The sequence below is a fragment of the Pygocentrus nattereri genome, chromosome 2 (assembly GCF_015220715.1).
Source record: "Pygocentrus nattereri isolate fPygNat1 chromosome 2, fPygNat1.pri, whole genome shotgun sequence".
Taxonomy (NCBI): domain Eukaryota; kingdom Metazoa; phylum Chordata; class Actinopteri; order Characiformes; family Serrasalmidae; genus Pygocentrus; species Pygocentrus nattereri.
In genome coordinates, this window is record NC_051212.1 from 47,595,258 (window position 1) to 47,733,140 (window position 137,883).

A 137,883-nucleotide genomic window follows, 5' to 3' on the forward strand; every position below is an offset into this window, starting at 1 on the left:
TGTTTTAGGGTGGTTTGGAGAGAAGATGATGAACTAAAACACATTTTTCAAAGCCATTTGTGATCAGGTAAAAACTTTTCTTTTCAGGTTTACTACTATTTTACAATCGTCAACATTACATATTAAAGCTCAGAAGGCGCATGAAGGCTCACTGGTGGCTTTGGATAGTACATAAAATGGCTATATTTGTTGTGTAGACACTGTGACCCCTGGTTCCCATCACCACCACTGTAAAGAAATCAGTTAGAAAACAGTCTGCAACTTTCTCTACAATGAACCATTTCACACCAACACACTGAAGTGGTTGGGTTTTAGGCCTTACTGGAGACTTCCAGGATAAGAGTTGATTTGCAGAGCCCCTGAACTAAAACATGACCAACAACACCCTCTAGTGGATATTCAGCATCACAACCTATTAAATTGGTGTTGATCAGTCCTGGTCCTAAACTCATATCTCACGAAAATGCTCAGATTAGGAGCGCTGCTCTAGGATCATTGTACTGAACTGGTACAAAATATATCTGGACTGTGACTCAAACTTTAGACTAAAACCCCTTTGCTTTAAGTGACCCTCTACCTCATGTTTATTTTCTTAAAACAAATAACTGAGCATTCCATTTTGTCACTACCAAACCAGTCATAACACTGCTGAAACCTTACCGACTGTTTCAGTAGTGAGTGTTTTGGTAGTGACAAATTTAGGTACTTCTAGCAGAACTCAAAAACGCTAGCCAGTACATAAAAAATAAGTGTGTTACATTAGTGATAGTTCTTAATGTTATGCAATTACATTGTTTGATTTCCAGACTTTAGGTCTCAGTTACTCCAAAACAAGCTGCTCACCACATGGCCATGAGAGTCTCACCTCCTGCTCTAAAATGCAGGCTAAAATTAGGCTCCACCTATGGACTAAAACTGTGCATTTCGGTAGTGACATGAAAACTTCTTTTAACAAATTTATAACAAATTTATAAAAAAAAAAAAAAAACTAATCTTTAAATGTCACTTTTTTCTTTTAAAAAAATACATAAAAAAATCAGCACTCCTACTTTAAGAAGGTTGGTGATTTCAGGCCTAGGTGTACCACCTCCCTGTTGTGCTCCTCCTTCCTGCTGTAACGCACCCACTTTAACTCAGCGACGGCTTGTCAATTAGTTTGTTAGTTGCATCAGGTGTGTTGGGAGCAGAAGAAACTCTAAAATGTGCCTTTATATTTGCATTTTATATGTATTTTTTATAGTTGTCAAAAAGTTACTTTTATATAACCAAATAAAGCTGCACTATGTATCTTTTGGGGATTTGGAGACCTCTCTGGTGGAAATGTGTAATTGCATGCAACATGTGGAAGAACATTCTGTAACATGTGTTGTGCTTTGGACCCCTTCCCCGAGGGGATGAATGTGGTGACTGCGAGTTAAAATGGCTCGTTATCAAAAAATAAAATGCCACGATTAAAACACTTTAATTAATGTTGACTTGCTTGCTCACCTATGAAGCTGAAAATCCAGTTTACATTTGATTTTTGTACATCTTCATTAGCTAAAAGTGTCTGAACGGATCCACACTGGAATGCCACTTACGCAAACAATCCGACACTGTAAATCGACGTGTGTCCAGGGAACAAATCGCAGCTGTTGGAACAAAACTTTGTGTCTATAAAACTGTAACTTTACTGTTTAGATGTAACTGTAACTGTCTAGATTAGTGCTGGTTTGGCAAATGCAAACATTTTGAAAGACGAAATCTGTTTTACGACCCATCAGAACTCCTTTGACAAACATCATGCATTTCATTACTATCTTGAGTCCACTGAAGATTTTCAAAGGGTTACTTGATGCTTTTATTGGAATAGACATCAAAACATAAGAGCAGTTACTGTCTTTGAAACACGTTTGCTTTTTCTTTCACTTCCGAGCAAAAGCACCTTTTCACTATGTGGCACAGATGAACTCTGTGACCCTTTTAAAAAGTCAGCAGTAGTCATTAAAATAGGCACCGATTCAGTGTGTGCTCATGTAGTTCTCACAAGACCCAAGGTCTTCATCTTCATAAAACTATTCAGATTCGGTTTCAGGGAAAATGTCAATGATCTCGCCAGTCCTGAGCTGCAGAGCCACTCGCTGGAGACACCATCTGCAGAGAAAGTTCCAGGAAGAGGAAGTAAAGTCAATCCGAAAGCTTTTTTACATTGTTAGTTCATGTTCCTGATCACATTGAGCAATTTATCATGGTGCACCGTTCATATTGCAAAAATTCTCCTGTAAAATCCCTTCTTAGTGTAATGACTTTTGCCCCACCTCTAAAACATCTTCTGAGATTTGTTTGCATCACCATACACCTGTAAATAACCACGTTTAACCTCTTGTTCCCACCACGGCGAGAAAGCGTTCAGGTAGCTTTGAAACTCCGATGGAAATACTTTGATTTCCATTCATGCGAACTTAAAATTCCCTTCTAAAATGCCATTAAATTCCCCAGTTTCTTCTTGATGTGGAAAATTCCTTCATAAAAAAAGTTCAGCTAACTAAGGTGTGGGAACAGATCCTAACACATGACCATGACCAGGGAATTTTAAGTTCGCATGAATGGAAATCGAAGTATTTCTGTTGGAGTTTCAAAGCTACCTGGGTAAGGTGTGAAAACAAGATAGTATAGCTGTTGCCACGATTTAGTAAGTCCTGAGAATGCCTTTCTCTCACACCTTACTAAGCAACGGACATGACTTAATTATCACAACTTCCTTATCTTGTTTTCACACTTTAGCGAGTTGTGGACAAGATTTGATTATATCATTCCCATGCTTCACTAAGTCATGGACATGACTTACTTATCACAACTTCATTATCTCATTTCCGCATGTCGTCAAACTGTGCCCATGACTTAATTATCTAATTTCCATGCCTTACTAAGTTGTGGCTACAACCTAATTATCCCCTTCCCATGACTTAATAAGTTGTGACAAGGACTTAATCTTCTTGTGGCCATTACTTAACTATTACAACTTCATTATCTCATTCCTGAATTTCCCCAAATTGTGGCCATTGTTTAATTATCTCATTTCCATGCCTTACTAAGTTGTGGCTACAACTTAATTATATCTTACGAAGTGTGACCAAGACTTAATTATCTAGTTCCCACACCATACTAAGTCATAGCCACAACTTCATTATGAGGACTTTGTTATATTGTTCTCCCATTGTATTAAGTTGTGGTCATGAGTTAATTATCTCCTTTTCATGTCTTACTAAGTTGTGGTCTCATTCCCACAATTTATTAAGTCATAGCCACAACATATGGCTATTTATTATTATCAGGTTCATACAACCTTACTATTTATGGCCTTGACTTCATTATCTTGTTCACACCTTACTTTTTATGGCTGAGGCTTAATTATGTCGTTCATACAACTTACTAGTTAATTATCTCATTCATACACCTTAATATTTATCTCGTTCATACACCTTACTATTGGCGGTCGAGGCTTAATTATCTCATCCATACACCTTACTACTTAATTATCTTGTTCATGTATGATGTATCTTGGATTCCATCACTGGGATTTCGGCCACACCCCCCACTTCCTGAAGCGCTCCCTGATTGAGGTAAAAATTCAAGCGAGCACCGGAAGCGCCAGCCTGCTGGTTTGTTTCTCTGATACAGGATTCCTGAGAAAGCGCGCAACTTTCCAAACACGCGACTTCTTCATGAATGGCACCCACAGCTCAGAGCCGTGTCCTGTTTTCTAGCGAACCCCACAACCAAATGATTCCATGGGAGATTAGACCAAAGTTTTCAAACAAGTGCTGCTGCGTGGTTCCTTTTGAGATGAAAGGAATGCTGTAAAATAAGCCCACACTCTACATGTGGGTTGCTACAGCACTGATCAGGGTCAGCGATAGAGCACCATAAACAGACGTCACAGTGTCAGACAAAATAAGGGCCTGCTAACAGACAAAACATTTCCTCATGGTAACTGCTCCTATTAGCTTTCAGTCACTGTTAGCAATGTTAGTATTATTGAGTGAAGTAGCAGACATTAATAATGCTTTTTAATCATTTATGATGCTTTAAGCATCTTGTTCTTGTTTGTTCTTTAGTCTAAATCAGACAACTGTATGCACAAGGACACTCCAGCCAAAGCAAAATAGTGTCCAATAGTGCCCAGAGTGGAAATTTCCACTTTACAGACTAGGAAACCCCCTTCTTATGATGTATCGTGAAGTTGGAAGTAACTTGTTAAAAACTAAATCACTTTGGAGTGGATAGTTGAGGCCTACCTGGTTTTTTCCACTAGCTGACTAACACAGAAAGAGCCGTTACTGCCAGGAAGCCAAATATCCTGCCTATATTAATCAACCTCCACATTATTGGATTTCTTTGTTTATTCTATGAAATGTCTGCACAGAGCATGCTGGGTATTGTAGTGAGAGAACACTCAAGGAAGACGGTGCTCTTCCAACAGAAGCATCAACGCTGCTGTGGTGTCCGAGTTAACAGCCAGCCAAAGTTGGGAGTAGCCAGCCAGCCAACCAGCCAGCCAACATGGAACCATTGACAAACCAAACACTGGGTCTGGAGAGCATTCCTTGAGTTTATACGTTGAAGTAGCAGCTTGAATTTGATAGTGCTATAGCACTGGTTGTAGGACGTAGAAAGAAGAAGAATCAGTGGTTGCTGCCAGTGCTAGACAGTCTGAGAACCCACATTTTGACAAATGGAAGATCATATGTGCCATTTTGCACAAGAAAAAGAAACCTTGTCAGCAAAGAAACAAAAATATGACAGCCACCGTAGGTTCTACTCCATGCATTGAAAGGAAGGTGTATTCAGTTGGTTGCAATCTGCAAACTCACCACTAGATGTCAATAAATATTATACCCTGCTCTGTTAAATGAAGGTAAACTGGATTCATGCATTTCTTTTTGGTCTTTGAGAATGATACTGATTATCCTCTGACCAAGAGTAACTCTCCAAGATCCTTTTCACTGTGAATAAAGCACAAATGCAAAGCTATGAAAAGACACAACATTGATACGAACACTTAACACTTCACCTTTGAGTATTTATGGTTCTGCTGTTATGGAAGAAGTTCTGCTGTTATGGAAGAAACCGAACATTCTTGTTGAACAGTGTGAGGTTTGGATTTGCATGTTTGACAAGAACTGAGTTAATGTGCTGGTGTTTATAACTTTCCAGGTCTTTTCAAATAGTTCTAAACTGTTACCTTTAACCATTAGTATATGTATATAAGACAACAGGTGATAATCATGTTTGAAGTAAAAGTTCAGCAAAAAGTCAAATGTACACAATTTCCCACTTACCCAGAGACATGCTTGGTGTCTGAAGGCTAATGTATGTAAAAGCAATGGAAGCATATACCCCACCATGTTCTTCAGTAATCTCTTCAGACTTGCTTATATGCTTTCTGACACATGTATGACATTGTTACCAATTAAAGTGACTGGCAAAATTCAAGCATCACATTTTTTACCACTACTGCATGGTTTACCCAATGGTAACCGATGGAACATAAGATTTAATTACTTGTTAGTTACATTAACCGCATGGTCCATTTGATTACTGACCAATAGTTTAAAAGTTTCAACTTTTAACTTTGTCTTTGCAAGTATATTCAAGCACTGAATTTAGGGGTTTGTATCTAAATGATGTGAAGTATTAAGAAATTTGGAAGGTGAAGAAGCAACACACCTGTTCATGAGGGTGTCTCTGGTGGAGGCTGTGTACAGATAGCCCCCTGTCTTGGATCCAGTCACTGGAATTTTCAGCTAAAAATCAAGGACAGTAAAAGAAAGCCAATCAGCTTTTCAGTTAAATGAACAAGAGCCCAAGCATGATAACTTAATTCAAATTGAGGCCTTAGAGGAAAATTTATTCTCTCTTTTAATTTTGAACCATTTATATGGTGTAAGCCTGGGGGAGTGCCTAGGCAGATGGGCCCCCCAAAAAAACATCCCACCTAGGTCCCCCAAAATACTAGAGCCAGCCCTGAGCCCTGAGAGAAGAGCAGGTTTTGTTTCATCTCAGAAAAATTCTTCTGTACGTTTCATACTTTTGATCCTCATCTCTGTCTTTCAACAACAGGCCCGTGTAGCACAGTGAAATTTTGGGTTTCACATCTTCTTGGGGTCTTTTGATTGGCTCAGCTGTATCTGAATGTCCTCTAAAGACAAACATACGCTGTATCATTTTAGAAATATTGTTAGTTATATTGGTAGCTCACACTGTTTGAATAGACTATTGTGTACGGACAAAGCCTATGATTTATAGTCTGTGAAACACAGCCCCTACAGGCAGCTTGTCCACAGACAACTACCAATAAAGCTTTCATTTAAAAACATGCTGTGCATCCGAGTACTGAGCAAACATGCTGAGAAACTGTGCTATAGCAGCTTATACCAGTACTAGTATCAATGCTTTCCTAATCATTACTGTTAAGTAATATTCTCAGCATCATAAAAGTATTCTTTAACGTCGTTATCAAAAAAAGCCTAACCTGAGCGTTGGCATGGTCCACACGGTTGTGTCGATCAGTCAAGTGGATATTATGGATCTTCAGTGGTGGAGCCCCCAGGCTTGCCATGGCTGTGGAGTTTCTATTCAGCTGCTCAACAGCCAAACGATGGAACTCCGATTTAGCAAAGTTTTCTGGGGGGGATGGGGGGTGCATTTTAGACAACAAAAAATTAGAGTTCAGTTTACAATCGCTCTCCATTAAGTTTTGTTTATTATATATATATATATATATATATATATATATATATATATATTCTTTTTTCTTTTCTAATATGTTTCAATATGTTTATATGCCAAGAAAACAGTCAACAAAATCATTTGACTGGAAGTGTTCAAACACCTTAACAAAGTCTTGCGTATGCTTTTAAACCTCTATTTAAGTGTTATTTAAGTATGATATTTAAGCACTATTTAAAACTAACTGATGTATTGAAATGCTGTAGGCCACTTTGCTCAGCTGAGGCAGGCAACTCTGTTGGTGGAAGGTTGTTTTCCCCACATAAGAACATCTTCCCAGAGGATATTATGAGTGCAAGTGACACGTGTTTTTAAATCCAGATTAAGACTACATTTGTTAAGGTGTTTGAACACTTCCAGTCAAATGATTTTGTTGACTGTTTTCTTGGCATATAAACATACTGAAACATATTAGAAAAGAAAAAAGAATATATATAATATGCTAAACCTTTTCCACATGTCACATTTTATGTTTTTTCCAATATGTTAAATTCAGAAAATAAACAATAATAGTGCATACATGGAATTTGACTAGGACACCCAAACTTTTGCATACAACTGTCTGCCTAGAAATACTGTGTTATATTTTCTCCTATTGCTTGTAATTATGCTGTTATTTTATTTAGACCAGCGTATTTTACCTCTCCAGTTTTTTACTTATATTTGTGTGTAAAGCACTTTAAGTTTTTGTAACTAAAATGAAAGCAGCTATATAAATGTTCTCAATGTTTAAAATAAACCATGTTCAACTACTACTAATAATAAATTAAAAGTCATGTCACGATCGATAGATGTGGAGAATTTAAGAAGCACTGACATTAAAAACATACATAATGGTCTTTCCAGACCACTCACTCTGCATGAGGTAGTACATCATGCCGCAGCCTCCACCGGTTACCACGGTGACAAATATGGTCATCTGTTGCAGAAGGCTGGTGGAGCGGCCCATCCTGAAAGAAGCTCTCAAGCTCTGAACCACACACAGGAAAACTGAAGGAGCAGCATTACAGTGTGAGTAAGAGAACAGGAGAAATGTACACTATCTGGCCAAAAGTTTGTGGACAACTGACCATCACCCCTATACAAGCTTGTTGGGCATCCCATTTGCGGCTTTTTTTTTGTAGTGTGTCTGCAGGAATTTTTGCCCATTAATCCAGAAGAGCATTTGTGAGGTCAGGCAATGATGTTGGACGAGAGGATCTGGCTCACAACCAACATTCCAATTCATCCCAAAGGTGTTCAGTGGGGCTGAGGTCAGGGCTCTGTCCGGGCCACTGGAGTTCCTCCACACCAAACCATGGCTTTATGGAGCTCGCTTTGTGCACAGGGGCTCAGTCATGCTGGAACAGGAAAGGATCTTTACCAAACTGTTGCCAGAAAGTTGGAAGCATATAATTGTCTAAAATGTCTTTGTATGCTGTAGCCTTAACTGGAACTAAGGGGCCCAAACCCTGAAAAACAGCCCCAGCGCATTATCCTTCCTCAACCAAACAATACTGTTGGCACTGTGCATTCTGTTCTCCTGGCTACTGCCAAACCCAAATTCATTCTTCAGACTGCCAGATAGTGAAACGTTATTAATCGCTCCAGAGTACAACGATGGTGTGCTTCACACCACTCCAGCTCACACTTTGCACTGTGCATAGTGATCTTAGGCTTGCATGCAACTGCTCAGCCATGAATACATATTTCATGACGCTCCCTACACACAGCTCTTGTAACTCTGTAGTGAGTGATGCAGTATGACAACACTGATGCAGCACTTGGCCACCCCGCTCTGTGTATTTGCATGTTCTACAGCTTTGTCCCTGAGCTGTTGCTCCTAGATGCTTCTGTTTCACAACAATACCACTTACAGTTGACTGGGGCAGATGTAGCAGGACAGAAGTTTCAAGAACTGACTTGTGGCAAAGTCACTGAGCTCTTCAGTATGACCTATTCTACTACCTGTGTTTGTCTATGGAAACTGAATGGCTATGCACTTTTTATACACTTATTAAGCAGTAATAGTGGCTGAAACACTTAAACTCAGTAATTAGGAGGTGTCCACATACTTTTGGCCATGTAGTGTATATTTGTTGAATATAAAGAGCTATTGCACATTTGATCTCAATTGAGCCGGACAGAAATGTGAGTTACTTCACCTGCACTTCTTCAAAGGAATCACTCCATCTCACCGCCACCTCAGGAGGGATTCTGCAAATCACATGAATACGTGCGTCAAATGAGTGGACTTTTTATATGTATTTTATATGTACGTGCATACATCAATCAAAAAAGCTACTTTACAGGAGTTAATAGAGAAATAATTTATTCCAAGAAATTCTGAAGTACTTTTCTTGGTACATTCATCGTGAAATTTTGATACAATGTAAAGGGCAACTGGCAATTATGCCAAAATATAAATAAATAAAATTTAAAAAATAAAAATATTCGAGTACTAGACTTAGAAGGAGGGTTGAAAGAAGGGGGTGGGGTTTTTTTTGGTTAGAATTTTTTCAGAAACTTGTTGACACTTATTGGTTTCTACAAGATCACCTAATCCGGCTTTAAGCGGACATCATATTTTTGGTACAGTGAGCTGAAAAGAGCGGAAACGCACAGGTTGAATTTCAAAGCGGGTAATGCCGAGTTATACGCTAGTCGTGAGCCCCAAAGCAGCCAAATATTGTTTTCAATTTTAAGGAATAATCTAACATATAATAATAACGTTTTATCAACAACTGTACATCCTTGTACCACCACTGAATCTCAGTGGTAGACACAATCCCACAAATCAACAATCTGACTGGTCGCTGCCCAGCTCATTTGCATCAATTTTGTATGAAAATTTCTCTCGTCTCATTGTAGCTCTATATGGCTCAATCAGTTTGGTGTAAATTCGCAAATAAATCAAATTTAAAAAGGCTGATACTTCAGCTTGTCGTCAGTGGTCACGTCACACATACGCTGCTTAAAGTTTCTGGGTGGAAACCTATCCACAGCGGCCAGGGAGCAGGTGGGGGTTAGGTGTCTTGCTCAAGGACACCTCAGGGGATCGAACCGGCAACCTTCTGGTTGCAAGGCTGGTGCCCCAACCTCCAGCTCACGACTGCCCCCAAATGAATGTAAAGTCCAGTACATTCAATCCACCGTCCTTTATTTGATTTCTAATAACTTCTTAATTTTGTGCTTGTTCTTCTAAATGAAATGAAGTAACAATCTATCAAGAGGGCTCCATAATGTCTGTGGGACACATATAGAGGAGAAAATGTACGAGGCACGAGAAAAGCCCTCTTGTTAATAAAACTCCTCCACGGAGGCCGAGACAGTTTGTTAGCCATGAGGTAAATGTCTTTTTGATGGCCTCGGTCATCATATTTAAATTTACGTTACCAGTTTCTTGTGAACTCTTTGTAATCCTAATGCCAAGGCAGGTGATTGTGTCTCATACAGGAATTTTGCAGATTTTAGTGAATCTTGGCGTGGTTCCCCAGAGAAGCTTAACTGAGCTTTTCCCACCCCTATATAGCTAAAAATGTCTTCACAGCACAACTTCAGCAGCCCCCATCTTAAACCATCTTCCCGTGTCACAGCTCGAGTCCGCGAGCACGCAAGTGCGCACAAGGACGAATTGGGACGCAGCCGAGGTCTTCTGAGGAGACCTGGACCAGCGGTTTAAGGTTTGTACTGGACTCTGATCAACGGTAGAGCTCTATGAGCACGGCTAGTGACGGACAGATAACCTAGCCTAGCCATTTGGTCGATTTAAATCGAGAAAAAGTAGCTTTACTTCCCGAGAATGTCAGTAAGCCTGGCCAGTTGTAGCCCACATCACTAACAAGCGGGCAAATGGCATTCACTCATACGCATAACGTTACCCAAAACGAAGCGACACGTCGTGGAAATACTTCCAAAGAACCAAAGCAAACCCGCTTTAAAGTGTTCTGAGGAAGAAACCCGACTCCACTGACCGTGACTTCCAGCTGAAGACTTCATACCGCACCGCACCGCACGAGAACAGCCATATTTGTTTTGGACCGGAGAACCTTCTTTAACCGTTTACGCGCCGGTTACGAGCTCAAAATCAGATTAAATCCCACATTAAAGCAACGGAATGTCGATATAACTGCAACAAGTCGCTGTGAGGAAAATAATAAATGCTAAAGAAGCGAGCAGGAATCTGTTAAGAAGGCAAATTTGCAACGCCACAGCTGGTGCTGTCATATCGGTTTCCTGGCAACCGCCAGCTTTACTCTGAACACGAGGCTCTTCGCATCGTTCCGTTCCACCTTAAATGGTACGGCGGCTACCTTCGCTGCTGCACCGTTTTAAGGTGGACCGAAGTTTCGAATAAGAAGCCAGAAAAGAAGCTTCTTCTTTTTTAAAAGCCAAAAAACCAAGCACGGTTACTGTTTCAGATAATAAGTACGTCCAAACGCGGACAAACTGGAAAAGTAGGTCCAAGTTACGCGATTTGTTTTTGTTGTTAACCAAACTAAAAACCTTTCTGTTCCACCTTAAAAACGGGACGGCGGCTGCATTCGCTTCCGCACCATTTCAAATTATTTAAGACGTACGCCCTCCATTTAAGGTGGACCGAAAGTCCGTAAAAGAAGCCAACTTACAACAAAGCGTTATCTTTTCATAAAGAAAACGTAGCTGTTTCAGATAATAAACGTCCAGCAACGGACAAACGCACAGAAGTGGTTGTTATAACTAAAAATATGGACTTTTAATGACCAAAAAAAGCGATAAAGATTTACTATTTACGTTTATTAAGGAATAGTAAAAACTATGGTACTATGTTTGGTTTTTTTTTCAGAAAAAAATGCTACAATATCGTAAACGTGGTATAAGCTGAAATGAAATGTTTTCATATTACTATTTATTATTAAAGATTTTGGTGAAGGCAGTCGCATTTTATACCGCCCAATTAAGCATATAAGAAGTCCAAAATATGGCATAAAAGCACATCCTGCAGAAATAAAAAATAATGCGCGGCCACGCCTTAGTAACGCGTGGGAACAAGATCCTAATGCGTGGCCACAACTTAGCAAGGCGTGGGAACGAGATGCGTGGCCACGACTTAATTATGTCTTTCCCACGCCTTATTAAGTCGTGACCACGCTTTTTTTCTTTTTTTTTCTACTCGATGTCACCAGCGGGGCAGGAAAAACAAACACACTACTGCTGAAACTCACGAAAGCCGTGCGGAAGACGATCGGAACCGTTAGGAACAAAACCTGGTGGTTTATCCATCCCAACGGGAATTGGCTTGATGGCTGCCGTTAGAGACCATCAGGAAACAGCTGTATATGGAATCAGACCCAGAACACACCTGATTACATGATCTGAATCCTTTACACTGTGATATCAACCCAGAGCACCATTAGCGACTGAAAACCACCAGGAACCGACAGGAACCTTTTAATGGGTTCTATGGCTTTTTTCAACAGGGGGGGTGATGAAGTGATGAAGTCAGAAGCAGCCAGACGTTACCGTGTAATGTAGTCAGATGGTGTGAGAAGAGGAAAATCTGCAGACCAGATGCTTAAAATGATCATAAGCACAAAAACACAGAAGAGAGTTATATATATACACACACACACACACACACACACACACACGTCCCTAGGTGTACAAGTGAGCCAATAGTTATAATTAACAATAAACGAGGATTTAGGTGGTATTTAAGGCAACTTCAAACTATCCTCCCCTCCCGCGTGCCTGAACAGTGTGTGACGCCTTTTTGCCCCTTCCTTCAAACCATTGGCTGATGCATAAAATAAGAGCCAGGTCATTCACACTTGTGATTGGCCGATGCAAGGAATGATTGACACTGTCTCCGCCCATTCGTCACGCCCACTGGTTCTCCGGGCTGAAGACGCGTATACTCGGGCGAAAGCAGCCCAACGGGGAGTTAACCGAGCAATCTGGCAACCCTGTGCGCTCAAGCCCCTTCTACGGTGCGAGTGATGAAAGTTGTGTTATATCACTGCAGACCGGAGAGCGAGCCGCTCTCAAGAGGACCGTAGAGAGACTCTCCGTGGTAAGTCACACCATACAGACCACGCAGGCTCTGTCTGTGATATTGTGGTGTATTATTTCCTCATATGCCCGTGTTTTTGTTGTGTTTTTGGAGCTAAGCAGCCTCTGTAGCCTCAGACTGTCAGAGGAGCGGTACGCCTCGCTACACTAAACTGTTAGATAAACGCAGCTCCATTGCTTTGTGGTGAAATACACTTGAATCCATGTATTTCAGTCTATTCTCAGCGGAGGGATACATGCAGGCCTGTGTGAGGCAAAAAATAGTCCCCAAAGAAAACTTTACTTTTTCAGGTTTAGGACTGTTTTAACATCATCAGCATTACATATATACACCCACAAGACACATATAGATTATTTGGAGCTTTTGGATGGTAAGTAAAATGGCTATATTTGTGTTGTAGATATGTGATATCTGGTTCCTATCACCACCACTGTAAAGACACGAGTCTCTACAATGAACAAGAGTCTATAGTAAACTCAGTGAGTGGAACATACTTAACATGGTTGAGATACTTGAGGGATCTTCCAGGGTTCTTTAGTAAAGTCAGTGGTTCTGTTTAGAACAATGAGTTCCATTTCAGGCTTAAATTGCTCTTGGCATGGTGAAATGGTTCTTCAGAGTGATGGAGAATGTGTTGTGTAGGGTTCTACACAGGGTCCTTCTGTCTTTACAAATTGACGTCATAACAATAGCAGAAGCCTTTTTGGTGCTATACAGTCTTCAAAATGATCACTCTTTAAATATCCTTTAGTAAAGTGTATAGTTCTGTACAGAACCATGAACACTCTTAAGAACCCTTTGCATGATTAAAAGGTTCTTCGGCTTGATGGAGAATGTGCTGGAGATGGTTCTTCATAGAATCTTTTTGAAAATGGCATATATGTAATTACCACCAAAAAGGGTTCTTCTGTTGTTACGAGGTCAAGCTTGTTACAATAGAAGAACCCTTTTTGGTTCTATATAGAACTCGTTTCCGTGTAGAACCATGAACCAGGCATTTTCCATCAACCTGAAGAACCACTGCTTGATGCTAAGAACGCTGTCATCATGAACACTTATAGATCCAAGTGTACAGGAACATGAAAAAATTTCCATATAGAACCATAAATAGCACGTTCTCCTTAAGGCCCCTATTAGGGGTGGACGTCTGGTGGTCACGATTCGGTACCGTTAGTTTTGTAATGTTAAAACTAATTAGAAAAGCTAATGTTTCATAAGCATTTCTTGGTTTTTTGGCCCGTAGTGAGACTGTCCGAGTCTTTTTACGAACATCTTAAAAAAATCTAAAAAGAAAAATCCACTTATGTTTATACTTTTTACATCTGCAGTGAGTTTTTAGAAAAAATTCAGAATCCTACTGTTATAATCAAAATGAATGATATCCTTTTAAATTCGAAATATTGCGATACATACAGCCACGTTCAAAAGTTTGGTTTTCTAAGTGTCCTAAACAGGAGGCCGATTAAATATGGCATTCTTGTGCTAATTTTAGTGTTTAGTGCACTCTTTCTGTTTGTTTGTTGAGTTTATCATAAAAAGTTACATAATAATAAAGTCAAATAGGCCATAAATTGTATGTTGTATTAAAATTGTTTGTATGTTTTGCTAAATAAGTCACATTTTGTACTTTGTTTTCCAGTCTTTAATAGTTTGGTCTATAGATTTAACTGTCTATATTGTGCTAGTGTGTGAATAGCTCTTCTGAGTAAATCATTGTGTTTAGTGCATTTTTAGGAATTATTCTGAATTATATGTATTGGGTCATTTCCCAACAAATAATAATGTTCAGAGTGGGTTGTTTACCGCTGGCTCCAAGAGTTGTCGTTCAGCACTCGTCCGCAGCTGTGCACTTTTCATGCAGGCTTCATGGAGGCTTGCATAAGCTTAACTAAAGCACGCCTTTACCCCCTGACCTTGTGCTCTTTTCCCCAGGTGACATGTTGGGGTCAGTGGTGGTAGGTGTGGGCATCGCCGGGTCTGTGAGGATACGAGACCTGCTCGCTCCTCTGTCCTCCAGCGCTGCAGAAAAGTTGACCGTGAAGGGATTTGTGTCCAGGTTAGTTCCTCTGAGTAGGACAGAATGCTCCTGTAATCCACAGATGTGGATTAAAGGGGAATTCCACTATAAATTTAATATATAGTGTGTGTGTATATATATATGTGGGTGTTATCATTACTTAGAAAATCAACAAAAATGTGCCGTTTGACGTTTGGAGGCCCAAACCTTCGCATGTGATTGTAACGGCGTGAAGCAAAACTTCACAGGTCTAATACTCCCTTAAATCCAAAAGGATTTGTAACTAGAACTGTATAACTTGCAGAGTAGTTTCCGAGTAGTTACAGAATAATACGTCTAGTGTAGGGTATAACGTATAATGCATATTAACATCACATGATAATATAAAATATTTAACAGTGTAATAAGCCTAGACTTAAAGGGTTAATCCATTAAGGTGCTATTTTAATAACCAGTTCACCACACATTATAGTACTTATAATAACTTGCATATAGGTTTCAGGGAAGTCGCAGTAGTTAATGAAAAGGTCTTAAGATTAATAACTAAATCAAATGCCTGCGGTTTAAAGGGTAAATCCATTAGACCATTTCATTTAGATGTTAGTTATATAAAGAACCAGTTTGCCGAAAGCAATAAAGTCATTAAGAAACACCATCAAATGCAAATAAGAGTGTGGGAAGTTTCATCCTGTTGGAGGTTTATGCTCATTGAAGCAGGTTAAAATAGACTTGGAGCAGAAAAGAAGAGTCCCATTCGTTGCTCTGACTCCTCATTTTTGAAACCTTCGATAACATTCTGTGGTTTCCGTTGCGTCTTCAGGGCCGACTCCTAAACTGTGAGATGATAAGCCGAAGAGCAGAAAGATAAGTGCTCATGAGCCCAGTTCAGAAGAATATGTACTTTAGGAAAACATGCCTTAACTGGACAAACAGGCTAGATGATAATCCATAGCATCAGCTTTTTAAACAATACAAAGGACAGAAAGTCTTAGAATAGAAAAGAATATTCATAGAAGTCACATCCATTGCTCGCTCTACTCATTTCGGCCTGCTGTTCATTTTCTGCAGGGAACGTTTCTGCTGCTTCTTCAAGGCCGACTCCCAAAACTTTGTGATGAAAGACAGAGCAGAAACTCTGTCACTTTATAGCCCAGTTCAGAAAATATGTATGTTAGGTTCAGGGTAAATTCATAGGATCAGGTAGAAAGTGCAAAACCCATTAAAAAAAGTTTTATTCAAGCTGAAAGTTTTATTCAAAGTCATTTTTGGAGCATGTTCAGTAGTGCGTTCATTAAGAATTTTAAAAATGTATTTGAATTTTTGATGTTTTACACAACACAAAGGACTTAAGCAGACTTAACCTAAACTGAGATGAAAGAAAATTTCAGATAAAGTTCAGAAAATATGTACGTTAGGTAAACGTTTACTGCTCTGTCTGTTCATTTGTACCTTTGCTGGACAACCAGTAATCCATAGCACTGACAGAAAGTGCAAAACCTATTAAAAAAGCCTGACTCACATTACTGGGCATAAAAAGAGCAAAGATGGGTAGCGGTTCACCAATCTGTGAAAAAACACGTCTAAAATTGTGGGACAATTTCAGAAAAATATTCCTCAACCTAAAATTGTGAAGACCTTGGATGTCCCACCATCTACAGTATGTAATATCATCAAAAGATTGAGAGAATCTGGAGAAATCCCTGTGTGCGAGGGACAAAGCAGACGGTCAGTAAAAAAAGAATAGTGTGAACACGATCCAGAAACGCTTCCGTCTTCTCTGGGCCAAATGCAAAAACCTAGGCAAAATGGAAAACTGTTCTGCGGTCAGATGAATCAAGATTTGAAATTCTGTTTGGAAACCACATTTGCCGTGTCCTGCGGACTTGAGAGGAGGGGGACCATCGAGGTTGTTACATCTCTGATGGTACGGGGTTGCATCAGTGCCTATGGTTCAGATATAGAGTTCTTCACCATACCTGTCAGACCAGAGATTTATTGATTGATATGTTTTGTGTAGGAGGACGCTACCGGAGCAGCACGGAGTCCAACAGATCTCCATCGAGGAGGCACTGAGCAGGAATGACATTCAGGTGGCCTTCGTGTGCACAGAAAACTCCAGCCATGAAGAGCACATCAGGTAAGAGCCACCATTCAGGGTTACAGTGTATATTGACTTGCCTGAATTGTAGTGGATTGTTTTTTTCTTCTAGCCCCAGTTGTCTAACCAGATAAATGACAGTGGCTCCTAATTATTTCTATGCAACTCATTTTTTAAGACTTCAGCATAAAATGAGCGCATTCAGAACTCAGACCGTTTTGGATATTCATCTGTTCAATCTTTGGTGTATCTGCACGATCAAACTTTGATAAACGTTTAACCTGAAAAAAATGCCTGATTTGTGGTTAACTAACCAAAACCATTATCAATATCAGCTCAGAAACGTATGCAGGACAATGAAGAGGGTAAAGAAATAAATCTGTTGGAAACGTATAACCCAACTGATGTGTTTACCATGTGGTTTCATGCTGTGATGATAATATTGAGTCACATTATCCTGATACTGACTCCCCCAGCCCTGTAACAATGCCCGCCCATTCAACTCACTGCTACTTAATTTATTACACTGTTTATTACGTTCTTTTCCACTCAGGCAGTTTCTGAATGCGGGGAAGCATGTGTGTGTGGAGTACCCGATGGCCCTCAGCTACAGCTCTGCAGCTGATCTGTGGGATCTGGCCCAGCAGAAAGGTGAGCTGACCTGAAACTGACACTACAGTTAGCTATTGGAGGTTAATGTTTAGGATGTACTGGTGCTGAAGTGAGCGATCTGTCTTCTCTTGTGGTTCTCATTTCTCAGGAGAAATATTGCCTGGCCTTGCCTTCTGGAAACCTACCACACAGCCAAGTTTAACCCCAGTGTTAAACTAGTACAGCGGTTCCCTGTCCTAGACCTGAGCTGAATAACCTAAGACTAAAGTGAGGATTGTCCAGTAGCAGTGTCCTTTAACTGTACTGCTATTGGACAGAATGAAGTTTATGTTGAAGCTCAAATGAAGTTACCTGGCTAAGTAAGAAATGCCAGTGGAGGAGTGAAATATGCCAGTAACTGAGTGGAATATGCCGGTCACTGCATGAAATATGCCAGTGACTGAGTGGAATATGCCAATCACTGCATGGAATATCCCAGTGGCTGAGTGGAATATGGCCGTAACTAAGTAATATCCCAGTGGCTGCGTGGAATATGCCAGTCACTGCATGAAATATCCCAGTGGCTGAGTGGAATATGCCAGTCACTGCATGGAATATCCCAGTGGCTGAGTGGAATATGCTGGTCACTCAGTGAGATATGCTAATGGCTGAGTGAAATATATCATTATATCCCGTTGTGCATTTTTTAGGCTTAGTTCTGCACGAGGAACATATTGAGCTCTTCACTCCTGACTACAAGCAGCTGAAGAAGGACATAGCTGGGAAAAAGCTGGAAGAGGGAAGCCTGCATTTCACAGGTTCACAGTTCTGTCTAAGTCCTGAGTTAAAGTGCCCATAGATCCTTGTTGTTGTTTTGTTTTTTGTTTTGTTTTTTAAACAGTTTACATGTAGCATATGGATGTAAGCACTGTTGTAAACACTGTTAAAATTTGAAAATCTACTGCTCATTATACCTTCCATACAGTCCATATATGGAAACTCTGAGGTTGTGGTTTCTGTAATTTCACACAACTGAATACATGTTACATATATTCACCTCTTCACCTGTAGCCTGTTTTTAATGAGGAACAACACAATCAGAGTAGAGTTCATTTACATATTAAAGGCACAGTAACAAAAACAATGTAAGGGATAAAGCCAGGTTGGGAAATGCTCATGTAAAAGTGAAGGATTATGACTATAAGAACTCAGTAAAGGTTCCGGGGAAGTAAGTAAATTATATACCTGTGTCATATGTTCTTCAGTATAATGTTACATTCCCATTTGAGACCTAAGCACTGCATCATGTGCATTTTAGATTTTAAATATAGTTAGTGTGTTATCAGAACCTTTAATTAGGGTTAGGGTTGGTTTTTCCTGAGGTCATGCCACCTGACATGGTAAACTGAACCGTTCTACTGAGTCAAAAACATTTTTTCTACAATTTGTGAAAGGGCTGCTGACCTTGCTGTTGCATTATGAAGCTCACTTTGGGTCTTCTTTATGATGCTATAGGCTGGCCCCTTTTTGTAAAAGCATATCAAAATAAAAGTCCTTTGTTTTTGGTCGTGCTGCCTGACATTTGAGGACATAAGAATTTGTGAACAAAAGTTTTTTAGTGAATTGAGCACTTTTAAAGTTGCCTTATTTTGCAATATGGTACATAATTTAGATACATTTTTAAAATAAAATAGTTTGGCATGAATTCATTACTAAACTTTTTGATACCTAATCAACATATGGCTGTACGGTTGCACCACCTGACATTTTAGAGGCAAAAATAAACTACATCAAATTTTATATGGATATACTGACATATCTTTCACATAAAAGGTATTGTTGAAAATTTTTTATATGTATTTATCACAGAATTTTTAGGGAAAATAATGGACTTGGATTAAAAAAAAGCATTTCATGTAGTTCACCATCTATCATTTATCAACCAAACTCCACCAAAAATTGAATATAAATATATTTAATAATATAAGCGTTATAATATAAGCATTTATATTATATTTAATAATATAAGCGTTTTTTTTCTTTGCATGTGTTCTTTGAAAATTTGTGTTGAGACTAGTGGTGCTCTGTCATCAGAATGCCATACATTTTAAATCCATATCCACGGAGAACCCAGAAGCTAATGTCTCTGTTCTACCATGTTCCTGCAGGCGGCTCCCTGAAGCCTGACTTTGGGTTCCCCTCCTTTAGCGGCATCGCTCGTCTAACCTGGCTGGTCGACCTTTTCGGCGAACTCACTGTTAAGGAGGCAACGCTGGTGGAGGACGAGGAGAGAAAGTATATGAAGTTGACTGCCCACTTCTTAACTAAGGATCAGAAGTAAGTTGGAGCTGACAGAGCACGAATGAAAGTCTAGCGACTGCAGCGAGCGCCACAGAACGCTCAACTTTATTTTGTGCTTTATGCTGTTATATTCATAATAATACAGTAACACTCATCCCATACATCTTAGTCAGCCCTACTCAGTATTTAATGGCTTCAATCAGGCTTGAGGGAAGAGCAACTTTATCAGGATGAGTCTGATTCTTACACCCCCTCCTCCAACCACAGACCTCTCACCTGGGTCGAAGAGCGGGGTGTAGGCATGGGCCGAGCCAAACACATCCACCTGCGCTTCGACTCCTGCACCCTGACAGAGCTGCCGGCCGGTCAGAGGGAGCCCGTTGGCCTCTTCATGCAGGACCTGGTGCTGTTCGGCCGCAAGCTGCAGGGCGAGGTGCCCACCGAGGAGTTGCAGGCAGAGCAGAGCCGAATCCTCCACTGCCTGCAGCTCGCAGAGAACATCCAGCAGTTCTGCCAAAGCACAGCAGCCTAAAACATTCACTCCACAACACGCCGTCTCCAGCTGTTCAGAATTAGCTGCACCAGCCAAGGAGATTCTATACACATACTTCTTTGTCAGGTTTGCGGTGGCATTTTTAGTTCCTTTGGGATTTTATTTTAGATCATCTGACACAACTTTCCCCTCAGCCCAAACGTAGTTTATCAGCTGAGGCATTAGGTGTCAGAAGAAACTGGTACTTGTGAAACTAGACAGAAGTAGAGACGAAATTCAGGCTTCAAGCTAATGCTGTTTTATTTACGCGAGGCACTTTTGTTGTACGCCATACTGTGCAGAAACCACAGAAGCAAGTCTATTTGAGATTACTAAGCAACCTGACAGGGTTTGTGGTGAGTGTGTAATGATTTAGGCATGTGGTTAGCACAAGGCTAATTGGTGGTGTACATTATGGGTGGGTAATATAAAATATATTTATTGTTAACGTGATAAATTATGACGCAATATGCATGGCTTAGGATATCATTGATATACAGTACTGTGAGAAAGTCTTAGGAACGCAAGGCAGATTTTCAAAATCTGTGTAGTTTGTGTTTATTTGCTGAGAAAATAGAAAATAAACAACAATAAAAAAGAGAATAAACAATATTTATGGAATATTAATAATTTTATATATACAATATAAAAAACAATTAATAGTGATTTTCTGGATGTTAGTATGTTTGTTTAACTATTTTCAAGCCTCTCCTCGAGGAAGCCCAGTATTATATGTAGTTAAAAAGCAGCTCCTGGTTTGACCAATCAGTGCTTCAGTAAATTGAGCTCATGATGTCATTGATGATACTAACGAGTCTCTGTGGCGGCTGGGAAGGAAAAATATGGACCCAAGAAATTCTTGTTCCTTTTTATTGTTTTTATGTTGATTTGAATTATGAATATGACTTTATTCTAATGTATATTATGATAAACTCACTGCTGAGGGAAACTGTTTAAAAATGTGCTTAGGTGCCTAAAACGTTCGCACAGCACTGTATATACAGTAGAAATATAAAAATAGTACTAGCTAACTGCATGTTTCATTACAATTTGAATAACATTTAGTTCAGTGCAGTATGTGAAACATTAAATACATTTTTTTCACACATATCAAACTCCAAAGAAACTAAATATTGAAACATACAAATGTCTTCAAATATGATGATATTGTGTTTTTGCCATATCGACCACCCTTATTGTACTTAAGCTTCCATTGCTTGTTAGCTACCTTAGCCTTGTGGCTCCAGTGCAGACCTAAAGAAGACATCAGACATGGCAGAACTACATTTACACCACTGCACCACTCCTGTAGTTCACTCTGTTAGTTCACTCTGTTAGTGCGAGTGAACTGTGTGCTTGAATTTGTTTTTACTTGAATAACCAGATCAGTTCTAAATTCAGGGTAACTGTTGATTCCTCACCTGTGTAGCATAGAATCAGTTTTTGTGTGAACTGTGTGAATGGCATCATATCTCTAGTTTCACCATCATAAAGGGAAGAGAAAATTGCTGTGAAAGCAGTGCTGGCCGGCAGATATTCTGAACAGGCAGTTCCCAGACTAGACGTGTTTAAAATGCAGTTCTATGACTAAAGAAATTAGCGCTTGACCAATATATCGGTTGGCCAACAGGGTAGTCTGACACCAACAACCCACAGTTTTATTGATATCAGCAAAATAATTGCTGATTGTTGGCAACTTTTTGGTTGCTGCATCACCAAAAATCGGACTCTCCCATCAGGAGGGTAAGCCTGGCTTCACACAGTGAAACCTTCTTGCGTAAAAATCACATGAAACTAAACCGCACTTGAGTTGCGTTGAGTTGAAAATGTCAAATGGGCTTGGCAAAATATATGAGATATAAAATGCTGCACATATGTAAATTACACCATACAGGTGACTTTATAGCGAGAACGACACCATGCATTAAAATGCAAGCTGCTAATTTGGCTAACTAGAAGTTGCATGGAAATGATGTTGCAGGCAAGTTTCAATAAAGCCAGCCTAAAATTTGAGACAGTTGTGCCAGTGAGGAAGTGAGTATGAGACACTTCCTTTTAACTATATTGCAACAATACAGGCTGAACTGGTGAATCTGGACACATATATAACGTGGGAAACATTTCCAGAACCGATCTTTATATTGCTGGACTGCGCCATCATACTAGTCACGGGGAGCTCCGGCCCCAGTGCTACAGTATTTACCTTTTTTCGGTGATGTTTGTGAATCGGTAAGCGCTGCTTCACTCAAATTACTGCAGTATAAAATTATTCAGTAGAAATATACAAATGTCAGCCATTATCGATTAGAATTTTTAGCTACGGTCACATTACAAGCCTCATTGTTCAAATCTGATCTCGCTGATAGGAGGGTTCACACTCGTCTAGGTGATTCAAATCTGTCGAACCGGCGTCCTGAAATGACCCGCATGAGCTCATCCTACTCAGTCACGTCACGTGACTGAATCACTGCATCATCAGTACAAGCTTCGCTGAGAAGATCATTAATGATGATCAGCTCACAGCTGCATTATTAGAGCGAGACGAAGGAGAAAAAGGTGAGATGAGCTGCTTTTCCATCGTTTACAGGTTTTAACGTCTGTTTGGCGCTGCTGCCAGAGTAACACTGAATGATGGCGCAGCTCAGAGGAAAAAAAAGCACATGAATTCCGATCTGAGCGTCACATTAAGGGCGCATGGCCACGAATCGGATATGTAGTCAGTCTAGGACCACATATGAAAGTGGCTCAGGTCGGATTTGAAAAGATCAGATTTGTGTCCACACGGTCCTGAAAACATCAGATCTGAGTCACATTAGGGCAAAAATGTGTACTTGTACAACACTGGCGCTTTATGGCTACATTCACATTAGCAGGTTAAAGTGACTCAAATCCCGTTTTTTTCCCCAAAAGTGACTCAGATCTGTTTCGGATCTGAGGAGATTCGTAGTCATGCGGGTCAATTCAGGATGCCGGTTTGTTCACATTAATGACAGATTTGAATCACTTACCTAAACGAGTGTGAACCTGTTAAACGAGATCTGGTTTGAGCAAAAAATCGGATTTGAACAATGAGGCTTGTAATGTGAACATTACCCATCACAGTATCTAGTTTGCTGTTAGGATGGCGTGTGTTGTTCTCTATGTATGGAAAGAGCTGAACCAGGAATTTTTGTCCAGGTTCTTTAATTAAACTTTTAGGTCTTTTAGAAATTGAACTGTAAACTAACCATGAATCTGATGTTTGCTGTTACAGTGCTACTGTTTGTGCCTCATTAATACATAACCTCATGCCTGCTTATTAGCGTTTGCTCTAGTTAGGCTACTTGAATAACTGGAAGACCCCACATTTCTGATGAGCCTAAATAAAGACCATTTTATACTTGCAGATTGTAAGCATGTAAAAAGGGAACTATCATCACATTCAATGCCTGTATTTCTAATAAAAGGGAGAGGAGGTAACACTTTCATTGGATGGTCCACTGTAGGTGCTTTATAAATACCCAGTCTGAAGTAACATTCAACTAAATATACATTAAATGCAAGTGAACTTTAAGTTCAGTGTGAGAGAGTTTGTTAAATCTATCCCTAACCCTAATCCTAACTTTAACCTTAAAGCAACCCACACCTCCAAACCATAAACCAAGTGACCATCACCACAAGGTTTGTTAATAACTTAAGTATCTGTAGATCATCTATAGGGGACCATCCAAAAAAGTGGACCGGAAAGTTTTTCTTTTTCAATTTTTGCAGTTTGTGATGAAGAATTCCATTCATTCATTCATTACGAGTGGTTTAATATGAAATGCTTCTTTGTAGAGAAACTTGCCAAGAAAGAATTGTTTGCAGTGGTGGTGAATGGAAGCAGATGTCTAAAGGTTTTAATGCCTCTAAAAGCTCATATACATGTTACTATACCACTTCATGCCTGAGAAACTTTTTCAATAGTTTTGGGAGGGTTTTTAGCTTGAAAACACACTATATCTCTTCACATCTCCCCAAAGAAAGCTGATCAGATTTACCATCATTAATATTACATATATAATCTCAGAAGACACGTCTAGGCTCACTGGTGGTTTTGGATAGTAATAAAATGGCTATGTTTGTGTTACAGACATCACAACCCCCTGGTTCCCATCAACACCACTGTAAAGACATCCGCGTCAATAGTTTTCTACAAAGCATTTCACAGCAGACCAATCGGAATGACTGTTTACATCTGAACCACTGAATTGTGCAGAAATATTTCAAAAATGAGTGGAATTCCTCTTCCGTCATCATGTGGTCATAACTGTAACTCTCCATGTATAATACAATAAAATAAATAACCTCTGTTCTGTCTGGTACGGTCATTTGCATATAAATCATAATAGCAGTTTTACACTGCTTTTAACCCATTTCTCTTAAACATCCGTATCGTCTTTGCCGGAACAAAACCTTGTTTCTCCAAAATGGGAGTTTTACAAAACATTCTTAACTTGTGATGGAAGTTTAGGGAACAAGATTTTTTTGGAGCATTTCTATTGGTCCGTTCATAATGACATTTAAACACAACACAAATGGTAGCATAGAGTTTTCAAATGCAAGTAAATAAATGACAAAAGTGGAGATAAAAGATTTTGGTGCGACAGTGACGACACGAAGCTGGTCGAAATCACTGACAGACTCCAAGATATCGTCCAATAATATGAACCTGTATTTGGGCCACTTACAGAATATCCCTCTACCTCTTACATGAAATATACAGTATTTATACGCGGTTGTCATTTACAGTCAGCCTTGTGGGTGAAAACAGATTTCTCATTCTCTTTATTTCGAAGCTCCTTCCCGCTGAAGCCACCTCCTTCAATCAAGACTGGCCAAAACCTGAAGACGGTGGAAATGCAAATCCCGATGCGCCGCCACGTGCGCAGACCCACCAAATGATTAAAAAGCTCAAAACATCCTCAAACCAAGAATTAACAGACGTTCAGATCAACCTGCTGTGCATATCTGTGCAGATGCTACTGGTTAGCTTCCGTACATTTAGAAATGATGACTTTATTTACATTTGTGCATGATGCAAACAGGAGGGTCGCCTGATTCTACTGTAGAGCTAATAAATCGTTAAGATGTAAACGGAGTTATTCAGAGCGCTTTGATGTGAAATGCTCCGTTCTAGAGAAACATGCAGTCACAGCTGTTCACAGTGGTGGTGATGGGAACCAGACGTCTGAAGAGCTGACAGCCTCGAAAAGCTCCCTCACAGAAAATGACTGCATGAAGTTGTTATGAATATGTTGACACATTGTTGAAATATCGTTATGAGAAGGACTACAATGTATTGGAAGAATCAGAAGAGGTATATGATCATTTGGTTCACATCAAACCACTCTGAATGACTTTGCTTACACCTCGATGATTAAATTATGCAGATTTTTTCATAATCTGTGGAATTGCCCTTATTTTTTCTGATAGTTCTAATTTTAGATGACAGAAAAATACCTTCCATAAACTGGGTAGCAACTTATGTTAGGCAGGCTACAGAATAAAAGTGGGGTATTTACAAATTAAGCCGCCAAATTAAAAGCGTATTCCTGGGCTCACAGCAGGGACGCCCTATATGGCTTTGTATTTTTTTTTTTTTTTTTTTTTTGATATGACCCATTTGGGATGTTCTGATGTTAGCATGTCAAAGTGTACTGGAGCGCACGGACACGTCTGCTTTTCTCTCTGGAATGTATTAAAACACAAATTAAAATCTAAAATCTGACAGTGCACTCGAATCCCTTCATATCACCTGCTAAGCCAACAATTCAAAGGAAAAAAAACCCAACAAAACCCTGAATAGAGGAAGTGGGAAACGTTTGAGGTCAAAAGAGAAACAAAAAAATGTTTTTACAAAAAAAAAAAAAAAAAATTCTGGATTAGTATTCTGTACAAAGCGAATCATCTCAAACTTCAAGTCAACTTAAAGCATTCAAGTCTGATGCGGTCAGTCCTGTTTGCATTTCCTATGACCCACGATGTGAGGTGAGGAATGGCTCTGGGCGGAGAGCAGAACGTTCTCCATGACGCTCCTGTGGACACCAGGGCAAAGATGGGCTGAAGACGAGTAAGGCGAACTGGGAGGGAGATGGCAGGCTCACGTGATTCTCAGATCACTCTCACGTGGACTTCTGTCTGTAGTGAAGTGTCAGATCTCCACCGCTTTTCCAGATGAAATGCTTCACTGTCCTCAGATCCATGTTCGGATCCAAAACCTGGACAAAGGGACAGTCAATGTTTCACAATGGTCAGCCACATAATGGCCAGCACATTGACAATTTTGTGTAAAAACAAATAAATAAATAAATAAAAACCTTAAAAAGGGTAGACATTGTCTGTTGCCTGACCACAACATCTTACATTCTGGCAAATAACAATACAGAGCCCGTGGCCTGAGGGTTCAGGAACAAAGCTAACCAGGCAAATAAAATATTGATACTATGTTAACTTTAACCACTACAATAGCTAACGTGGACCATGGTGGCGATCACTGAAGTAGCTACAGAGTACACAACCACTGGTGTACCATAAAAAGTAACTGTGAAAATCAGAACCACTGGTGTACCATAAAAACTGATGATTTTGTTCGAAGTTCTTATCGGAAATAAAAAAATAAAAAAAAAACAGAAAAACTAACTCAAAATGATACATAACCAAACCTCTGGTCATCAAGGTGGACTAGCCTGGCGGCGGGGAGGTTGGGTGGTTGGCTACCAGTCCCTATAACGACTATAAGAGTCTTAAGATTTTAATAAATATTTTCATTTTCAAAGCTGTTGACTGTTTACTGAAACATGCTTGTTTATTGTAAGTACGCTGTATTGACATTAACATGTTTCCACTATTTTGGCAACAAAAATAAATAAATAAAGATTCATTAACTTGGTGGCCCTAGTGGCAAACTTGTTTCTGCATCTGCTTATTTAGCCTATGAAACAAACACTTTGACCAACATTGGTCTTGTTTCTGTTTCTATTTTCAGCTGACCACTGAAATTCAAATCAGCAAAAATTGTGCACTCCAAATTTGTCCTTTTCTTTTCCTCAGAAATTTCCCAATTTCTTGCCAGTTTATCACAGTCCATCACTGCGTTTTCTCTCTGAGGTGTTTCTTCTCAATCTACAATCTGATGGAAAGTTTACGTTCAGATCTAAAACGAAGCACATGCGCGAAATAACAGTGTAAATGTTACCAAAACAGCGAGCATCACGTGAGTCCAGTCAGAGGGAGGTGAGCAGCAGTGAGCAGTGCTTATGTTTTTAATTGCTTTATAATTATGTCACACTCAGGAAAACGTCCTTCGCATGTCATTATTAAAGAAGGCCGAGAGGAAGACGTCGTGTTCTGAGACATGCAAGTTGGACGTCCGTCCCACCGCTGTCTATTAAAGATCAGAGCATAAACCTGGTCTCCTCTGCAGACCAGTTTCTGCTCCACCATGTTGAAACCACCAAACTTTCACTATGACGTGACGCGATCAGAACGGACTGAAACTTTCCGATAGGGAATGTAATCGGATAGAGGCGTTTACATGGTTATTATTCTTCTATTTAACAGATTATTTGCACGATTACCCACCTCGTTTGTTCGGATAAAACTGTATTCCAAATGGCCTCATTAGGCCAGACTACTACTATACTCCGATAGAGGTGTTTACATGTACGTATTCTATTCCGATTGAGCTATCAGTCAGCTTATTAATGGGTTATCAGGCTGCATGTAAACATGGCTACTGACTGAATGAAAACAAGTTTTATACACTACATATCAAACGTCTGTGAGCAACATTAACTTTGAGTATGTTTGTTAACGTACAAAAAAATAAATAAATAAATAAAAGACACACAATGGGGTAACACTAGCTGTTAATGAGTTTCACTGTAGCTCTAATAAGAGCCAATAAAATTCCCCCATTTCGATTCTCCCGAAGGCCTGGTGCACAGAATCAGTTGGGCTACGTTCAGAATTAGTACAGAATTCTGCTCAACGTGCAGAAGCAGAGTTCCAGCTTACGTTTGAAATGAGTAACAGGCTTAAGTTCACAATGAGTAAATATTTAAGGGCACTAGCTGCTTATCAACGTAAGGACACAAAGTCAGAATCAGACTTGAATGAAGGTCCGTGTGCAGCTCTATCCTACCACAGGAGGAGAAACGGTATGAACATGGTCAGTAACGCAGCGCAGCTCAGTCCTGACCTGATCCTGGCACATGAGCTCGATCTTCTCCTCGGCCAGCATGGCCACGTCCTCCTCCTTCTCTTGTTCTCCCGGCTTCTCAGTGGTCGAGGAGTTGGTGGTCTGTGACTCTGTGTCCAGGTTGATGATCTTCTCATAGACATGCTCCATGACCTTCCTCACCTGCAGCATGTCGCTGGCAGACAGGCGGTCCCTAAAGATGGAGAACTGCAGTTACTGTAAAGCCCCACAGCTTTAATAACAACTCTGACTCGTAGACTTACAGAGTCAGAATTGTTTAGTGGTGGCGATAGGAACCAGACATCCGAGGAGTTTAATGCCTATTTAGAAGATTCCTAAAGTAAATCACATGAAATTTGCAAATTAATAGTTTTTTCCACACATTCGAGGCGTACGTGTAGAGTGTTGTGAGGCAAAACAGTCCCCAATGAAAAAAATTCAGATTTATTATTATTTTACCATCATCAACATTCCAGAAGACACGTGTAGGTTCACTGGTGGTTTTGTATATATGAATAAAATGGATGTATTTGTGTTACACATTGTGATCCCTGGTTCCCAACACCACCACTATAAGATAATCTTCTCTACCGTTTGTGTACAGTGAACCATTTCACATCAAACCACAATAAATGACTTATATAAAACAGTTATTTTCCTCTAATACTTTGATAAAACACGCCTTAAACTGCTCAATGCCTATAAAGTATAGGAGTGTGTCTTACTTCTTGAGCGTTTTCGCACCGGAGGATGAGTGAGGCTGCAGATAAAAGGGAATCTTGTTGAATTTGGGCATGTTTTTCTGTTTCAGGAAGAAAAACAGTCAGTTTAGCCGTCATATCTATAGAAAAAGGAAAAATAAAAGTAATAGAACAATCTTGAATAAAAGGCAAACCGTCTTACATCTACAGTGATGTCTATAACCCACTGCGGCACAGTTTCATTCAGCAACATTGACTCCGTTTCTCCTCCGGAGTCCCGACATAATAACCTGCATGAGGCAAAATAACACAGGAAAATGTAGCTTGTTTTTAATTATCTTGTGTGTGCTGCATCATCAAAAGGTACTGAGAGTAGAAAAAATAGAATAGTAGTGGAATAAACTCGTCCATGTCATTACAAACACCCACACAGATACAGGGTCATACAACACAGGCTGCAGCAAATCACTGGTCACCTGTTGAGTCTTTATTTACTCTTATATAGTAGGGCATGACTGATAGACCAGTATCAGCCAATCACACAACACGCCAAGAACTACCGTCTTTTTTTTTTAGGGTCACTGCCGGCAATCAAACTCTCAATCTTCCGATGACTTAATTCATAAATACAAATGAATTTTATTTATAATTTTAGACTGTGAGTTTCAGTTGTTTAATTGAGTTGAACAATTATGATAATTAAGTACTGACATTTCGGTATTGTTTAACTAAATCATTGGAATATATAAAGTTAAAATATAAAATGTAAATGTCAATTCTATTGCGAAAGTTATCGATAAATCAAAAAACTTTAGCCCCCTAAAATCAATATACTGGACACCAAATGCTCATATCAGTTCAGCCCTATTATTTAGTTCATGTTGTCATTCCGAGTATTTCTGCTTATATTTTTTAAGCCTTATTATTAATTTTTAATTATTTATTTATTTTAAAATTATTATTATGCATTATTTATAGTAGTGGCATTACTATGTAAATCCTAGTCATTAGGTAAAATCTTAAAACTGGGCTGAAAAGGCAGCTTTGCACAGAAAGGTTGGGTAAAGTAAATGGTACCACAGGGCGTCTGTCACGTTTATGACAGACTTATGACAGAGTCTCATCGCTATGCATCATCACACCAACATCAACATCAACACATAAATGAACCCTTTTCACATTTGAATGTTCAGAGTTGTACATTTCACACAGGACAATCCATGTCGCTTCTTTGAGTGGTGGATTCAGATGGGACTGAAATCACTGAGAAGCACAATGCCATAAACTCACACCCGCATGTAAAACTAAACCAGTCCAAATAGTAGTTTCAGTGTCCAGATTAGCTCGGATGCGTTTTACCTGAATAGTGTCCTTCCGCCTGCCTCCCCGAAGATGACCGGAGTGTGAGGGGGCACCTGGAAATAGCCGTTTCCTTTCTGAAGCCTGCTTTCCTGCTCCCCATTTACTGCACAAACAAAGAAATCACACCACTGTTAGCGCTGAAACAACTGCCAGCAATGTAGTACATAATAGTCCTTCAGCTTTACCGTGGTTGACCTCGCCCTCCTCTTCTTCCATGGGATTGATGTGCGTTCGAGGCCAGAATTCAAGCAAAGCTTGCAGCAGCAGACCACCCAGATTTACTGAGGGGACACAAAAAAAAAACCACATTTTAATCCTTACATACCACATTTTAATCCTTAAAATGTCCTTTTTAATCCTTAATCTCAAAGTTTGTGGTTTTACATACCAAAAATGGTCATAACTCATTTTTCCATAAGCATTTTCTAACCTCTCTTTTCCTGTAGCTTAATGTGTTACTGTGCCTTTAACACTGATGTACACTATATGGACAAATACATTGGGACATGCACACATTACACCTACAGGGACTTTTGTGACATCCCATTCTAAATCCATAGGCATTAATACGGAGTTGGTCCCCCTTTGCAGCTGTAACAGCTTCTACTTCTCTGGGAAGCTTCCTACAACAATTTGAAGTTTGCTGGTAGAATTTTTTGCCCATTTATCCAGAAAAGCATTTGTGAGGTCGGACACTGATGTTGACGAGAAGGCCTGGCTCACTATCTCCGCTCTAACTCATCCCAAAGGTGTTCGCTGAGGTTGAGGTCAGGACTCTGCGCAGGCCAGTTGAGTTCCTCCACACTAACTGCCCCCAGTCATGCCTTTATGGACCTTGCTTTGTGCACATGTTTCACAGGCACTCACGCTGGAACAGTAAGAAATGTCCAAAATGTCTTGGTATGCAGGAGCATTAAGATTTCCCTTCACTGGAACTAAGAGGCCTAGAGCAACAACTGAAAACAACCCCATAGCATTATCCCTCCTCTACCTCCACCTTTACAGTTGGCACAATGCGGTCAGGCAGGTAAGATCAGACAGAGAAGCGTGTTTCGTCACTCCACAGAATCCGTTTCCACTGCTCCGGAGTGGCTACACCACTCAGTGTAAGGATATGGGCCCTTTAAAACAACACAGTCAGCTATATGATGAGAATGAAAAGGACTTACATTTTGGGTCTGAGCCATCTGGGCTCGTGAAACCAGCATCTTTGGCAGAAACCCAGGCAGCAAAGCAGTCACTCTCATCTAAGGTAATGGTCAGCATCTATGCAGCAACAAATAAACATGTTAATCCATTTCTCAGCACATGACCTCCCAGCCCTCTTTTGCTCCATTAGTCACAAACAACAACAAAAACCTTCATTCTGTGGTGAGGGAAAGTGCAGAGCTATGCCATCTGCTGATTGTGATCAGAACCTTTTGGATCACCGTTCATGCCATAGGGAGGGAGAATTGCATGAAGTTTTCCACAAAATTCAGTGGTTGAGATGTGAACAAGGTTATTCAGAATGGTTTGCTGTGAAATGCGAATGAACCAGGAGCTGTGATGGCAAACAGGGCAAACATATGAGCAAATATATATGTATTTACTATCCAAAATGATCAGTGAACCTACATCTGTCAATCAATCGACCTTTATTTCAGCTCCGAGTACACTGAGGGAGAGCCTCATTCACAACGTAGCTGAGTCAATGATGGTGATGATGGTGAAATACTTTTCCTTTGGGGACTATTTTGCCTCATAATGCCCTGCATATACATATCCACAATATTATATAAATACATCTTTACCCAAAACAATCATAAAATTTAATTAGAACCTATATGTGACCACTAACATTTTGTGAGGGCATTAAATTCTTGAGACGCCTGGTTCTTATCACCATAACTGGGAACAATTCTGACTCTTAAGTTTCTTCAGATCAGAGCATTTAACATCAAACCCCTCTGAATGACTGTTTACATCCAGAAACATCATTGGAACGCCACTTTAAAATCACTTAAAGCTGGCACTTTGATAAAACTTTGTGAAAATCCTACTCCACTGTAGCCGGTTTTCAGGCAACGCTCAAAAGATGCAACATGCAGTGACTCCAATTCATTCCAAACGTATGTTTCTACCGCAAACAGCAGGGGCCGACCTCACCACTCCCCTTTCTACACTCACCCCTGTTTTAAGGTCCACGGAAAACCAGTTAGGTACGTAGACCATCTTGAAGCGCTTCTTTATCTCCTCATCAAATTCCACTTTCCCAAGGTCTTCACCTTTACACGCCTAAAAAAAGAGCAAAGCAAAACAAAAACAACCAGACTGTCAGAGCTTAGCCAAAAGCAAGCACCGTCAATGTATCCGTTAAAGCGGACTCGACCCCTCATTAGCCCTAACCTTGAGCACGTCCCAGAATGCCACGCTGTTGTTGGTGTCTTTGGTAAGGATGTGTCTTTTGTCGTTCAGAATGTGACACTGAATTATGCTGGCGCCACCTGCAAACAGGAGATAAAGTAAACTATGAAGCCAGAAATCAACAAATCGGACATAAGCACAAACGGATGGGAAAACCTTGGAACTCTATTAAAAACACAGGACGTCAAATAAGCAAATATTCTCATTTCAATTCAAATGTGTTCCTTTTAGAAGCCTTTACAAACATTTGTGAGGTCAATGTCCAGATATGGACTTGCGCTGGAAAAGAAGCCTGATAATTAACATCTTATTGTGATATCAATACAGATATCATAAAGCAATAATCTCATTTATTTTCATGTAAACATTTTAATGCTTAACGTTTCTTAATTTAGAGATTTTACATAATTTAGAAGACACTCTTATCCAAAGCAATTGACAGCTTTATATATATATATATATATATATATATATATATATATATATATATATATATATATATATATATATATATATAAAAAAAACAGTTCCTATAGAGAAAGAACAAAGAAATAAAACAGTTCCTATAGAGAAAGAACAAAGATGTCATTTAAACTGACCATAACAACTAACTCAGTCACTGGTTTCCCCACAGCATAGGAACTGAAATGTTGTCTTTACATATCTATTGAAATGACAAATATTAAACATTTTGATTTTTAAAAAAAAGGAAAATAAAAGTAAGAAGAGTTTGTGATGAAAGTCAGTTTAATTACTCTCTTCATGTCAGTACACAATGGCTGTCTGCGGTTATTCCAGTGAAACTGTGGGGTCTGGAAAAAGGAAAATCCACTCCACATTGACTACATGCGCTACTACACCTGCCTAACAAGCTAAAAACAGAACAAGTAATCGGTTCTAATTAGGGGGCATCATTTCATTATTGGGCTGATAACTTTCCGGCAATAAATCAGCCACTGACATTTCTGCATCCTGAGTAAAACTGTCCCTTGCACCACTTTGGAGAAACTACAGCGGGGATGTGAAACATAAAAGCATACAAAAGTGTGATGTTCTAGGGAGAACGTTCCTCCTCTTTGATACTGTAACCATTAATATACAGAAGACTCACTGGTAAGAAGATGGATGTTAAAGGAATAGTTTGGCAAAAAATCCAATGTACACAATTTTCTCCTTACCCCAAATTTAGACAATAAGCCAAGATATTTTGGTGCCTGAAGTTCGCTTCTTTAGTTTTGAGCTGGAGCTACGAGGCCAATGTAGCTAAAAAGTAATGGTTGTGTCACAAACCCAGACAAAACAAGTGTTCAAGACAGGGCTGTACACCAGTACTATGTTCTGTGTTCTAAGTACTCTGCTCACCTTTCCAAGTGTCAGTGTCTGAATTCTGAAATCATTATTCAGGCAACTATTATTTATATACAGGCTAACAAGTCTGTGAAACAGAGTTTAAGTTCTAACAGGGCCGGTCAGCGTTAACTCGTGAGGTCATGTGAAAGAGCATCCTGTTACCCAAACCTGGTCAGACACAAAATCTGCCAGTTTAACTTCAAGTTTATTTTTTCAATTCAAGTTTATTTGTATAGCTCTTTTTACAACTATGTAGTCACAAAGCAGCTTTACAGAAGTTTGAAAACACAGTTACATCACATATCCCCCAGTGAGCAAGCCAGAGGCGATGGTGGCGAGGAAAAACTTGCTCAGTCTGGAGGAAGAAACCTTGGGAGGAACCATCCTCCTCTGGTCAAACAGTGTTTACAATTTAATAAGCTAAATACCAAATGAAAGCTAAGAGGATGTCTGTTTGAAGACTGGAGGGTAAAGCTGTAGAGGCGGTCTCTGACTGAGTCTTTATGAAAAGTGGGAGTGATCTGAAACAGTCCCATCCTATCTCAATGCTGGTACATCTGGATGGCACAGTGATGTAATTAACCATATATATTAAATATACACCTTTGCTTACTGCTAATTCCGCAATCTTTTCACTTGCTAGTCCATCAGTTTTCCTTGTTTATGTACCATGATGAGTATGAATATACATTATATAGAAGATACGTTAATATCCGAGTCCTGGTTACAACTATCAAGTGTGATCAGAGCACAACATCCCTACTTTACGATGGGTGCTACTAGTTTTTATACAATGTACTTTTTCCCATTTTTATACTTAAATAATGTCAGAAACCAGATAAGTAAGTTTATTTCTATTCTTATGAATGAAGTGTGCAGTTTGCGTGATGCTAATTGAGGGGGTGTTAACGTCCATAACTTATTAGCTACATTAGCCTCAGAAAAAACGTAAATAAGCCACGTTCAGGCACTAAAAACGCCCGGAGTAGCTAATAATATCTGCAGTACAGAGAACATGGTGTGAATTAGGTTTCTTGCCAAACTCCTCCTTGAAAGACCTCTCTGAATGGACGCGGTACTGAGTGAGAGGGGAAATGGCTTTAGTTGGATGAGATTTACCTTTAATGGCCTGCTCAGGCTGCGTACACAGCGGCGTCAGGGGGGCGCTGCAGTCGTTATCGTAGTCACCGGACGCTCTGAAGTTATGCATTCCCTTTAGAGACTGTCAACAACAAGGCAAGCATGAGCCAGGCATAATATTAATGTGACAGGATAATTGGACTAAGCAGAGAAATGGTCATTTAGTCAGATGTTCTAGAAGCAGCGGTCTTGCATACCCATTTGTTAACACAGGATTTAGTTGTGGACACCCAAATGGCGGGAGGAGGGTCTGCTGACCTGTCCAGCTCCATCTGAACCAGGAGAAAAGAGGGAGGAATATGACAAAACAGACAAAATGTAGGCTAATGTAGCAACGGGAGCTTATAAGCACCAATTAGCATTGTGCAAACAATCAAGTTGTTTAGTAAAATGCTAATGCAGTTTCTGCTATATAACACTGACATAACCAGGCCATAAACACTTCATAGCAGATGTCATAAGCTGTCAGGAGTTCACAAATTTTGCCGTAATGCCAAATGCCGTAAATGTAATAGTGTCACGTTACTGTTACTGGTAATTATAATGACAAATGGCATAATATTTGATGCCATGATAGCTTATGTCACATGCTAATTTTTGCTGTGTACTCTAGTTAGCAATCATGACATCACAAAATGACCAGTTATGGTAACTGTTAACTGTTCATGTCAACAGCATATTGTGTGTGCTATACCTTGTTGCTGTGGGACCAAAACCTTGTATCTCCTTACAGGAGATGGAAAAATCATTTTATTATTAATGCAAGTCAGTGGAACCAGATATTATCCAGATAATTCTGGGCCACTTCTTTTGGTCCACTGATATTGAAATTTACACCCAATGTAAAGGGCAGTGGGTATTTTCAAACTATGTCAAAAACCGAAAATGGAGATAGGAGGCTGTGCTTGACACCAGCAACATATATACATACGCTATATTTCCAAAAGTATTCACTTGCCCATCCAAATCACTGAATTCAGGTGTTCTAATCACCTCCATGGCCACAGGTGTATAAAGCCGAGCCCCTAGGCCTGCAGACTGCTTCTACAGACATTAGTGAAAGAATGGGTCGCTCTCAGGAGCTCAGTGTATTCCAGCGTGGTACCGTGATCGGATGCCACAAGTCCAGTTGTGAAATTTCCTCACTACTAAATATTCCACAGTCAACTGTCAGGGGTATTATAACAAAGTGGAAGTGATTGGGAACGACAGCAACTCAGCCACAAAATGGTCGGCCACGTAAAATAACAGAGTGGGGTCAACAGATACTGAGGTGCATAGCGTGCAGAGGTCACCAACTTTCTGCAGAGTCAATCACTACAGACCTGCAAACTTCATGTGGCCTTCAGATCAGCTGAAGAACAGCATAGAGAGCTTCATGGAATGGGTTTCCATGGCCGAGCAGCTGCATCCAAGCCTTATATCACCAAGCGTAATGCAAAGCGTTGAATGCAGTGGTGTAAAGCGCCGCCACTCTAGATCTGTGGAGACGTGTTCTCTGGAGTGATGAATCACGCTTCTCCGTCTGGCAATTCGATGCACGAGTGTTGGGTTTGGCGGTTGCTAGGATGCCAACGGTACTTGTCTGACTGCACTGTGCCAAGTACAAAAGTTGTTGGACAGGGGATTATAGTGTGGGGTTGTTTTTCAGGAGTTGGGCTTGGCCCCTTAGTTCCAGTGAAAGGAACTATTAATGCTTCGGCACTAAGATTTGACAATTTCGTGCTGCCAACTTTGTGGGAACAGTTTGGGGACGGCCCCTTCCTGTTCCAGCATGACTGCGTACCAGTGCACAAAGCAGGTCCATAAAGACATGGATGAGTTTGGAACACCTGAATTCAATGATTTGAATGGGTGACTGAATACTTTTGGAAATGTAATATAATCTAATAGATTATATATATATAGTAATGTAAAATACAAGTTTTCATGATACACAATATGCCACATTAAAAAAATACTATCAAAAGTCATGCATACAGTTTTTGTTTTCACTTTCACATCTATGTTTCACACAAACATATCTCCATTTTTTTTTCTTGCATGATTTGAAAAGCCTAACAACCCACTGCATTGCATTAAAATTTCACAAAAATGGGCAGATAGAAAAGCTTTAAAATTACTTGGGAGGAAAAAAACACTTCCGTTACAAGGATGCAGCATTTTTTCCTTCAACTGGAAAGTAGCATTTTGGAGATACAAGATTTGGTTCTAACAGCAACATTATGCGTGATCAAACATGTTGGGAAGTGTTTTTAAGTACCAACGATGTCCACAATATACTCAGAAATGCATAGTGTGACACCATGACGTGTTAGAATTGATCATAATAACAATATATATTGTCAAATTGCCCAGCCCTAGTCGTCAACCTTCTTAATGGCTTGTTTATGATTCCTCTGATTGTACCTGTCCATCTTGTAGCTGGTCGTCTTTTTCCTATTTTACCTTTACCGCTTCCAAACACAACAGTCTTTTCAAAGGAACTTGTTCTTTTCTGAATGTGTCGAAATTAAGAGCTTCAGTTTGGTTATTTGGGCTCTCAGTGAAGGTGAGGCTTGATTTGTTTGAGGATCCTTTTGTTTGTTTTCTTTATGGTACTCTCAAAAACTTCTCCACTACCAATGCTCAAAAGCATCCATATTTTTCCTGTCTTGCTTGTTTTTTGTCCAGTTTTGTCCACATCTATAAAGAACTACAGAGAAGGCCTGACTTGTCGCAGTTGAAGCTCCTTCCTCCTTGTTCTTCCAGTCTGTGTTGTACGGAGAATAGTATACTACACAACTAAAAGAGTAATAGTAATCATCCTGAATCATGTCTGTACTTTTGTCCATGTAGCTCGTCAGAGCTCCAGCGGAGAACTAAACAAGCCAACATTCTTGGCTGAATGACTGTAGTTGGGACAAGGAGGAAACTGTATGAATTGCATTTTTCCTCTCACTCACTCTGAGAACGGGGGCTTTCTCCTCGCATATCAACACTCGAATGTCAGGGTTGCGCAGGTCTGTGCAGTAGATTTTGCGATCCCGACCTCCGGAGTAGATGTGAGTGAAAGCCTCGTTGGCCTGCAAAGCCCACACACCCTCGTCATGGACCCGGTAGGTGGCGATACAGCGCTGCTGACCCAGAGACCACAGCCGTATCGTACCATCTGAACTACCAGACAGACACTAAACAGACAAACCAAAAACATGTTAATAGAATCCTTAAGGGCTTAAACTGTTGGCTTACTACTGCAGATTATTCTGTAACTACTAAATGTACATATGTAGTTATGTGGGTTACAAGCTCTTGCAGTTTAACCCTTGAAGGATGACTGTTGTGCTGGCTACGTCTTCAGGACCTGGGTTTAAACTGACAACTGTGTGAGATATTATCAGCTTCAAATTTCACCTTAAACTAGAAAAGCAGTGCTTTCCAACAACATGCCATATGTATCTACTGCGTATTTCCCCAGAACACTACACTACACCTGTAGAGTCCTCTCTATTGCATGTCCATTAAGATTTTCTACATTATTTTTGCCTTTGTCATTGTTTTATAACCATTAGAGGATTAAATACACATTTCATTAGATCCAATCAAAGCAGGGATTTGCAGAGTTGCCTGCCAAATAATGTGGATTTTGCTTGGACTGGGTAAGACAGGGGACAGTGTGCTTTGGTAGGTGGGCCAGATTGGGGCTGTGGTCTTGATTTTGGCTTTGAAAAAGTATACAACACTAACAAACTACTTTGCTTAATAGTGCATCTGAAATCTGAAAACGTCCAACTCCTCTCTTCACCCAATCAGCTATCACTTTGACTTCTTTTGATTTCTTTCATTCTTGAGGAGAGGAGGTCATCACCACAGTGTTGTCCACAATCTTAAAGGCAAGACATGGCATGGATTATCTGGCTCACTGACCGTACACAGTTTTGCAACAGGCAGTGGAATGGGTCACCATCTAGACTACAGGTCTATTTGCCTATTTATGAGCCAAGAGGCTGTGTAGACATGCTGTTTAATCTGACTGCACAGACAGACGCAGGTCACCTTTGCATCAACAGTAACACTTTGCGATCAGCATCAGTGGTTAGAAGTTTGCAAGCACATACCTGAGTGCCATCCCTGTTTAATAATAATGACTTCACATTGTCTGTGTGGCCTTTCAGCTTCATTAGTTTAGCACACGTCCGTGGATCCCAAACCCTCAAGACCTAAAAAATGAAGAGAAAAGTACGATGAACAGAAAGAATGACCTTACAAACAATGCAGGTTCATCACTTTCCTAGCAAAATGCATTTGTAAAAGAACTTCTGTTCAGGAATCTTTTCCCTTATTGATTCTTAGAATGTTTTACCTGACTGTCTGAAGCCTGAGAACAGCTTGTTAAACAAGTAAAATCATGTGTGGCTCCTGCTTGTTTGAAGTAAAAACCTGCCAAGTCCTTTGCAGGCAAGACTCTCCCCCCTCGGCTCTTTATAAAAGCTTTTTAAAACGCAGGACTACTTAACTAGCATTCATGGTCACCAACAATGACGGGTGGGCGATATGGCAAAAATATTACATCACAATACTTCAAAACATTTTTCACTATACACGACATGCATCACAATATTTAGAGATGTAAAAAGTTAAAGAAAAAAACAGAATATAGTGCCACATTTTAAAATACTATAAAATAATCCTGCAACGACAATGATCATTTGATATTTTACAAACTGCACTGCACTAAATCCAATAAAACAGGGTTAATTATCCTCACTTTCTAATGAAACTCAGTCAGTGTTCTTGTAGTACTGACGAGATCCACCATCTGCCCAAAAAAGCATATTGTGACATACTTTTATCACAATAACTACAAAGCACTGTCATACTGCCCACCCCTACTACACATTCATTTACGACTAGGCTTAATCTGCATCTGGAAAAAATCTTACAAGGCAAAAAAACAAAAAAAAAAACAAAAAGGCATCAGTCCAACCTTCTCTGTGGAGCCTGAGACGATGACTGTTCCCAGCTGATTCATAGCCAGACTGTAAATAGAGTCTTTATTCCCACTCAGTGAGGAAGCTGTCACCAAAACAAACGGATTAATTAGCACTGCATTCTGGAGACCAGACTATTACTCAGCTCGTTTTCCCACATTCTCTAGTTTTACATCGTACAAGCAGTCAAAAATGAATAAGTTACTTTTTAAACTTCAACTTATGTATCTTGTTCAAACACGAGATTAATTAAAGCTTTTGGGGATTTGGAGACCTCTCTGGTGGAAATGTGTAATTGCACACAATTGTGCTTTAAGCTACGTTCACGTTACAAGCCTCATTGCTCAAATCCGATCTCTCTGACACGACGGTTCACTCTCGTTTAGGTAAGTGACTCAAACCTGTCATTAATGTGAACGAACTGGTGTCCTGAAATGACCCTCATGAGCTCATCCTACCTGGTAACGTCATGTGAATGAATCACTGCATCATCACTACAAACTAACGGTCAGAACGAGCTTCGCTGAGAAGATAATTAACTCTGATCAGCTCTCAGCGTCATTATTAGAGCGAGACGAAGGAGAAAAAGGTGAGATGAGCTGCTTTTCCAACGTTTACAGGCTTTAACGTCTGTTTGGCGCTGCTGCCAGAGTAATGCTGAACGAAGGCGCACCTGCAGTGGAAATAAAAGCACATGAATTCCGATCTGAGCATCACATTAAGGTCGCATGGCCACGAATCGGACATGTGCATTTGAGACCTAAACAGTGAGCCGGACCTTCTTTTTGAGCTGTGTGTGCAACTTTAATGTGTAAAGACTTGTGTGTGGTCTGAAAATCTCCCGACCCAACAACTTTGACTTTGAAACTGTTATTTCAGGCTCTACAGGGAGACTTGCAGCAGCATTCACACACCATATTTTATCATATTTTCTCCCTCCTAACCTCAAATTCACTATTTCTTTCCATTTTCACAATCTTATGTAGTGCAGCTTTAAAACAGGAACAACTATACAGTCAAGAATGGCAACAGTATCACAGCAGGGATACCAAATTTTAGTTTCCGAAAGTACAGGTGTGGTTTGCGATAGTGAGGTGACTTGCGTGCAGCTGCAGTTAGTCAAGAAGCTAGCATCGCCGTTAGAAGGCAGGCTAACCAGTCTAAATCAAATAGTACAACTATAAAATGAAAGATCATAACACAGTCCTCTCAACTGACTATACATCAGCACTAGAGGAGAAATGGTGATGAATCGTGCTTAAGACTCTGGTCAGATTAGCGGTGATAAAGGAAGGGTCGGCCCATCTTTATGTCAACGTGAAAGTGATTAAAATGATCCCAGCCATCTACAGCAAGTTCACTCACTGGTGACTGTGTTGTTGGAGGCGGTCAGTGCTGTTAAAGTATTTACATCCCACAGGAATATCTGTCGGTCCAGACCTGCCGATGCCACCAGCTCCTTATCTTTTGCATATGCCAGAGCTTTGACATAATCCTGCGGCACAAAACACAAGCGACACAGCATAATAAATGACACGTAATAAAAAAACATGTTAAAGATTTAAAGTAAATCACACAATTATCCCCTCTACTCAAACATAGCTGATCGGACGACACAAAGTCGGTCTCTGACGTTTGCTTTTTTAAAGTTTTGCACAATGACGGAACTTGAATGAGTTTAACTTACTGGACAAATAATTATAAAATGTGCCCTAACTTCTGCACAGGCCATCAACAATGTTAAACATAGCAAATAAACAGCAATTGTGCATTAAAATGTTCAGACGTTTGTTCCTTGTGGAGGATGTATTGACTTATTTTCACTTAGAAAAAACTATAAAATGTCTCACATGACCAGGCGTGCCCAGACTTTTGCTATGAACCATTAAAATATAAAGATGGCTTGGATAATGAAAAAGTCTAGTTGAAATATATTACCTTATGTGTTCTTAATGTTGACATGCAGAACCCCTTGTGTGCGTTCCAGACTTTAACTGTAGTGTCTGATGAGGCCGATATCACTGAAAGAAAAGAATCCAGGTCAGAGAAGCGGCTGAATTAGAAAAAAAAAACAGAAATCAAAGGATTAAATTGTGAATCGACAAGCATCGGATTACATGTAGTGTAAAAAAATAATAATAATAATAATAATAAAAAAATAAACATGACTTACAAGTTTTCCCATTACAACAGAGCACTATATCATTCACCCAGTCGGTGTGGTGCTCCATTGAAGCTATATAGGGATCCTGCTGGAATAAAACAGCAGTTATTCACTTCCTCAATCAGAGAATATTTATTACATTTATTACATACACACCCTGCACAATACAGTGCATGTTAACTTCTATCGCAATACTGACTTTTGTAATATCACAATACGCAACATTAATACTGTGATCTATTAAGCTGTATCTGGTGCATTGATATCAGTTATAACAGCAATGGTGGAGAACAAGTGAGCATCAATACACAATCAATAAAGATGGACATATGCATGGACAAAATGCAGGGATCACGGTGGCCGGTGGCCATTGTGGTCACCAGGAGCAAAATAAATACATAAATAATTAAGATTAAAAGATTAAGTGACGCTTATTAGTCCCACAATAGGAAAATTTCACCTCCGCAATCTAACCCATCCGTGCAGTGAAACACCACATACACACTAGTGAAGACACACTCTGGGGGGCAGTGAGCACACTTGCCCGGAGCCATGGGCAGCCCTATCCGCAGCGCCCAGGGAGCAGTTGGGGGTTAGGTGCCTTGCTCAAGGGCACCTCAGTCACGTACTGTCAGCTGGGGACTGATTCAGTGATGTTCTGGCTGCAAGGCTGGTTCCATAACCTCCAGCCCACAACTGTTCCCAGTCAGTTAACTGTACCCATCCCTAGTCAGTTAATCAGTTGACTGAATGTTATTATTGTTGTGTTAATAAGAATTAAGTGTTTTAAAGTGGAAAACACACAATTGTATCTAGTCTATGTCTCTTTCTCTCCCTCTTTAGAGGTTCCTGAATTCTCTAGACAAGCTTTTGTCTGCTGGGCCCCTAAACAGTAACAAGAAAGTGACCACAGTGTTGGAAATAACTGAGAATGTAATGAAACTGCTAGGACGCCTGTTACCTAATGCCCCCAAATCAAATGAAAAAAATTGCCAATACTATTTTTAAAAAGTCTAGAGTTCATATGAATACGTTAGTACTTTGTGCTGATTGACGCTCCATATCCGGATGATGGAATCCCTGCCAGCAGTGAAGAGCCTGTTCAAGGCTGGATCCAGCTGAAGAGCGTTCACCCCATTGCGATTGTACTTCTCCACCTCATCTCTTATCACATAGGAGACCTACGTACAAACACACAAAACAACGACGGTCATGCTTTTTGTCTTATTGTTTCCTTGGGAAAATGAACGACCCTGCTGTGGACGGTTCTCCAATAGAGCATTACCAGTTCATTGGCGCTAACAGATCAATGTGGGCAACTAATCTAAAGAAACACAACATAGTACTTAACTAATTTTGCAGTGGTAGCAGGTCAGAAGTGCTGGCAACTATGCTATACATCCACAAGTTGAAGGTTTCTTCAGCGCTTCTTCTGAAATCAAGGGTATTAATAGGGAGCTCGTTCTGTACTTGCTGCAGTAACAGCCTGTAATCTTCTGGGAAGGCTTTAAACTACAAGGAACATTGCTGTGAGGATCTGATTGCATTCAGCCACAAGAACATTAGTGAGGTCAGGCACTGATGTTGGATGATCAGTTTTGGGTCACTCCAGCTCATCCTAAAGGTCTTAGACGGAGGTCTATTACTCCGGGGAACGTATTTCCACTGCTCTACAGCCCAGTGCTGGGGGCTTATATACACTCCTCTAGATGACACTTAGCTTTTGGCATAGTAACCTTGCAGCTGCTTCAGAGCATCTCATTCCATTGGCAATGCTTTTCTGTGTAGATGACAAAAGCTGTGTAAAGAAGCTGGACTGACTCATTAAAAGGGGTGTCTATTCTTTTGAACATACAGTGTAGCTTTATGCGCCACGATGCTGAACAGAACGAAACCATTTTGGGGAGATTTTTTTCAGTATATATTAAAAGCACAAATATATGGAAGCCCATTCCTGCTTTATAGATGAGAAAAAATATTGTTTTCTCAAAATTATTGACATCTTGAAATCATGAATTTCTCAAAATAATGACTTAGTATCACAAAATTATTTATAAGTCAAAGTTTCGAGAAAATAACCTTTATTCTAAATATTGACATAGTATCTTACAATAATGACTTCTTTTCTTTAAATGTTGACTTTATACATTAAAATAATGACTTATTATCTTTAAATAGTGACCTAGTTTCTCAAAATATTGACTTATGTTCACTAAAATGTGCCTTAGTATCTTGTATTTCAAGAAGAAAAGTATATACTATTTTAGGAAAAAAAGTCATACTATGTTGCAGAAAAAAAAGTCATTATTTTGAGGAAAAAAAAGTTATATTTTGTGAAAAGTCATAATACTTTGAGATTAAAGTCGTAGAATTATTACTTTAAAATGCCATTGATACCAGGAAAGGTGGCAATATTGTGGCCAAAGGCTTTGCAAAGTGAAGCAGCACCTCCTTGTGTTAAATGAGGGGTGTTGAGTTGCTGGAGCTACGCTTTCATATCAATTCCCCATAAAGAAACTCTCAGTCTCCCCGTCTCTTCTGAACATCAGAACCAGCCTGGTGGCTGAAACGGCTGAGCAGGAAGCTGTTTATCTAGAATAAAGAGCCACACGGACTTGGAGGAAACCATCTGTCTGTGTTGTTGAAGGAGAATCTCAGGCAGGGTTACTACACGGCTGTCTGTGACCACATGCTCGCTCCATTCAAAGAGGGCATGAAGTTTCACAGACAGTGGGAGCGAAGAACAAAATGATCCAAAAAAGAGACACGAGTGAGTGGAGCTCCAGCGCCAATGCAGCAACCGAGACCCCAACGCGTTATGGCTGCCCCGCCTATCCTCCAAATATTACGACTTGTTTTCTCGGCTTAACTCTCGAAGTCTACCGTTTCTATTTTTATGAACAGTCCTAAAACGCCGCCGCACTTTGTTTCATCTCGGCGTTACACGGTTTAATTTCGCTTAAACTGTTAAACCTCGCCGCCAGTCAAAAGCTGAAGGGGTTGCCAAGGTAACGGTGTTACGGGTCTCCACAGAGGCCAAAATAGGAGGCGTGAAGCAGCGTTTGCAGCTTGAATCCTATTTCGAGAGACACAAACGATCGCGGTGTCGCAGCGCTGATATTTCGGAGGATTTAATCGGATGAATAAAACGTATAATCAATAAAACGGTGGTTGGGGTAACGTTATTGCTTTCTCCCACATCTACGCGTGTGACACCGAAAAACAGGGAACGTTGGCGAATAAGGCCGCTTGACTTATTCGACAAAAAGCTCGTAGATCGCGTTTTCCGTGGAAATAGTTCAGTTTCGGACATTAACGTTACGCGTTCAGGTTTTATGCATCTGCCTTGTTTTATAGCCGCTAACACGCGGCAGCAGTGACTGAGCTGCGGGCAACCGACCTGGTCAGCTTCTTATTCGCCAGCTTCTCTTTCCAAATCCCCTCTTCCACCTTAAACGGTGCAGCAGTTGTTATTACAACGCCCGGGGCGCCAGAATGTAGGTGCTGCACCGTTTAAGGTGGAACGGAAGAATTCAGAGCAGAACCAGGCGAATAGGAAGCCGACCTCAGCCTCGTCCGCGGGCACGGGCTCCAGCTCAGGCTCGGGGCCGCGCCGGTCCCTCCGCTCACCGCGCATACACCCATCAGCGTCCCGCCCGCGTTATTTAACTCAGAGAAACAGCCGAGGAGGAAGAGTAAAGCGGCGGTACCTGGACTTTTCTCCGTCCAGCAGCGTTCTGCCTGTGATGGGTCGCCATCTTTCATGTTGACAGTCAACTTCCAGGCGTCACGTCCGGGATGTCATACATACGACTTCCGGCTAGCTCGACTCCGCCCACATCGGAACGGGCTTTAAGGGAGAGTCCACGGAATTTTAGATTTTCTGCAAAATTCAATGGTTAAGACGTAAACAAAGTCAATCGGAGCCAGAGACCCCAGTGGAGTCCTAACGTCTGGTTTAAATATCTTTTCTGCAATTTTTAGGCAACTGTGACAGACGCAGGTAGCATCGTTCTAGCAGCTAGCATATACGTGTGACTGTACACACACACACACACACACACACACACACTATTCACAAAAATTCTGGCATTTCGCTTTCGGGTGAAATTTCAGGATGAACCTATAAAATGCACTCTAACCTTTACAGGTGAACCTTTTGAATGTCCAACTGTTCAATGTTTCAGTACTTTTTGCACAACTTGCTGCTCTCTAATAAGGAGCTTAATGGCAAGGTGGTGGTGGTGTTACAGTGTGGGCAGGTGTGTCTAGTCAAGACAGAACTGCCCTACACTTTGTGAAAGGTACAGTGACCCAGTGGTCTATACTACTTGAATAACACCATTAATCCAGTCATTGTGCCTCTGGATGAATAACACTGGCCTAATTTCATCTTCATGGATGACAATGCTCCAGCTCATCGAGGTCGCATTTTTAGGGAACGGCTGCTAGAGACTGGGGTGGAGAATGGAGCGGCCTGCACTTCCTCCAAACTTCAATCCCATAGAAAACCTATGGCATCAGCTGAGTCGCCGTGTAGAGGCTCGTAACTCTGTACCCCAGAACCTCAATGACCTGAGGGCCGTCCTTCAGGAAGAGTGGGACACCATGCCTCAGCAGACAATGAGTCAACTTGTGAACAGCATGAGACGTCGTTGTCAAGCTGTAATTGATTCTCAAGGGCACATGACGAGTTATTGAGACATTGAGATTTTCTGTTGGGGTAACGTTACACCCACCACTGATGTTGGCTTTTGTTTCAATACATTGCTTGAGATGAGGAAATCACCATCGCATGCTTCTACTTAAATGCCCTACTTTCACGATATAATATCACTGTATGCTGAACTTTTTACGTTTTCCATTAATTTCACCCGAAAGCCAAATATCCCTAACTTTTTGTGAGTAGTGTATATAGCCCTATGGGCCTCAAGCCACCTCCAATTCAGAGCTGGGTTATTAATGCGCCACCACAAGGTCTTGTATCAACTATATATGCTCATCTCACTGAAACATTGTAAAAGAAGCTTCAAATTCAGTCTGTCTGGGAAAAAGAACTATCTGTTAACACTATTGACTGGAATAAAGTATGGGGTAATATATTTCCCACATCAAAGAACCCCAACCATCAACTGATTTTAAATATTGTTATATTGGACACCATGAAAACGCTTTCTTACAAAAAATGCATTAAATCCCTACTGCAACCATTGTCCACAACAACCAATGGGAACCTTTTTTGCACAAGGTGTGGGACGGTGGGGATGTTAATGACATCTGGATAAAGGTTACTACCATATTATCGGCCCTGGTTGGACAAGAAATTCCTGTGTTACTGCTAAACAACGAGTCCAATTTAAATTTAACAGGGAAACAGAGGAAGATGTGGCTCGCTGGTTTAACACCAGCTAAAAAATGACTGCACATTGCGGCCTCGCCCACATCATCTAAGTGTACGACATTGGCTACTTCAACTGCAGGACACAGCTATGTTAGAATTGGCCACAGCTGGGATTAATAAAGTTAAAATATATACTCTTTTGTTGTGATGTGTCAAAAAGATTATTTCTTCTCTTTTTTTGTTTGATTTTTGAAATGTCAAACCGGAATGACTGGAGGGGGGGAACGGTGGGACGGGGAGTGATGGGGTGGGTAAAGCGATTGGTTCTTGATTTCCTGGAGTTCTGTAATATGATAAAATGCAGCTTGATTAACAGAAATGAAAAAAAAGATCACTGTATATATACGGGCGGCACGGTGGGTAGCGCTGTCGCCTCACAGCAAGAAGGGTCTAGGTTCGATTCCCCGGCCGGGCGACCAGGGTCCTTTCTGTGTGGAGTTTGTATGTTCTCCCTGTGTCTGTGTGGGTTTCCTCTGGGTTCTCCGGTTTCCTCCCACAGTCCAAAGACATGCAGTCAGGCAAACTGGAGATGCTACATTGCCCCTAGGTGTGAACGTGTCTGTCTGTCTGTCTGCCCGCCCTGTGATGGACTGGTGACATGTCCAGGGTGTGTCGTGCCCTCCGCCTGATGACAGCTGGAATAGGCTCGGGCACCCCCTACAACCCAGAAGAATAAGCGGCAAAGAAGGTGTGTGTGTGTGTATAAACTTAGATATATGTGTATATACACACACACGGTTCAAAGAGCAGTTGGAGCTGAAACATTCCTTCCAACATCTGTGCGAGGGGCCAGGGCTAAATAGCTGAAGGCTGACTATGTAAATGCATATGAACTGTACATTTTGAAACGTTAACAATCTATACTGTGGAACACTCTTATAAAGTTTGGTTTTCCGGGATATGAGGCTCACTACTATTTCTTGTTTTTTAAACACTCTTTTTTGTTTATTTTTTGTATGATGTGCTAATTATACACACACATTTATAGCATTGGAGCAATTCAAATGCTTTTTATAGAACAAGAAATGCACTTTATTGAACACAATATGTAACAGATGGAGAAGTTAATCAGCAGCAGCAGACTTGTGTTTTATACCTACACCACAACAGATACAGGCACATCTCAATGGATGTACTCTACATACTTTGAAAAACATGTGCTTTGTTTTTTTTCAAAATGCGATGTAAACAAAGTCATCCAGGGTGGTTTGATGTCAACTTTATAGTGTCAGAATTGTTTACAGTGGAGGTGATAGGAACCAGACATCTAAAGAGTTTAATGCTACAAAAAGCTAGATACAGAGCGTGCTATAAGAAATGGTGGTAAATACCTGGGGCACTGTTTTATAACAGTTTTGAGATAGAATTTGGCCTAAAATATATTTTTACCTGCAGGTTATTATAAAGCAAAATAGTTCTCAAAGAAAAAGGTCTTTTCAGATTTAAGCTTCTTTACAATCAAAAAACATCTGAATGACTTTACATCTCGACTTCAACAAAAATAAATAGGCAGGATTTTTGCAAAAAATGAGTCGAGGTCACATTTAAAGCTGGGAATACTGTGCAAAACTGAGGCACTCCAAAAGTTTAGTTAATCATCCCAAGTAGAAATTAAAAATGCCATTACGTTCCATTACGTATGGACCCTTGGAAAAACCACCCTGGTCACCCTAGAATTAAGTGGATCAAGTGTGAATTTCAAGTCCGTACGAAGAACATGACTGTCCTTCAAGGATCAGTAAAGGCAAGGATCTAACCAGGGCAACGCTAAAGAACCAAACACTTTTCAAGATCAATCTGTTTTTCAAGGGGGCAGGAATAAGGCAAGGATCAGGAGAGCTTGGATCACATTAACCTCAACATTCTTCTACTTGGGTTTACGAGGAATCTTGTTAGGGAGTGAGTTAGATCTTTTCCTATGGTCCACCTTCACCTTCTGTGAGTCCAGAAGAGATGCAGAGGAGGGGGGTATGTTAGCCATGGAAGTTGGAGACACGTTGGGGATCTTCTGTCTCTGAATCCATTTATCCATTTTGTGCTCCTTAGACATGGCCTTGTAGATGGTGGAATCCTTTGGATTGGTTTGGCCTTCTGCGGGACAAGCGTCTGCTGGCTCATCTTTCCTTGATGAGTGGATGACGTGTTTTTGGGGCGACATCAAGGAGTCGGGTTTCCATTCATAGCATCCTGACTTTGACTCGAGAGCCTGCTGTCTTCCTTCAACCAACTCAAGCTTCTCTTTGCTAGTATTGAGAATTGATGTGGATGACGTTTTGGAGAGCATACCTGAGCCTGTGTTGGGTACCTGGGCCTTCTGCAAATTGGGCCGATAAGATTCCAGAGTCGATGAAGAGGAGGCAGCTGATAGAGACCCAGAGGTTGCTGTCTTCTCAGTCTTCTCTTCGCTATAATGGGGCTTGTTCCAGTTGTATTTCCTCATCTCTGCCTTCTCGTCTTGGATTACCTTGTCATCTTTAAGCAAATTCTTGGCAAGTAGAGTACCCATCCTGTAAGGTGCTCCAGCCTTCTTGTTCAAGTAACATTTTGGCAAACAAGGGGGTGAGAGGGACAAGGATGAGGAAGGGGAGTAAAGATCTGAAGAAGAAGGGAGATAAGGTGAGCAAGAACCATCAGAAAGAGAGGAGGTGTAGGAAGACGAGGAATAATCCATCGGCAAAGAGAGAAGGTCCAAGGAAGCATAGGAAGATGAGTCAGAGTAGAAATTGGGTGAGGACAAAGGAGAGGAAGATGTGTTATGAGGAGACATGGTGCAAGCTGACATTATGGGAACCAGCTTCTGAGCTTTGGCTGAAACTGAAACAGATGGATTGTCCAAGGGGAGGCCACCTTCTTGCTTAACCTGTGGGTCATTCCTCACATGCTGAATGGATGATGCAGGAATGGGAGACGAGATCCCAGACAATGACTTGATAGGGGTCTCCTCTGGTCTGCTGGTGGACCAGTGCTCCTTCTTCCAATTGCACTTAAAACAGGACTGACATAAAAATAAACCATTCGTGTCCTGCCTCCACGAGCAAGAGAAATCAGTGTTGCACTCTGCACAGATGAGTGGATCTTTTGGAGGAGTGGACGGTGCAACGTATAATATGGGTGGCTTTTTGTTCGTTCTCCTTTTTCTTCCTGAATAACATATAAACGAATTAAATGTGTAGAGTAAAAGTAAGTAAACAGCAATGTAAATTTTATATAGCAACAGAATATCAATATCACAGATTAATTCTGGTGTAGGGATGGGGCAGATACTAGTTTTAACCACCAGTGTGGTGTGGTACAAACCAACACTGAAGTAATTACTTTTCCTGTATCAAATTAGAATAATACATTACAGTTTACATTCTTGTAACAACATTACAGTTACTGATTTAATAAGACGTCTGTTACTTGCATTATATGTTTCCAGGCGAATAACATAACACATGATGGATTTGCATTAAACCATTTTCTAAGCCACTTATCCTTCTGAGTTGTGAATCCAGCGTTCATGGGGTGGAAACATAATGGATTTGAAACCAAAATTTCAGCAACATACTATCTGTGCTTTTCCATTTACATAATCTGACCCTCGTGCACTACTTGTGCCAGCTGACAGCCTAAATTTCCAAAAAACAAGGCATGTGAAACGCTAATAAAAACAGAAAGCAGTGATTAGTAAATTCTGTTTGACCTGCATTCAATTTAAAACAATAAAAACACAATAACTGATGTTTTACTTCATGAACTTTAGTATTTTTACTTTCATTGCAAATTTGATACCTACAAGATATTTTAAAATCTGGGACAGGAGAATGTTTATCATTGTGTGACATCACCTTTCCTTTTAATAGCACCTAACAAACATTTGGAGACTGAAAACATAAACTGTTACAGTTTTGAAAGCTTTTTTCCATTCTTCTTTTATACAAGTCTTCAGCTGTGCAACCAAACCAGGGATTTGCTGCCATATTTTGAGCTTAAAAAGACCTGAGATTGACTGCAGAAAGTTTAGTCTAGCTCACAAACTCTTTGATTATGCAGCCATGTCATGTGAAAAATTCAGACCACATTAGAATACTGTGTTTGCATTGTGCATAAGTCAATTTCAGGTGAGCTTAAGCCCAGAGAAGTGGGCAGCATTTCTGGATACTGTGCTGTGCATAGTACAGTGTTAAATTGCATGTGGGGATGCAGAAATGAGTATTTATTGGCAATGGTTTTTCAAGGTTGTCTTGAGACCATGTGGTGACATCCACCACAGAAACATGGCAGCTTTAAACGCAGTGCCATCTGAGGGGTTGAAGAACACAGGCATTCAGTTGAGGTTTTGGCCTTGTTTTACACGCACAGAGATTTCTCCAGATTCCCTGAATTTTTGGATGATATTATTCACGGTAGAGGGTGAAAGGCCTAAAATCCTTGCAGTCTGTCACGATTGGCCCCTCCCAGTCCTATCCATGTGTTCGTGTTTTGGTTTAGCCCATGTGTATTTGTTTTGGTATTTCTAGTCCTGCCCCCTCGTTTCGTGTCTCTGCCCTTGATTGTCTCCACCAGTTTTCCACCTGTCCCTCGTTTACCCATTGTTATTTAAGCCCTGTGTTTGCCCTTAGTGTTTGCTGGTCTGTGTTGGATGTTTCGGTCTGTGTTGGATGTTTACTTTGCTTCTCCGTGTTGTTGGTTTGATTCGATTCTGGTATCTATCGTGTCTGTCCACCCTCGACTCGGTGTAGATTATTGGAACCTGGACTGTCTCGACTATGACCCTGGATTTGCCCTCAATAAAAGTCGCTTACCTCCGCACATGCGTCCGCAACCTTGCTCCACGTTACATAGTCCCTGGCTGAGGAACATGATTTTTAAACTACTGGACTTCTGACAAAGTGGTGAACCTTGGCCATTTGAACACACAAAGAACTCTTTAACGTTTGCTCCTTTTATATCCATGCATAACTGCTTCCTTCATGTGTTGCAAGACATGTTTTGATCTTTCTTGCAATGTGCTAGAAAATGAGCATATATTTACAAAAACAATGAAGTTGATCAAGTAAAAAATACATATTTTGTCTTTGTACTCTTTTTATTCAAATACAGGTTTAATAATTTATAAGGCACTACTTATACTTACTACCTACGATTTCTTTGGAATTGTGGCTGTGCAATATATATGACCAGCATAAAGTGAGCATGGACTAGTAGTACACTGACTGTGGTGGACAACAGTGGAGCTTTCCAAAAGTAATTCCTCAGTATATTAAATTAGGCGCATATCAAGATATGCAATCTTCAGTCAATGCATATAATCAGACTGCATGCTCCGAAATGGCTCTAGGTTCCCCTGTTCTAAAGTAGTGTCCCAATCTCTCCTGAACAGCCTAGACTCGATTTCATTCCATTCTGTTTTTAAATGCCGTAAGCGTAAGTATTGCATAAATGTAAGCAATGCATTGCTTGTTTAACCACTCCAACAATGCTGAAAACTTCAAATTATATAAATCATAACAATTTTAATTAGAGCCAGCTGTTTGTAGACTATTCATTTTACTGAGTATTTTTAGTTGTTTTTTTTTTTTAATAGTATTAGCCCAGTTTAAAAAAAGGCACAACTAGATATGTTTTTTCAGAGCAAAGGAAGGGATACAGACATGACAAGGACTATTGGTTGTCATTCCTTGTATTTTCTAATGGGTACAGACGTGTGAGTTTTAGAGAATGGGTTTCTATTTTAGAGGAACTGAGATTTAGTTGAAAAAAAGTATCATCAGTCTACGTGTGGTGAAATGTATTCTCTATGCATTAATTCATTTCTATTACTATCAATGAAACCAAAAACCATGATAATTTTGGTCACTGATATAATATTTCATACCATCCATCACTATCCTGGTGTTTAAACTACAATATACAAAACACACAATCAATCGATAAATGATCAAAACTCTTGATTATTTGACAAAGTATTCATACCTCTGGCATTCCACATCTGGGGGACATTGTACACAGCCTTATCCAACAGCTGTAAGCGGAAATGAACCACTTCCTCCAAACCCAACAGGTACGGGAATTCTCTGTCCAATGATGGAATGAAGCTGAGCTCCGCTGATGAATCACACTGATAACCAAGAGAGAGACACCAACAGCTATAGAATCAACCCATATTCTGGATAAAAAAACGCTGACATACAAATACAGGATATTCTGAATATTGATTTTATTATAACAGATGGAGGCATCTAAACTTTCTCATTATTTCCATATTCCTACAGATGAGCTGAAAACTGTGCTAAGCTGTGGGTCAGAATCATCATAATGCAGGGAGATTCACTTGAAAGAGGCCCTGAATACTCCGTAATTACTCTCTGTAGGACGAAGCAATCCGAACGAAACAATGCGCGATGTACTCCTCAGTATTTGGAGCTTCAGTTCCACTGGCTGAAGTTGTTTATTGTGTTTTATTGTATTGTTATCAGCTGCCGTTAAACCGAGAGTGATCGACATCAGGGTGGAATAGATCGGCAGGAGTGACCACCACAGTCACCACAATGGCACTGTTCTTAGGAACATGTGCGTCTTTGTTCTGACTGTTTTCTGGCACTGAAGCATGCTTGTTAACTGTGAACACTATATAATGTTGTATGCTTCCACTATTTTGGCTAAAAATTCTTAATTTTGGCAATAAGATTCACTGGCCACGGCAAATCTGTCTGACCCCGCATCAAACTGGTTAAGGTCCAAAGTGAAACCGCATGATGGAATATGTATTACTTTGTCAGACAAACAAACATAAAGTATTAATTTAGTTACACACTTAAAAAAGATTTGTTCTTCAAGGGTTCTTTAGTAAAGAACGTGGTTCTATAAAGGACCATGAACACTCAAAGAACCCTTAGCATGATTAAAGGGTGCTTTGCATAGTGAAAGGGTTGTACAGATTGGTGGAGAACCGATATATATATATATATATATATATATATATATATATATATATATATATGTATATGACCTTTTTAAAAAGGTCATACCGTAACAATAGCAGAACCTTTTTTGGTGCTACATAAAACCATTTCCCTTCTATATAGCACCATGTACAGCACACTCCCCACCAATCTAAAGAACCCTTTCATGAAGCAACAAACCCTTTATTCATGCAAATAGTTCTTTGAGTGTTCACGGTTCTATATAGAACCACTTTCTTTGCCAAAGAACCTTCTTTTTTAAGAGTGTAGGATGCTTTGTTGAACTGATGGAATGATAACACCTGAATACTGGATACATCTGCAAAAAACTGATGTAGTATTAGACATTTTATAATCCAAAGAAGGACTAATATCATAAACCATTACTGGCTGAAATCTACCATGATATAGGCTTAAGGATACACCACCCAAGTCTCTGAGTCTATAAAGAGTTACTCAGGTAAAGTAGAGGGTTGTCCCATTTCATAGGGGCAAGATTTCAACCACTACCCCTTATAACTCAGTTTCAAGGGGGAGGGTTACCTTCAAAAACAAGGGGTAGGGGTAAAAATATGAAATGGGATTGGGTCTAGGTCTGGGGTTTTCAGCTCCAGTTCTAGGGACCCACAGACCAGCAGTGTCAGGCCTGTTCCAGCTCAAGAAGAGCTTCATAATAACCTAATGAGCAGGATCAGGTGTGGTGGTTCAGGGAATAGTTAGCTTGGCTAGTATAATAATTAACAAGTTAACGAGTTAATTGGGGCAGTCGTGGGCTGGAGGTTAGGGAACTGGCCCTGTGACCAGAACGTTGCTAGTTTGATCCCCAGCGCCGACAGTCCATGACTGAGGTGTCCTTGAGCAAGACACCTAAACCCCAACTGCTCCCCAGGTGCTGTGGATAGGGCTGCTCACTGCCCCTAGTGTGTGTGTGTGTTCACTAGTGTGTATGTGGTGTTTCACTTCATGGATGGGTTAAATGCGGAGGTGGAATTTCCCCGGTTGTGGAATTTAAGGGTCACTTAAAGTTAAAGAGGAGGAACTTCACCAACTTTTCAAAATGTCTGCACAATCTAATAGTTCTAGATGTCTAGAGAAGATCGGATGGAGGAAGCTCAAGTACTGAAGAAGGCCAAGTATGCTGAGTGTCGGAGGAACGGGTGGAAGGCCCGTTGTGAGCCTACTGAAGTGGCTTCGCAGTCCAGTCTTTACATCGGGCCCTGGGACTAAGGATCTGCGGACTGCATAGGTGAAGAGCCATGAAGAACATCATGGAAGCTGCTAAAAAGGCTTTACGTTGGCTCTGGTGGAGGAGGGGGGTGTGCGTGGCGTGGTGCACTACCTGGACACAAGTCGGGGCCTGATCACCTGGTTCACCCCCGGTCACATCACTGAAGATGTGTCCAGTTCACGCCGCAAGGTGTATTTCAGTACCTAGAGAATCCGAATTGTTCACAGTGGTCGTGAATGGACCAGACGTCTAAAGAGGTTAATGCCTCTGAACGCTCCCTCACTTATTACAGCAAGTGGTTATAAATGCACTGCCTGATGCCTGAGACACTGGCTTATGACAGTTTTGAGAAAGTCTAGGCCTAAAACACATGTTTAAATAATTAAAACTCATGGCAGAGAGGTATAAGCAAAGAAATGTGGAGGAAAACAGTCCTCAAAGAAAAGGTTTATTCGGATTTACGACTATTTTAGCATCATCAACACTCTGTATTAATAGTCAGAAGACTTTTGGATAGCAAATAAAATGGATATAGTGCTGTAGACATCATGACCCCTGGTTCCTATCAATATCACTGTAAAGAAATCAGGGTTGGTAAGTTTCTCTACAGCAAACTATTTAACATTAAGCGCTCTGAATGACTTTGTTTACCTCTCAGCCACTGAACTGTAAAGATTTTGTCCAGAAATTGGTGGAATTCCCTTGTAAACCAGTACTTATAATACACCATACACATTTACCTAAAGCACAATTGTGGGCTCAATGCGTTGCTTGACGACTCACTTAGGGTCCGGTAGGATAAACAGCAGTTTTTCAATCCTTCTGACCAGGTTTATTTAACCAAGAAAGCATAAAAACTTGCAATTTTCCTGCTGCCCGTGGGGCGCTCCCGTTCCACCTTAAAAGGTGCAGCAGTTACATTCAATTGCACGCGCGCCTGCATGGAACTGCTGCACCATTTAAGGTGGAACGGAAAATTCGAACAGGCTTAACTCAGAAGCGAATAAAAACTATCTGCAGCTGAAACAACACTTAAGCTACAGTAGCTGGACTGAATCAGATGTGAAATGAAGTTTGCAGGTTTGCTGCTCCGCCGGACCAGTTAAGCTCGCTACACAAACACGCGCTAGCTAAAGGGCTAGTTTAGACAAGTCCTCCTCATCTTTCCTTCCACGCTCTCCTTTTTAATTATTACTCAGTCTTTCGAAAAAGTATAGCTTACCTTCACATTCTTCTTGTTTCCCTGTCGAAAGTAATCTCTTATTGTACACTTAATGTCGACCATGTTCACTCGCCTTCAGACTAAACCCAGTAACGGCGAGGCTAATAGGTCCAATTAGACCGGACTCGGCTCAACAGCTGACAGAAAAACGGTCGTTTAAACTCGCCTTGATCTGCTAATGTGACAAACACTGTGGAGGCTTATTATTCCGGGGGAAAAAGCACGTAGTCGTTTAGTAAGTCATAATAATTAGAACGTATTCCATAATTATGTCTTAGTATCACATACTTATGACTGACTGTCATACTTGCGACTTACAGTCTACTCATTATGTTTTTGCATACATATTAGTAATGGATATGTCGTAATTATGACTTGCCTGCTCATATTCATGAATTACTTTCTCATAATTATGACTTGGTAGCTCATTACTGTGACCTACTATGTCGTAATTGCGACTTGCTGTCTAAACTTATGATTTTTGCATCTCATAATAATGGCTATGTCATAATTATGACGTGCCTTCTCATAATTATGACTTAGTATCTCATTAGTATGACTTACTATGTCGTAATTGCGACTTGCTGTCTAATAATTATGATTTTGCATCTCATAATAATGGCTATGTCATAATTATGACGTGCCTTCTCATAATTATGACTTAGTATCTCATTAGTATGACTTACTATGTCGTAATTGCGACTTGCTGTCTAATAATTATGCTTTTGCATCTCATAATAATGGCTATGTCATAACTGTGACTTCATATCTCATAATTATGAGATTTACAATCTTATAATTACAATTTACTATCTAATAATTATGATTTAGTATCACATCGTAATGGCTACGCCATAAGTATGACGTACTTTCTAATGATGAATTAGTATCTCATAATACTGAGATTCAACATCTCAGTAGATACTGAGACTTAATATCTCAGACTTATGGCATAGCATCAATAATGTCTGTCATAGTTCTGACTTACCTGCTCACAATTATGACTTAGTATCACATGATTATGATTACATATGTCAGAATTATTACCTATTTTCTCATAATTATACATCTTATATCTCTTAATTATGTAATAACATTGAATAGCATGAAACAGCTGTCATAATTATGATTTACTTTCTAATAATTATGGCTTAGTATCTCAATCATGACTTAATATATTTTAATTATACACAATATCTCATTAAAATGGCTATGCCATCATTTTAACTTAATATCATAATAAGAACACAGAATCTCATAATTATGACTTGCTTTCTTGTAATTATGACTTTGTATCTCATAATTGATTATTTTTTCATAATTTAGACTTAGATTCCCAAAAATTATGAGGAAATTCTCTCATTATTATCAGATATTAATTCACAATTATAAAAAAAAACTTTATCACAAGACACTAAGTCATAATTATGAAAACTTTCTCATTATTATGACTGACTAAATCACTACGTATTTTTTTACAGAAGCAGAAACAGGCTTTCATAGAATCCTGACCCACAGCAAAGAAAAAGCTATCAAAAATGTGAGTCAGTTATAGCTGATGACCACAAGATGGTGGTAATGTACAGAGGACTGCCTCTAAGCCTCAAGAACAAAAATACATTATATTTCCAAAAGTATTTGCTCGTCTGGCTTCACACGCATATGAACTTCAGTGACATCCCATTCTTAATCCATAGGGGATGTTGGATGAGAAGGCCTGGCTCGCAGTCTCTGCTCTAATTCAACCCAAAGGTGTTCTATCGGTTCACAGAGTTGGGAGCATTAAATTGTCCAAAATCTGTTGGCGCTGAAGCATTAAGAGTTCCTTTCACTGGTACTAAGGGTCCAAGCCCAACTCCTGATGAACAACCCCATACCATAATCCCCCCTCCACCAAACTTTACACTTGGCACAGAGCAGTCAGACAAGTACCGTTCTCCTGGCAACCCCCAAACCCAGACTCGTCCATTGGATTGCCAGATGGAGAAGCGTGATTGGTCACTCCAGAGAACACGTCTCCACTGCTCTAGAGTCCAGTGGCGGCGCTTTACACAACTGCATTCCACGCTTTGCATTGGGCTTGGTGATGTAAGGCTTGAATGCAGCTGCTCGGTCATGGAAACCCATTCCATGAAGCTCTCTGCGCTGTTCTTGAGCTGATCTGAAGGCCACATGAAGTTTGGAGGTCTGTAGTGATTGACTGTGCAGAAAGTTGGTGACCTCTGCACACTATGTGCCTCAGCATCCGCTGACCCCGCTCTGTCATTTTACGTCCAGTTTGTGGTTGAGTTGCTGTTGTTCCCAATCGCTTCCACTTTGTTATAATCAGTTGACTGTGGAATATTTAGTAGTGAGGAAATTTCACAACTGGACTTGCACAGGTGGCGTCCAATCACGGTACCACGCTGGAATACACTGAGCTCCTGAGAGCGACCCATTCTTTCACTAATGTCTGTAGAAGCAGTCTGCAGGCCTAGGGGCTCGGCTTTATACACCTGTGGCCATGGAAGTGACCGGAACACCTGAATTCAGTGTTTTGAATGGGTGAGTGAAAACTTTTGGCAATATAGTATATATTTGATATTAGATATATTACTCTACTGCTCAAAGATTTGGAGTCATGTCTGTTTTTAATTGTGTGTGTGTGTTTTTTTTTTTGTATACAGGGTGAGTCAAAAGTCACAGGCCGTTTTATTTTATTTTATTTTTTATGCTGTCACAAGCCTCCACGATGCAGAGCTGAAGGTGGTGTTTGTTGCGGATTTTCGCAGCAATTTGAGTTTTTCCCAGCAATTTGTTTGAGATGACCCCAGATATATAAGTCAATAATGAAATAAAAAATAAAATAAAATAAAACCTGTCCTGTGACTTTTGACTCACCCTGTATAAATAACTCAGTATGCTAGTCTTGTGCAGTTTCAAATAAAATATGAAATTTTAGTTCCGAATGGAGCTACAGACGAATCTAAATAACTGGGAAGGCTGTATAATATCCAGAATGCCTATAATACGTTATTTCGACAGCGTTGATCAAATTTCAAGCTGGCTTAAAAAATGAATGGGAATATAAAATTACGGTATATAATTTACGGTATAACTGAATCCTTGAAATAGTGAATAATGCTTTTTTTTGTCGGTAAAACTTTTTTTATTCAGTAAAAATGAGCTTCTGGTGTTTATTTGCGGGATTGGTGGGCTGTTCTAGTCCTTTATAAAATGAACAGAGACTGCCTGGGACAAACAAGATGCCAATAAACGATGACCATTGCGGTTTATGGGGGGTGTGGTGGGAGGTCTGAATTTAGTCCAGCCCTGATATGAAATTAAATAATCAAACATTCATAAAACAAGAAGCGAGACGGGTGGAATTGGTCGATTTGGTACGGGTTAAAGGGAAGAGCTGGGCTTGGACATGGGTTCGATCCTTGGCTGGGGCCCTTTCTCGGTCCATCTGCAGCTGTTTGTGTAGAGGTATATGATTGATAAATCAATAAAATAAATATTAATAAATCAAAAATTTGCATGATTCAGAGGGCACAGGATCCCAGCAGCCTCTCAGCTAGCAAATCAGATACACAAGATACTTGTGGCCAATTAGAGAGAAGGGTTTAGCTAGCCAGTCAGAAGGCAAGATACTGGCAGCCAATCAGAATGCAGAATTCAGCTAGCCAGTCAGAGCTGGATACTAGCAGCCAGAGTTCTGGATTCAGTTAACCAGTCTGACACCTGGATACTGGCAGCCAAACACAGCAGGATTTAGCTAACTAATCAGAATAAACTATTATGGCATCCAATCAGATAGCAGGATATATGTAGCCAATCCGAGAGTAGGATTCAGAGCATGAGATACTGGTAGCCAGTCAGAGAGCAGGATTCAGCTAGTCAATCAGAACACAGGAAACTGGCAGCCAGTCAGAAAGCAGGATTCACCTAGTTACTCATAACACAGGAAACTGGCGGCCAATCAGAATGCAGGATATGTGCAGCCAATCAAAGAGTACGATTCAGAGCACGACACGCTAACAGCCAATCAGAGAGCAGAATTCAGCTAACCAGTGAGACAGCAGTATACTGACAGCCAATCAGAGAGCAGGATTCAGCCAGTCAATCAGAAAACAGGAAACTGGCAGCCAATCAGAATGCAAGATTCAGCTGGCCAGTCAGAATGCAAAAATACTTACCTTTAAATCCACATTCTAGTAGTAGTGATATATCTAGTTATAGTCATATTATAGCAGTAATTATTTGATCGTGTATAAAATTACAAAAATTGTAAATTTTGAAGTTGTAAAGTTAGTTTTCTAAGCATAAATGTAAAGTTTAATAATACACCCAGAAAAACATATTTCTGTGCATTTTAATGTACAGTTACTGCTTATTCGCTGAATTTAACTTAATGGGGAAAATAATGCATAAAATTTATGGCACATTTTAGGCTTTACTTTTTTCCAATATGTTGGATTTGATCTACTGAGAGGCTTTTGTACAAACCATGCCAACTAGAGTCACACGGTCATTAATGCACTCATAAAAGACTCCACACTTCACTCAAATTGTAATGCTGATAACGTCACCTGTGATGAACTTTCAGCATTTCGGAGCCCACTGTATGTATATTTATAAGCATTGCTTTCCGTGTTATGAGGAACAGTATTGTTTTATAATTGTTCTGTCACTCTGATTACACTTGATGGAGCTCCTGCTGCTCAACTACTCCCTGTTCAAACCGATAAGCTGCTCTGCAGGCCTCCAACACGTTTCAAAACCTGTCATAAGCTACATGAGCGCTGCCTTCCGCTTCTTTAGCAGGTTTATGGATCCGTAGAAGTCGTAATATCCAGTAACTCAGTTCTCAGGGTAGTTTCCCCCCCGGGCTAAGCTCTGTCAGGTCAGCGGATGAGGAGGTGTCGCCCAGCCAGGTATCTCTTCTGACAACTCTACTGCGAAAACATGAACACTCCAGGCTGAAAGCGTGGAGGCAAACAATGAGCTGTAGTTTTAGTTTTGTTTTTCATAAATGAAGCACAGCTGAGTCCATTTTCCACACATGGCCATCTAGTTTTACTAAATAGGTTTCAGAATGTTCCATTGGTTTGCAGTGCTGTGCTCTTAATTTGGCAAATTATATGGGAAAGGCCTTCGACCTCTTTGTTGAAAAAAGTCCCTTATGTTAAAGGGACACTGCGGCCAAATGAAAACCTGGCCACATCTGTTTTTAACATGTCTACGCACCTCCCACTGTGTTCCACTGGAGTCTCTAGATCAGGGGTCGGCAACATTCGGCTCTTTTACTGCCCTGTTGCGGCTCCATGGCAGAATTAGGTTTGTAGGTAGAAATAAAAGAATCCTCCTTGCAGTAAAATAAAGCTCTGCTGATCGTTCAACACAATAAACTATCTTAACAATAAACTGTTTTAAACCCTGGAGTTAATGTAGAACTGCTAATTCACCCTTTAAGCCTGAAGGTTGATGGTCACCATAGCAACACAGACAACAATCTCACCTAGTTAGTAGCTAAAGAAAAGGCAAAGATTTAAAAGACAAACATTGATAATTTGGAGACGAATGGACTCATTTGAGTTTATAATCACTCCAGCTGGTTTCCTGATGCGTTTAATCTGCAATGAGAAACAGTCAAACACTAAAAAATCGCAAAGCTCAAGTGATATTTAAGGTGGAACGGGAAAAAGAAGTTGTCGAATAAGAAGTTGCACCTCAAAGTAGATGAATTCTCTAACACTATGTTCAGACTGCCAGCCCAAATCTGATTTTTGGCCTATCCAGGTTGTATCCAGATTGATTTTTGATAGTCTGGACAGCTAAAAAAACACATGAAATTCCATAATCGGATACATTTGGACGTGTTTTGAAATGCAGTTCCAATCAGATTTGTACAGATGTGTCTGGTTTCCTGATACGTTAAATGTGCGATGAGAAACTGTCAAACACTAAAAACTTCAAAAAAGTCAGCTTCTCATTTGAATTTTCCCCTTCCGCCTTAAATGGTGCAGCAGTTCCAATTAAGGTGGAACGGGAAAATTTGAACAAGAAACTGGTGCAAGAGAAGCGACTTCAGCCTTGTAAAAAGTTGAATGTTGACAGACATTTGACAAGAAACTTCTACTTTTGCGGAAAAGTTTCCTGCCAGAGATGTGAGAAAAGCGACAATAGCTGAGCTAAAGCTTCAAGCAGAGGAAAGTAAGTCTTGTTTTTGTTTAGATTTTTTTAGTGAATACTATGATATTTGCACATACTGAGACATATCTACAGCCAAGATGGTAAAATAGACATATAGTGTTGTTGCTTCCGAGGTGGTTTGAATTTTGTTGAAAAGACAAAAAGGCTCTTTTTAACATCTGAGTTGCTGATTTTGCAGTTTAAAGACCAGAAACCCCTCCCACTGATGATGTATCTTGAAGGTGGGAGGAACCGCACAAAGGCTATAACTGTTTTGGGCCAGATATCCTGCTAGCTTGTGAATGCTAATGGAAGCCAGATAACTGGGGGTGTGGATTCTCAATTGTTACGATATATTTTTCGCACTGCATGCTGGGCATTGTAGTCAGAAATCAAGCACAAAAAGGGCATAAAAAAGGCTGAAGCTGAGAAATGTGTAATGCTGCGCTACACAATATTACATGACATAATAAATAAAATATTAACACAATTTAATAATCTAGATTTAGGCCCCTTTTACCCCTTACAATCCCAAGGCTACTAAGGCTCATTATTCACCAGCTACAGGGACTTCAAACTGGTCAAGCTATTCTTAGGTTGAACAGACTTTGAACAGACTGGTGGGCCTTGACCATTTAAGGGGTGAACCAGTTTTTTTCATTCTTCACACCTTCTTAATGGAGCATTACCTGTGCCAGTCTGAATACAGGAATCAGGTGGATGTCATTAGAGCTGCAATAAAACTCCTGCAGGAAAATCAGCAGGATTTCTTTGTACCAACTTATTGCGTTCAAACTGTTGGCCTGTAGGAGTGAATATATATGTTTTCAGCCTCTACTCTTCTGAGAAAGCTTTACACTAGATGTTGGAACATTGCTGTGAGGATTTGATTGCGTTCAGTCACAAGAGCATTAGTGAGGTCAGGAACTGATGTTGGATGATCAGTTCTGGATCACAAAGGCTACTCCAGCTCAACAGAGAACACAGCTCCACTGCTCTGTGATACAATGCTAGCCTTTATATCCCACTAGCTGACGCTTGGCATTGGGCGTGGTGACCTTAGGCTCATGTGCAGCTGCTACAAGCTGTCCCATTATATAGGTCAATGCTTTTCTATGGGGATTATACAAGCTGTGTCTGTGCAGTTGAACAGCAGATGCACCTCAAAGTAGCTGAATTCACTAAGACTATGATTAGACTGCCAGTCCAAATCTGATTTCCAGATTGTATCCAGGCTGATTTTTGATGGTCTGGACAGCTAAAAACCACAAGAAATCCAATAATTGGATCCAAACACATTAGGAGGTCGTTTACAATGTGATTCCCATCAGGTGTGTACAGATGCATCTCAGTCTGGACGCTCTGGATGCTCAAATGGGATTTCGAAGTGTCTTTTTAGTCACTTGCAACACAACAAACACTGATAATGTCAAATCCAGAGTGACTGACGCATTCGGATTCAAGAGGAGAACCAAAGATTCGTGTTTATCCCAGAGAATTTTGGAGTTTGGAGGGCGAGATGATGCACTTCCATCTGTCCTGCATCCATGTTTGATGTTTGTTCAGCATAGCTACTGAGGCCTATGTCGTTACCACAGCAACCCATGCAGATAGACTGGTGATGCCTGGACATGTAATGACTGAAGGTATTATATCTATGATATCTGTCTATATTTCAGAGTTTAGGATGTCTCCCAACAGTTATTACCCTATAAATGATCGTTGTGTTCATATTTAGCCATATATTACCATTGCAATGAATGCACTAGGTTTAAAGATCATAAAATAATCCTTGTAAATATTCATAGTTTTTTCTAATCTTTTTTTTTTTTAACTTGTTCAGTACCATTCTCCATATGGTCAGTTTATAGTAGTGGTGTTTATTCCATTGTCCATGAATAATGATAATATAAGCAAAGGTAGAACTTTGGAAACTGAGCTGTGTCTATGGTTGTGAGCTTTATAGTGAGTTGACTGGCAAAGTCAACACAGTGTTGCTCTGAAACTGTGGCTAGCACCTTTAAAGGATTAGCTGTGCTCTGTATTCTCAGTTTTATTTGCAGTGCGGTTGTTTTCATGTTGCTTTTGTTGTTGCTTCTCAGCTTACCTCATCCAAGGTGCCTCGGAAGAGCAGATACTCTGGAGCAGATACTGGCCTAATAAAAGTTTTTGTGGTTTTGAGTCTGGAAATTCAGCAGCCGCACAAAAACAACTGATTTCCAAATAGTGTGCAACAAATGGCCAACATATTCTCACTGTCTGGACAAAACCTTGCATCTCCAGTTTTGACTTTGAAAATGTTTTCGTTTTGTACCAAAATTTGCCAGCCGCCATTTACATTAGGTCTAAATATCATCATGAACTGACCAATTGGTCCAAGTATCTCGGGTGCTTGTTCATGAGTGAAGGGAAGAGGGATCATGAGATCGACCACAGGCTGGGACAGGCGGGAGCAGGAATGCGGTCGCTGTACCAGAGTCTAGTGGTGAACAGGGACCTGAGCCATAAGGCACCTGTGGTCATGAGCTTCAATGACCAAAATATGAGAACGCAGGTACAAGCGGTGGAAATGAGCTCTCTTCACCGGGCGGTGGGCTACACTCCACTTAATAGGGTGAGGAGCTCGATCATCCGGGAGGAGCTCAGAATTGAAAGGAGCCAGCTGAGGTGGTTTGGGCATCTTATCCAGATGCCCCCTGGACGCCTCCCGGTGGAGTTTTACCAGGCACGGCCTACCAGGACAAGACCTGGGGCCATCTTAGGACCCACTGGAGGGATTATATCTACATTAATTATAGGGATTATATCTTGGCCTGGGAGCAGCTCAGGGACCCCCAGAATGAGCAGGAGGAAGTTCCAGTGGACAGGGTCGTCTGGGATTTTTTGCTCTCCCACCTGCTACCATGAGCCTAATTAGATTTAGCAGTTTAAGATGATGATAATGATGATATAAAGTAGTCTTTTTGGAGATACATGGTTTTTGGAGCTATATTGTTCCCATAGCAACAGTATGCAGATGCGTATTATATTTCAAAGGATGTATACACTGTATATAAGGATGTGTACACCTGGGCTTTGTGATTATAAAGGCTCGGAAAGGCAGGTTCCCTCCTTAAATGGCCCATTACACACATCTGTAACTTAAGAAGAACAGATAGCATTGACATGCCTGTAGTTACTGACTAATAAGCCTTAGTATGCAACAAACCTGGGATTTTAAGGAGTTTAATTTACTCACAGATTACTAATATTTCCAATTTCGGACTGAAACTTACTTTTATATGTTCATTTGGATTCCACCGGGCTGCTTTCACTCTGGTCCTTCTTGGTCATGTATTTGACCGAATGAGTTTACTGATTAATGATTAACAAAATGGGATCAGAATTTGCGTGAACTCTAGTGTTTGAGTGTTCCGCTGACCTCCTGATATCAGTCGCTTGCCTTTTTTATGGATCCACAATGTACGTGAAGCATTGTATTGGTACTCTTATTGTGCTCATTGCTTTCTTTTGTCAAGTCTGGAGCCAAGAGACAACAAATGAACCACCCAAGCAGAGACCCACAAAGGGTAAGATACCAATTCTTTTGGAGACATAATTCACAGTTGAAGGTAGTGAATCATACTTAGCCAGAGACGTGGAAAGAGGGGGGAGGTGAAGGGGCTGCAGTGCTCCCAGATTTGTCTTATTTGCTCTAATTTGATAGTAAAAAGTTTTCTTTCCATTGAAAAAGCAGTGGAGTTATGTTCTAATGATCTAGGTGGATAAAATTAGTGTTGCCATGTATTTATTACTTTCAAGAATTCAACTTTAAAATGAATTCATGTGAATGCAAGGTGAAGATGAAATTAAGGTGAACATAGTTTCCAATGGCATTAGTGATGTCAAATGAGAGCAACAGTGGCTGCACGTTTCAACTCCTCAGGATTGTAGCCTTCTTCTCTTAGACTGCTATGCTATGCTATATGTTGTTTCAAGGGAACTGTGGTTTTGCACTTTGCTATTGCTTTTTGTCCAGTGTAGTGTGCTGAACATGTCCTTCAGTGCTAGTGTTCCTAATATTACTGATGTTGCAGGCATCAACACTGTCCTTTGCTTGTAAATGATACATCAGAGAGGTGGGAACGAGTCACTAAGCTGCAAATAACAAAAAAAAAACTCGACAAAAAAAAAATCTTGACATTGAAGTCCTGAGTCAGTCTCGAGCCGAGTCTAGATGGCTAAACGTCAGGTTCTAAACAAGTCTATAAGTCTAAATCTAAACAATATATATATTTATATTTATACCTGCAAAAAAAGTACAGCCTGTGTGCTATTCTAAAAACAACTTAAACAGGTGATGCAATAATGCTTGTGTGTAAAAGAGCATCCAAAAAAGATATATCTTTGCGCGTAAAGGACAAGGCCAAAAGCCACAATGAATACCTGGAATCTTCATGAAAAACTGGCATGTTTCTGTGATGGAGTTACATTTATGGCATTTGGCTGACGCTCTTATCCAGAGCGACTTACACTTGGATCATTTTACACAGGTAGGCCAAGGCGGTGTTAGGAGTCTTGCCCAAGGACTCTTATTGGTATAGTGTAGGGTGTTTTGCCCAGGTGGGGATTGAACCCCAGTCTACAGTGTAGAAGGCAGAGGTGTTAACCACTACACTATCCCAACCCCTATCACAACATAGGTTCAGGAATATTTCGACAAACTGTTGTCCATTAACACTGTTCATTACTGCATCCACAAATGCAAGTCAAGAGTGTATTGTGCACAGCAGAAGTCATACGTCAACAATGGCCAGAAACACCGCTGACTTCTCTGGTCTCAAGCTCACGTAAAGTACACTGACGCACAGTGGAAACGTATCTGTAATTTATAAGTCGAGTACGTGCTAAAATTACACCCCCAGTTTAAAACGCCATGCCTTAAATATGTTCTTAGAATATAATTTAGCATATGTGTTTAAAGTAGGGCTGTCAAACGATGAAAATAATTAAATGCGATTACTTTGTGTAGTTAATGTCACTGAAAATCACAGGGAAAATACATTTTCCTTCGATATCATGACGTATTTCTGTGTGAAACATGGTATCTGGGAGAATCTCTGAGCTAAACATCAGAAGATGTTTTATACAAGGGAAAAATATATCATGTTTAGGTGGAAGAAACCTGGAAAAAAACAAGAATTTTGTCTTTTAAATGATATCACTGGTTGAAGTATGCTTAACTGACCAACTAACAAAAACTAAACTAACAAAAAAAAAGCTAAGTTTTGGTTTCAGATTGATGCACTACAATCATATTATGGCTTAGTTATGGTAAAAATATCATAATGTGGAACATCTAGCAATTTCCACCATTAATGCCTCATAAATGTATTTTTATCAATTGCCCTGGATTGCTTTATTAATTATCTTTCAGTGTTTTCAAGAAGCTCTTCTTTTCTGTCAGATATTTATTTGGGTATAGGTTCATGGGCGGATCTACCATGTACAGATGGAATAAGTGAAGGTTTACAATGGAGACGAAATGGATCCTTGGTGGGCTCAGGCCCTGTTCTAAACATACGCAATGCCAGCCTTGGAGATAAAGGCATCTACACATGCCATGGCCCTAATGGAGATACCATTGAGATGCTCCATCTGCACTTGGGCTGTGAGTAGAAAATTAGTTCAATCTGGCACGAATGTTGGTATATGTGGATTACTCTCACTGGCCACTTTATTAGAAACATCATTGTAATTGCAATTAGGGGGCTCAATATGTATTAAGAAAACATTCCCCACATATTATGCCACCACCAGTTGAACTTGTTGACACAAGTTAAGTTGGATGCATGGATTCATGCTGTTTATGCTGAATTCTGTTCCTACAATCTGCATATCATAACAGAAATCAATATTCATCAGATAAGGCAGTATTTTTCCAGTCTACAGCTGGCTAGTTTTGAAGAGTCTGTGCCCAACATATCCTCAGATTCATGTTCTTGGCAGAAAAGGTGGAATCCAGAGTGTTTTTTTGCTGCTGTAGCCCATCCACCACATGGTTCGACTGTAGCCTTCTTTTGAGCTAGAACAAATCTGGTCATTCTCCCCTGACTTCCTTAATACCACCAACCGAACAGATCAAACCCCACTTCTGACACCAAGAACCATGCAACGGTCAATCATTATCACATTTTCCATTTGGTGTGAACATTCACTGAAGCTCTTGACCCATGTCTGCATAGTTTTATGCACTGTGCTCCTGCCGAATGATTGGCTGACTGAATAATCGACTGAGCAGGTGATTCTAATAAATTGGCCAGTTAGCGTACATTGAACGCCCAGGGATTTATATGACATCCTGTGGTTCTTCACATCTTCTCACACAGATGCTCCATCTCCACCAGAAGTGCAGTGCTGGATTCCTAGTTATCCATTAAAAGCCCTGTGCTCCTGGACTCAGACGCCAGACCCTTTACTGCCAACTCATTACATCACCACCTACTGGTAGTGTATGCAAACACAGTTAATTATAATTAAAAACTAAATCTAATTTACACTCTTTCTCACAAAATTCTATCAAGACAGTTTTGGCATCTGAAGTTTGCTTCTATAGTTTTACACTGGAGCTATGAGGCTAACGTAGCTAACCAGTAATTGATACTTATTCCCACCAGTTAGCATCGTGCAAGCCGGAGACCTCACATGCTTCATCAAACATTGACCTCAAACTTCTTGGTGTTGTCAAGTAATAGTCTTATGTATGTGGGCTATGTGCAATATGGGTGTTTTCACACTTGGCCTGTTTCCTGGTTTCAAGTGGTCTCAGATGGCAGAGTCATGGTTTACTGTACATATATCAACACGTCAGACACACTCAGACCAAACTCAGACCACCTTCTGAGGTGGTCAGACCACCTCCCGAGGTGGCCTCGGTTCGCTTGTGGCTTGGTTTGTGATTCATTTTATTTGCGCATTGTGAAAACAAAGAGGCCCATTATTTGGCTTTATGTTTATAAAAAAAACATCAGTTTACTGTACATATAGAGTCACAGTCTTCCGTGGGTAAAAAACTTCTCAGGATATCGTCGATTTGTTGGATCTGGTGAAGAGACAGCAACACTGGCAATATTAAAGCAATACGCCACGAAAGACAGCATGTTACAGTGAGTTTATCAGGGTTAATTGGTAAACACACAGCCTTGAGCAGCTTATTCTTGTTATGAAAAGTGGTGACTGCTAAGGCTTATTTAATCGTTTGGCACTATTGAAGACATTTTCTACAGCTTAGAATGTGGCTCAGCCAATCACATCTGTTATACGATGAGCTTGGACAACACTATCCACTAGGAAGCACCACATTAACACCCATCCAAGCCGAACGCAGCATGATTTGGTCAAGATGTGATATCAATATAGTCAATTATTCAATGTCAGTTATAAGTAAGCTATTCTAACTATGTATCATGCACAATATTGAGCATATCTTCATGACCTAAAAGGGGGGACGGGAGGTGTTTCACCCTGCGTTCTGACTGGTCAGCACAGGCACAGACACCTGGAACGCACCAGTTTGCAGTTTGCTTGCTGAAAATAAGCACCAGTGCTACAAGCTCAGAAATCTTGCATACAGACTTGAAAGCCCTCATAAAACAGGCCAAATAGATGCTAGCTAGCTAATGAGCTGTGGTCTGAGACCTCCTCCGTGCTAAAGAGGCCCAGAGAGAGAACAGGGTGCCCTTACAAGCCTGCTAACATTGCAAACACAAAAGCACTGAGGTCAGTTCAGGTCATTTGCAGCTTGTTCCATTTCAGGTTCCCTTTAACAGAACTGAGTTCTGTTCAATTAAAAAGAACTAAATGTTAAAACACTCGAAGACCTACTGCTGCTATTAACATCAGACAAAAGTAAATTGTAGCTCTGAAAACTTTAATAACAGCCATTTTGAACATTTTGCCCAGACAGCTATATTCCTGGTATAGGAATAACTGTGTAAATTAGATTTTAAATATTACTGCTGGCATAAGGAAATCCGATATGTGGCAATACATGGATTTCAAGTATATGATATTGATTTCCTATATATCTAACTGATATTTGTCATATACACTCACCAGCCACTTTATTAGGTTAAGTAAAAGGTTTAAAAAAAGTATTAAAAATACTTTTAACAAGGTGTTGGAAACGTTCCTCAGAGATTCTGGTTGGTTATTTGAGCTCCTGTTGCCTTTCTATCATCTGGAACCAGTCTGCCCATTCTCCTCTGACCTCTCACATCAACAAGGCATTTTCGTCCACACAACTGACCGCTCACTGGATATTTCCTCTTTTTCGGACCGCTCTCTGTAAACCCTAGAGATGGTTGTGTGTGAAAATCCCAGTAGATCAGCAGTTTCTGAAATACTCAGACCAGCCCGTCTGGCACCAACAACCACCCCATGTTCAAAGTCCCTTAAATCCCCTTTCTTCTCCATTCTGATGCTCGGTCTGCACTTCAGCAGGTTGTCTTGACCACCTCTACATGCCTAAATGCAGTGAGTTGCGGCCGTAAGATTGGCTGATCAGCTATAAAACATATATGTGTAACACATATTTAACAATATATGATAGGAAACATATGGATGGCATACATTTCTGGATTTATGTTTTATATACATATACAGTACTGTGTGAAAGTCATAGGAACCCAAGACACATTTTCAAAATATAACAAAATTTATAGAATATTAATTAATAATGAATATATATATATAGTGATTTTCTGGATGTTATTGTGTTTGTTTACCCATTTCCAAGCCTCTCCTCGAGGAAGCCCAGTATTATATGTAGTTAAAAAGCAGCTCCTGGTTTGACCAATCAGTGCTCAGTAAATTGTGCTCATGATGTAATTGATGATATTAACGAGTCTCTCTGGCGGCTGTGAAGGTGTCAAGGAAAAATATGGACCCAAGAAATTCTTGTTACTTTTTATTGTTTTTTGTTTATTTGAATTATGAATATGACTTTATTCTAATGTATATTGTCATAAACTCACTGCTGAGGTAAATTGTTTAAAAATTTGCTCAGATGCCTAAAACCTTCACACAGTACTGTATGTACACACACACACACACACACACACATATATATATATATATGTACATGGTTTTTATGAGTCTTCATTGTTTCTTCCACATACTTGTATGAATAACAGATAAATAGCTAAACTCCAAAAATGTTATCAATGCAGTAAAATCATTATAACATGAAATAAGTGAGAATATTTTCCCTGCCACATTTAAATAATTTAATACAATTTAATTTAAAAGATAAAATAGCATGTGTGTTCACCCACCAATCAGACATGCATGTTCAATATTTGATATTTACATATACACCAACATATAAACCACCTTTCTGATTGCACATTGAATGTCCATTTTATCAGATCCACTTACCATATATGTGCACTGACTATAGTCCATATATTTCTCTGCATATTTTGTTAGCCCCCTTTTACCCTGTTCTTCAATGGTCAGGACCCCACCAGACCACCACTGATGCCCCGGGTGATGGATAATTCCCAGCACTGTAGTAACACTGAGGTGTTTAAAAACTCCAGCACCACGGCTTTGTGTGATCTACTCGTACCAGCAATACACTTACTAACACACCACCACCACCACCACCACATCAGTGTCACTGCAGTGCTGTGAATGACCCACCACCCAAATAAAACCTGCCCTGTGGTTATCCTGTGGGGGTCCTGACAGGGTAAAAAGTATGGAGAGAAACAGATGGACTGTAGTCTGTAACTGTACAACTACAAAGTGCACCTATATGGTCAGTGGAGCTGATGAAATGGACAATGAGTGTAGAAACAAGGAGGTGGTTTTAATGAAATGGACACTTGGTGTATGTACACCAAATATATGTACGTATATTTTAAATTTTAGGCCTGACCTTTTAAGATATATGAGCATACATGGCCACATAACAGATTGCTATCAGAATTCAGTGCCTCCTGACTATTTGAAATGAAGACTTGTTGATAGGTCTGATAGTGAGGAGCAACTTCCAGCTGTGCATTCATGCCAGAAACAGAGAGAACAGGACAGGCAATGTGTGGTAGAAGGAGTGGACCTTAACCCAGACACACAGTACCTGGTTAACATCACAGCTGTCAACGCTCTAGGGAGCGCAACCCGTATCCTGTCTATCTCCCTTGAGGACATCGGTAAGATCTGCTATTATTAAACAAATTTACACAATTTTCTCCTTACCCCGGAAGTAATCATTTAGCTAAGACATGTTTGGTCAGAGCCAGTTTAGGAGGTGCCTGGCCCCTTCCTATTTCCTCTGTTATATCAAAAACAGGACTGCAAAACAGCAGAGGGCGCCTGTGAGCTAGCCTCAATGAATGGGAGTAAGTGGTGATAAACGGCTAAAAACAAAAAGTTAAAATAGTTTCTAATCACTTACACAGAACTTTCATTTTAGAAAGTAAAAGGATGTATTTCATTTAAAGAGTAGCAGTACTGCTACTGAGTGCTGAATGGTTGGCAAGCGGAGCAGCTAATTGGCTGTTCATGCTCACTGATGTCATGGACGTCCTATAGCTTTTGTTTAAAAGCCCTTTAATAATATAACACTGGTGTTAAATGTTGTATGTAGTTCTGTGCTCAGGAATGAATGCATTCTTTTATAATGCTTAAGCATTTAGAAACTATGATTTTGCTCAAAAGATCCATATTAACCCGTTCATTTTGGACTCGTTTAGGAGCGCCCTCTAGTGTTTGAGAAACCTGGACAACATTACAGATTGGTAATTCCCCTCTCTACAAGTTCTGTGGTTTTGGTGTTCAAAGTTAGCTTTGCACTGAGGCTGCAAGGCTAATGAAGCACAGTGCCAATTCGTATGCTAGTAGTTTCCATTAGCTACATCAGGCCTCAGCATTTTAGACATACTAACTACATCTGGTGGAAGTGGGAACTGTGTACCTTTCATTTTTCACCAAGCTATTTTTAACATCTTCTGACAAACAGATCCTTCCAAGTCAAGTGTTTTGTCTTCTGTTTATGCTCTGCAGTGAAGCCAGACCCTCCTGTTGACGTGAAGGCGACAGCTTTGCCAGGCAAGAAGGTCCAAGTTCAGTGGGCTCCTCCGCCAACCTGGACAGACCCTGTGACATTCCCCCTCAAATACAAAGTGCACTTCTACTGGGGCAATCCTAACCTAGACAGCACCGTAAGTCAGCTACTTACCCCTTTACTTCCCAGCTAAAAGGTGGAGGAGAGCAGGGCACAACCTAACTCAGGGTAAAATGTAACACAACCTTATGTAGTTAAACAGATTCAAGTGCTTTTGTTCACTTTCTCGTATTATGATAGCAACGTCATCTACCAATCTTAAAAGCAATCAGACAGATATTTCTTTAGATCAGTGCTCACCAACTGTCTTCCTGGAGATCCACTTGCCTGCAGAGTTTAGTTCCAACCTGCATCTAACACACTGCCCCTGCCCTCATCTAATACTCATGCATCTGATTTAGGACCCTTGAAGATGTCAATTGGAGCTGGAGCAGGTGTGATAGATTGCAGGTGAAGCTAGAGTTTGTAAGAAGGTAGATCTTCAGGACCATGGTTGATGGCCGTTGCTTTAGATGCTCCCTAAAGTCACATAATTCACAGAGCATATGTAGTTTTATATAGAACATATAAAACTATATATACAACAACATGTACAGGTTAATTATAACTAAACCTCCTAATGAATACGATGAGAGAATTTCAAATCAATTATTGTTTGGGGCCTTTTTAATGCACAGATTCATGAACAATGTCCACTTTTCACTGATCTTATGTATTTTGTTGCATATAGTTTTATGCATTTGGCTTGGAAAGCTTATCTAGTTCAAACATTAACTGCATTTAATGCATTTTAACAGACCTTTGTATCAGACTGACTAGCCCAGGGGTCGGCACCTTGCGGCTCTTTTACTGCACTGTTGCGGCTCCAGAGTAGAATTCGATTTTTAGGTAAAATAAATAATCCCCCTTTGCAGTAAAATAAAGCTCTACTGATCATTCAACAAGCCTTTAACAATAAATGGTCTTAAATGCTGGAGTTAATGTAGAACTGCTAATTCACCCTTTAACCCTGAAGGTTGGCTCATAGGCTGCTGGTCACCATAGCAATGCAGTTAACTAGATAGCTTACAAAAAGGCAAAGAGAGAGATTCAAGACGGACATTTGCATTTATTTACATTTATAATCACTCCAGCTGGTTTCCTGATACGTTTAATCTGCTTTGAGAAACTGTCAAACACTAAAAAGTCATGAAGCTGAAGTCGCTTCTTGTTCAAATTTTCCCGTTCCACCCTAAATTGTGCCACAGGCAGGAAAATTCGAACAAGAAGCTGGCAAATATGGAGAAGCTACTTCAGCCTTGTAAAACATTTTACAAGAAACTACTTCACTTTTGGAAAAGTTTCCTGCCGGAGATGTGAGAAAAGCGGCTATAGCTGAGCCAAAGCTTAAAGCAGAGCAAAGTAAGTCTGCGTTTTCATTTATACTATATTTATCAGCCGATCTTCACACATTAAAACACACTCAGACATATTGGTAAAAGCCAAGATGGTAAAATGGACATTAGATATTGTGGCTCTGAAGGTGGTTTGAGTTTTGCTGAAAGGCCAAAATGGGTTGCCACTGGACTAGCCTCCCCAATCTGTTACAATTAACCCTGTCTATGGGGTAACCCTGCTAAAATGCATTCCGTGCTGGTCTAAGCTGGCTTATGCTGGTCTGGAGCTGGTCTTGCACAAGATATTGTTGCTATATATGATAGAAATGTTCCAAAGTTACTTGAAAGAAAATCTTTTTATATTTAGCTGCATTAAAAATGAATAATACGTCAAAAATCATGTATTTTCAAGTATCAAGTATTGTTTTATGTCCGAATTTCTCAAGGCATTTGTCACATACATGCTTCTCTTACACATCTGCGAGGTAGATACTGCACGCCATCCATGCTAGCAGTGGATCAGCTAAGAATCAGCTAGCAGTGGATTAGCAGAGAAGCTGCGGAGTGCTGTTCTTGTACTAGCAACCATCGAAATATGGGGGTTGTGCCCCGTTCTCCCCTATATCTCACCCAGAAATGCTAAATTAATGAATGCTAGTAGAGGCTAGTTAGTATTATGCATATGGAGTCATGCTATCTTCAGTAATTTATTCATTAAAATGCTAAGAGGGCTTAGCTTTATTAGCATTTTTGCGTGAGGTACTTTCTGTGAGCTACATTAGCATAGTTTCTGTCTAACACTGAGGGCTTCTGTTCCAGTTGGGTCCATATGAAACGGACAGCATGGTTCGGAGCGGGCTCCCGGCAGGACGGACCTACCAAATCCGCGTGTCTGCCATGGACTTCCTGGGCTACGGCCTGAGCAGCGAGTGGAGTGACCCTGTGAGCATAACTCTACCAAAGAGCTGAGCTGCACAGCCACCTAAACGTTTAGCATGAGAGGAAAATTGTATAACTTGTGTAACATGGGTGCACCCATTCACCTCTCTAGATATTAAAATGAATGTCATTTTAATAAAGATTTATCAGCAGATGTGGTAGCAAGTTATTTGAAACAAATCTGACAAAGATTTTCAATTGCTTTCCTCCAAAACGTCATGTTAGCATACAATATGGAGCTATAGATAGACTCCATCAAAGCCTGAAGACAGATGTGTTAAAAACAACAAAATATTTATTAGCACATCGGTGTGTCCAGTTAAGGCCTTATTTTAACCCTTCATGACCACGTCTCCGGTCATGTTAAGCACAATTCATCATATCATATTCTCAGTCAGTTACATCGATAACGAGTGGTGTGACAAACTCGGAATGGCGCACGCCCAGAGAGAAAGATGGTGGCCGAGGCAGGTGGACGGTGACCCTCTCCGGGCTGTGCGTGCCTGGGCCGGGTTTGCGTGTGGCGTCATTGGGGATGCTGTGGCGGCTCTGGATGGAAAAGGAAGGCTGCCTGTTCAGGTAGATGCTGGGGTCCGTGCTGTTGTAATGTCCCGGTCCAGGCGTCATGGCCAGATCTTCAGACGGCGCTCCAGACTTCCTCCGAGATGACATGGAGTAGCTGGCGCTGGACGCCTTGTTAGGCACGTATGAGCCCAGCAGGTTGGGCAGAGTGTAGCGGTTGGGCGCGGGGATGGCATCCGTGCTGCGATAACGTGTGCGGAAGGCCATGGTGTAGGAGGGCGGCTGCCGGTGGCCATTCAGCGGAGGAGCTTTCTCTGGACTGTAAGCTCCTGGACCAGGGGTTTGGAATGTGTCGGCTAGCAGAGGCAACAAGAAGATTGGTTTCTGGAGCTACAAGGCTAACATGTTTTCAAATCACCATAGTTTCGCCCATCAGTTAGCATTGTGAAAAATTGCAGGCCTAAAAAATGAGTGTATGTTGAGTTGTTAAGTAATCTAAAAAAAGACTAACGTGGTGTCTGACACAGTATGATATGCTGCTATGTAGAAAAAAATAACCAAAAGTACCTCCCATCGCTAAAAAACAGTAGCTGCTATCTTGATGCCTGAAATGTAGCAGTACTGTAGTCCATTTTTATAGGTCAGAGTACATTGTAGACTGTCAGAATCAACCTAAGTAAGTCTGTTTGAGATGGTAAGTCTGGCCCACAATTTGCACAGTGCTAACTGATAGGCTATCAGTGCCAAACTACAGAAGCAAACTCCAGATCCTGAATGGCTTGGCTGATCGACTGCATGTGGGCTGAGGGCGTATGAGCCATTTAGATTTTTTGTTACTACCTTTCCTTTCAAATCCCCCAAAAATTGTGTAGTTATCCAAACAAACCATCATTCTCACTCACCTGAGAGCTTCTTTCTACCCAGCATTGAGTAGGAGGGAGTGCCGTCTCTTCCAAAGCGAGTGACTTTGGCATCCACGTGATACAGAGGACCTGGACTGGAGTCCACAGACACCACTAGTGAAAGTTCAGAGTCAGAGAGTAAGAACATTAACAGTGTAGGTAAAGGAATAGCTTATTCAGCAAAACTAATATCGCTTATTCTGAGATGCTAGTAGGGCTGCGTGACAGGCTCTTCCTGTTTTATCGTTATCATGAGTTTCTGCAATAAGCCTATTAGAAGCCAAGCTAGTGCTTCCCTGAGCTTGTCAGTACAAAATATGTGTGCAGCTTAAAAACTACTCTATCCTGAACTACTAGCCTGAAAAAAGGCTTAAAAAGTGATGATAACGCTCACTCGAAGAGCTGTGTGCTAAATGCATAAATGCTGTTACAACAAACCTGCATCACTGAGTTTTTTTATAGGTATTAAATACATATTCATTCATTTTTATAGATAAATAAAGAGATTTGTTTGTTTTTGTAGGCCTGAGCCTTACAGCACACAAAAATGTTTGTGCTATTGGGTGCTATATAAGCAGAGGTGTTTCCCATGGCTGAAGCTCAGATTTTCCTTATATAGTTTACTACACAGGTCATGAAACAATGACTAGTGCACTACATTCACCACCCACTTCATTAAAAACACCTACCTTGTACTAGATGTTGGAACATTGCTGTGAGGTTTTGATTGCATTCAGCAACAAGGGCATTAGTGAGGTCAGGGACTGACGCTGGATGATAAGTTCTGGACCACTCCAGCTCATCCCAAAGATGTTGGATAGAGCTTTATCACTCCGGAGAACACAGGTCCACTGCTCCACAGTCCAATGCTGGAGGTCTTTAAATGCGTGGCATTGGGTATGGTCAGTGTAGGGTTGCTGCAGAGCATCCCATTCTATTGGTCAGTGCTTTTTATGGAGACTACACAAGCTGGGAGTGCACCTTAAAGTAGCTGAATTCTCTAATTAGCAGGGGTTTCTGGGTACTTATGCACCTTCAGTGTACCTTATAGGTCCATTATGCAGGAAATGTATCAGCCACCTTCTACTACTCATCATTGGTCAGTGTCTGACCACAAGGCTGCTGTTGACCAGATATTATTTGGGTGGTGGGCCATTCTCAACCATTGCTAGGTCGAGAGTGATCCACCTGTATGTCGGCAAGGTGAAGATACAAGGTAGGGGTTTCTGATAAAGTGGCCAGTGAGTGCACGTTTTGGGTTTCCAGCATGCTAAATTTAATTTCTGTCCCCCTAGTGGAAGGAAGCCCATACTACAACACTGTCATCATGTGCGACTATTGCATTGGTGCCTAACGTAAACACATCAGTGTGGTTTGTGAGGGTTGATTACAACAATCTCTATTATATAAGCAGGCCTGTGACTACAGTTTAGATATCGAATGCCCCGCCGGTACCGTAATGCATCTCCAGTTGTAACAGAGTTTACGCAGACAAAGCTCAAGCATGCCCAGCATTTATGATGAGCAGGAAGCTCTTAGCTCAGGCGCGTATAAATAGCATTGTGTGTCTGGTTCCACACACTATCACTCACTGTTGCTGCTCATGCGGCTGTGGAAGGAGTACGCCGGACTGCTGGGCTTGGTGTAGTCATGGTTTATGTAACCGATGGTGGGGGGGAGAGCGTAGCGCCCCGGGCCAGGCCCTGCGTCCAACCAGACACAAAATACTCAAACAAGTGATTAAACAGAGCGTACAGGACATTGATGAATCACTGTAAGGTGATTCAGTGCAATGGAAATGCAGTTACATGGTGTCCTGGTAACCCATCTATTTACTAGGCCTGTTAAGAGTTTCTTTCTGGAGATCCTAAATCTGGTCCTGGAGAGCCTCTTCAGCGCATACTTTAGGGGTTTTTCTCCGCTCTTAAACATTCACTTCAACTCAGGAAGGTCTTAATGAGCTGATCAAGCCAGATCTGGTGAGATTAGTTGGGCCAAAATATTTGGGCTGCAACCAGTGTTAGGTACATTATTTAATAGGGCATTTTTCGACATTTCTTGAAGCTGAGTGCTGATTGGTCAGTGAACTGCAGACTTATCCACATAAGTAAACAATTAAGATGTAAACAAACTCAAGTCGGAGTGGTTTGGTGTGAAATGCTCCCTTTTACAGGACTTCAGAGTCAGAATTGTTCACAATGGTGGTGATAGGAACCAGACGTCTGAAGAGTTCAATGCCTTTTAAAGCCAACTCACAAGAACTTATTACATGAAATGGTTATGACTGCACCACCAGATGCCTGAAGACATGAACGGTTCGAGCTAAGGCTTTGGGCTTAAACATTTATATTAAATACTTTAATAAAATAATAATATAAAATAAAATAATAATAATATAATATAAAATAATAAAATAATATAAAATAATAAATAATTTTCATGGTGGAGGGGTACATGCAGGGGTGACAAGGCAAAATAGTTAGAAACTTATTTTTTTAATTTAATGGTTTATATTTCATACTTTAAAAGCTCAGAAGACACATGTAGGTTCACTTTGGATAGTAAATAAACTGGCTATATTTGTGTTGTTGAGGTTCTACATAAAACCATAAACACTCAAAGAACCCTTTGCATGATTAAAGAGTTCTTTGCATCGTTACAGCCTTCTTCAGATTGATGGAGAATGTGGTGTAGTTGGTTCTGTATAGAAAAGGGTTTTAGCACCAAAAAACGTCTTCTATTGTTATGATGTCAAGCCTGTAACAACAGAAGAACCCTTTTTAATAAGGTTCCGTACAAAACCATAATAAATACAGATACAAGCTGAAAAGGCTAGGCTAATAACTTTAGCTGAGGTAACCTAAAATTAGCATCTGTCTGTTTACCTAAAAGACTGGCTGCCTTCCTCTGTGTAAATTTGACACCACATGAGATCTACTGTGTCCTTCTGTGCCTTCGATATGACTTTAATTTAGCACAGTAATGGCCAATGGTTTCGATTTTTGATGTGCGACGACATTTTCTCAGCCAAATGAGCTGATCAGCTCATCAACCAATCAGCTCTCAGTAGGAGTACTGCTGATCCGTCTTCTGTAAAAAAACGGAAAGGTGCTTGTAAGTTTTGGTTTCTTTAGTTGAATCCATCATTGTCCTGTCCAAAACCTTCTTCTTCCAAAACCAAGTTCTTGCAGAAATGATTAGAAACATGTTTAGGTTTTTGTTTTTAGCTGTTTACCTCACCACCATTTACTAAAGAGCCACTCTGGGGCGCCCTCTAGAGTTTGGCAGACATGTAGAATCAGAAAAGGAAGTGGTCCCCCTTATACTGGTCTGACCACACCATGTGTACAATAAACAACTGCATCTTTCATGGTCTTACAAAAAGGGAAAATATGTCCCTTATACCTCCTGTAGAGTATTACACTCCGTCAGAATTGTACGCATGTATTCTATAAGCGTAATAAAACAGCAGTGTCCAGTCTTATCCTCAAAGTGCTGGTGGTCACTTGATTCCAGCTGATTAATCAGTTGGTCTCAGTCTTCAAACAGCTGATTATGTGTGCTCGGCTAGAATCCATCCTTTCGCAGATAAATTGGACAACAAATCGACCTTTTTCTGCAATTACCATCACTTGATAACTGATTGCGTTTCTGGACCAATCACCGCAGTGCTATAACATCTCGCTACTGTGGGAACAAATCCTTGTATCTCCAGTTTCATTCAGCTTTTGACATATTTTGATAAAATGCATAGTGGTCTTTTCATTGTGCTTAAATTTCATGATGAATGGCCGAAAACAAATGGCTAAGAACTACTTGGAAATACGTCTGGTTCCATTGACTTACATTAAAAGTACAGTATGTTTTTTCCTTCTTCTGTAAAGTTGTCATTTTGGAGGTATGAGGTTTTGTTCAGACAGCCACAATATGCTGGGAGAGCTTCTTCAGGACCAGGATTAGGAATCACTGGGAGTCACTGGGAGTCATATGGAATTGGGAATTATTGGGAATACAGAATAATACAGTTTAATTTACTTATATAGAACTCTATACATCAGACATCAGCTTTACTGAAATCCACATCTAAACCCCAAATAATACAAACATCTTTTCTTCTTTCTTCAGCTAAGATCCAAAATACAGCCCACAAATTCACTATTATTTGACTGCTAAGTAAGTTCACCCAGCTTGGTTCACACATACCCAACACATCTGTGAAACCCTAAACTACAGCTGTAAAAAAAAAACATTTAAAATCAAATGAATTTTAGGAGGCAGTGAAATCTCACACCGCCATTCAAAACACTCAACTTTTATTCACGCATAAACTCCAGCCTCAGAGACGAGCAGATGTTCCAATGTTTTAATTGGTTTCTTGTTTTTCCCCCTTTGCAAGGCCAGATCTACTCTCAGGTCAACAAAATTAAGAACACGCATTGTTTTGAAGAGCATCGTCCCCTTTAAGCAGCCTCACACATCACTATGCATCCACATGTACAAAAAACTTTAAGAAATAATAATTTTGGGACCTTGTAATGGTCTAATAATGTTATGATGCTTTTACGAAGCACTTTGTTGCAAATGTGCCTGAGGTCCCTTCAAAAAATTTGATTGGCCACCACAGTTGCCCCCCCAATTTATTAGGTTATTTAGGTTGTTCTAGTGGACCATGTAATGTTATGCATTGTAATGTATTGTCATTTACATCACCAGTCAAATGTTTGTACACACCTACTTATAGAACAGGTTCTTCACATTTTAGACTAATAATGAAGATATATATATAGCTGTATAATAGTTAATACTGAATGACCTTAGCAACACATTAGTAACCACCTGGGATAGCACAGCATTTACCAGGCAACACCTTATCTACCACCTGCAATACTGTAGCATCGCCTCTTTATCTTAGCAACTACCTGGAACACCACCCTCCCTCATCACAACACAACTGATTGGCTAAAATGCTGAATTAACATATTGGGCAAAAAATGAAACATGAAACATGGCCTATACAACAGTTATGGCAATTTATGTTTTCTGTGTTATTTTTGTTCCAATGTGGCAAACTAAGTTAAATAAATAAATCAACGTGTAAATACAGCACTGCAATATTTCCATGTTAACTTATTTTCTCATAGAAAATCAACAAATCGTACATTTATTGGGTGCTGAAACCTCTGCATACATCTGCATATAGTAATATATTACTAAGTAATATATAATAATATATGTAATAATTTGTGACTTTGAATTCTAAACTACATTAAAGCCCGTAATAAAAACGGCTTGTACTGTATCGTTTTTATCTTGGACATAAATCCATAAGTAAGCCTAAATGTGAACACGTATATTTGTCTTAAAAACAACTTAAAAGCTGTTTGAAAGAAACCTTTAGACCAAAATGTCTAAATAAGAAAGACAAACAATCAGGGTTCTCCTTTTAAGGACCCGCAGTGCCTTTTTTAAAGTCATGGTTTGTTTACGATTGCTCAGAAAAACAAACAAAACAACGACAAAGATGCTCTTGACTCTTAAAAGACGAATCAAATGGAAGTAATTTAGCTTTCTGGAGATTTCTGGATCTCACCTTTCTCCCGGCCGGCTATCAGAGGACGCCTTCTGACCACCTCTGCCATGGAGCGCTGGTTCTGGACTCACAGAGCTGAACGGAGTTCCTGGCCGTAAGGCCGGTGTCCAGGTCCGGCACAGGTTGAGGATTCAGTGACACACGCAGGAGGGACAACTGCGAGCTGAATTATAGATGACCGCTACAAGGCCGAGAAACATTATCCATGTCCAAGCTACGCGTACATCCAGTGTTACATCTTTCTGCCTTGCTGGATTTCAAACGTCCAGCTCCAGCTCAGTGGCCATATAGTGTTACATCCTTAAAACTGTCCTGCCAAGTTAGCACTCTTAACAATTCCACTGCAGTCCAAATGATAAAGATCTTCGCCCAATCTTTTGTGGGGAGTCCACTGCTTTTGCCTTCATTACTCACATTAACACTGTTAACCTCCATTCCACCTAATGACCCCCATGCTACTCACTTTGATACTTTATTATTGACCTCCATTCTACAAAGCTAATGATTTCCGCAGCGCTCACTTTGATACTATTGACCCCCATTCGACAGCCAATGCTATTGACTCACACACTATTGACTGTAGTACCACTGATGTCCATTCAATAGTGTTTGATCTCTACGCTGATCAATATGTAAACATTTTCAGCATAAATGTAGTGTTTATCCTAAATCTAGTACTTGCACCCTGCATCACTAAAAGTAATTAGACATGATTTTACATCTACAATTCAGGAGCCAGTGTGGACGCACTGCTCTGACAGCCTCCACACAGTGGCTTCAGATTACAGCCTGGAGAATCTCCCAGATCAAGTGTCCCTCTCTGCTGTAACATTAAACATGGAACTGAGTTTGATTTCATTGTTACTTAAAATTCCCTATGGCTTGTACTGAGATTTGATGAGAGAGATGTTGTGTGGTCAGTCAACGGGCGTTGAAAAGTGGCACTAAAGGATGAGCTGAGTGACCACAGAACAGAAGAACGAGTCCAACTGCTGCAGGGAGCATTAAATATTAACCTGCTCTAAACCTAGAGGCTCACTTGGAGGGGCCCACAAGCATACTGACCCACTTCTGACCATTCAGAATGGCTACCGTTGCCCTGGCTCTGAAAAAGCAAATAACACGCTGAAATTCACACCGTCAGTGAGTCACTTCGCATGAGGCTGAAACGGTGACCTACAGCATAAAATACTCTCACTTAACAGAACACACTGTAATAGAGGTTTAAAGGCAGTAGTGAATGAAAACTGGGGATCTATTTGAATGATATTGTTTAAATAATGACCTGTCCAGGGTGTATCCTGCCTTCCGCCCGATGACCGCTGGGATAGGCTCCAGCACCCCCCAGTGACCCTGAGGGAGTAGCAGCTTAGAAAATGTGTGTGTGTGTGTGTTTAAATAATGTTTCCTGAATGCATATAATACAAGCCTAATGAGACGAGCTGGAGTGACCTGACTTTTGTGGCCGATAGCAATCAAATCCTCACAGCAATGCTCCAGTATCTTGTGTAAAGCCGTACTAGAAGACAAGTAATGCCCATGTACTAGTGCTTGGTGACTGTGTCCCAGTAACAGCTCAATAATAATGCTTAAACAGCAAGTTAAAGGAAGACATTCAACTGAGGTCAAATAGCTTGACCTCTAATAGAAGTACGGACAGCTGTTATTTCACCCGATGTTTGGTCAGGGTTAGCATACGGCCAGTAATGTGGCTCAATGAATGCAGTTTGGCTTCTGTTATTTGTTAGCCTTATGTTGTTAGCATTAGGAGAATGAGGGCCATATTTAATGGTGTATAGCACCACCTACTGCATATCTCAGGTAACACTTGCGCATTCAACAATGGACACTAAGCAGTCCAGCAAAAAATTATGTGAAAATGTCCAGCGTGTCCAGTGCAACTGTACATTTACTCACCTCAACACATATTGCACTCTACAGTCCCATTGTCGCATACTGTGGCCTTAAGGCAACAACTATGTTTTATCGTGTTTATAGGAAGGCATGAGATCAGAAAAAAATATACAGTCATGGGCAAAAGTTTGAACACGATTACATGTTTTTCGTTGATTTTCTAAGTAAAAACTAAAAAGCATCCTCAACAGGGAACAAACTTAAATATGGCATTTCCTGCACATTTCTATTGTAATTGTAAAATGAAACAAAATGACAAATATGAATATTTAAATGTGCCCTAACTTTTGCAGAGGCCACATTTTATTAATCCAGAATGCAGCAGTACAGCTTGTCCTCCATCTCCCCAAGTTCAGCCACGTCACCCCCTGTCCTGTAGCTGCACGCATCAGATTTAAAACTCTGACGCCTACAAAGCCAAAAATGGACCAGCTCCTCCCGACTTGATGGCAATGGTGAAATATCTAACTGTACCACGAGCCTTTCGAGTACAGCTCGGCTTGACCCGTCATCCTTCAAGGTGTGTGGAAGACAAGTGTCAAGAATGGTCTCTGTACTGGGACCCAGGTGGTGGAATGAACTCCCACTGGCTGTCCGAACAGCAGAGTCTCTCGCTGTCTTCAAACGCAGACTGAAGACCGTCTCTTTATACAGCACTTATATATTGTAGTTTATTGTGTTGTATTGTAGTGTATTGTATTATTGTGTATTATATTATTGTGTATTGTATTGTACTGTATAGCATTGTAGTGTATTGTATTGTATTGTATTGTATTGTATTGTAGTGTATTGTATTGTACTGTATTGTAGTGTAGTGTAGTGTATTGTATTGTAGTGTATTGTATAGCATTGTATTGTATTGTAATATATTGTAGTGTAGTGTATTGTATTGTAGTGTATTGTATAGCATTGTATTGTATTGTAATATATTGTAGTGTAGTGTATTGTTTTGTATTGTAATTGATTGTATTGTAGTGTATTGTATTATTGTGTATTGTATTATTGTGTATTGTATTGTACTGTATAGCATTGTAGTGTATTGTAGTGTAGGGTATTGTATTGTATTGTATTGTATTGTATTGTATTGTAGTGTAGTGTAGTGTATTGTATTGTAGTGTATTGTATAGCATTGTATTGTATTGTAATATATTGTAGTGTAGTGTATTGTTTTGTATTGTAATTGATTGTATTGTAGTGTAGTGTATAGCATTGTATTGTATTGTAGTGTATTGTATTGTAGTGTATTATATTGTATTGTAGTGTATAGCATTGTATTGTAATGTATTGTAGTGTAGCATAGTGTATTGTAGTGTAGTGTATTGTATAGCATTGTATTGTAGTGTAGTGTAGTGTATTGTATTGTATTGTAGTGTACTGTATTGCATTGTATTGTATAGCATTGTATTGTACTGTATTGCATTGTAGTGTATTATATTGTATTGTATTGTAGTGTATAGCATTGTATTGTATTGTATTGTAGCATAGTGTAGTGTATTATATTGTATTGTATTGTACTGTATAGCATTGTAGTGTATTGTAGTGTAGGGTATTGTATTGTATTGTATTGTATTGTATTGTAGTGTAGTGTATTGTATAGCATTGTATTGTATTGTAATATATTGTAGTGTAGTGTATTGTTTTGTATTGTAATTGATTGTATTGTAGTGTAGTGTATAGCATTGTATTGTATTGTAGTGTATTGTAGTGTAGCATAGTGTATTGTAGTGTATTGTATAGCATTGTATTGTAGTGTAGTGTAGTGTATTGTATTGTAGTGTACTGTATTGCATTGTATTGTATAGCATTGTATTGTACTGTATTGCATTGTAGTGTATTATATTGTATTGTATTGTAGTGTATAGCATTGTATTGTATTGTATTGTATTGTATTGTAGCATAGTGTAGTGTATTATATTGTATTGTATTGTATTGTAGTGTAGTGTATTGTATTGTAGTGTATTGTAGTGTATTGTATTGCACTGTTCTGTGTTCAACTCTTCTTTTTTCTGTCTGCATCAACAGTGACTTTTGTTTCTAGCAGTATCTGAGCTCAGGACTGTCTTTCTAACCTATTGGTAACTAGCAAAGACACTTTCTCTAGACAGACAAAGCACTTCTTGCTCTGGATAAGAGTGTCTAATAAAATTCTGTAAATGTTAAATATGTTAAATTCAGTAAATAAACAGTTGTATTGTATTGTATTGTAGTGTAGTGTAGTGTAGTGTATTGTATTGTATTGTAGTGTAGTGTATTGTATTGTAGTGTATTGTAGTGTAGTGTATTATATTGTATTGTAGTGTAGTGTAGTGTAGTGTATTGTATTGTAGTGTATTGTACTGTATAGCATTGTATTGTATTGTAATATATTGTAGTGTAGTGTATTGTAATTGATTGTATTGTAGTGTAGTGTATAGCATTGTATTGTACTGTAGTGTATTGTATTGTAGTGTATAGCATTGTATTGTAATGTATTGTAGTGTAGCATAGTGTATTGTAGTGTAGTGTATTGTATAGCATTGTACTGTAGTGTATTGTATTGTAGTGTACTGTATTGCATTGTATTGTATTGCATTGTAGTGTATTATATTGTATTGTATTGTAGTGTAGTGTATTGTATTGTAGTGCAGTGTAGTGTATTATATTGTATTGTAGTGTAGTGTATTGTATTGTAGTGTATTGTATTGTATAGCATTGTATTGTATTGTAATATATTGTAGTGTAGTGTATTGTTTTGTATTGTAATTGATTGTATTGTAGTGTAGTGTATAGCATTGTATTGTATTGTAGTGTATTGTATTGTATAGCATTGTATTGTATTGTAATATATTGTAGTGTATTGTTTTGTATTGTAATTGATTGTATTGTGTAGTGTATAGCATTGTATTGTAGTGTAGTGTATTGTATTGTAGTGTACTGTATTGCATTGTAGTGTATTATACTGTATTGTATTGTAGTGTATAGCATTGTATTGTATTGTAGCGTAGTGTATTATTTTGTATTGTATTGTATTGTAGTGTAGTGTATTGTATTGTAGTGTATTGTAGTGTAGTGCATTGTAGTGTAGTGCATTATATTGTATTGTATTGTAGTGTAGTGTATTATATTGTATTGTATTGTAGTGTATTGCATTGTAGTGTATTATATTGTATTGTAGTGTAGTGTATTGTAGTGTAGTGTATTATATTGTATTGTATTGTATAGCATTGTATTGTATTGTAGCGTAGTGTATTATATTGTATTGTATTGTATTGTAGTGTATTGTATTGTAGTGTAGTGTATTATATTGTATTGTAGTGTAGTGTATTATATTGTATTGTATTGTAGTGTATTGCATTGTAGTGTATTATATTGTATTGTATTGTAGCGTAGTGTATTATATTGTATTGTATTGTAGTGTATAGCATTGTATTGTATTGTATTGTAGTGTAGTGTTGTGTATTATATTGTATTGTAGTGTATCGTATTGTAGTGTAGTGTATTATATTGTATTGTATTGTAGTGTATTGCATTGTAGTGCATTGTATTGTATTGTAGCGTAGTGTATTATATTGTATTGTATTGTAGTGTATAGCATTGTAGTGCATTGTATTGTATTGTATTGTATTGTAGCGTAGTGTATTATATTGTATTGTATTGTAGTGTATAGCATTGTAGTGCATTGTATTGTATTGTATTGTATTGTAGCGTAGTGTATTATATTGTATTGTATTGTAGTGTATTGTATTGTAGCGTATTATATTGTATTGTAGTGTATTGTATTGTATTGTAGTGTATTATATTGTATTGTATTGTAGTGTATTATATTGTATTGTATTGTATTGTAGTGTATAGCATTGTATTGTAGTGTAGTGTATTATAGTGTATTGTATTGTGTTGTATTGCAGTGTATAGCATTGTAGTGTATTGTAGTGTAGTGCAGTGTAGTGTAGTGTATTGTATTGTAGTGTATAGCATTGTAGTGTATTGTATTGTATTGTATTGTAGTGTAGTGTATTGTATTGTAGTGTATTGTATTGCACTGTTCTGTGTTCAATTTTTCTTTCTTCTGTCTGCATCAACAGTGACTTTTTGTTTCTAGCAGTATCTGAGCTCAGGACTGTCTTTCTCTCTAACCTATTGGTAACTAGCAAAGACACTTTCTCTAGACAGACAAAGCACTTCTTGCTCTGGATAAGAGTGTCTAATAAAATTCTTTAAATGTTAAATATGTTAAATTCAGTAAATAAACAGTTGTGGTGCAGTAAAACGTGCAGAAGTGAGTTCTCTGTAGAGGAGGTGCACTTGTTTTGACTGAGACATCAGCCAAACGAAGTCATTAGACCAGGGGTGCCCAAACCTTTGCATATGACTAGGCCGTTACTCAGAAAGCCTTCAGGCTCCCAAAGGTAAAGAAAAAACATGTTTTTATATTGTAATCAGGCAAAACAAAGTGAAAAATTAACTGCTGCCTCATGGCAACACAATGCAGTGATGCCCTTGAGTTCAGAAGAAATGTTGGATTAGCAGGTGTCCACAAACTTTTGGACATTTATTGTATGTGTTATAAAATCTAATGCACAGTGTTGACCTGAAGCCTGAAAGATTCTGAGATCGGACTTCAGATTTTATTGCTATCGATAGCGCAAGTCCTGTAATACATATTGCTAAGTGAATGTTTAGAGAACTCTTGCTGGAAATGTATTCAGGCTTTTCCGTCTGAGGGAAAGAACTTTTTTCTAGAGTGTCACTTGGAAGGGCTGTGAAATACTGACCGTGGAGGAAGCCAGTGGGAGTTAGCGCTAATTTCATGAAACGACCATTCGCTCACACAGACATTAATCTTCCCCACGTACAGGAGGAAATGTGTTTTCCTCTCGGCGGCTGCTGTTTTCCGCAGACCCGACGTGTTTTCTTCAAATCATTATTTCTGGGTGGTTCGGCCAGTTGTGCCTCAAGTTATACCCCAAGACCACATACACAGTCATGAGCTCAAAGGCCCCTCAATACACAGGAATACTGTTAAAGGCTCATATTCAATATTACAGTTTAATAATTCAGTCAATAATATTATAAACTACCTACATATAACTTAGAGTCGGAACCATAGCTTTACATTTTGTTTTTAAATATGCTGATACAATTCAGTACAAAAATAAAAGTAGTACAACATTGTACATACATACAACTGTCCACAAAACAGTTCCACGCAGCAAGTTACAGTTACAGTTTGGGAATTCCAACCGTGACGGCGAGATGTTGGCAAGACATCGAGCGGAAAAGTGGCCCACGCACGGCGATCCGCTGCTGCATAAACAGAGCCGTGGCGGAGTCCGGTCAGGCCTCTCTTCCGCACGTTCGCAAATGTAAACTCCGAAATGTTGCAATGCTTATCTTGAGACCCGCTGAGCCTGAGCCAGTAAAACAGACTCCTTGTGTGGACCCTCTTTGGTGTAATGTGGCTGAATGAGAAGGAAAAGGGCACTCTAAATGACTTTTTTTGGTCCTTAACGTCGATACCATATGGTTCCTTTTGTGCTAAAACAAGTGACCAGGTGTTGGAGGAGAAGTTCTGCCGGCTGTAAGAAGTGTCAATAAAACGCTACCTCAGCTTCCAAATGAATTCAATGGAGAAAAACCACGTTAGGAAGGACGTTTTGGTGAAAAACCTAATCTAATTTCGCCCCGAATGTAGTCAATCAGATATTCCGCGCTGGAGCTATGAGTAACAGAGGCTTACGCCAGTTAGCTTCACGCAAACCGCATGCCTCAATCATGACTTGCTGCAATCTACGTCAATCCTACGCAGGTTGAAGTGACTGATGATCTAGGCATGCTAAGTGATGTGAATAAGATGTCATAACATATTAGCTATGACGGATACGCATTCTCACTAAGCATCTGTTGAAAACGTAGTGTAATTCCGTGAGCAGCCAAGGAAAACTTGTTTTGCGTTGGATGAGTAACGGAAGCTGCCTCTTCGGATGAGCTAATCAGTTTGCCGGTACTACTACGTGGCATGCTGATACGAACTTGCTGTCTTCAACACGAGGACTTTTCTCTTTAGTGGACGATGAGCCGACATGTCATTTTGTCAGAGAAAAGCTTTGCTTTGTTTCTAAGAACAGCTAGTACACTTAGCGCAGTTAGCAAAAAAAGCTCTTAAAAAAGATGGTTCTTTAAGGTTCTAAAGAATATCCAGTGGATCTGTTTAGAGCAAGGGGCCTCATTCACCAACTGTTTTTAAGAAGAAATTTCTTCTGTGGGCAGTCGTGGGCTGGAGGTTAGGAACCCAGCCTTGCGACCGGAAGGTTGCCGGCTTGATCCCCTGAGCAGACAGTACATGACTGAGTTGCCCTTGAGCAAGACTCCTAACCCCCAACTGCTTGCGCTGTGGATAGGGCTGCCCACCACTCCGGGCAGGCTCACTGCCCCCTAATGTGTGTGCTCACTAGTGTGTATGTGGTGTTTCACTTCACGGATGGGTTAAATGCAGAGGTGAAATTTCCCCATTGTGGGACTAATAAGGGTCTCTTAATTTTAAACTATTTGTTCTTTGGTTAGAACAGAACCTACTTATACAAGAGCACAAAAGTGTGAATAGTTCTGTGGTTTAAGAACCCATCATGAAGCTGATGCAATGTAAGTAAGACCTTTCTCGAGACAAAATGTCAGAAAAAACTCAAGATATTAGTGAATGAGTCCCTATGAGTTCTATATTGAACCCATGCTTAAACTGTTCTTTGCATGGTGAATAGGTTCTTTAGACTGATGGAGATGGTGCTATATCATTTTGAAAATGGTTCTATATAGCACCAAAAAGGGTTCTGTTACTGTCATGTCAAACTTGTAACAATAGACGTACCATTTAAGCATGAAATTATTCTATATAGAACTCATGATTTCATATAGAACCACTACCTTTTCTAAAGACCCTTGAAGAGCCATCTTTTGTAAATGTATAGGGGTTGCTAGGTTGACAAGTCATTCAGAAAATAGTCAACTAGTCATCATTACTTTAGTAAAAAACAAAAAAAACAGGTGTTCTACCAAGTATATTGTTTACGTCTTACAGACCTATTAGTTCTATCAGCCTCATAGCTAAACAAGCACACTTCAGATCATCAAATGTGCTCTGATCTGATTGACGACATTTGGGAAAAATGATCAAATTCTGATCTTTTCCTGAACTTTCTTTAGTTGTTTCACCTTCCCTGAACTCAAGGTCCTGTCAAAGCTTTTTTGTGATATCCATCTTCTCCTCCTCCTTCTCCACTGTGAGGTATAGCTGACCAAAACTGTGCATTCACAGAACTAGAAACTCTCGAATGGTCTCTCTGGATCTTTGGTAAGACTGGACGTTCAATACTATTTCTGCAGTAAGACAAAACTTCCGGGCGCAGATTCTGCTTGCTTGCGCCTCGAAGGTGCTGCAGGTGCACTAAATGGAAGAACCGGTTTGGAAGCGTCACAGAAACGAAACGCAGGACGCAGGTCATCCTCGGAGCAAATGTGCAAACTCCAGCTTCCAATGAATCGCTCCCTGCTGCGATCCACTGAGCACATTCTCGCCAAGACGTATCCTTTTATCCTCTGTATGGTCTCCATGGCTTCTGTCAGTCAAAAATGAAAATAAGGTTGTTTTCCCTGTACTGAAAGGCATTTGAAGAAAAAATAAGAAAGGCACAGGTTAAAGCAGCGTCCAGCAGGTGGACTTTTCGCCGATTTGGTCCATTTCAATGTTCCTCCTGAAGTCCTGCTGTAGCAGCTGGCTTTAGAAAAAAAGCTAAGCCCTTCCGCGGCGTTGCCCTCGTCAAGCATCCCAACCAGCCAGGAGCGACGTGCTATGATTTATCTCCTTGAAGAACCTGAAAGCAGACCAAATTATAGCCAATTATGAACGCAGACGAGCCAATTATGCACTCCGCCTGGCGAACCTGTCAACAACATGTGCTAATGTATGACTGATTAGGGGTAACATCAAAAGAACAGGCCGCTGTTTGGTCAAAACGCCCCTTTAAAGCTTTGCATTTGGGTGGTATAATTGCTAAAAGGTCTCTTTCTCTCTGGATAGCTTCATGCTGCGCTGGAGGATTAGCAGATGAGAGGCGGTAATCCCGCTTCAAAAACGCCCCTGTCCCACAGACAAACGCTTAGCATGTGTCACTGCACAGACCAGACCAGACCACAGCACAGAGGGGAAACAGAGAGTGGCTAATGGTCTGTTCACTTGAGCCTGTGATTGTTGCCATTGCAAGACAAGCTCTGCCATTGCCTAAACAAAGAATTACCACAGAATCTGACAGAGGCAAAACTCATATGAGGAATGCAGATGGGGTTTTCCCTCAGATGTTATCTAAAAACGGCACACAGGCCTTTACTGTCTGCGCTCTGCTCGAATATGAATCTACACAACTTCTTACAAGAGGAAATGTGAACGGTTTCGGCAGTTAGGATCATTTTGACATCTTGGTTTTTAGATAAACCAAAAGCGTACCGCCCACATTTCACCCTCGCAGTCACTTTGGCTCAATCCCATTTCTCATTTTCACCCCTACCCCTTGTTTTTGAGTGTCACCTTGCACCTTGGAACTGAGTTACAAGGGGTCGTGGCTCAAATCTTCCCATCACTTCATTAACAGCTACTAGCGCTGCTCTGTAGGCGACCCTGCCAGCCTACAGTGACAGCAGAGGAGGGTAAAGTTCAGCTCCTCACTGCTGGGCTTCAGTTACATTTAGGGAATCATATGCTTTCAAAGAGGGGGGCAATTATTCATTATCACCCACCACTAATTCTTCAGTGATATGAAGCAGAAGTCAGTTATTCGCCAGCTTCTCGTTCAAATTTTCCCGTTCCACCTGAAATTGAGCAGCAGTTACATTGCGGCGCTTCAGGTGTCAGAACCGCTGGACTATTTAAGGAACGGGAAGCTAGCTAGCTACCGAGACATCAGCATACTACTAGCAATTATTATACTTGTTATAATGAAAGGACCATATTACACTGAAACAATATCAAACTAAGATAATACCACCGTATCGTATTGTAATTTATCGGTTATTGTAATTTTTTACAGAGAAAATTCTCACATTGTGGGGTTCTTTGGTTGCTCGCGCAGCCGTCTTGCTGGTTTTTCATTTTTATCATCACTCTGTTTGGAGTGAGCCTCTGAAAAACCTCCGTTTGGAGGCGATGGAGCCCTAACACTTCCCCCTACCTCTCTATCGCAACAACAATCCCCCAAAGAGACCCTACCCCTAGACATGAACGTGCAAATGCAGTATGGGCAAGAGATGAAATGGGATTGAGCCTTTATACCCCTGGAAGTTAAGATATACATACATAAAGACCAAGCTTGGTGGAAAAACTGGAATTTCTCCCTTTTTTGGGATTTTGCTTTTTAATCTTTGAATACTTTGAAAATTTAAAGAGGTTTAGGGTGAAATAATTAAAAGAATATTTAAAATAAAAGTTTGGAAAGTTCCAGCTAAGAGAGAGAGTAACTGGTCCATAACTGCTCTCATCAACAGTTCAACGGCAAAAAATCAGTAAAGACATGTTTGGTCTCTTGGGTTTTGCACTGGAGACTAATACAGCAAACGAGAAATGGGATCGTATACTTCGTCAATCTGCATATGCAAACTGAGTATTGAGAGCACATTCAAACCTGGATGTGGGAGATACGGCAAAAATAAAAAATTTGTGAAGTATTTATTTTTGGCGATACACAGTAGTTTTTTTAGACATCTGATCAATTGAAATTGAGAAAAAAAGAATCGCTACATCTAGAAAAATACTATCAAAAACTGTGAATACGATGATTTTTATTCAATGCTTGCCACTAAATCCAGTTAAATGGGACTAATTTTGCTCTCATTATGAAGAACCATGCGGTCAGTCAGTGTCTTATGAGTCCTGATGATGTGGAGAAAAGCATATTTTACTGTATTGTGATGTAATTCATCATGATGATGATATATTTTATCATATTTTCCAGCCTCATGAAACATATCAAATGTCAAATAGTCTTGCTTATGTGCTTTGTGACCCTTGTATAGCTAAAGTAGTAGCAGCAGCCATCTTCAAGCCATTTTGGCTGTTCTTCATCTGGACTGTCAAAAACAAGAACTGATCCAAATGGGAACAAACAACTTCTCTAGTTCAGCTTTTCTAGTTCCAGCTCATTTTCCACCTGCTTCAGAATAATAACCCCGAAAAGCCATGTATTTGTCTATAGACACCACTTCGAAGTGTCTAATGTGGCTAATTAGCTACCTTGCTAGCTAGTTAACCTCACTTATTCAACAATATGAATTATATGAGTTGTACTGCACTTTTCTGCACCAACTCACTCACAAATGTGTGCTTTGAAGGTTTGAACCAAAAAAAGCTTACAGTTTTCTCTGATAAGTGTGAAAACGTGAGCAAAAACAATGTGAAGGATAGCAAGAATGCTAACAATGGTTGTTAGCATCTCTTAGCTTCCTAACTAACTAGTGAACTATTTATAAAGTAATCTTCTTCTTCTTCTTTCGGCTGCTCCCTTTAGGGGTCGCCACAGCGGATCATCTGCCTCCATCTTGCCCTATCCACTGCCTCCTCTACTTTTACACCAACCATCTCCATGTCCACCTTCACTACATCCATAAACCTTCTCTGAGGTCTACCTCTTCTCCTTCTACTCCTTCTTAATTGGGTATGACCAGAAAGGCCATGTCCTCACCTGGTTTCGAGTTTTGTGCGATTTCTGCAGCCAGACCCGCCACTGGTCGTACAGCTTGATGCTCATGCCGCTGCAGCCGTAGGCTCGCTTGCGGACCCAGCCGAAAAACTGTTTCAGGTCCCGTCGCAGCGTTGAGTTCTGCTGTCCCGCCTTGGAGTCGCACGATCCTGTCAGCAGCCGCTCTGCAGGGCAGAACAAGCAACCAACGTCAACATGAATCCAATGTGGAAGTGTTAAAATGCATTCATTTTGATGGTGGCAATTCATATGCGCCCATTTTGTATGGCCAGAATTGATTATAGTTGACTATAACATTATTCAACACAGCAGTCGCTCGTTTTTGGTCAAGGGCTCCTCAGAGCCTGTCTAAGGTTTCGCTGTATTGTTGCTATTGTTGAGATCACTAGCTCAAATCCTCCAGCTGAGAATCCAGAAGGTACAAGTGGCCCTTCTGTTTAGATGCCCTCACTGTGCCAGTGTTTCCTCCCTCTGGGTGTTTCCTCTCCCTCTGTTAGCTGATAACAAGCATCTGTTAGCTCATGCAACTAAACTGGGAAGTTAGCGCTCTCCTCCAAGCCGCTTCAGCTGTCCAGTGACTTTGCATGGTGACTAGTTTTGTGAGATTGTGTGCCTGAGAGGCTGCTTTTAACCCTACAAAGGAGAAGCTTTTCTCCAAGTATTGCGGTCATGGTGGTAAAAAGTGGTGGGGCAAAACTTATTGTTTCAAAAATAACCAAATAAATAAACAAAAAACCCAACAACAAATGAACTGGCTCAGTGATCAAATGCACCTAGGCCAAAGAATGAGTAACTTAAACTGCCTTTCATGTCGTGCTAATAACATGTTTTTGGGATATTGTATCTTTTTCATTTGGTTTGGTTGGGTTTCACACCACAATGACTAAAGTGGACCATATTACGGGCCTGCTTGGTTACTGGTCAGAAATTTCGACTAATTCTGCCAAGATATTTGTGTCTGTTGGTCAGCACCCCAGTACCTTAAAAAACGGTGGGGCAAATCCTTTCGCTCCCGTGGCTCCAGCATTAGTTAGCTTGTCCACTACTATTATTGTAGCTCGCTATTGTTAGTAGGCTTGGCTATATTCCATTTTCTTTCTGATTTGGACAGCTTTGATGGTACATCGGTTAAGCCAATGTTCATGTTTCATGAGAAAAGACGCTGTGCGTGAGGAAGGCTGCGGCACGGCTTTATCACCAGGCTGAAGGTGGCCTCCTGTTCTTCCACTTTCTGTACCAGTGGAATGCAAAACTCGAATAAGAAGCTAAATTAAGCTTTGTGCTTTATCTGTTTATCAAGCTTAACAGTTTGCAAAGTACTATGTTGTGCTGTGAACAGAATGTTTTGAAGTGAGATAACATATCAGGACTGATAAAGGACATGGACTACATGTGTCAAGCTCCAGTCCTGGCGGGCCAAAACACTGCAGACTTTGCCATGCCACCTCAGCTCATCAGCTAATTAGCAAGGCCTTCAGGGTAAGTGCTAATCTCCTCAGCACTTTGGTCCGGAAGGTCCCCAGTTTGACATGCCTGGACTACATGATAAAACATAACACAGATTATGAGACACATGCTTTCCTTTTGTCCATCTTAGAGCTGAGATTGCACTCACACAACTCGACAACCATGAATACAGTCTTCCCAGAACCATCGTCAACTGTCTCAGGCTTAGTGGTCAGCCGCTTGAAAAGGTGTGCAGTTGCTTGTTTTCAACTTGACCCAAAGGAAGCATGTACTAGCCTTTAACTTTCCAAGATGGTAACACAGTGTGAGGTGGGGAGGCCTTGCTAGCTGGTCAGAAGAAATAACTAGTAAATCGAAAATTCTGTCAAAATTTGTATTCAATCAGAAAAAATTCATTCGGAATTATACCAAAACAACCAAATTCGTGTTGAAAACAGATTTCACGAGGCGTTCCTAAAGAATCATAACAGAATCACTATGAGGTCAGAGATTTACACCCCTCAAGTGATCATCACGTCCCAAATCAGCCCAAATGCAGTTTATGCAGCAAACAAGAGACGGCGCAAAAAATAAATCCAGCTCTACTTTAAATAAACAGAGAACCTTCGTTTCTACAGATGTGGTGCTGAAGTTCCAGAATGTGGCAAACGAGGCAGGGAGTTAATCTGTTAATCTTCAGAAACAGACTTTTGAAACGAATGTATCAAACGCTCCCTGCGGGCTGTGTGGTGTTTTCAGACTGAGGAGAGATGTATGGGATGCGTAATCTGTTTCATGTGCTGCGAGACTTCAGCTGCTGGATTTAGTGGAGTCTCGAATATGCATCTGATTAGGCAACGGACTGCAGGACATGCTCAGTATGCAGCACTGCGATGAAGGATGGACGGTGTCTCAATATGCCCGGAGCTTTCGTTTTTGGACTGGCTCTACTGTTTTGCTATGTGGGGAATGCAGTACACTCAATCCAAGGTTTTTCCAATGCGTTATTTCACAATGCACAGATTAACATATCGCTGTTGTCGGAAGAAAACCTCGTACCTCCAAAATGGTAACTTTACAGGAGAAGGAAAAAACCTACTTTACTTTCTATGTAAGTCAATGGAACCAGAATTTTTTCCACATCATTTTGGGCTGTTTCTTTTGGTCCATTCATCATGAAATGTACACACAATGTAAAGGACGACTGGTACTTGCAAATTATTTTAAAAAACTGAAAAATGGCAAAAATGGAGATACAAGGTTTTCTTCCGACAGCTGAAGTACCGAGATCAACATCCCTGCTTGTTTTCATTTTGCAGCATATGTATCTTCAAATGTAGGCTAGTTATAAAGTCTTTACGAAGGTTTACATAAAGCTTTGGAAAAAAAAACAGTGTGGTGAGTTGTTCTTAACACATACCACATTCTGAACCCTAAATACACTACATGGACAAAAGTATTGGGACACCCCTCCTAATTACTGAATACTCAGGTATTATGAGCCATAGGCTTTGCTGACAGGTGGATAAAATAGCACATAGCCATGCAGTCTCGACAGACAGACACTGGCAGTATAATGGGGCATACTGATGAGCTCAGTCACTTTAAACACTACCTTGCACCATCATAGGATGCCACCTCTGCCACAAGTTTGGCGAGTCTGGGTTTGGCGAATTAAAAAAAAGTACCATTTTCTTTTGCTCGGCTCTTTGTGATGTTGAGTCGAGCACGACTATTACTGAGTGAGTTCTGAGTGAATAATAAAAGATAATTATGAACTACGGACACGGCAGATTAGTACTGGGTCAAAATCATGGATCTCATCAGTAATCATTCAAATTACAGCACCTCCCCAGCTAAAACTGATCCAGCTCCGGAAAGGGTATACATAAGGATGAAATTGTGCCCATGAAAATTTCAGCTGCTAAAAATACTGACTGAAAATAGCAGATTAAAAATTAAATAGGCCTAACTTTCAAAATCTTTCACAAAAAAAAAATGATTTATGGTAAATGAAAACTAGTAATTAAAAACCCTGTTTATTCATTTCGCCCTCCTGCACGGGTCAGAGTAGAGTGAAAATATCGCATGGAGCTATATCACTATATCACTATGTCCTACGAGGATTATTAGACAATTCATTTACAATCACTGTTAATACCAGGTGTCAAGACGTAATACAACGACCTATAACGCCCCCCATAAGGTTAGATACTGAGAACACGGCAGAAAAACAGCTAAATAAAAGCACAGTACTGGCTTTTGTGGCTCAAGCTTTGACCTACATAACTTTAGTATGTTTATTGGATGCAAACTGTTTTTATTTACCGTCGGCCAATCACGTCCTGAGTTTCAGTTTTGGTTTTAGTCCCGGCATCGTTATAGACAATGGATATCTTACCACTGTGTGGTGTGGACGCTGCGGTCGGGTGGCTCCAGTCGCTCCAAATTCCTGCTTTTCTTGAGCCCAGGATGCCCACCGGGTTACAGCGAACCTGCACAAAGTAGACCGTCCCGGGCCTCAGTCCAGCCAGCCTGCATGATGTCTGGTTCCCCATGTCATCCACCACCTGCAGCGAGAAACCCAAAGAGGGTCACATCAAAGCGCTGGGAGCCAAGCCGATACCACACACGCACACACTCGACCGACGGGGCCTGTTTACGTTTAAAAAAAACAGGCCATTCATACTCAAATCCGCAAGCAAGCTGGCACAGGCTGGAGCGTGAAGCCGGGAGACAAATAATCCCCGCTCCGTGCTCTTCGCTCCCGGGAGAGGATCCGACATGTAGCAGAGACAAAAGAGACGGTAAACGATACAGAAAAACGCTTTCAGCCGCTCACTCATTCTTCGCGGCACACTCCTACACCGCCCTGAGAGGAAATCTGTTATCTATTACTTATTACAGATTGAGTAATTGGACGGGTGAAGACAGTACCAACAGCTTACAAGCAGGGCCAAGAGCCAAGCCACCCCCCCCTGCACCTCACCCCCCCTGGCTAATTTTCCCTCTAAATACCGTGTTGAAGCAGAGGGGGCTTGAAATGCTGGAATGTCCTGTGCCTCAGAGCCTCCAGGATAATAAGGCCGGGGGCCCCCCGTAATTATTTACAACCCACAACCCGCCTGATTCTGCCTGTCTCCGCAGTCACGCCCCCCCCACTTCAAGAGAAACAAACATTTGGGAAACGCCACGACTGACATGATCAAACACATCATGCCGCAATCTGTCACTGGCGCATCATTACAATCGGAACGCAATGTATACTACGAGCTTATTAGGCTCGACAGGTGGCAGCAGAACAGGACCGAATAGTCATTTGCCTGCAATGTTGATGTGAAACTGTGAGTAGAATAGCATGCCTATGTTTCCAGATGGTCCCATATCATTGGGAGGCTCACTGCAGAGAATTTCTAACCATGAACACATTGTTTATAATCACTTGTACTACCATATAGGGAATGATCGGGTATGCATTGTTTTCCTTTTAATGCCATTTATGGACCATATTTCCATGGAAATGTGTATAACTTACAAAGCTAAACTGGATTTTTACCTTCGCAGATGAGCAAGCAAGTCAGCAATTATAAATGCCTAAAAGCTATTTTTAAACATAAAAAAACTTTTTTTAAAAGCTGCTGTCCGGGTTTATCTCACGGTCGTCTTTGTGGACAGAACCGTTTTCACAGCCCCCCTTTCCCCCCTCATTGCTTGCAAGCAGCTCAACACAGATTTACAACATTCCACACATACTGTCTTAGTTCATGTGATAGCAGCATTATGGGGAAAACATTTCATTTGATTGTATTACTTAAAAACATCTGAGTCGCTTTCCATTCTGCCAGTGAAATGGCCACTAGGGGGCCTGCAGAAAGACGCTAGCAAAAGAACTGTATAATTACTATGAGCAACGATCTGAGAAATTGTGTCAAAAGTGTGGATTCAGTCTGTGCTAATTCAGCTAATCTCTAATGTATATGTATTCACATTTAGCAACCATGAGATGTCTGAACTGTATACCCCACTAGAGGGCAGCGTAGAGCATTACGTTTTAGTTTAATTAAGCTGTTTACCCCAACAAAGTAAGCATAAAGACTACCTCAAGGCTACCGCACTCGGATGAGAAGCATCTTGTCATGTAAACCCAGATTTAGTGCATATGACGTGTCGGAAAAAGGAGATAAACATCAAGCTGAAGCTCATTTTACACATCATGAAGTAGTAAATCTGTCACATTCATTATAGTCGACCTAACGCTTCACAAACTCTGCTTTCCAGCTAAAAGGTACAACGTGATATGAATTGTGATGTGAGAAGGCCACTTATGTTAACTGAGGTGAAAACCGATGATTAGAATCTATTTATTGTACCAGCTTTAAATTGACAGCCTTTCTCTATCACATCAGCTACTATGGACATAAAGTTTAGACTTAATATAGGACACTTTGGATACTGCCCTTCGTCCATCTGATGGGTCTGGCATGCAGCGACCTGTCGTCCTGGAGTCCTATGTGGAACTTCGGTTTTTGGGGCGAGGGGTGGGTGATTCATTTTTCAAAACCCGGGTTATTACATACAAAGGCTTATTACTCAGTAACTACAGGGAGTTCAATGTAAATTCCCTGAGCTATTCTTAGGTTATAGATGTGTGTAATAAAACTTTGGGCCATTTAAGGGTATTTAATTAATAATAGCATCCAAGTTGTTTGAATTTTGGATTTAGCTTAAATGCCCATATTTACAATCTACATAACTTGTGTTTAAATAAAATACGTTTTTATTTTGTTATGATTTAAAGGAATGAAATATATTATTGTGAGTACCAGTTTTAATTTTGAGCTAGAACAAGCTTTATTTCTGCCACACTTGTCATATTGTGGCATTGAAACAAACAGAAATAGGTCCAAAGTGCACTAAAATAGAATATAAATGAGAGTGAGATTCATTATATATGTAATAACTATGTAACTAATTATGTAATTACATTTTTAAAAATAATTCTGGATCATAAACCAAATTAAGGCAAAATGACAGTTTTATGCCTTGACAGTCTGATCAAATTGCATGAGATGTCACCTGAGGCCGACGGTTCTGCAGCGTCCAGAATATCTTTTGAAAAACAAAGATCGTTCTATTCAATTTTAACTTCATGAAGGATCGGATACGCTGGCAGCCTAATGACGTACTGAAAAACAAAACAAGACAGTGCCTTTTATGTAACCCAATTCTCTACCCGGCTTCAGAGAGAACCTGCTTGCTGATTGAAACCATATGAAGAACAGAAAGAACAGTGAAAGCTGAGTTTATTTGAGGGCTGTGCATCAGGCATGACAAGAGGACTGGAAACCATGTGGTCTTCTGTTCCTGTTAGAAATGACATTTCCAACAAGCCGTACAACTGTGAGGGTCCTCATGTACTCCTGAAAGGAAACCCCAAAGGTAGAACCACTTATTCAGCTTTCAGAGTCCCAGCTTCTGTTGATCTAGGCCACAGAACCTGGCCGTTCAGCATTTTCCCCGCTCTGAAACACCTGAATCAACCCGTCAGCTAAACCGCTGGCACTTTATGAACATCATCAGGTGTGGGCAACAGGGAAAAACACATAGAGGGATAGTCTAGCTCAGGGGTCAACAACCCAAATGGTAATGAGAGACATTTTGTCCTTTCAACAAAAATCGGGCCACAAGATTTTATGTTCATTTTACCATCTTGACTGTAAATATGAGCCAGTATGTGCTGATGTACTAGTACAGGCTAAAAAATATAAACAAAATGAGCAGGTCTTTGAGCTTTAGCTCAGCTATAGCCGCTTTTCTCACATCTCCAGCAGGAAACTTTTCCTCAAAAGTAGAACAGTGTCCTACAAAACGTCTCTCAATGTTGGACTTCTTACATGGCTGAAGCTTTCAAATCGCCAGCTTTTTGTTCGAATTTTCCCGTTCCACCTTAAGGCACCAGAATGTAACTGATGCACCATTTAAGGAACATCAGGAAAGGAACGTGACAATTTGAACAAGAACACTTCACGACTTTTTAGTGTTGGTCAGTGTCTTGTTGCAGATTAAATGTATCAGGAAACCAGCGGGGATGATTATAAATGCAAATAAGTATCCAATTAATCGATGTTCGTCTTAAATCTCTCTTTTTGCCATTTCGTTAGCTACTAGCTATACGAGACTGTTGTCAGACCAACAGTCTGCATGCTAACCTCTGGGGTTAAATATGAATTTGCATTTCTACATCCAGCATTTAAGGCCATTTGTTGTCAACTCTGTGTTAAAATGACCAACAAAGCTTTATTTTACTGCAAAGGAGAACTTTAAAAAAAATTTTACCTAAACATTTGATGGTTAATTCTGCTGTGGAGCTGCAACAGGGCAGTAAAAGAGCCTCATGCAGCTCCGGAGCCACATGTTGCTGACCCCTGTACTAGTGCTAAAGCAAATGTACACAAATTTACAAAATTGATTTTGCAATTTCCAGCAACATTTTTCTACTAGGGGCAATATCACAATAACAAAAATGGTTGCAATACACAATTATCATCAGCAATTAAAGAACACTGACCAACTGAATTTGGTGCAGTATAGTGTGTGAAATATTGAATAATTATCACTGTATTCACAGTTTTTGAGTGTATTCTGTGTGTCAAAATATCGTGATACTGTGCATCGGGTCTGTAAGTATTGCGATATACTATTTCCCTCATATCGCCTACCCCTAATCTCCTCCACTGGGCATAAGCTTCCTTTAGTCATTAGTTACATTAGCCTTGCAGTTCCATAAGGGAACTTCAGACACTTGATCCTAAAGCAAACTTACACCTTACAAGACTTGGCTGGTCAGCTACACTTGGGATAAGAGGGAAGCTGTGAATATTGGCTGAATCTGGAGAAACATTTGTGGTGTCTGGAAGAACATGTTTCAGAGGTTTGGGAAAAAAGGTTCAAGCTGGCAATAAATGCTTCGAAACCATCCAACCACCTTCTAAAACCTTCCAAGCCATAATATCTTTTTGCATCATCATTCAACAAGGCAGAATGAAATGCCACGGATATTTGAACATGAAGAACTCACATTTACGCCTTACTTTTATTTCCCTTGGTGTACCATAAAGGAATTTGAACTGCTACGCTTTGTGGCGCTTTGCCATCACAGTGTCTCCAAAATTCTTTCAATACATTTATTGTTATTAAATTGAACATTGTGCTGTTCTTTGCACAGCAATGCCAAGGATGCATTCAGAGATGTGTATCAGTTGGAGGGGAAAATGCTCTACGGTACTGCCTTATTCAACTAGCCTGAAGCCTCATTTAGACAAAACTAATGGAAAATTCGTGGAATTTTGGAAGTTTCTCTATCAATCCCTACAATTCCTACAGACCACAGCACAAAGGATGGCCCAATCCCATTTCACGCCTTGCTCCTACGCCCTCTTTTTTGAACATTTCACGTCTAGGGGTAGGGTCTCCCAATTTTTGTTGAGGTAGAGGGGAGAGGGTGAAATGTTAGGGCTACATAGCCCTCCAAAGGAAGGTCTTTCAGAGGCTCACTCAAAAAGAAAAATGGGCAAGATGGACAAGAGACCAAAGAAAACCACATTTGTGAGAAATTTCTCTGTTAAAAAGTTACAATAACTATTGTATTATATAATAGATTTATGTCGTTTCAATGTATTACGGCCATTTAACAGCATAAACATCACTAATAGTCCAGTAGTTCTGACGTCTGAAGTGCCAGAATGTAACTGCTGCACCATTTAAGGTGGAACGGGAAAATTCGAACAAGAAGCTGGTGAATATCTGACCACCAAAAAATTAGGGGTGGGTGATTGTCACGATTGGCCCCTCCCAGTCCTGTCCATGTGCGTTTGTTTTGGTTTAGCCCCCTCATTTCATGACTCCACATGATTGTCTCCATCTGTTTTCCACCTGTCCCTCGTTTTCCCTGTGTATTTAAGCCCTGTGTTTGCACCTTGTGTTGGCTGGTCTTTGTTCTGCTGTGTTGGTTGTACTGGTGGTGTTTGTATTAGTCTTTGGTGGTCTGCTGGTTTGATTCTGGTTTCTGTCATGTCTGTCCCCCGATCCATCCGTGTTGGCTCTATGACCCTGGACCGTCTTGACTATGACCCTGGATTTGCCCATAATAAATCTTGCTTATCTCCACATATGCGTCCACCTCCTCGCTCCCCGTTACAGTTATAATAAATTATTGACCCTCTTTGAAGGCGTATGATGCCCTAAATCTGACTAAAGCCCAGCAGTGAGGAGCTGAACTTTACCCTCCTCTGCTGTCAATGCAGACTGGCAGGGTCACCTACAGAGCAGCACAGTAGCTGTTAATGAAGTGATGCTCTTTTTCATTTGAGGGTCCCAAGAAGAAGAAGAAATGGGTTTAGGCCGATATCTGATGGTTTGCCCAAATTGCAGTGCCTGCATGTGTGTGTGTGCTTGCATTTGACAACACCAGACTTTTTCACACTAATCAGGCATATGGTGAAGCTTAAATTAGTAAGATGTCCGTTCCAACTGGATTACTACATTTACAAAAAATGACCGAAAGCTTTCCCAGGTTTGCAATCGCAATCCAAACAAAATTTCCCTTGAGTACGATGCCTTTGAACTTACCCGTGTTTGCACTAAAGTCCATTAACAGAAGGAAATACCATTGTTTATATGAACTGTAAATTGTTGGGATGATGTTACGATGGCCGTATGCCTAAAATATGCTGTTATGATGAGGATATGGAATGTTTAGCCTAATACAGTTTCGGGTTTATATTAGAGATTCTTTCATTTGGCCGTTTTGATAACCTCGGGGCAAAGTGCATCACCTCACCAAGGAGAACACTCGCACTCGGTGCCTCAAGAGGGTTAGTCTTGCAAATGTCTGGCTTCATCTTTCATTACAGTGAACTCTATGGTCTACGCTTTCCCTACTGCGTCAGTCCAAACAGGTTCTTTTAAGATTGCAGGATAAGGACACGCAATGTGGTTGGATATGACCACGACAAGAAGAGAAGTGAGAAAAAGATTTCTTACACAAATATTTTAAGGTGCAAAATAGAAATAAGAAAAGTCAGCATTCCTTAGACAGCATGAAAGTCTTATTTATAAGCTGCAAACTCATAATGTATTAAACCTACAGCAAAACAGCTGAACCATACCAAAAACTGCAAAACCATATGAAAAATGACCAAACCATACCAGGAATGACAAAATCATACCACAGGCAACCAAACTAAAAAAACCTAACAAAAACTACACGCCAAGCTAAAAAATACCAAATAATACCACAAACTAAGAAGCCATGCCAAAAACTACCAAACCACACCAATAATGACAAAGCCATACCAAGAACTACAAAACCATAGCAAAAACTACCAAACCACACCAATAACGACAAAGCCATACCAAGAACTACAAAACCATAGCAAAAACTACCAAACCACACCAATAATGACAAAGCCATACCAAGAACTACAAAACCATAGCAAAAACTACCAAACCACATCAAAAACAATAAAGCCATACCAAAACCTACCATACAATACAAAGAATTAAAAAGCCATACCAAATACTACCAAGCCACACCAAAAACATCCAAACCATACCAAGAACTATCAAACCATACCAAAAGCAAATAAACTTCACAAAGAGCAATAAAACCACACCAATAATGACCAAACCATAGCAAGAACTACCAAACCACACCAAAAACTCTCAAACCACCGCAAGAACCACTAAACTATACCAAAAACTCTCAAACCACAGCAAGATCCACAAAATTATACCAAAAACTCTCAAACCACAGCAAGAACCTCAAAACCATACCAAAAACTCCCAAACCACAGCAAGAACTACCAAACCATACCAAAAACTCTCAAACCACAGCAAGAACCACAAAATTATACCAAAAACTCTCAAACCACAGCAAGAAACTCAAAACCATACCAAAACTCCCAAACCATAGCAAGAACTACCAAACCATACCAAAAACTCTCAAACCACAGCAAGAACCACAAAATTATACCAAAAATTCTCAAACCACAGCAAGAACCTCAAAACCATACCAAAAACTCCCAAACCAAAGCAAGAACCACAAAACCATACCAAAACTCCCAAACCATAGCAAGAACTACCAAACCATACCAAAAACTCTCAAACCACAGCAAGAACCACAAAACTACACCAAATACTAACAACCATACTGAGATTACAGTAGCCTGCAGTCTGTATTTACAGCACCTTTTTGCTTTTGGACATGGAACTGTTATTACTGTTATTCTGACCCCTCAACCACTGACACATCTGTTAAACAATCCCTCAACAATCTAGCCAAAGCCAATAAGAAGCCAGTCGGAAAGCCAATAAAAAGCCAACAACATTCAACACTTCCTCAACACAACTGTCCAATAAACAGGGCCAGTAAACTAATATGAAGAGTCAGTTATAAGCCAACTGTATCCTTCATCTCCAATGCTACTCTTGCTGATGAAAGCAAGTTGGGGCCAGTTAGCATTACGCAAACGAATCACGCCATTTCATTGACTGTCAGCCACCTTAGCACTGAAGTGGAGTTTCACTTGGTTCTAAACATCTACCACTGATCGCTTCTCTCTTTAACGTCTCCAAGTCCCAACTGATTGTTTCAGATTATAGCCAGATCCTGGCCTAAGGAGTCAGGTGGTTACAAGGTGAGCAGTAATAAATCTCTCCTCATGGCCCTGGAAAATGGCGCCTCGGTAACTTTACCCAAGGATATTCCTATCACCCTCCAGGAAGGTTTCACATACCGAGGTGCTAAAATGAAGTCATGATTCATAGAGATGAGGAAGGCAAATATTTGTGATGCGGTCACGTATGGGAAGATGAGCATCTCTGCGCTTCTCAGATCATTAAAATGAACGTTTATTCCCTATAATAACATGTCCATTAAATTAATTTAAAGACTAGAGGTAATGGTGGTGGCTCAGCCTTCAGCTCATGGCTAGTGTCACTGTGCCCTTGTGCAAACCACTTAACCTTCACTGGAATGGTCTTCACTCTGGAGAAAAGCATTAATGATAAAAGTCCATCCTCACTGCTTTCTGGAGGTGAGCATCCTTGCATTCACCACCGTGTTTTACCGAGGCCTACGGATTCAGATGGTCTAGCAATCTTCTGGATCTTTTCAGACTCAAGCACAAGTCTGGATGAATAATAAATCTCTGTATACCTGGAGAAAAAAAAAAGGCTGAGGCAGTGTTCGTAAAACCGTTAAACCTTCAGGATATCCTCTTTCTGCCTAATAAATCTCACCCCTCTTCTATTAAACTCGATATCATCGTGAATCACTCACTTTTCGCTCGAGATTCCGTAAAAAATATCCCCAAGTCTCTGCATTCGCTTCATCAACCTCCATATGGCACAGTTCCTACACTACTGCTGTTGCAAAAATCCACAGGGCTATGCCAGAGGCACCACATCGATTTGGCAACCTTTAAGATGAAACTGGTTTGCGCTAATAAAAATACAGACATAAAAGTCAGTCAGCCATCAAATTAACACTGCAATCAATCATCACATTAACAACAGCCACCTGTTCAAACTTAGATACAGTGCCTGTCAAAAGTCTGGACACCTACATGTGAGTGGGAGGGTCTTTTTTTCACTATTTTCCGCAAATTAGTATAATGAGCAGATCAAAACTATGAAATAAATAATACGAATGAATGATCATCTATTTTAGGTTCTTCAAAGTAGCTGTTTTTAGTTTGTACAGAGTTTACTGCAGTAACAGCATCTGCTCTTCTGGGAAGGCTTTGCACTAGATGTTGGAACATTGCTGTGAGAATCTGATTGCATTCAGCCTCATTAGTGAGGTCAGATACTGACGTCTGATGGCCTGTTCTGGACCACTGCAGCTCATCCCAAAGATACCGTGTTGAGCTCCATCACTCCAGAGAGTTCCACTGCTCCTCAGCCCAATGCTGGGGGGCTTTTATACCCCTCCAACTGATGCTTGACATTGGGCATGGTGACTCGTGTGTGGCTGCTAAACGGCGTACTATTCCATTGGCAATGTTTTTCAAAGGCGATGCAGAAATGGAGATGCACCTGTAAGTGCTCATATCATGGAAAACAGATTTTTTTCTCACTTATTTTGAACTAAGAGATTTTAATCCAGTGTGTAAATGCTAAATGTTCTAAATGTACTGTTCACTCCTCAGTCCAGACATAAATGGAAGTAAGCTGCAAAATAGCCTGTTTTGAATTCACTGTTTTTGTGATGTCACTCAAACCAGCACATTTACTTACGTCTATCAATTACGTCAATTACTTACGTCTAGCAACCACCTGGGATACTACAGCAAAGGCCTAGCAACATCTTGGCAATCACCTGAGATTTCGTAGCCACAGCCTAGTATCACCTTAGCAACTAAATAGGATAACATAGCAAAGATCTTGCAACATCTCAGCAAACACTTGGGATAACACTGCAATGGCCCAGCAACATCTTAGCAACCACCTGGGATTTCATAGCAACAACCTAGTGACACGTGGGATAACATAGCAAAGCCCTAGCAACACCTTAGAGACTACTCGGTGCAACATTGCAAAGACCTAGCAACATCTTAGCAAGCATCTGGGATAACACATCAACAGCCTCGCAACACATTAGCAACCAACTGGAATAACATAGCAAATGCCTAGCAACATCTCAGCAACCACTTGGAATAACACTGCAATGGCCTAGCAACATCTCAGCAACCACCTGAAATATCATAGCAATAGCATAGCAATATGTTAGCAACCACCTGGGATACTACAGCAAAGGCCTAACAATGCCTTAGCAACCACCTGGAATTTCATAGCAACAACCTAATGACACCTATGCAACCAAATGGGATAACAGAGCAAAGCCCTAGCAACACCTTAGAACTACTTGGGTGCAACATAGCAAAGGCCTAGCAGCATCTTAGCAAGCATCTGGGATAGCGCATCAACTGTCTCGCAACACATTAGCAACCACCTGGGATTACATAGCAAAAGCCTAGCAACCTCTCAGCAACCACTTGGGATAAGATTGCAATGACCTAGCAATATCTCAGCAAGCACTTGAAATATCATAGCAACAGCATAGCAATACGTTAGCAATCACCTGGGATACTACAGCAAAGGCCTAGCAACACCTTCGCAACCACCTGGGATTTTATGGCCACAGCTTCGACAAGCAAACTTAACGTTTGACATCTAGTCATGACCAATTTTGGCACATAAAATCATGTAAAATTCATTAGAAAAGAGAATGTAAGATATTGACCATTTGAAGCATCTAAATAAAAAATCTGGAAACTTTTTGAACATTTACTTATATTTGTACTGAAACAAATGTCAAGCAATTAAAAATATCGTTTGGATCTATTTTTGAGATTAGAATAAACACACATTCAATCAGGTGGATCCAAGCTTCTGGCTAATTCCGTAAGTCATTATGTGCCTTGATAGGGTCCATAGCTGGTTTAAACACAGCCTCTACTGTTCTTGAGTTCTTTGGTCACACTACCTTCCAGTCGGTGCTGTCCTCCAGCCTGTAGCGGATCTGGTACTTGGCCTGGAAGAGGAAGTCCTTGAGGGCTGGTGGCGTTCCCCAGCGAACAGTCAGCTGGTCCTCCAGGTCACCCACTCGGCTCACGTGGACGTCTGCCGGAGGATCCGTCGTCACTGCAAGAGGGAGAGAGTGAGCATATAAGCTGATCACAGAGTAACCCTCCTATGTGGGAATGATACTGAAGTGACCTACAGATTTCTCTTTCTTGGAAGTTTGCAAGAATTTACTGGCCCTTAACCTCCGTCCAGGAGCACCACTGCCCGGCATGCTGTAGCGCTTTGCCTGCTCTACCTCAACCAGTTGCATTAAACTAAATATCTAAGTTGTAAACAAAGTCATTCAGAGTGGTTTGGTGTGAACCGCTCCGTTCTAGAGAAACTTGTTCACAGTGGTGCTGATAGGAACCAGGCATCTGAAGTGTTTACTACCTCTAAAATGTGATCATAATCAGATTTCTGCAGTTATCTGATTATTCAAATGATCATGTAAATGGAATACTCAGATTACTTTGATCAGAGAAAGGTCCAGAAATCTGATTAAGAAATCTGATCAAGAGAGCTCAGTTATTAGCTCAGTAATCAGATTTCTCAGTGCATGTGACTCTTACTCTGATTTCTTTCAGATTTCTCAGTCAGAGTATGTGCAGTACTGGAAATAAGCCAGCAGTGCTGCAGCGAGATGTCGCAAAAGACTTTTGGAGCGACGCTGAAATCAACTACATGCTTGATGAAATGAAGTTTCAATTTTCTTCATATTCTAGATGATGTTTGTTCATATTTTCAGGTAAAGTTGGCAATGTTTAAAAAAAAAAAAAGCCGCGGTTTGAAGTTTGCGTTTTACGTTTACGTCTCGTTTACTGGCTGGTTGCAAAGGAGAAATCTGATTAGTGTCTGACTCATGTAGACTCAGTTTCCCCATTATCTGATCCTTTAAGTGCATGTAAACGCGTTGATCAGATTACCGACAAAATCTGATTTTCAGAAGTTATCGGATTATTACACGCATGTAAACACACTCAGGTTTTCAGAATGATTTAAAATACACTTCAAAGCACTGTCAATGAGTTTGCTTCCATGTGAACTACTGAATTCTATGGAAATTTTGACAAACAGCTTCTTACTAATAGCAGATTGCAGCTGCAAGCTACTTTGTATCAAAGTACCTTCCTTAATATGAAGAGTGAGTTTTGCATTAATAATGATCTGTCAGTTTTCTTTTCCAAACCATTCTGAAAAGCACAGACTGAAACTCTTTTGGGACAACTTGGTACTTGGACTTCCAATGTAGGCCTCAATGTTGTTCCTTCAGCTTTGCATTTTTTGCATGAAGGGAAAAAAATGTCAGTTTTCTATTTCATTTCTGAGCTGTTGACACAGAATAAATATGTTTTAGCTGTGACCAATTACAAGGTTTATTATTATCGGCATAAATTATGTCACAATATGCTTTTAAATAACTCTAACCAACAGCGCAGTTCATTGCAAAAGAGGCCAGGAATAGTCCTGTTTACTGAAACTCTGAATAAATGTGAAAATGTGAATTTTGGATCACATTTTTTAAATGAGGCACTGCTGTTTTTTTGCCGGTTGCAACTTGTCAAACCTCCGAAAACTAAATATTGTGATGTATTTTGAAAAATGTCTTTGTAAAAAGTATTGCAATGTTCTGTTTTTGCCACACCGTCCGCTCCTGCTAGTTTCCCTTTAAAACATGTTTTGGAAAGTCACTTTGGAACGTTTGGTATCCCCAAACTTTTGATGGGCGGTGTATATAATAATCTTTATTTATATGTATCACTATATATCGCTATTAGGCTTCTGCGCATTATGCAATGTCCAAATGGCACATAAGCTGATGGCAAGACAGCATCAAAACATTGATGAGCTTTAGGTTGGGTAGCTAAGCGGAGGCGTTTTAGGTGTGGTGGGTGCGTCATCCATCTGGCATCATTAGCGCCATGCATGCTTTACTCCTCCAGCTGCTGCTCGCCTCCAGACCTGCCTCAGCCTCCAGGTGTGGCACACATACCGGCGAACGTGGGCCAGTTATTGCACGGCCAAGCCTAAGACACAGTCTACTGTTTTGTGCTAATACCTCCTGAATTAAAACGATATTTCTGAAAATGAGTGAACTCTGTTTTTATGAGAACATCTGATATTTGTAATTTCCAGGCTGGCTTGGCCAGCGCTCAAAGATAATACCATCCGGGGGGGGTTTTATGGACAGTCTTGGAGTCTTCCTTTCATGTTGCATCACTGTTTAAGAGTGGCCCGAGGCGCGCTGCAGCATTCAGATTAGCCAGAGTCTCGTAAACTTCCGTTCTCACGTGAAAAAGCTCCGAAAGGGGGCTGAGAGAGCGCATGTGCGAGGAGATGTTGGTGGGGGGGTAGCTGAAACCATCAATGGAAAAGAGGTGGGAGCGGGACGATTCGTCACGGACCCCACCCTGCTTTCAGACACCTGGGGGCGGCGTGCAGAATGGAATGGGGTCAGAGTTCACTCACCCACGTCTAGGATATCCAGGCTGATGACGTCCGAGGTGGCGCTTCCCAGCTGGTTGGAGGCCTCCACCCAGATCTCATAAGGCGTGAAGAGGGCGAGGTCACGGGGGATGTAGCACGTGTACGGCCCTGCGCTGTAGTCCTCACACTCCTTCTCCTGCCCATACCACCTGCAGGAACAGAGACCGGTTTTAACAGCGATGGAAGGCTGCGTTTCAGCAAAGACCTGCACAGTGTTGGACAGTACAGTGCAAACGTCACAGAACACCATAATAGTACACACTACCACTTTTTTCAGCATTTAGTGTCACCGTTTTTACTCTTTTCAGCAAATTTAATTTTTCAAAAAGGGACATTTTTCCACACCTCAAAAGTTCAGTCTTGGAAGTTGGCTGCATTTTCTACTTCTTATGATCCTAATAATCCCAGATACATTCAGTGATGTTGAGGTCTGGACTTTGGGGTGGTCGGTACTTCAGCAGCTTCTTTATGTAATTCACCAATGTTCTTCTTTTTTGTCTATTTCCTTTTCTCAGTAAAGGCTTCTTGAGCCCACATCCGAATGTTTTCATATCTGAAGCAGATCTGATTTTCTCCTCTTTCAAAGACGAAAGCTTTAAGCGCTGTTTATCTGATGGGGGCAGTTTTGGCGTCTACCGGGTCCCCCGGGTGGTTGTGAGGAGCCCTGTTTTCTGATCGTTTGTACTCCACTTTTGGAAACTTGGTTTTTCACTTACTGCCCTTTGACTTTCTCCATTATTATGCAAGTAGATATATCTAATATCCTTAAAAAACAACCTAAAAAGTGGCCATTTTGAATGCAAATAAGGTAAGGGCCTGCCGATAGGCCCAAGGCTTTATTACACTTCTATAACCTAAGAACAGCCTTATTCGTTTGCAATGAGGTCCCTGTAGTTACTGAATAATAATCCTTAGTATGTAATAAGCCTAGAATGTTAAGGTGTTAAATAAGAGTCTCTGGCTTTTGCACAGTACTGTACATTTTTATCAGTAGTAACATTTACTTTTGACATCCTTTTACTTGGTTGGGCTATTTTTACTTTTATTTGAAGGCCACTTCAACAACACACTAGTGAGTACACACACTAGGGGCAGTGAGCACACTTGGCCAGAGCAGTGGGCAGCCCTATCCACGGCACCTTGGTCAAGGACACCTCAGTCATGGACTGTCGGCGCTGGGGATTGAACCGGCAACCTTCCGTTCACAGGGCCAGTTCCCTAACCTCCAGCTCACGACTGCCCAAACATGTTAAACATGTTAACATTTTGAAAAAAGCGACTTAAAATCACTTACAGCTGAAACTTTTATGAAACAATCATTTTATGACCATAGAAGTTACAAATATAGTATAACCACTGACCATTTTGCTGACCCATGTAACTATGCAGAAAACAGATAACCTACAAAACCAGTGTGGCTTTGTAAAATGAACCAAAGTGGTGTCATCCATGCAAACATAAAAAGCCAGCTTGCGCAGCACCTTCAGTTCACAGTCAACCTACATTTTATATGCAAACAGCGGTGAAAGATCTGACCAGTTTCCTTCCCTATAGTAGGGAGGGATGCTGACGAGGTGGAACTGACCACAAGAACGATGCAATTTTGACAGTTTGACCCCTTAAATGACCAGGACCCAAAGTTTTATTAGACACTTCTATAACCTAATATATATCATATATATTACAGCTCAGCCAGTTTGCACTGAAGTCACTGTTCACTCTTAAAAAAGATTCAAGGGTTCTTCTGTAAAGAAAATGGTTCTATATATTCTATATAGAACCATGAACACTCTTTACATGATTTAAATGTTCTTTGCATCATAAAAGGGTTCTTTGAATTGACGGAAAATGTACATAAGTGTGCTATAGATGGCTCTATATAGAACCTTTTTGAAAAGGGCTCTATATAGCACCCAAAGGGTGCTTCTATTGTTCCAAGCTTGACACCTGATAGAACCATCTACAGCACACTCTCCATCAATCTGAAGAACCTTTCCATGATGCCAAGAACCATTTAATCATGCAAAGGGTTCTTTGAGTGATCATGGTTCTATATAGAGCCAAATTCTTTACTAAAGAACCCTTGAAGCACCAGCTTTTAAGAGTGTAGACACTGAGTAATAATCTTCTAAGCAGCTTATCCTTCTGGGTCACGGAAGGAGCTGGAGCCTATCCCAGCGGTCATTGGGTGGGAGGCAGGAAAAACCCTGGACAGGGGCAAAACACTTCAGTAACCAAACGCAAACGATCAGCCAAGGCATGGTTGGCATCTGAACTTTCGGTCCCACTTTATATTAAGTGTCGCCAATAACCGTGTAACTACATGTGAATAACATATGCAACAACAAAGTAACTACTAATGATTTAGTCACTGTTACGGCAGAACACCTTATGTAATTACACATGTGTATCAACTTCAGTTTTTGCCTCATGTAATTACACATCTTAATCTTAATAGCATCTTAATAGTTGTATCTTAATAGTTGTAACAGCCTATTCTTTATCATGTACTTACACAAGGGTAATAACAAATACAACATTATAACAATAACATTTGTAATCAGACTGGAACAGCAGCTTTTTTCAGAAGTTTTATTTTTTCCAGCAGTAAAAGGAAGTACATAATAACTTCCACTGTATCTGCCAGCTTTCCTAACATTTAGCTATTGTTTATGTTGTTAGTGCCGTGACACTGTAACCAGTTTCAGTGTTAAACTATTCTGTATGTATATCAGACAGAAGAGCAGACGTCCCCTTGTCTTATATGTAACTTTTATAACATTATTTATAACATTTATTGTTTATACCATTTTATAACATTAATTAAATGTGTCCCATTACCCCTAAACACCATCTATATTACCACTTATTACACAGTACTTACACAATAACTACATAGGAACTGTCCACATATTATAAAGTGTAACTTTAACACTGCACTAGACAGTTCCTGTGTAGAAGATACCCTTGTGCAATTACATGAGGCAAAACTGAAGCTGATACACATGTGTAATTACATAGGCTGTACTACTGTAATGCATTTTTAACATTGACTAAATCATCAGTAGTTACAGTGTTGTTACATATATGTTATTCATGTGTTACTACACAGTTATTAGACACTTAGTATTAATTGGGAATGAACTTTTATTTTTCAATAAGGTGTGAGGCAAAGGGAGCCAAGCTATGAGGCTAAGGGAGCTAAGCTATGAGGCTAGGGGAACTAAGCTATGAGAATAAGGGAGCTAAGCTGTGAGAGTAAGGGAGCTAAGCTATGAGACTAAGGGAGCTAAGCTATGAGGCTAGGGGAACTAAGCTATGAGAATAAGGGAGCTAAGCTATGAGACTAAGGGAGCTAAGCTATGAGAAAAAGGGTGCTAAGCTATGAGAATAAGGGAGCTAAGCTATGAGGCTAAGGGAGATAACTATGAGAATAAGGGAGCTAAGCTATGAGGCTAAGGGAGATAACTATGAGAATAAGGGAGCTAAGCTATAAGAATAATGGAGCTAAGCTATGAGAAAAAGGGAGCTAAGCTATGAGAATAAGGGAGCTAAGCTATGAGAAAAAGGGAGCTAAGCTATGAGAATAAGGGAGCTAAGCTATGAGAAAAAGGGAGCTAAGCTATGAGAATAAGGGAGCTAAGCTATGAGGCTAAGGGAGCTAAACTATGAGAATAAGGGAGCTAAGCTTTGAGACTAAGGAAGCCAAGCTTTTAGACTAAGGGAGCTAAGCTATGAGACTAAGGGAGCTAAGTTATGAGACTAAGGGAGCTAAGTTATGAGACTAAGGGAGCAACTAAGGGAGCTAAGCTATGAAAATAAGGGAGCTAAGCTATGAGGCTAAGGGAGCTAAGCTATGAGGCTAAGGGAGCCAAGCTATGAGGCTAAGGGAGCGACTAAGGGAGCTAAGCTATGAGACTAAGGGAGCTAAGTTATGAGACTAAGGGAGCGACTAAGGGAGCTAAGCTATGAGAATAAGGGAGCTAAGCTATGAGGCTAAGGGAGCTAAGCTATGAGGCTAAGGGAGCTAAGCTATGAGGCTAAGGGAGCTAAGCTATGAGGCTAAGGGAGCTAAGTAACTGAAGCTTATAGACACTAATTAGCATCATTCAAGCTGCAGGCCTAAACCTGTCAATTCACTGATGAGTTGAATAAGGTGTGTTTGAGAAGGAGCCTCATCTAATTGTGCAGGAATCTGGCCCTCCAGGACAAGAGTTTCCCACCCCTACATCACTAACCAATGACCAACCAAAGACTTGCCAACTACCTTCCGGAAAGAGCTGTCAGTACAATTCCGCAGCATGTAAAACACATTTGATGTGCAGCAACTTGAGCAAATCAGTTCTGGTGCCTGAATATGTACACAAACAATGAAGCAGGAATCTGGGGCATCGCAATATTAACAAGTGCCTCTTGGCATTGCCTTTTTCTGTTAAGTAACCTCTTCTCAATGGGATTAGCAAAGAGCCGGTTTGAGCGCTCCTTAAACATTCCCAAACTGCCCTTGGGATAAAAGAACGCTGTGTGTAAAAGTGTGAACGTGGATAATAATAAATGCAAAGTAGCAGATTCCAGATAGCACGGCATATTAACTGGCTCCTACCAATCCATTACTATTAGCAACAACAGGGGTGGGATCTGCAGCACATACCTGAGCTTGTATTTCAGAGTGTATTTGGTCTTGATGAAAGTTTCCCCCTGGCCCCCAGGAGCCCATCTGCAGGTGAGGTCTTTTGTGTTCCTGGACCAGCAGGTAAGGTTGACTGGCTTCTCAGGCGGCACTAGGCAAAGAAAAGTACACCGGATTACAATGGCGTCCTATTGGAGGAACACAAAAGCTGGGTCTTTCTTCCTAAACACCAGTGTTGGCCATTGCTAAGGCCTCAACACTTGACCTAAGCTGCATTTGAAGCTAGATCTGCCAGGAGTTTAGATCTCTGAGTTGACAACTGTCAGACTGAGCTTTGTTTCTTCAGGAAACTTTTCAATGAATTTTGAAATCTCAACATTCATGTATATATTCATATAATGCATAAACTGCCAAATTGGATGTATATATATATATATATATATATATATATATATATATATATATATATATATCTGTGTGTGTATGTGTATGTGTGTGTTTACTGTTAAATTTTACTGTTAAAATTCCTTAAAGGAAATTTTCCAAAATTGACATATTGCAATCATTAACCGCTTTAAATCCCAGACTTATTACATACTCAGGCTTATTATTAAAATGAGACAATATTATAACGCAAACTGGTTGAGCTATTCTTAGGTGATAGAAGTGTGTTATAAAACTTTGGCCTTTTAAAGGGTTGAGCCATTCAGAGAAATTCCTGAGAATTGAAATTGTTCACAGCGGTGGTGATAGGAACCAGACATCTGAGGCACTCAATGCTTCTAAAAGCTCCCTGAACAGAGAGTTAATACATTGAAAAGTTATGAATACTGATACAAAACACATTGTTTAGGTAGCTTTAAGATCCGTTTTTTGGCCCAATACGTATTTTTTTAAGGCAGAGGGGCACACGCAGGGCGGTGTAAGGCAAAACAGTCCCCAAAGAAAACATATTTTTCAGATTTGGAACTTTTCCCATCAGTATTACATATAATCCTCAGAAGACTTGTGTAGGTTCACTGGTCATTTTCATTAGCAAATAAAATGGTTATATTTGCATTGAAGTCATCGTGACCTCTGGTTCCTATCACCCCACTGGTAAAGAGCTGGCAACTATCAGTGGAGCATTTCACGTCGAGGCGCTCTGAATGACTTTATTTACAGCCGAATTTTGCAGAACTTTTGACCAAATTAAGGTTAAGGCCTAGTTTAAACATTTAGATGGATGCAAGTTGAATCGTAAGTTAAGTCTACAAAGCATCCACAGTCGGGTGTCCACACAACGTGTTCACCTCCTAGGACCATGCTAGAAGAAAAAGAAAAAGCCCAGGGAAATGAGGCGAAAACGCAGATCCTCATAGACGGTCTGAAAATAATGGCTTGACTTAAATATTTTCAACAACGGATGAGTGTTTTCAGCTGTCATCCTCGATTAACTTCAGGACGGGCGCCAAGATTCCATTCAACTGAGAACAAAAGGCAGGCAGTGGAAGTGTCAGAGCCTGATTAAGGCCAACAAACCCCGCAGATGAGACCGCCGAGACACATAGAGCTCTACTTAACGGAACACGGCACTTCAACATACATGGCCTCGCCGCTCTCGGTCCTGCTCTCATTCTTCCTTTCTCACCCACACACACTCTCCCTTCCCCGTTTCCCCCCTCAGACTGTCCTGCACTCACATGCTGGTGTATGTGTGTGTGTCTGCCCTAGTAATTTTCCATATCACCACTGCACCGTCTATGCGGCCAGTGCGCTCAGTCGGATTGGCCTGCTAGCTCTAATGGACCTGCTGAAACGACAGTAGGAGAACTTAAACAACACACAGAGAATCAACCACAGAGTCTCTGCAAAGCCTTCATTAGTTCAAGTTCCATTTCTTTGTTAATTCATTGATTGTTCCTTTTCACGTGATATTTCTGAAGGGATAAACTGCGTAAGGACGGAGAAAGGCCTGGTTCTGTTTCACACCTCGCCCCCACCACTTAGCCCTTGGCCCTCTGTTTTGCACGTTCAGGTCTCGGGGTAAGGTGTCCCGATTGTTGTTGAGATGGAGGGGTAGGGTGAAGTGTTAGGCCGAGGTTTGTCAGAGACTCACTCCAAACAGTGTTATGAGAAAAAAAAAACTGGCAAGACGGCTGAACAAGAGACCACAGAAACCCACAAATTTTGGAATTTTATCAAAAAAACAAGCCCCTTTTCTTCATTGATGCCTCCATAGCTACTTAGCTAGCTAGACGGGCAGTGTCGCCTACAGAGCACCGCTAGTAGCTGTTAATGAAGTAATGCTCTTTTTATTTGAGGACCCCATTTTGTAGAGGACGATTTCAAGCACTACCCCTGGTAACTCAGTTCCAAGAGGGGTTGGGGTAAAAATATAAAATGGGACTGGGGCAAAGTGAAAAGATACTACTTGAAAACTGCTTGAAAACTGCAGTCCAAGAAAAGATTAAACGTGGGTCTCCTGACAACCACCCGCAAGATCTGTAGACACCAAAACAGTCATCATCGGATAAACAGCACCTCATCTTTCTAAAAATATCAAGCTGCTTCAGATCTGAAAACCCCACACTTTTCTCTCCATACTTCTCCTACGGGAGAAGACCACAGGTGTAGCTGTCAAGATGAACCTCATGGAGGAAAGGAAATGGACAAAAAAAAAAAGAACATCTGCAAATCAAACAAAGAAGCTGCTATTGTTCTTAGAACAACACACTGACCACCCCAGAGTCCAGACTTTAGTAGCACTGAATGTGGGGATTACTTGGATTGTCAGTAGTAGAAAGTGCAACCAACTTCTAAGACGGAACTTTGGTTGTGTGGGAAAAACATCCCTGCAGATTTCTTTCAAAATGCAAGAAAAGAAGAGAGGCTGCAATAAAAGTAAAGGGTGAACATATGAAAAACTATAATACATGATCTCCTATTTAGTTGTGATCTCCTAATACGTTGTGTTTAATGGCTGCTTTGACTAGAATTGAAATAATTAAAGGCCGATTACGTGGCCATCTATCAGCAACAGCTCTGAAGCTCATGACCTCAAAGAACCGACCTCAACCCTCCAGGGCAGCTGACCACCTGTCATAGTTCCCTTACAGTTTGATCGATCCTTAAGCCAGCCCAATCAAATTCTCAGTGTCTGCCTGACTCTAGATCAAGCTGATCAGCCCTGAAATGTGTGGTGTCGTCAAAGTTTGCCTTCTTAGTTTTTCACTGGAGCTAATGTACCTTTCAAGTAGTGGAAGTTTATATGAGCACATGACTGAATGACCGCCACTCTCCGGCTGATAAGTAATCTCACAACTTTCTCATGGAATTTCTGACACTGTACGCCACACCGTTATCTACAAAACCAGATAAAAGTGTGTTGCCCATTTTTTTTGGCCTTATAGATCAAGGACAAAACTTATGAAGTAGTTATGAAATAGTCAGTAAGGTATTCAACACGTGACACAGTCGTTGCATTTTAGTTTCACTACAACCCAGAGTATTTCTGGTTTCACAAGCTCCCGCTACTCCGTCAGATTGTGATTCCGTGCTTTATTCGATGTTTGGACAGCTGTTTTACGGTGTTACGGGTCTGACCACCATCTCAGCTCACGATAAAGCTTGCAGTGTTATCCCTTCATACTTTTTGTGCTATCTAGAGTGCTGAAGTCCAGGGGAAACCAAAGATGTGATGCTCACCAAAAAAAGCATTCCAGAACTAATGAACCTTTACACAAGCAGCCATCAGGGAAATCTCCAGCATATAACAAATCTCCAATATATAACAAACAGCACATGCTTGTTTCAAAAAAATGCATGTATCTTATAAACCATGATAAAAGTTAAGGTAATTATCACGACATTGAACTACTACATTGGCACATTGCTACTTTTGGGGTGAGGGGCTTTTCAAAGAACCATAACAGCTTCCCAAAACCTCTGAAGAGAAAGTTCTAGGGGTGTAACAATGTGCTGTGATGATGGAATAATGTGGCAATATATGATGGAATATGGACATTCAATTAATTCTGATATTCAAGGCTACTGCATTGTTTTAAAAGCCCACATCCCTTGAGGTCCACTTATACAATGTGTGGTTTTATATACCAAATATATAATTCAATTTTACGTGACTACTTCCTAATGTTTCTGTCTGTTTATAGACATATAAGATAAACGAGCTCTGTTCTGATTGGCTGTCCTGCATTGTGTGTGGAAAAAAACTTCAACATTAATGGAAGGTGCTAAATTGCTGTAGGATCAATGGGTGGATATATGTAAATTGGTTCTTGCGATGCCACAGAAACAATGAGTGTGTTTACATGCACTCAGTAATCTGATCATAACTGTATTTCTGCAGTTATCTGATTATTCAAATGGTCACACTCTGATCTTGAAATCCGATAAAGAGGCTGAATTTTAGCTCAGTAACCAGATTTCTCAGTGCATGGGACTCTTACTCTGATTTCTTTCAGGTTTCTCAGACAGACGGCGGTACCAGAAATAAGCAAGCAGTGTTGCCACATGATGGCAACAGGGCATATTTTGAGCGACGCTGGAACCAAACACGAAATAAAGGGTTTAAATATTCGTCATCTTTTTATATGAAGTATGTTAAGGTTTTCAGTTAAAGTGTTGCAATTTTTTTTAAAAAAGGAAGTTTGAGTTGTCACGTCTTCTTCTGTGAGTTTATTGGCTGCTTGCAAAGCAGAAATCTGATTACTATCTGACTCATGTAGACCCAGAATTCCCCTTATCTGATTACTCAAGTGTATGTACACGTTTTCTGATCTGATTTTTTGTGGTTATCGGATTATTAAGTGCATGTAAACGCACTTTTTGGAGTTTAGTGTCCTAATATTGACTGTATATAGTGGTATGTTTTGAAACTTTAACAATGTCTGCATGTTACTTTTCCCACCGTGTGGCACTTATCGTATGCAGGTTCACCAACAACCAGCTCCAATCAACAATTGACACCAACATACTCATTGGTCAGCTGTGCAACAACATAGATACAGTCATCATTTTCCTTCATTTCAATTTTGCTCAAAATATCATGAGAATACCAACCCAGTTTCGAGAATCGGATTGTGAGCTGAGCGTATCGTTTCACCCCTAGATGCTAACCAACTTGTTTGGTTTTAAGCACACCTGCTTTATTACCCAAATAATCTAACAAAAGAAACAGCCACACATTCCCTTCACACACATACAGACTTACTGCCCACATAGAGGCAGGAGCCGGCCAGCATGTGGCCACTGCCGCCATGGCACACCAGGTTGTCGCCGGAGCGCTGGCGCGAACCACTCAGGTTTTTCAGAGTGACGCTGAGGACGGTGGGGCTCAGGATGCTGTAGGTGCTGCTGGGGAGACGCTTGCCATTCAGAGTCCAGTAAAGAGAGCCGGCGTGCAGGCCATGGTCCGGGCTGACTGAGCATGTGGCAGTCAGGCTGGAACCAATCAGCAGGGCTGGATCCTGAGGATACACGCTCGCCATTGCTGGGGGTGGGGAGGGTGCAGAGACAGCATGTTAGAGATCTAAGCTGTGTTTGAATGACTAAGCTTTAGCTATAATCAGTGGAGAAATCGATACAGGCAGCAGAAATGACATAACTCTAAATACAGCAGTGGGCGGCAATTAGCGGGAGGCAATCGGCGGGGTCCAAGCACCATGCGCTGGTATGAGAACTGGAGGATGAGGCAATGTGGGTGCAGAAAGGTGTTCAAAAATTCTCAGCAAAACAATAAATGTATCATTCAACACCTTCCTACGTAAAAATGCCATGAATTAAGTCTGTATTTGTGAATGATTGGCAATACATACTGGTTTTAATAACAATTTTACAGCTAGATACCTTGACATAACTGAGACAAAAAGCTTTAACTACAGGCAGTGGAGAAATAGCTATGGGTTGTGGGAATGGACATAACACAGCAGTAAAAACACCAGTAGGTGGCAATAAGTGGGGTCCATGCACCACTATGAGGCCTTATGAGCCAGTGTGGCACATTTGGCAAATGGATTCTAAAAAAATTCTCAGCAAAGTAATAAACAAGACCAACTTAAAGTGGTAGGAATTAGGCCTAGATTTGTGAATCCCTGGGAATACATGCCGGGTTAAATATCAATTTTACAGTGTTATATGGCACAGGTTGATACCTTAACATAACTGAGAGATAAAGCTTTAACTATAGGCAGTGGAGAAATAGCTATTCACTGCAAGAATGAACAGAACACAGCAATAAATACAGCAATGGGCAGCAATAAGCGGGGTCCATGCACCATGCACTATTATGAGGCCAGTGTGGCATATTTGGCAATTTACGGATTATAAGAAATTCTCAGCAAAGTATCGTGCCTGACTTAAATTGGTATGAATTAAGCTTGTATTGGTGAATGCTTGGTAATACATACTGCTTAAATGACAATTTTACACTGTTTTACAGCTTTTCATCATACTATAATATTAATAAGACACAAAATTTAGCTAAGACCTGTAAGTCAAAAATAAAAATCTATGTTGTCTGGGGGTTCCTGTGGAATGCTTTGAGAACCTCTGCCTTAAGGTAACTGAAACATAGTTAGGAGTTAGTACTGAGACTAAATAAGCAGAGATACAAGACTCCTTGGGAAGAAAGTGACTGAGGTCTAAAGAAAACCACACCATATCTGGCATGTGGACCAGAAATGAAAAGAAGCAGGAGCAAATGTCATTTCTTAACTACTTCTTGATCTAAATTTCTAGCAAGAATGACAAAATAACTCCAGTACAACTGATAAAAGAGCTGGTCGAAAACTGGACACAAATGTATTGTTCATGATGATGTGCCTGGTCGTGATGTTTATACTTGCTAATTGCAGTAACAGGGCATATTACATCACATCATCTAGTAATGGTTTTACAGGGCTCAACGACGTAGTTCATCAATTTGAAGAATATGCTCCACGTTCCAAAGCTGTAATTATTTAAGTTTTCTTAAAAGCAGAATCCAGTGAAGTTTACTTCACCAGCAGACGTTGCATTAAGGGGTCGAGCTTTTGGCCTCGGAGATACTGTTGAATCATGGTTACGTGTGGAACAGTTTCATCAAAGGAAAAGACGGAGTATAAAAATCAGAGTCGGCACGGAGAGCCCTTTTTACTTTAAACACTTTAACGACAGCTGCAATTACCCGTATTTATTTTATGTGTCCGAATAGGAAATGGGCTGTAAAATATCGCTTGTTTTGAAAAGGTCCCGTGAGGTAAGGCCCGCAGGCCTGTGATCACTGGAGAAACATTCTAAACCAAGGCAAACACACGGCAGCTCCCACTAAGCCCTGGCTTAAGCCACTGCCATCAATGAGGGGGTGAAAAATGGGGACCTGCCTCCGACATTCCTGCTCACCGTGTCATTTGGCAGCGCCGCGTTAAAAGGACACTTGTGCCTAAGGTCTTTCTCCCCCTGCTCCGCTGTGTAACTGTGTTTATGTTAAACGGAGGCCCAGAGAAAGCCGTTCTGGTGCTCTGGCATTCACACGTGAGATGGAAAACATGAAAAGAAGCGTCTACACTCCTACCATCCTGTGGCAACGATGGACCGATGCCACGTTCTTAAGGGCTGTTAATCCCTCACCTGGTGAAGGAGGGTGTGAAAATGGCAAACCCTAATTGAGTATAATTAGTCCCAGTCTTCACTTTTCCTTTTTTCCTAGCACACCTGTGAGTGCCACAAAAGGCCCCCTAATTACATACGGCTCACAAGTGCCGTCAATCAGATTTTTTATAAATTCTCTCATTTCTGTATAACCTGTAATTTTACACCAAGGATACATAATCATGTTTGCTTAAAAAATGAAATATTACATAATATTATATATCAATAAAATATATTGATGACATATACGTATGTATGTACACTGGAAAAGAAGAACGTTTAGAGGTATCTGCATGTTATTCATTTTACTGCCTTCGTAACCAAAGTCTGCTATATTTCTCTGTAATACCAGTACAGGTAGACTTTTTCCTAATTTCTGCATTTTATAAAGGTTTTTGAGCAACCACCATGGCACATATCACTGTTGTCGGGATAAAACCTCATATCTCCACAACGGTAACTTTACAGGAGAAGGAAAAAACCTACTGTACTTTTAATGTAAGATTTTATTTCAGAGTAATTTTGGGCTTTTTCTTTTGGTTCAATTATCATGAAATTTACAAGCAATGGAAAGGACAACAGGTATTTAAATTATGTCAAAACCTGAAAACACAACAAAAATAGATATACAAAGTTTTGTCCCGACAACAGCGATATGCACATGGACAACATTAGATATCTGCCCACAGTTATCAGTATGTCATATGTATCAGTGCATCCCTATTTCTAAACACACATGAACAAAACTGGCTTTCTATATCTACATCTATAAAATATCTACATAAAATTTTGTTAAGGATTAGTTGAAGCCACACATGGAGACTAGGACAACAACAGGACAGTTTCCCCAATAACTCACCCTGTCCAGGGAGCTCAGAAACACTAATCTATGTCAAAGTTTTGTTACAGTTCATAAAACCACACAGCGCATGTGGTAGATGAGTTACAGCCTTGAAATTCCCATACCTTGGCCAGTTTTTCCACCAGTACAATGCCCTTTTTTTTTAATTATTTCAATTGTTTCAAACTGTTAACACACATCCCACACATGTAGAGCATATAATCACTTTGATGACTTGAGCCCATTCCCAAAATTGGGAAGTTCGTTGTGGTAGATTAGTTACAGCCTTGAAACTCCCATATTCCCATTTTTTTCCACCAGCACAATACACGTTAGTTCTTTAAAAATCATTTCAAATGTTTAAAACTTGAGCCAATTCCTGATATCGGGAAGTTTATTATGGTAGACCAGTTATGGCCTTGAAATTCCCATATTCCCATACTTTGGCTGGTTTTTTGTCACACCAGTACAGTGTCCACTATGCGTTTAAATGATTTCAGTTGTTAAAACTGCTAACACATATCCCACACAGTACTCACATTTCCGACTTGACCCGATTCCCAAAATTGGGAAATTCATTGTGGTCGATGACTTTTGGCCTTGAAATTCCCATATTCCCATACCATGGACAGTTTTCTACAATTCCCAAAACTGGGAATTTAAATATCGACGTGATTTAAATACTAGTGTTGTAGGCGAGTTCTGGCCTTGAATTTCCAAAATTCCCATACCCTGGCCAATTCTTCTACCAACCCAATACCTGTTAGTTCTTTAAAAATGGTTTTAACTGTTTAAAACTCTTAAGACATAAACCACATAGCACTAACTCTGTGGACCTGAGCCAGTTCCCAAAAACTGGGAAGCTCATTGATGTTAAGGAGGGTCTTCTGCGGGTCAGGGGTCTATTAGTCCAGCTATTGGACGGGCTGAGCTCAATTTTAAGCCCAATTCAACTTCACATTTATCAAAAACTGACTCTCAGCAGGCTAAGCTGAGTGCAAAGCGACCAAAGCAAAGAGTGAAGAGCACATGAAGAGCACACACACACACACACACACACACACCGTACTCACGAGTGAAGGACAGCACTCCGGGAGCACACAGCGTGAAAAACAGCAACCTAAACGTGCTCAAGTTTGAGGCACATGGGCTGAAAACGCTCCTTCTCCTCACTCGCACAAATCCCATTGTGTTTCGTGTTGTTGTTGGGGGGGGGAGTCGCCTGCCGTGCCTGTGAAGCTCCGCTCTCGGTTCGTCAACGACTGATGCGAGTCTTTCGGACCCGAGTCGTCCTCACGGAGCCTTCAGTGACAGAAGGGAAGTTTCAGGGAATATCCACCGTGTTTGGAGGCGATGTGGCGGCTTGCTCGTGTCCTTCGTCCCCGCTCTGGCATCGTTTTTAGCGCGCCGAGGCTTTTCAGCACAGCTTAAACGCATCCAAGTTTATACTTTCTCAAGCTCCTCCCCGCCATGTCTTCTTCCCACTCAGCACCTCCTGCTCTCTCCACGGCCTCAGCAGAGGTGGGTAGGAACTACTTCACTGGAGTCACCCGGTTTCATAATATTTCAGAGAGGTCTGGAATGATTTGCGCTTTTCATAACACTTTCACTCCCATTCAAGTGTATTTGTGAGAAAAAGAACCGACTCTCTCCTCAGATTCGTTCTCGCCCTTCACATTTAGCTCGTTTTGGGGTTGAATCTCAGTCTGTGTTGTTTCTGAGGTTGAAGCCTTAGAACAGTAAAAAAAGAAAGAAAAGAAAGACAGAAAGAAAGATAGAAAGAAAAGAAAGACAGACAGAAAGAAAGATAGAAAGAAAAGAAAGACAGACAGAAAGGAAGAAAGAAAGACAGACAGAAAGAAAGATAGAAAGAAAAGAAAGACAGACAGAAAGAAAGATAGAAAGAAAAGAAAGACAGACAGAAAGGAAGAAAGAAAGACAGACAGAAAGAAAAGAAAGACAGAAAGAAATAGAAAGCAAGAAAGACAGACAGAAAAAAAGAAAAAGACAGAAAGAAAGAAAAGAAAGAAACACAGAAAGAAAGAAAGAAAGACAAGGAGTTCCTGAGAATAAAATCTGATTTATTATTTTTTTTACAATGTACAATGTTTCTACAGTCATTGTCCAAGTCCAGAGAGGCCATTATATATATATGTTTCTGGATTATTAACACAATTAAATCATGATCTCAAGATAACAACTTTTGATACTTTGAGGTACCAAGATAATTAACTCATGATCTCAAGATAAAGTTATCAGAAGTTACTATCTTGAGATCAGTGTCACTGCAGTGCTGAGAATGATCTACCACCCAAAAAGTACCTGGTCTGTGGTGGTCCTGTGGGGGTCCTGACCACTGAATAATAGGGTAACAAAGTATTTTGGAGCTGATAAAATGGACACTGAATGTAGAAACAATGAGGTGGTCACGATGTTAAGGCTGGTGAGTATGGATACTCCACCTATAACATTATTAGCCCCTTAAATGTCCAGGGACTGCTGGGGCCCAGTAACCTAAGAGTAGCTCAGCCAGTTTGCATTGAAATCCCTGTAGTTATTGAGTAATAAGCCTGGGACTTTAAGGAGTTAACCTGTTAGCTGGTTTAGATAAAGTGCCATAAATGTAAATGTACTCTTACTGGGGTCAGTGCTTCATTGAAATAACACTACTTTTAGAGGAGCACGCTTCTAAGATACAACCTCCTATTCCTCTGAATTCCTCAGCCCACTCTTGAACTGAAAGAGTTTCCAGGAAAAATCTGCACATGAGCTTGTTACCTTTTTTTAAACGCAGCACCTTCTTTAGATGACAGAGAACGGCGATGAGATGTTATGCTCTGTGACGCATCTTATCCAGATTTCGGCCTGGTCATTTAAGAATGGCAGGAATGGGCAGGGACTCTCATTTTTTCTTTACACTGTGTTTAAGAAAATGAATAGCTTTTTAATGCACTCAGAGTGGAATGTGCAGACATTACAGGCTTCAGACTGCAAGTAAGCAGAGCATTTTTAATGAAAAATGAAGCATGGTGTGGGAAAAACTGACAAAAGTCTGGTCAAAAAAAGGTGAATGAAGCCTAAAACACAGCCTGCTTGTTCTGAAAAATGACTAACTGTAAAACTAAGAAAAAAAGCATAATGAAAATCAGCTTGATCAGTGGAAATGGACCTCCCGGCCTTGGTGGCTGTCATGACCGCAGTTTGACTAATTGCAGCCACGGGTATTCTGAGGTGGAGAATTTGGCAAGTGACTCATTTGCCCAGCGAGACTGTATGTGCTGAAACAATAACCATGACGGCCGGTTCGTCCGTGGGTCAGCGAGCTACAATGCTGGCCATTATCTACTGTAGACAAGCCTCTTGTTCGGCTGGCTTTTACCGCTCGTCCCATGCTGGCCATGTCTGGTAAAGTGTGAGTGGACTTCCTTTCCAGTTATTAGACCCAGCATGCCCAAATAAGAAGGTTGCTATTCGAGGTCTTATGAATGGGGGCCAAGCACAATATGTCTCACAGAGTTATAGCTCTTCAGGGAAAAGCTGTGTCATTCATCTACAAATGAATGACACAGCTGAAATCTGGAAGACTGTGTATTTACAGCCCAGAAATTTGGTAGAAGTTAGCGGAATTTCTGTGGAAACCACTTTTGTTAGGAATCAAAAGTTCCTAAAAGGTACTTTTGCATCCTGTAATTACCATTGTCCCATTTTATATCTCTTTCAGGTCATGTGTGGCTCGACTGGTTGACTCCAAGTCTTCTTGTTCATGCGTACCAGTCTGTTGCAATTATCACATTAAACTGCACTGAACAACAGACAAAACACTTTCTCAAAATACCAAAAGTAATTACAAGGCACTTAACAGTAATTACATGGCTGTTGAGTTACAACTGAAACTGAAAATTATGGTAGGGGAAAGAAAAGCCACCATATGTGAAAGGATTATGCGGATGCCATCCAGCAATTCATCAAATTCAACGTCTTCCTTAATTCTGCCTCTTGTATCAACAGACTACCCACTAACTGTTTCTTGTAGAGGGTAAAAGTAGGTTTTTCTCAGTGGTGGACGAAGTACACAAACCATGTACTTGAGTTAAAGTAGGTAAAATATTACTCCAGTAAAAGTAGAAGTTCCTCCCTTTAGACCTCCACTTGAGTAAAAGTACTAAAGTATTTGCCTTCAAATGTACTTAAGTATAAAGTAAAAGTACTAAAAGAGTAATTCTGGCTCTGATCTGGTCCTGTTATCATTTTTATAACCAGACTGGCTTCATGAACTCATTTCAGGTGAAAGTCCTCCAGCGTCTCTCTTGGTAAACCAGTCTTTTAATAGAACGTCATTAATTAGTGACGCTGACGTCTATTAAAATGATCAGAAGCACAAAACACTGAAGGTAAACAGTTTCCATCAGGGAGAACCGAGTGGCTCTGAAATCACTTTTACACACAAGCAAAGTTTCAGATTTATTTACAACTTAGTTCCAAGTTTAAGTTGAATAAAAACTGGCTTTAAACTCAGGATCACAGATGAGCCCCTTTACTATGTTGATCTGTAGGCGTCTGTTCATAAACATAAACCAGCCCAAACTAATTTACTATAAAATGAAATGGTGTTTGTAGAAATTCAGAAAAAAGCCGCATCAGTCTCGACTGCATATGTGGACATATTTCTATATTGAGCTCTATTTACACAAAGTTAGGTTAGTTCATCATTTATGTTGAACAGACTCTCCCAAAGTTTTACGCTGCTGCGCTGACGTTGAACCGTGTGCTGCACTGGGTCGGTATGACCAACAGGTCAAAACCAGCTCAAAACAAAGTGACCGCTGAGCCCTGATTGGTGCTCTGGCTTTGCGCCTCTTGCTTTGCGACATGTTATGTTTTTATACACACAGAAATCAAAAGGAACGACAGATTTCTCAAAATGTAGCGGAGGAAAAAGTCAGATATTAGACTTTGAAATGTAGTGGAGTGAAAGTAAAAAGTGGGCCAATAATGGAAAAACTGCAGGCGATTAAATGAAAATGCAGAAATGTTGGCAATTTTAGCTGCAATCAAACTCAGTTTTTGTTCTAAAAATGCAAACACATGATGTCACTTCTTGCAAAAAGTTTATTTTATTTTTATTATTTATGTCACAACTTGTGTTCCTGATGTCCCCATGATGTACTGATTTTGCTGCTTATTTCATTAACTTTTTTATTGTATTTTTCCAACAGGAAAGATCCAGTTTCTCTGCCATACCTAGCTGTTTGAGCACATCAGAAGCTCCACTAGCAGCTCAAACCGGGCTACAAACAGCCGAGTTGTAGCCTGTGTGGAAGCACTCAAGTTTCATCTTCTGAATGAAGTGATGAAGCTCTTCACGCTACTTTCACTTTCCTAAAATGGATGGCAGCCAGGTGTCACCACTTTCTTTTTCTGTGAGGAGTAAAAGGAGATCTTGTTTGCGCTTGAAGACATTCCGAGTTACGATGATCTGAGCTGTGAGCGAAAGAGTTCATTAAGTTTCAGCTCCTGTATGAGGTGGAGACACTCTCCCTTCTCCTTTCGCTTAGCAGAATGGTTCAGGCACAAAAACCATGTTGTGTGCTGTGTTTATAGTCTTGATGTGGAAAGCCTGTATCGGTATATTTCCCGTTTTGGTGTCGATTATTCACGTTAGCATTTAGAACGCTCTCCTTAGAACCCCAGCTAAACCTCTACGCCATGCTGTTTGTGTTTGCTGTAAGAGGCATGTGAGGGAAAACTGTCACGATTCTCAAATTTATGTCTAAATGTATCATTTTTCCTGAGAAAAAAAATTCCAACAAGGTTTTTATAAATTTTCTGGTAGGGATGCCATGAAAATTTTCTACCATAGATTTCTGGTTAAAAATCCCACTTTTGCTTTTTGTCCAAAAGAGTTGTGATAGCTTCTTGCTGGCCAACGTTTTACTAGAATTTTCCGTTTCTGGTTAAAAGATGTGGTACTTACATTCTACTGTGCACAGGCATCAGAATCCATACTGAAAATGCTGGCTTTGTGGAACAAATATATCACAACAATTCAAGAAATTTTCATACTGTAATATTTGTTTTTTCAGACATCGAATAAGTTGGAACTGAGAAAAAAAAAAAAGAATTTTTATTCAATATTTGGCACTAAATCCACTTAAACATGCAACTGGTCAGTGTTATAAGTTACAAGTACTCACAATGTACACGATATGTTCAGAAAAGCATTCTGCATTGTGTTGTGACATCATTTCTCACATACTGTAGCCAACATATAGTAAGAATTTTAGGGTTTATTTTATGGAAACTGTAATTTATTGTCTGCATTTTATGCATCTGAGTTTTATTCAGTTCTGAAAAGTGTTCTGATTGTGTAGCACAGTAAAAATTCCTGCCAGAACATTTGACTTGTACCATACACAAAATTTTAATTACAGTAGTTTTTTTAACTTTCAAACAAATTTGAGGGGTGTTCACTAGGGGTCACAATGTCTAACATTGCCGTCCAAAATGACCAGAGTTCCTACACGTGACTTCTGGAGAAAATCTAATTTCTTTGGGGACCATTTAAAATACATTTTAGGCCAAAAACCTTGACCTCAAAACTATTATAAAACAAGTTCTCAGGCATCAGGCTGCACATTTGCTTTTGCAAACCTCATGTACCTGTCTAAAGGAGCTTTTAGAGTCATTCAGTTCTTTGGACGTCTGGTTCCTATCACGACCACCATGTACAATTCAGTCCTTTCTCAATGCATCTTAACAGTTTAACTATGCAGAAAGTGTGAAAAATCTGTGTAAATTATGCTTTGAGGAGCATTTTTAGTCCTGTTTAATTAGATAAGATTGACTAAATATCATGTATTGTGAAAATGAAGTATCATGATGTTATATTTTTGCCATATCGTCCACCACTAAGCTGTGCCCTATATTAAAACTTTAACAGAGCAGTATATTGCATTTACAATTCTGCTTGAATGTAATTGCAGGGCAACAGCGGCCTTGTATAAACACAGTAGTACCACTATGTGAGTCAACACTCTTACTTTCTGCCGTTTGTCCTTGAATGATTTCTATAATAAAATCAATAATTGCAGCGCCGACTCTGAAGTGCTGAGTTTACGAACACAAAGTGCAGTTTCATTTTTATAAGGTCATGTACCCTGTTTGCTTGCCGGCTTTCTGTTGCCTGAAATGTGCTGCTGTGAGCGATTTCCTGGCTTTATTAAAGATCTTTATGAGAAAGGAATGAGTCTTAAACCTGTGGATTTAGGGTCAAGTATGATTTAGTAGAATGGGAGGCTGTTAGATTGGGGTGTATGTGTGGATCGAGCCTGTTGTGTTTAACTAAAACGTCTCGGTCTTGACGGCAGGTAAGCAAAATACACAGAATCTCCAGTTATATTGTGGTTTGAGATTCCAGATGCTTATTCTTTCTGCCAGGTTCCAGACAAAACATCTGATTGTGGGTCCTCGCCGCCAGGAATAAAGTGACCTGCACTGACGCCCACAGTGCTCTACCAAAGAACCAGTGATCTTCTCAAACTTTCATTCAAGAAAACTGGGCCTAATTCCATGTTTTTTCATGCTTGCCCTGATACCAAACCAAAGCACTGGGTTGCTGAGTGATTCCTAGGAAACTCTAGAACGTTCTGCCTATTCACATTGTTCTAGCATGTCCTTCTCTGGACACATTGTTCTTGAATGCTCCTCTTATTCCAACTGTTCTAGAATGTTCTCCCCATTCACACTCTTTTAGAATGTCTTTCATTATTCGCACTGTTGTACAAAGGTTCAAGGGTTCTTTAGTAAAGACAATGGTTCTCTGTAGAACCCTTACACCTTCCGCATGGGTCTTTATATGGTTCTTCATATAATCCTTTTAAAAATGGTTCTATATAGCACCAAACAGACTTCTTCTTCTACATCCTAACAATAGAAGAACCCTTTAAGTCCTTTTCAGAACCACATACAACACATTCTCCATTAATTAGACGAACCATTTCATGATGCAAAGGACCCTTTGAGTATGCATGGTTCCACTGTCTTTACCCAAAAGTGTAGAATGCTCTTCTGATTCCAGCTGTTCTAGAGTGGTCATTCATTTCCAACTGTTCTAGACCCCCCCCCCCCAATTCACACTTTTATTGAATGATGGTTCTTCATGGGTCCTTTAGTTAAGACAGTTTTATATAGAACCATGAACACGCAAAGAGCCATCTGCATGGTTCTTGATATGGTGCCATTTTTTTGTAATTGGTTCTACATAGCACCAAAAAGGGTTCTTATATTGTTACAAACTTGACATCATAACAATAAACAAACCCTTTGTAGCACTATATATAACCCAAAAAGGTTAAGTGTAGAACCACATACAACACATTCTCTATGTCAATTTGAAGAACCATTTCATGATGCAAAGCATGCAGATGGTTTTTTTGAGTGGTCATGCCTGCATTGTCTTTACTAAAGAACCTTCTTTTTTAAGAGTGTAGAATGCTCTTCCAATTCCAGCTGTTCTAAAGTGCTTTTCCTTGTCCAACTGTTCTGGATTGTTCACACTTCTTGAATGCTCTTCTCCTTTCACACTGTTCTAGTACATGCTTCTCTATTCACACTCTTCTAAAGCACCTACACAGTTTTAAAAAGGTGTACTCTTTCACGCTGTTCAAGTCTTCATTCCAACTGTTTTGGAACAGTTCTAGAATACTCTTTTATTCCAGTTGTTCTAGAATGTTTTCCACATCCATTCTCTTCTAGAATTTCCTTCTTCATCCACACTGCTCTAGGATGTCCTACTCATTCATACTGTTTCAGAATGCTCTCCCTGATCTAGGTGTTCTAGCATGTCCCTTTCCATTTGGTTCTTGAATGACCTTCTCCCTTTACACTTCTGGTATGATCTTCTTATTTGAGAGGTTCTAGATTACTCCTCCTACTCCAACTGTTCTAGAATGTTCTTTTCCTACGTACTGTTCTATAATGTCCTTTTTCATTCACACTCTACCATGTTCATGTTGTTCTAGAATGTCCTATGATGTCATTCAGCCAGTTCCAAAAGGTTCAACTCTATTCATACTGGTTCAGTTCTTACACTAAACATTCCTAATCCAACTGCCAGTGTTCGAAAATGTGCCGGTTGAGAGACGTTTTGGGGATGTATTTACGGAAAAGATTTTGGTGACTATTGACTTCCAGTGTTTGCTACAATAGCCTTTTAGCTCCATTGCAAAACTGAAGACAGCAAAGTTTGGACAGCAAACATTTCATGTTGGTCATTTGGGGTAAAATGTAGGGAAAATTGTTTAAGCTACATTTTTGCCAAACCATGGCTGTACCTGGTTCTAAAGGGTTCTCTGAAGTGAGAAGTTTTAGTCACATTCTGCTGTCATTGCAACATGTGTATTTATTCCCAAAACGATAGACTCCAATGGGAGTCCTAAGATATACCTCATTAGGAGGCCCTTTAGCAATCGTTACTTTCAAGCTTTGTCATAAAGTTGCTACACGACACATTATGTCTGAATCTATAGGGCCATCCATTCTCAGGATGCCTTCTTTAAGACAGCACAACATGAACATAATGAGACAGGGAAGCGGTGGTTATCAGGACGCAGTGATTTAGTGGGTGAATGCTGGCATGTGGAATGCATTATCCCAGCGTAAAGATTTCGGCGGGGGGATTCTCTCTGGGAAACAGAGGGCTGGGGCTCAGCCCTGGAGTCGAGGAGTGTGAAAGTCTTTGGCTTCCCCTCGTCAGAGGAGCATGAAGCCGACATGCCAGTAATGTAATGATGATTACCCAGGGGAGGTTGAACCATAGTCCAGGCCACCTCAGCATTATATTTCCAATCAGTATGGCAGACGGTGATGGGGTTCTTAAAGCCGTCTGGTGCATCGGGAGAGGCCCCAGCACTTGCTGAGCTGGTTGTAAATCAGGCCATTTTCTACTTAATGTGAAGAGACAGTCAGCAACCCCAGTGGTGCAATCCTCATTGATTGGGGGAAAGTGTTTGTTTGAAATAAAGTCAGAGCCTTCCAGGACTGAGCCCAACTTTGTTTAAACGCTGTAACATTCGATACAAAATGTTACTTCCAGGTGATTTATAAGAGAGGGAGTGCGTCTCAGCAGTGAGAGAAGCAAAAGAACTCGAAATCAGATTGTAATTTGTGAAGGATCTCCCGTTCGCATAGTTTCAAAAGCCAGCAAAGCACCTTTGGCATTCTCCGCAATAATGCATGACAGATGCACATAGGCACGTGCTTGCTGCTGGTAGGAACCAGCAAATGTGGCTGATATCGCTGTTGGGTAATGTAGTTATTTTCTCTTTTTCCTCCCGATTCCATATGATTCCAGCATGCTGTGGGAAGACAACCCACAATCAAGCTAAATTGAATTTGTATTTTTTTTATACTGCACTACTACTGTACTGTCATTTCTCTTGAATGTAAAACATCTGAAAATACTACAGTGATATTAGTGTCTTAGGACCTGATGTGAGCTTGTTACGAGAATATCTGGGGAC

The 137,883-nt window shown here is 40.3% G+C and overlaps 7 protein-coding genes across 9 annotated transcripts; 2 read left to right on the forward strand and 5 right to left on the reverse strand.

Moving 5' to 3' along the window:
* Nucleotides 1-1,810: 1,810 nt before the first annotated feature.
* LOC108428892 (cytochrome c oxidase assembly factor 1 homolog) lies at nt 1,811-11,023 on the reverse strand. Its single transcript, XM_017700263.2, has 6 exons — nt 10,725-11,023; nt 8,916-8,967; nt 7,627-7,761; nt 6,515-6,666; nt 5,710-5,786; nt 1,811-2,133 (listed from the first exon to the last, which is right to left on the reverse strand). The coding sequence occupies exons 3-6, from the start codon at nt 7,718-7,720 to the stop codon at nt 2,055-2,057; spliced, it is 402 nt and encodes a 133-aa protein (XP_017555752.1). The 5' UTR covers nt 7,721-7,761; nt 8,916-8,967; nt 10,725-11,023; the 3' UTR covers nt 1,811-2,054.
* On the forward strand, nt 10,334-20,818 carry blvra (biliverdin reductase A). Of its 2 annotated transcripts, none has more exons than XM_017700261.2 (7): nt 10,334-10,433; nt 14,735-14,858; nt 16,837-16,956; nt 17,471-17,568; nt 18,219-18,326; nt 19,677-19,845; nt 20,077-20,818. In XM_017700261.2, exons 2-7 carry the CDS (start codon nt 14,740-14,742, stop codon nt 20,339-20,341), a joined length of 879 nt encoding a protein of 292 aa, XP_017555750.1. In that variant the 5' UTR covers nt 10,334-10,433; nt 14,735-14,739; the 3' UTR covers nt 20,342-20,818. The 2 variants fall into 2 exon arrangements, with proteins under 2 accessions (XP_017555750.1, XP_017555749.1); XM_017700260.1 differs by lacking the exon at nt 10,334-10,433 and adding an exon at nt 12,425-12,802.
* A 4,193-nt stretch (nt 20,819-25,011) lies between these two features.
* Nucleotides 25,012-46,452, reverse strand: wdr48b (WD repeat domain 48b). Of its 2 annotated transcripts, none has more exons than XM_017700265.1 (19): nt 46,366-46,452; nt 43,696-43,836; nt 42,665-42,740; nt 42,430-42,512; nt 41,857-41,986; nt 40,488-40,576; nt 39,619-39,720; nt 38,467-38,691; nt 35,719-35,793; nt 35,501-35,603; nt 33,014-33,111; nt 32,795-32,902; nt 31,795-31,891; nt 30,811-30,906; nt 30,623-30,728; nt 29,466-29,553; nt 29,288-29,364; nt 28,563-28,755; nt 25,012-26,580 (listed from the first exon to the last, which is right to left on the reverse strand). In XM_017700265.1, exons 1-19 carry the CDS (start codon nt 46,411-46,413, stop codon nt 26,485-26,487), a joined length of 2,031 nt encoding a protein of 676 aa, XP_017555754.1. In that variant the 5' UTR covers nt 46,414-46,452; the 3' UTR covers nt 25,012-26,484. The 2 variants fall into 2 exon arrangements, with proteins under 2 accessions (XP_017555754.1, XP_017555753.1); XM_017700264.1 differs by having other exon boundaries at nt 42,665-42,743.
* Nucleotides 46,453-49,268: 2,816 nt separating this feature from the next.
* Nucleotides 49,269-57,558, reverse strand: LOC108428859. The gene is made up of 3 exons (XM_017700206.1): nt 57,454-57,558; nt 54,015-54,159; nt 49,269-51,197 (listed from the first exon to the last, which is right to left on the reverse strand). The coding sequence occupies exons 1-3, from the start codon at nt 57,514-57,516 to the stop codon at nt 49,924-49,926; spliced, it is 1,482 nt and encodes a 493-aa protein (XP_017555695.1). The 5' UTR covers nt 57,517-57,558; the 3' UTR covers nt 49,269-49,923.
* Nucleotides 57,559-67,044: 9,486 nt separating this feature from the next.
* Nucleotides 67,045-77,209, forward strand: ebi3 (Epstein-Barr virus induced 3). Its single transcript, XM_017700266.1, has 6 exons — nt 67,045-67,199; nt 69,077-69,280; nt 69,999-70,116; nt 73,645-73,826; nt 74,680-74,837; nt 76,936-77,209. The coding sequence occupies exons 1-6, from the start codon at nt 67,091-67,093 to the stop codon at nt 77,083-77,085; spliced, it is 921 nt and encodes a 306-aa protein (XP_017555755.1). The 5' UTR covers nt 67,045-67,090; the 3' UTR covers nt 77,086-77,209.
* Nucleotides 77,210-77,375: 166 nt separating this feature from the next.
* On the reverse strand, nt 77,376-84,118 carry odf3l2a (outer dense fiber of sperm tails 3-like 2a). Its single transcript, XM_017700208.2, has 4 exons — nt 84,070-84,118; nt 80,072-80,182; nt 78,480-78,593; nt 77,376-77,933 (listed from the first exon to the last, which is right to left on the reverse strand). Exons 1-4 carry the CDS (start codon nt 84,116-84,118, stop codon nt 77,446-77,448), a joined length of 762 nt encoding a protein of 253 aa, XP_017555697.1. The 3' UTR covers nt 77,376-77,445.
* Nucleotides 84,119-92,398: 8,280 nt separating this feature from the next.
* Nucleotides 92,399-128,810, reverse strand: crlf1a (cytokine receptor-like factor 1a). The gene is made up of 8 exons (XM_017700267.2): nt 128,437-128,810; nt 124,106-124,384; nt 118,915-119,044; nt 114,246-114,412; nt 111,697-111,854; nt 100,549-100,717; nt 96,684-96,865; nt 92,399-93,827 (listed from the first exon to the last, which is right to left on the reverse strand). The coding sequence occupies exons 1-8, from the start codon at nt 128,549-128,551 to the stop codon at nt 93,804-93,806; spliced, it is 1,224 nt and encodes a 407-aa protein (XP_017555756.1). The 5' UTR covers nt 128,552-128,810; the 3' UTR covers nt 92,399-93,803.
* Nucleotides 128,811-137,883: the final 9,073 nt, after the last annotated feature.

Excerpts from the sequence above, each read along its gene's own strand:
- LOC108428892 (XM_017700263.2), bottom strand. The coding sequence starts at position 7,720 with ATGGGCCGCTCCACCAGCCTTCTGCAACAGATGACCATATTTGTCACC. Across the intron at positions 6,667-7,626 it reads GATGTACTACCTCATGCAGA|AAAACTTTGCTAAATCGGAG; the intron begins GTGAGTGGTCTG and ends CATCCCCCCCAG. Across the intron at positions 2,134-5,709 it reads AGAGACACCCTCATGAACAG|ATGGTGTCTCCAGCGAGTGG; the intron begins GTGTGTTGCTTC and ends CTTTCTCTGCAG.
- blvra (XM_017700261.2), top strand. The coding sequence starts at position 14,740 with ATGTTGGGGTCAGTGGTGGTAGGTGTGGGCATCGCCGGGTCTGTGAGG. Across the intron at positions 17,569-18,218 it reads GGATCTGGCCCAGCAGAAAG|GCTTAGTTCTGCACGAGGAA; the intron begins GTGAGCTGACCT and ends TGCATTTTTTAG. Across the intron at positions 19,846-20,076 it reads TTCTTAACTAAGGATCAGAA|ACCTCTCACCTGGGTCGAAG; the intron begins GTAAGTTGGAGC and ends CTCCAACCACAG.
- wdr48b (XM_017700264.1), bottom strand. The coding sequence starts at position 46,413 with ATGGCGACCCATCACAGGCAGAACGCTGCTGGACGGAGAAAAGTCCAG. Across the intron at positions 40,577-41,856 it reads CTCCAACAACACAGTCACCA|CTTCCTCACTGAGTGGGAAT; the intron begins GTGAGTGAACTT and ends TTTTGGTGACAG. Across the intron at positions 31,892-32,794 it reads CCGTGGACCTTAAAACAGGG|ATGCTGACCATTACCTTAGA; the intron begins GTGAGTGTAGAA and ends GTTGCTGCATAG.
- LOC108428859 (XM_017700206.1), bottom strand. The coding sequence starts at position 57,516 with ATGGTCGACATTAAGTGTACAATAAGAGATTACTTTCGACAGGGAAAC. Across the intron at positions 54,160-57,453 it reads GAAACAAGAAGAATGTGAAG|TGTGATTCATCAGCGGAGCT; the intron begins GTAAGCTATACT and ends CTTGGTTATCAG. Across the intron at positions 51,198-54,014 it reads CCAGATGTGGAATGCCAGAG|GAAGAAAAAGGAGAACGAAC; the intron begins GTATGAATACTT and ends TATGTTATTCAG.
- ebi3 (XM_017700266.1), top strand. The coding sequence starts at position 67,091 with ATGTACGTGAAGCATTGTATTGGTACTCTTATTGTGCTCATTGCTTTC. Across the intron at positions 69,281-69,998 it reads GCTCCATCTGCACTTGGGCT|ATGCTCCATCTCCACCAGAA; the intron begins GTGAGTAGAAAA and ends CTTCTCACACAG. Across the intron at positions 73,827-74,679 it reads TATCTCCCTTGAGGACATCG|TGAAGCCAGACCCTCCTGTT; the intron begins GTAAGATCTGCT and ends TATGCTCTGCAG.
- odf3l2a (XM_017700208.2), bottom strand. The coding sequence starts at position 84,118 with ATGGCAGAGGTGGTCAGAAGGCGTCCTCTGATAGCCGGCCGGGAGAAA. Across the intron at positions 80,183-84,069 it reads GATAGCCGGCCGGGAGAAAG|GGCCTGGCCCGGGGCGCTAC; the intron begins GTGAGATCCAGA and ends GGTTGGACGCAG. Across the intron at positions 78,594-80,071 it reads CAGCCGCATGAGCAGCAACA|TGGTGTCTGTGGACTCCAGT; the intron begins GTGAGTGATAGT and ends AACTTTCACTAG.
- crlf1a (XM_017700267.2), bottom strand. The coding sequence starts at position 128,551 with ATGGGATTTGTGCGAGTGAGGAGAAGGAGCGTTTTCAGCCCATGTGCC. Across the intron at positions 119,045-124,105 it reads CTCCTGCCTCTATGTGGGCA|TGCCGCCTGAGAAGCCAGTC; the intron begins GTAAGTCTGTAT and ends TTCTTTGCCTAG. Across the intron at positions 93,828-96,683 it reads CGCACAAAACTCGAAACCAG|GTTCTTCAAGGAGATAAATC; the intron begins GTGAGGACATGG and ends GTCTGCTTTCAG.